Source organism: Erpetoichthys calabaricus, chromosome 5, assembly GCF_900747795.2.
Source record: "Erpetoichthys calabaricus chromosome 5, fErpCal1.3, whole genome shotgun sequence".
Classification (NCBI taxonomy): domain Eukaryota; kingdom Metazoa; phylum Chordata; class Cladistia; order Polypteriformes; family Polypteridae; genus Erpetoichthys; species Erpetoichthys calabaricus.
In genome coordinates, this window is record NC_041398.2 from 33,233,918 (window position 1) to 33,378,096 (window position 144,179).

At 39.2% G+C, this 144,179-nt stretch overlaps 4 gene segments (V, D, J or C); all 4 read right to left on the bottom strand.

Annotated features, from left to right (window-relative positions):
- Positions 1-13,183: 13,183 nt before the first annotated feature.
- On the bottom strand, positions 13,184-23,132 carry LOC114642679 (immunoglobulin kappa variable 1-27-like). The segment is given in 3 exon segments: positions 13,184-13,257; positions 22,623-22,871; positions 23,015-23,132. Coding segments are annotated over 3 exon segments (354 nt in total).
- Positions 23,133-27,140: 4,008 nt separating this feature from the next.
- Positions 27,141-110,582, bottom strand: LOC114651611 (Ig kappa chain V-V region MOPC 173-like). The segment is given in 2 exon segments: positions 27,141-27,484; positions 110,150-110,582. Coding segments are annotated over 2 exon segments (354 nt in total).
- LOC114642668 (immunoglobulin kappa variable 1-6-like) lies at positions 55,724-56,378 on the bottom strand. The segment is given in 2 exon segments: positions 55,724-56,057; positions 56,295-56,378. Coding segments are annotated over 2 exon segments (366 nt in total).
- Positions 110,583-123,762: 13,180 nt separating the features above from the next.
- On the bottom strand, positions 123,763-129,402 carry LOC127527987 (immunoglobulin kappa variable 1-17-like). The segment is given in 2 exon segments: positions 123,763-124,073; positions 129,240-129,402. Coding segments are annotated over 2 exon segments (474 nt in total).
- Positions 129,403-144,179: the final 14,777 nt, after the last annotated feature.

Below are 144,179 nucleotides of genomic sequence, written 5' to 3' on the forward strand. Positions count from 1 at the left end.
ATTTTAATATTATGTTGTTAATTTTATATTTAAATTGTTTATATTCTGTGTTTTGATTATTGTTTGGTTTATTTTGTGTTTTATTCTGCTGTTTATTAGTGTTCTTTGTTATCTGTCTTTTTCTGTAATGTGTGAAGCCCAAGGAGGCAGGGCCACATGATTAGACAGCCAGCCTTCGTCAGTACTTAAGCATGGCATCTAGATTTTTGAACTCCTGATTTTAATTAATGATTTTTCCATAACTGGATTTTCAAGTTTTGAGCACCTCTGTGCTGTTAAGATGTTATTAGTGGTTTGCTGATTCCTGGATTTGTTTGCTAAAGGTCCTTGTCTTTTAGCCAGTATCCTGATTTTGCATTGTCTCTGCGTTCTTCTTCTTCTTCTTTATTTAAATAAATCTTGTACTCAAGGCACTTGGGTTTTGTTTTTGTTTTATTTTGTTTTTTATTTTGTTTTATTTTGTTGGGCTAAAGGGTTTGTCCATTTTTGCAGTTATTCCATTGGATATTTGCAATTTATTTTGAGTCTATACAGAACAGAAAGACTGCCTTTTGAGTTTGGGATTGGGTTGCCTGGGCTGTACCATTTTCTGGAGCCCAGACATGTTGGAGTACTGGCCTGAATTTTGTTAATTTGTGACTAAAAACCATTCTAAAAAAAAACACGTACAGCTACTGAAATGTTAAAGGAAACCACCATAGAAAACATTAGGAAAATAACAAGCTGAAATAAGTCTGGAAATTTATTTGAAGGTTTAAAAACGTAAAGATTATACAATATAACATGAAACTGGAAATCTTTACTTATAGTTTGAATGTACTGAATGTATGTTAGTTCAGCTTAATATAAATTCTGCTTCACCACACATACTTCATTAGTTAATTTTAGACAAAAACTATCAGAGAATAAGAATTAAATCCTAAGGACAAGAAGCCTACTAGAGAACAATAGCAATATGAAGACAATGTGATTCTACTCATTTCTTTAATTTACAGGGGGGTTCTCAGTAGAGTCAACTAAAGGAAACAGAGACTTCAAACTTCTCCATCAGCGTCTGTTTTCCAATTGGCTTCTTTTGGTTGTTATTCCTGTAATCAGCATTAAAAGTGCAATTCCTTGTTTGGCTGCATAGAGATTTATTTTGTGTTTATGTAATTGGATTTTCTTTTTTACATGTTGAAGGAATGTTGGCTTGTTTGTTTATTGGTTTTTCTCTAAAATATCTTAATTTTGTGGGGTCCTAAGCACCCCTACTGTGAACTGTACTGACTGCATACTGACTGTATACATTTTAATTAGATCCAGGAGATGGAACAAAAGCAAAAAACTAGCTGAGAATGTCATTAAGAAGTCAAAAATCTTTTCAACAAAACCAAAATTCTTGTGACGCTAAAGTGAGAGCTTCAGCAACCAGAAAAGTTTCAAAAGATGTAAGTCATGGTCAGATACAACAAGGATCATATCCAGAAAATTGAGAAGAACATAACAGACTAGCATTAAGGATTTTACTGAGTATCCACAAATTAAGATAACCTAGAATTGTGCGACACTGACCATTATTAGAATTTGATTTGGTTGTCTTACCTAGCAACCAGACTGAACAAAATGGTCAAGTTGGCAGGGTCCATATCACAGAAAATGGTATATGTATTTTTTAACATTAATAAGAACATGTCTAAATAAAAATTAAGGTAATCATTGTGTTTCTTTGCCTCCCAAACACACCAAAACTATGCCTTGGTTATTTATAAAGACCAGGGAATGTTGAAAAACATTAAAATACAACTTAGATCATAGCAATCATTGTCTTGTCATTTTTATTAATGGTTTTCAATACCTTTATTATCCACATAAAATAATATGTTAAATATTTTTTGAAATATTTTAGGGTTGTTGTGGGGCCAGAGCTTACTCAATCAACATGGGTGCAACCAGGAAACAGCCTTGGATGGGACATCTGTCAATAACATGAATAATAGAGAAGATAAACCCCTGAACGTCTACAGCTTTCATGAGCTCAAGAATACAAAGCTCTACTGACCTTAGCCAAATGGCTGCCAGGCCCTCCTGGGTACTCCATATTACATGTTCAGAATTAAGGAGATCTGATGAAGTTGGAGTTGCCATAGAACACCAACTAACTACAAACTAAAATAATTGCTGTTTGTAAATATCAGGATTTAAGATTTTTTTAAACAGGAGCTAAAAATGAAAATGCCCGACTCAAAAAAAAAGAAAAGCATAGCATCTTTTTTGAAAGGTTCCACAGTACTTGCTTTTGGTCTTTGTGTTGGTAAAACGTTGAGTTTAGTGCACAAAAATAATACTTTTGCATCCAGGGCTTTCTGGTTCACTCTAGAAGTAATGAGAAGGTAAGCACTTGAAGATGAGAGTAAATAATTTGAGGTTTATAATGAAAGGCATTCCAAAAATATATGACGGTGCAAGATTGTTATGAGTTTTGTATGCAATTTTTCAAAAGAAATGATAAAAAAAAAATACTAGAAGCCAGAAAAGTGCAGCCTGAAATGTCATTACTGCATATGTTTAGACACTCACCTTTCAGTTAGTCTTCTTTAGGCTGTTCGTGTCTTTCTTTGCCAGGTGCCTTACAGATAATTGATGAATTATTGTTGTGTTTGTTTTACTTAAAGAACAAAACACATTAACAAACACCATGCAATCAAAAGAAAAAAAACAAGCAAATACGGTAATAAATTCTGAACAGCATAAAATTAGAAGTAAATTTTTAAAAAGTACGCCTGTATGTTCTTTACAAAATCACTGGGATAAGAATGCAGAGCATTTAAAAAGTCAGTAACAGAATAAAGGCTTCAAACATTCTTATAAATAAGTAACACTTATGAATTAAAAAAGGACAAAACCTGGGAAATAACAACATGATTTGTAAGAGCCAATTGTTAGTTAGTAAGGATATGTTAAATTGATAGAAATATGTTCTTAGTTATGTTAAAATGGTTGCCTATATATTACTGCACAGTCTATGAGAAATTCAATTATATCCCCCACAAGCTAAACTGAAATGGAATATTCAAATTATTTCTTGTCCCTCTGACTACATGTTAGTCCCGGTTTATGATCTGCCTTACAGTTGGTAAGGCATGGAGGGCAAATGGTTTTCAAACCATATCCCATAACGTATCGTATTGAATGTGCTGTGCGTATAGAACATATTGAATGTATTACAGTTCTTCCCAAATGCTTAATCACACTTCACTGAAAATACCCTCATTCCCTCAAAAGTTTAAACACAGTATCCTAACATCCCACTCATCTGTGCAGAGTTCTAGCCCAAAATCAAACAGTCAACTCCAAATCATTCACTCTGTCCCTTAAAGCAAACATTTCAATCAGATGACATACACAAGCAAGCAAAAATGATCACACACAATGACCAAAAGACACAACAAGGATGGGAACACCACTCTAAAAACATGATATTAACAAGAACCATATATTTCAAACTTATCAAGATTTCCATTGACAGTTCTCAACATTCAATAATGAAAGTGTACAGATATCCCATACAATATAATACAATAAATGTATTTTTGTATAGCCCAAAATCACACAAGAAGTGCCACAATGGGCTTTACAATTTTTCACAATTGCTAAAACACAAAAATGACATGCATAGCACAATTATTCAGACTGACACACAGAGAGCAAAACCTCTTCTCAAGTCTCTAAAACTCTAAACACATTTCCTGCTTTACACACATTTTGCAATGCAAAATGGCACTTTCTAAATGCACTGAACACGGTTCTCTGCATAAGACACAACAATCTGACATAAAGTCACATGTTTGCCATTACAACACACTGCCATTCAAAAGGACAGAGCATGAGCTAATTGGCCAATATATGTGCCACCTGGCCAAACACCTCAATGGTTAATTGTTACCACTTCAATCAGGAAGTCAGCACTATAAAAAGACCACAGATGAGCACCTTTTTTTCAAGAACAATGGAAGACATTGCAGAGAGAGGAAGAGGAAGAGGGAGGGTGAGGATGAGAGGGGGAGGAAGAGTGAGAGGGAGGGGTAGAGCTGGTATAGGAGGTCATGGGCGAAGAAGACAGCAACTGTCAAATGAAATCAGAGCAACCTTAGTTGATCATGTCATCAACCATGGGCTGACAATGCAAGAGGCTGGACGTAGAGTGCAGCCCAACTTGAGCCGTTTTACTGTCGCCTCTGTCATCCGGACATTTAGACTGGAGCACAGGTATGCAACCAAAATGTCTTTCACACTGTGTAGAACACCCCATGTCATAGTGTATCAGTTGGGTGACACCTGTGTACTTCATGAATGGCTAATGTCATACACTAACTGTACAAGTTTCCTGTCCAATTTACTCTACTGTGGGGGAATCTTTAGGCTGCATTGTCCAAGCCTTATATTTTTGTTTTTTGTTTTTGTAAAGGACTGAGAGACGCAACCATGGTGGAGGAAGAGGCGAAATGTTCACAGGGGTACAGGAAGCTGCCATTGTAAACTTGGTCTTGGAGAATAATTAAATCAGATTAAGAGAAATTCAAAGCAACATCATCCAAGACAACACCATATTCACCAACATTCAACGAGTCAGTCTGTCCACATTGGCTCGCATTCTCAAGCGAAACCAAATCAGCCTGAAACAATTGTATAAAGGTGCCTTTTGAGAGAAACTCTCAAAGAAACAAAGAGCTCAGACGAGTATATGTGGATGTAAGTACAATATTGACTGCAGCACATTACACGCAACATTGTTTCCCAGTGTACTGGATAACACCATATTGACTGATTTTTAGTTCATTGTTTTCAGGGAGTACTGGAAATGGATGCTCATGCAATCCCACATGAGTTCATCTTCATAGATGAGGCTGGTTTCAACCTAGCAAAGACCAGAAGAAGGGGAAGAAACGTCATTGGCCACAGAGCCATTATAGATGTTCCTGGCCAACGTGGTGGGAACATCACAATGTGCGCTGCCATCTCCAATATGCATGGTGTCCTCCACCGTCATGCCAACCTTGGACCATACAACACAGGCCATATTCTAACATTTCTGGACAGACTCCATAACATTCTCATTCCACCAGAGCGTATGAATGATGCAGACCATGCAAGAACCTGGTATGTTGTAGTATGGGACAACGTGAGCTTTCATCATGCAGCCCCAGTCCAAAATTGGTTTGCTGACCACCCACTGTTTCTCGTGTAATACCTCCCACCATTCTCACCATTTCTGAACCCCATAGAAGAGTTCTTTTCGGCATGGCGGTGGAAGGTATACGACCGGCAGCCCTATGTGTGCATGCCTCTTGTGCAGGCTATGGAAGAGGCATGTGATGAAATTGATGTGGATGCGATTCAGGGATGGATAAGGCACTCAAGGCGCTTCTTCCCTCGATGTCTGGCAAGGGAAGATATTGCCTGTGATGTGGACGAGGCATTGTGGCCAGACCCAGCTGAGAGGCAAGATGCTGCCTAATTATTTTTCTTGCCTCTTTTTTTTCTATATATTTCTTCTGCACATTTTCTTTTTCAGTTTACTGTTTTTTCTGAGCATATTTTTGTTCGCTCCAATGTAAATATATCTACTGTGCATATGTTGCACTGACTTGTTTGGTGAAAAATAAAAAAATAAATGCATGTGTGTGTATCTGTAAATATTTCTGAGCATGTGTACACTCTAATTTTCTACAATTTGGACTATTTTAGTATTGTGGCAGAGCATACTAAAGATGAGAGTGCTTTTCATTTTGCCCAACAGTGTGCAGTTGGTTAGAGAAAAATCTGGTGATATAACTGACATGTGTGCCATTTAGTGCAGTAGTTTGATTATGATCATTATATATGTAGTTTTGGTTGCAGTGTTTCATTTTGCAGGATATGTGAGGTGTTTTGCTCTTTGGGTGAGGTGTTTTGTGAATTGTGCTAAATGATTTGCAACAATGAGCCTTGTTGTCAAAATTGTGCTTTAGCAATTGTAAAAAACTGTAATGTAATTTTATTTTCTCTTTGGCATGTTGGGTTACTTGTTTATTGGTTATTCTCTTAGAGAACGTACTGTAATTTCATACTGACTGCAAAGGGCAATGTAAGTGTAAATTTTAAGTAGATTCAGGAGATTGAACAAAGCCAAGAAACTAGCTGAGGATGTCATTAAGAAGTCAAAAATCTTTGCAACAAAACAAAAATCATTGTATAGATAACAAAGTTACAGAGTCAGAAGCCAGAGAAGTTTCACATAAACTAAGCTGAAAGAAAAAGATGTAAGTAGTGGTCAGAAACAGAAAGGAACATATCAACACAATTGGGAGGAACAGTAGCAAACTATCAATAAGTATTTTAGTGAGTATTCACAAATGTGGACAACCTGGAAGTGTGTGACACTGACCATAGTAACCAAACCAAACACAATAGTTAAATTGGTGGCGCCAACACAAAAAAAAATGTATCTTTTTAACATTAATAAGAACATGTCCAAATAAAAATTAATGTAACAATTGTGTTCCTTGGTATCTGAAACCCACCAAAAACAATGTCTTGGTTATTTTTAAAGACAAGAGAATGACTGTAAAATATTAAAATACAATTTAGATCATGGCTATAATTGTCTTTTTCAATTTCTTTGTAATCCACATAAAATGATATTTTCAGACTTTTTTGTTATATTTTAAGATTTTTGCAGGGCCAGACCTTACTCCATCAACATGGGTGCAACCAGGAAACAGCCCTGGATAGACATCTGTCAATCACAGGAATAATGGAGATGATGAACCCCTGGACGTCGATAATTTTCATGATCTCAAGAACACAAAGCTCTATTGACCCCTAAGCCAAATGGCTGTGTGGCGCTACTGGGTACTCAGTGTTACACTACATGTTCAGAATTACTGAGATCTGATGATGGTGGAGTTGCTGTAAAAGTCTCTAAACTAAACACGATACATGTTTAGGGATTCTTTTTATAAAATTAAAACTAAATATGAAAAGCTTGCATTTAGAATTGCATATGATCTTTAATGTTAAACATGAAAAGTGACTTGATTTTCATTTCCCACCTGTATGTTCTTTACAAATCGCTGGGATAAGAAAGTCATAACATAATAAAGGCATCAAATATTCTTATAAATAAGTAATATTTCTAGATTAATAAAAGGCAGAACCTGGGAAATAATAACATAATTAAATAAGAAGGGAGTCCACTCAATAGCAGACATTTCTTGGTATGAAAACCTGCATCCACAGGAGACCTGAGCATGAAGTAGATCCCACCTTGCATTCTATAAAGTATTCATTTTTCCTCTCGGGATTCTGATTCCTTGATCAGGAATGTGGCAGTTCAAGTGACACCAGGCACAGCACAATTTCCTGATGTTTTCATTAAAAATATTTATGTTTTGGTAAAGATGTGGCTGAAAATATTGGTATCCTTACATTTTACTCATATAATGCACCATTCTTCCTGAAAAATTTTGAAACTAAAAGATTATTTCATCGAGACATCAGTTTTCAGTGAAATACAACTTAATTAAAAATGAAAAGACCTCAATTCTTGCTTATTCTACAAGGCCTTTCCAAAATGGCTGAGACAAAATCATTGGGACCTTTTAGAAGTTATAAGAACTTATTGTCTTGTAGCCATTCCTTCAAGCAGACTTTTAATGTCTTTTAATGATTATCACAGGTGTCTTCAATCTTGTAATCACTCATTCAGCCCATTTAAATGGAGAAAACAACTCAGTCAACTGTTTTGTGAGAAGAAAAAACAAAGAGCTGTCCAAGAAGGCAAGAGAGACGACAACAGCCAAGTACAGTCAAATGTAATGTAAAGGCAACAAGACCATATCGAAAAGGCTTAATGTTTCTGTTGGCAATATTACTAAAAAGTTTAAGGCCCGTGCACTGTAGCCAACATTCCTGGGCGTGGCCGCACAAGAGAAACTAACCCAGGATCGAAGAGAAGGACTGTTTGAATAGTGGAGAAACAAAACAGGTCCAAGCCTTGCTTTCAAGTTATAGATGCAACATTTTCCAGTTGCACCATCTGTCTTTATGTAGATGAAAACGGGCTCCATGGTAAGAGACCTAGAAAGACTGCACTTCTAAGAGAGAAACACAAACCAGCTCTGGAATTTTTGCCACAATGTATGTTAACAAACCACAGTCCTTCTAAGAATATGTCGTTCAAACAGATAAAACAAAAAGGCCTTTTTGGGAAATCACACCAACTGTGTGTTCACATTCAACGAAATGAAGCCTTCAAAGTAGAGAACACCATATCTGTGAAAGAATGAGCCACCCATATACAGTATTGTCCCTAACTGCAAAAGGTAAATGAAAGAACAAGGAGTTGTTGATAGGTTGAGTTCCAGGACTGAACTGATCTGGTTTAGAAAGATGGAGATTAAATATGTCATGAACCGGAAGTGGTGTCGTCTGACCGGAACCGGAAGTGACATCAGTCTGGGCACCAGAACCAGAAGTGCTGTTAAATCAGGCAGGTTTTCCCGTATTTGGTCTGCAGAGATAACAGAAATAGGTTTAGAAGCACCCCGCCACCTCCTAGAGGGTGGGTAATTATCTCCACTTGGTCCACTCAGCTTGGACTGATTGAACTCTCTTGCAACAAACAGCAAAGAATCAAATGTTGTCTGTGTGGGGTTTTATTGGGATCAAAACCTTTGTGTGCTTCTTGGATTTCTGTTTCTGAGTTTTGGCATTTAGGATTGCATAATTAAGTGCTGGATTTTTTTGGATTTTGAGACTTGACCATTCCTTAAGTTGCTTTTTAAAAAAAAATGTTTTATTATTATTAAAGCCCTTAAAATGCTTTTGTTGTTGAATACGTTCTATTTTGAGAACTAATATTCTCTTTGATATTTTTCTTTCAATTAATTAAATTGTTTTTACATCCTTAATGAAATAAAACAGACAGACAAAGAGTTGTGGTCCAAAGGGATGCCTTGTTTAAAGGCCAGAAGGCTTATGACTTGATCCGCTGTGGCAGAAATCACATTGTGTATATTAAACTTATTGCTCACTAAATATATAAAGAAGTTATGTATTTTATAATATTCTTTTAGTTTTTTCTTAAGCTTTTGGCCTTCCTATATACAGTAAGTTAATCACTTTGCTGGCATTGGCCACTGCTTCATTTGTTACACATTTCTTGCAATGCTTTTACTGTGTACTTTAATTATTAATCCCTGATATTGTTTTGTAATCTTATTAATTCTGAACAGCACCCTTGTGATGGCATGCGCTGTTAATCCTGCTATTTAAAATAAGGTTGTGTGATGACTGTGATGTTGGTGTTCCTATAATGAGGTGTTTCATTTCGCAGGGAACCCTGGATATCATCAAGAGGAGTCGCATCACACGGCTCAATGGCAACTCTGGTCTGTACCGGGAACTGAGAAGGACAGCTGCGAGGGCTCTGAGGGCAGATAAAGAGGTGTTTGTTAGAGGAATCTGTGAGCAAGTGACACACCATCTGTGGCCTCCTTTCAGAGAAGCATTATGCACATCTGAATCTGTTCCACGGAGAGTCGCAGTCAGGACGGCTGATGTAACGGTCCCTATGGATGACACTGCAGTTGTGACCTGCTGGGCTGGCTACTTTAAGCAGTTGTTCAAAGCTGATCTTCCAACTAGGATGTTGGATATCTCTGGGTCCATGGTCCTTGAGGTTGATCCTCCAATTTGCTATGAACCACCCAGTCTCACTGAGATTGCACAGGTGGTGAACAAGCTAAGGGGAGGAAAGGCTGCAGGGATCTGTGGTATCCAAAGTGAACTTCTCCAGGCTGGTGGTAAGGCTGTCCTCCAGACATTGCAAGCAATCTGTGCTTCCATTTGGGAGACTGACATCATCCCAAATGACTGGAAAACAGGACTTCTCGTCCCAATCTGGAAAGGGAAGGGTGATCGCCTGGAATGTACCAACTACAGGGGGATAACACTGCTCTCTGTGCTGGGTAAGGTCCTTGTTAGGGTCATCCTCAATAGGATTCGTGATAACTTGCTCACCTACCAGCAACCGGAACAGTCTGGTTTTACGCCTAAGATGTCTACCATTGACTGCATCCTGGCACTGAGGGTTTTCAGGGAGTGCAAACGTGAATATCGGCAGAGTTTCTTTGCAGCCTTTGTCGATTTTTATAAAGTTGATCGAGCTGCCCGGTGGGACATCCTAAGGGTTCGTGGGATCCCCTCAAAGTTGCTGGATATCATGGCCAGCCTATACACTGGAACTGTGAGTGCTGTGCAGAGTGGAGGCAGGACCTCTGTTTTTCCCAGTTGACTTTGTGGTTCGTCAGGGGTGTGTTTTTGCTCCTACTCTGTTCAATGCTTTTATGGACTGGGTGTTGGGCAAGGTCGTGGGGTTCAGCGACTGTGGGGCATCTGTTGGTGAAGAAAGATTCACGGATCTTGACTTTGCTGACAATGCTGTGATCTTCGCGGAGCCAATGGAGGCTCTGATCAGGGCGCCCGGGAGACTGAGCGAGAAGTCTGAGTGTCTGGGCTTGCAGTAAAAAACAAGATCCAGGTTTTTAATGACCTCTTGGGCACAGCCATCAGCAGTGTGTCTGTCTGCAGAGAGAGTGTCAACCTTGTTGAGAGGTTTACTTACCTTGGCAGTGACATTCATGTCTCTGGTGACTCTTCCTATGAAGTCAGTAGACGGATTGGGAGAGCATGGGGGTTCATGAGGTCGCTGGAAAGGGGTGTGTGGTGCTCCTGATATGCAAAAGGATGAAGGTCCAAGTCTTTAGAGTCCTGGTGCTTACTGTCTTGTTATATGGTTGCGAGACATGGACATTATCCACCTGAGACGACCTCACCTGAGACGAAGACTGGACTCCTTTGGTACTGTGGCTCTCCGGAAAATCCTTGAGTACCGTTGGTTTGACTTTGTGTCCAATGAGCAGTTGCTCATGGATTCCCGAATGAGGCACATTACCTGCATTGTGAGGGAGCATCAGTTACGACATTATGGTCATGTGCCGCTTTTCCCAGTGGACGATCCAGCTCATAAGATCCTCATTGTTGGGGACCCGAGTGGCTGGACCAGGCCAAGGGATCGCCCACATAACATCTGGATGCGGCAGATAGAGGGTCATTTCCAGAGGGTTAGACTGGACTGCGTGTCTGCCTGGGGGGTTGCCAACCGGGATCCCGAGTTGTTTTGTTGTGTATTAGGTGCGGCAACACACTGTACCAGTGCATGCCCCCCAACTTGACTTGACTTGATGACTCCCTATCATGGACTAGTTGCCTGTCTTTGACTGTTTTTTATCTGTTTTCAGTGTTGCAAAAATCTTCTCCAGCTAACCCGTGGCCCTAATCTGGTTTAATTGTATTTGAAAATGAGGTTGAAATGAGATTACGTAGGTTTAAGGATGAATTGATAATGGAAAATTATTCCACTGAACTCTACATGGCCAGAGTCTATCTAAGGAACAGAAACTTTGAAGCAGTTAAAAGATTAAATGTGTCCATTTTAAAATGATAACCTTTTATCTGTTTGCTTAATTTTCATTTATTTTCCAAGTATTGTTAATTAAATGTAATACAATAAAAATATGTTTTTGGTGTGTCATTGCCTGATTAAATCATTGATAAAATTGCTTTAACTCCTGTCAGTTAAGTTTGTGAGGAATATATCAATGTGAATACTTTGATTCTGAATGTTGACCAGTGAGTTTAAGTTATAGATTTAATCCTGAAGTTTTAATATAAATAAATGAGAATTTACCAAACACATCTGCCATTCATTGTTTTATGAGAGGTAGTGAGGAAAAAATTGTGTTTCCAGCAGACTTCAGCATGTTCAAATTGGTAGCTTGACCCTCAACACAGGCTCTCCACAGGGTTGTGTGCTGAGCCCCCATTTGTACTCAATGTTCACATCCGAATTTGTGGCCAGTCACAGCTCCAACTCCATCATCAAATGCACTGATGACACCAGCATCATCAGCCTGATTACTAACAACAATAAGACGATTTACAGAGAAATGGTGTCCTGCTGACTCGGTGGTGCCAGGTCAATAATCTCACCCTTAATGTCAGCAAAGCTAAGGAGCTGCTCAGAGACTTGAGGAAACAGGAGATGAACCACACATCTCAGAGGATGCTGGCAACATGGTGAACATTTTTAAATATCTTGAAATAACCATCAAGGATGAAATGAAGAAGACAGAACAATTTGTCTCATATCAGTAAGGATGAGCAGTGCCCCTACTTCACCAGATATCTGAGGGCAGGTTGCATTTCCCCATCTGTCCTCACTGATGTATAACAGGTGCACAGTGGAGACTGAATTGTAATACAAAAACATGACAATAAACTTCACTTGACTTGGCCTGACTTAATAAGTTGGGTTTCAGGGCTTAATTTAAATCTCATTATTTTTTTATCCTGATTTTAATATTATTGTTAACTAACTTTCCAACCGCATTTATTTTTGTTAAATGTTCAGTCAAATATACTGATCCTTTCAACTTTATACAATTAACACCCAGTTAAAAAGAAAAATTGTGTGAAAAAAAATTCTACCAATTTTTGCTTTTTCCTTTCCTGTAGTAGTCCCTGTATGTTCCAACATAAAAAAAAAGATTTAAACTAAAGATTGTGCAAAGAAGCACAAATCCTGCTGTCCTACTTACGGACACTCATATTGTTACTTTGCATTTATATAGCGCTTTTCTCACTACTCAAAGCGCTTAGCAATTGCAGGTTAAGGGCCTTGCTGAAGGGCCCAACAGAGCAGAGTCCCTATTGGCATTTACAGGATTCGAACCGGAAACCTTCCGATTGCCAGTGCAGATCCCTAGCCTCAGAGCCACCACTCCGCCTGTGCATGAGAAGTGCAGGCAGCGCAAGTGACACCAGGCCACCATCTGAAGATGTGACTGTGCAGATGATTCCTTATTCAGTTGGTCACACTAAACATAATGAATCTAAAAAGTGGAATCACAGATTTCTCTAAGGTAGATTTGCTTTGCTCTGCTATGTTTTTTTTTTCATTTTAATTTTTCAGTAAGGTTGTTCCTCTTTGGTTTAACTATCAACTCACATTCACTTGTTTCAGTTCATTGGTTTCTGCATTAAGTCTCATCTCAGTGTTTCAGTTTTACACCTGCAGACATGACAGCAGCTCATTGAGGTTTTTGTACGAGTCTCAATCACTGTGTGGTAAGCTGCTGCCCTGCTGACAGTAGTAATGACCGGCGTCTTCAGGTTGCACTCCATTGATGGTCAAACTGAATGAAGTTCCATACCCGCTGTCAGCGAAGCGGCTCGGGGTGTCACCGTAGCGATTGCTTGCACCATAGATCAGGAGTTTAGGAGTTTGTCCAGGTCTCTGCTGGTGCCAGGCCATACTGTTATACACATTACTCCCAGTGGTACAAGTGAAGGTGACACTCCCTCCAATAGAAACTGACTTTGGTGCTGATGGTTGATTCACAGAAATCTGACATACTGAATCTACAGAAAAAAGAAAAAAAAATCAGAGATATAATCAGGCAAGTTAAGAATTCAAAAATAGTAATCATATGTTTGTAACTGTAAAACTTAGATTTAAAAATTCCAATTCCTTTTCTTCTTGTTTTTTCACTTAATATAACAGTTGGTTACCCTGAATACAGGCTATGAAGACAGAAAGCAGAACCAGTGCAGTCATGGTGGCTGTAGATTCTGAGTGTGTTTCCTTCAGGAAATTATAAATGCAATCAGAGTGCTGAACTGAGATGGGCGTCACTAAGGGGGGCGTCTTTATGCAAACTGACCAGCACTGCACCTGCAGACAGACAAGAAAGGAAGATGATTGCTGAGCTTTGATGAATGTACTCACTTCACCATTAAATATAGTATAAATTGACATCAAAAATCCAGTACCTTGTTAGTTGTCAATGAAAATTAAAAACAAACCATGAATGCTTTTAGTTCTCTAGGTGGCCCAGAGGTGAGTGTGCTGCTTCATAGCTTGAAGGACTCGAGTTCCATTTCCAGGCTGTCTGTATGGAGTTTTCACTTTCTCCTTGTGTTCTATTAGTTTTCTGCTGAGCACTGAGGTTCCCATTGACTGCCCAGTTTCACTGACTGCCAAGTGTAAATGGGTTGACATCTTGATAGAGGCTCATTCGGTCTTTAATGTACTGCACTGGGAAGCAGACTTCATCTCCGTGAAAACAGACAGACCAAGGAATTGGGAAATGGATAGGCAGATAAAGTGCAGAGGATACAGAAAGGTGATAAAAAGCAAATCTCTTAAATGATAAATAATAATTATGCAAATGTTGATATATTTCATGTCCTGCATCAGCAGTGGGCAAACATAAATAATAAAAAAATCTCACAACTACAATAAAAGTTTAAAAGAGGTCAGTCAGAGATCAGACTTGGCACAAGGAGAGTTAAGTTTGGTGGATCTCACCAGCCTGATGAAACAACAGAAATGGGTGACATACTGCGACTAGTGCAGTGGAGCTCTCAGTGACTGTCACTCTTTACTCAGATTTGTAGGAAGGTCTCAGGTCCAGTCAAAATTCTGGAACAAGTTTATATTCTTGGCATGAGCTTTAGTCATTTATTCATCATCTACAGAATGTGTGTTTGCTGCTGACTTTTTCTCACTCGCGTGTGTTATTGACTTTACATGTAAACACTGAGACACTGAACAGTTTAATGTTAGTGTTAAAATGTTTGTTCTGTATGTTTGAATTAGATATTTGAAATGATCTTACATCTACTGAAATAACATTAAACTTAAATGTTAAAGCTTAAAATAATATTTTCTTAACTGGTAGAAATTTTATATGATCAAAAACATCTCAGTTTGTTATACAAGATACAGTACAATTGTTTGTTTATCATGAAAACCAGCATGGTGGCAAAGTGGCACCTATGAAATTTGTAGTTAATATATAATCCTAATAATTACAATTTATTAAAAGTATATACAGTACTTATATGAAGTTGTAATAATAAATTATTACAAGTAAGGAACATGACTGAAGGTAACTCAAGTGTTAACTAAATGTGGCTTAAAGCTTAAGCACGTGAGGTCTCTGCCTCTTCTTATAGAAACCAGCAGCTTGATCATCTAAAGTTAGAATCAGGTAAATGAGTAGTTCAACACCCTCCTAGAAAGTGAGGTTAAACTAATGGTGAAGCCCAAACACCCCTCCTATGAAGCAGTGCAAAGATCAATAGGAGAACATCCCTATCAATGAGACAGCATTCATATTAATGGGAGAGTCAATAGTATTCAGAAAATACTGGGAGCAGTAGTTAATTGGATGGGATAATAAAGTTCTGCAAATTAAGAGTCAGATGATGTGATGTATGAGATGAGGTTATGGTAATGAAAAAGTATTAAAGAAGATGAATTGTTTAATTGATTGCTCAATCCATGGATTGAAACATTTGTTCATACTCTTTGCAAATAAAGAAAAGTTCTGCATTCTCAGCTGAGCTCCATGATTGTCTCTTTTGAATATGGAGGGATGTTTTCACTACAACACACAGCAGACAGCGAAACCGCCACACTGCTCCTGGGACCTGTTTGTTTTTTTTACCAACACTAAATGTTCCATCCACAATCTACAGATGTTCAAATTAGGCAAAATGGCAGAATTTAAGTCAACTGTTGGGGTGTCAGTAAGTGCTCCCAGTGTCCCAATCAAGATGTATTTATATCTTGTGTGCAGTTATGCTCAGACAGGCTGAACTATAAAAAACCTTATAATCGATTAAATCAGTTCAGACAAGAATGGGTAACAGAAACGCAGATTAAGGATACACTCAGTCATTTTTCATCGAAACACACGGTATCCGATAATTAAAACTGAGAGACGTTCACCATCAGTAAGAGATGTTTAATCTTATAAACAAGTCAACAATGTACTGGAGCTCTGGCAGATCTTTGATATGAGAAGCCTAATTGTTTCAGTATTTTTGGAAGATATCTGTGCACTTATCTGTGTCCATGGCCAGTTTAAGCGAATCCTGTGCTACAGGGAAAGACATCTCTGTGCCTCCTACTCTTGACCGTGTTTGGTAAAATAACACAAATTAGGGAATAACTACTGTATATAATAGGATTAAAAAATCAAGCCAATAATAGTGATATCACAAATGAAACCAATAAACAGAGAGTGCTGAGCTAAAATCATGTTGTCTGTGATGGCATTGTGGTACTTTTGCTCTGATCACTCCATTCTTTTCAACCCATCCTTCTTTTCAATCCTCAAAGATAACTACTTTATTATTGTAATGGAAGTTATTACTTAACTGACAGCTGTGCAGAATGCCCTATTTGGCATACAGAAGTTATTCAGATGGTTTCGAATCACCAAAGAAGTCCTTACAGTTTCCGGCAGATGTCATTGAGTCCTGTTCTTCATACTGGAAGATAATGAAGGATCTCCTTATGGAGCATATAATCTCACTGAATGACTCAAAATAATCTAATTTTACAGAACTGTAAGCAAAAATCTCCAGTATTAAATCAGATCAATCTCAAGTCAAAAAGGAACTACACAGTCTTCACTCCACCATCTTTCATCACGGCAACAAAATCGGAGCATTCTGCAAAGAAATTGCAACGTTTAAATTAAAATTAATGGACCAAGAAGATAACGGGAGGCACAGAAATTTATGAATTGTAGGCATGCCTAAAAACTCAATATAAAAACAATATAATTACTTTATTTATTGAAAGCATGCCCTAAATTCCAGGTTTAATTGGCACTACTTTTAGAATCAAAAGAGCCCATAGAATCTTCTTGGCATATGCCGACATGATCAAGCCCCACATATTCATTAACCAGTTCTTAAGGTAAATGAATAGACAGTGCTTGCTGCTGTTGAAGCAGATTAGGCTCCATGAGCACCCTCAACCCCAAAGAAGGCACTCGGAGTCTCAGGACAGGCAGCAGAATCAAGCTTTATTGTACGGCGCACATACATAACTCAGTTCAAATGACTTGAGCCCCCAGTGATGGCAAACACCTAATTTTTATTTCAGTTCTTATCAAAAAGTTTACCTCACTCAGTACATTTGACACTCCTACCTGACTCCAATTTCCCGTTACCTTGGTTCAAGCTCTAATTAGTTCTACCAATATTTCCTAACCTAATGAGCATAGCACTTTATCTTATCCATTATGGCCACCTGTCAGGCCTTCTACTCTCCTTGAACCAGTGCAATTCTCGCCACCATTATCTCTAGTTCTTGGCTCACCCTTGCCACCTGGAGAAGAGGGGGGCTTGCTTATTAGTCCCTCTCTTCACACTTGACCTCAACTCATGAAATATTGGTAGTTTTCCAGCTTGTTAAGAAATAATAAAAAACACGGGCACAAGCCTTTTAATGATTTAACCCTTGCTATACTAATGTGCATTAAGACTTATAATGCTTGTTCTTGTACATACATTATGATTCTCTTTGAGTATATGTAAATCATCAATTTAAAAAATATGCTTTTAGTATACTTTGCTATACTGCATGAGGCCCGTAAAATACCCCAAGATAACCCATGAGGAAATTCAAGTTTTTTTCAAACTTCTTGAAAGTTATTTCCCTCTAAAATAGGCAATGAATCTGGTTATTAGGATAGCAAAAGACGTTGGTTTACAGCCATATTTGCTTTCTCCTGAACACTTAAAGTTCCGCCTCGGTAACTCTCATCGGGTGTTCAATTCTCAGGAAGAAGTGCTTCAGGCAGTCGATACATTCTCCTTCACCAGAACATTCTCAGTGTAGCCAGTCCTTCATTGGTTTCATATAAGATTATGCAACAAAGCTTTTCTTTAGAAACGTTCAGTCAGATTAATTCTTTTATTCAGGTGACATTGTTCTCATCACTTCTGTTATTGCACTACTGAGTGATTGCTCTTTGAACATGAAATGCTTTTTGTTTTTCAGCCCTACATGTTAAGGTGATTATTGTGAGGATTTACTGACACAGTGGGGTGTTTTTTTGTGCTTTGTGTTTCATCACATTAATAGCTACAGGTGATAACTCTACTTTCTGTCTGCATGGATTTTGAGTTATATTATTTCACACTTTTGTAATTGCACTCATTTCCTTTTTTGTTTCTGTATGTGTATGGTCGTCCATGTAGAATTTCAGGGAGGGCAAAGGGATGGAATTTCTTCTGTTCTTTTTTTCTATGACCCCCTTTCTCCAGTGCTATTAAAGGAAGGGTTCTTGGAGGTAACCGTTGTAATGTTTCTTTTCATTGCCTGGGTCTCCCCAGGTTTGTGTGGTGGCCATAAACTGCCTTTGCAATGCTATGGGTTGTTCCCTTAAAAAGTTTCTTTTGTCAACCTTATATCCATCCATCCATTATCCAACCCACTATATCCTAACTACAGTGTCATGGGGGTCTGCTGGAGCCAATCCCAGGGGCGTAAGGCAGGGAACAAACCCCGGGCAGGGTGCCAGCCCACCGCAGGGTGCACACACACACACATGCACAAAGCACACACTAGGGACAATTTAGAATCACCAATCCACCTAACCTGCATGTCTTTGGACTGTGGGAATAAACCGGACAGAGGGAGAACATGAAAACTCCACGCAGGGAGGACCCGGGAAGCGAACCCAGGTCTCCTAACTGTGAGGCAGCAGCGCTACCCACTGCGCCACCATGCTGCCCCAACCTTATATTCTTATATTATATATTATATTATTCTTATAATCTTTTGTCAACCTTATATACGATAGACACTTGGAATAAGCTACCAAGTAGTGTTGTAGACAATAAGACCTTAGGGACTTTCAAAACTCGACTTGATGTTGTTTTTGGAAGAAATAAGTGGATAGGACTGGCGAGCTTTGTTGGGCCGAATGGCCTGTTGTAATCTAGAATATCCTAATGTATTATTGTTCTATTTTTATTTTCGGGGCTTGGGTTTATATTTTAAAAAGAAACAGCATTCTCGATGGCTGTTGCATTTTTGCAAGAATCAATAACTTAACTTAGTGTTTAGTGTTTTTTTTATTATTATTATTATTATTATTTTTTATTCAAACTGCTCTAATAGAGATTTGCAGAAAATAAGAAATCACTTATGAGTGCTTTGACACCTCAGAATCTTCAGTCCTGCCTGAAGTGGTGCAAAACTATGAGTGGACCTCTACGAGATGTATAAAGATCCCCACCATGGACTGTCTTTCCATCCTGTGATGAGTCCAACTTTATACCCAATGCTTTGGAAAACAGGTTTCCATAATCATGTAACTGAAGAAAAAAAAGAAGAATCCGAAAATAGTTCAATGGGCAAAACGTTCTTTTCTATTTAATACCAATAGAATATATAAATGCAATTGGAAGCAAATCCCTCAAGTGATAAGTATTGATATTAAAAATGTTAGTTTAAAGCACACTTGAAGAATAATGTTTAAAAAATGAAGAAACATTAAACAAAAAATTTCTAACAATTCTAAACAAGTGCCAGTGATAAAAATGTGTTAATGTTGGTGGATGTTGTCCTGCTGACCAAGTAACAGAATTAGATGAAATTTCATAAACAGTTCAGTGGGTCTCATTGTTACCATTGCTGTCTTGATAGGCTTGTTGGAAGGTCAGCTGAAGATCCTCTGTGACATCAGTGTGTAAAAGTGCCATCACACTACATTCAGGCTTTATGGACCCTGTTAAGCATAAACTACTCAAGATATGACTGGAACTCTTCATGGATCTCGGCTTTTGTGTGCTCTTCTCTCTAAGTCATAGAACCCTGTTTGGTTTAACATATGACAATTATACAAGTAAAAATATCCCAACCCAACATAGCATAATATAACATACCATAATGTCCAACCAGCACTAGACACAGGGTAGGAAACAATGCTGGCCATGGCATCAGTTTATTGTAAAGCCTATAAAAATAACAACATGTTAAACCAATCCTACTGGATTTCACTTAATGAAATTAATTTATTATCGTTTTTGGTCGACTCCAACAGTACCCTCCCCAAGGATTCAAATTAAAACACTTACAGATTAGACCTCACGATCAAGTGTGAAAATCAGAGCATCCCTTCTGAGGGGACTCCAGTTTGACGGGTGGCTTCCATCGCTGATGATTTTGGGCTGATTGCCTCTCTTGCAACAAACAGCAGAGAATAAAATGTTGTCTGTGTGGGGTTTTACTGGGATCAAAACCTTTGTTTATTTCTGGTATAAGTTTCTATTTCTGAGTTTTGGCATTTAGGATTGCATAATTAATTGCTGGATTTTTTGGATTTTTAAGCTTGACCATTCCTTCAGTTCTGTTATTTTTTGCATTTTTTTGTATTATTAAAGCCCTTAAAATTCTTTTGTTGTTGATTATGGTCTGTTTTGAGAACTAAATTATTTATTAATATTTGTATTTGTTATTCTGTATAAATGATTCTTTAATTACATCCTTAATGAAATAAGACAGACAAATAAAGAGTTGGGGTCCAAAGGGATACCATGTTTACAGGCCAGAACTGGATGACTTGTTCTGCTGGGGCAGAAATCATATTGTTAAGTATTATGTTATATATTTTGTAAGTTTTTTCTTAAGCTTTTGGCCTTCCTATATAATTTAATCGCATTGCTGGTATTGGCCAGTGCTTCATTTGTTTTAAATTTCTTTTGATGCTTTTACTGTTTTAGAAACTTGTTAGTTCTGAACAGCACCTTGTGATGGCACACGCTCTTAATGCTGCTATTTAAAATAAAGTTGTGTGATTGACTCCCTGTGATGGACTAGTTGCCAGTCTTTAACTGTTTTTGACCTGTTTTAAGTGTTGCAGAGATCTTCTCCAACTCACCTGAGACCCTCATCTGGTTTAATTGTGTCTGAAATAAAGAATGAAATGAGATTAGGTGGGTTTAAGGCTGAATTAATAATTAATGGAAAATTATTCCATTGAACACCATATAGCCAGTGACTGTGTAAAGAACAGAAACTTTGAGGCAGTAGCACTAAGGATTAAATGTGTCCATTTTAAAATGATAACCTTTCATCTGTTTGCTTCATTTTCATTTATTTTCAATGTATTGTTAATTAAATGTAATACAATAAAAATATGTTATTGGTGTGTCATTGCCTGATTAAATCATTGATAAAACTGTGTTTATTCCTGTCAGTTACGTTTGGGAAGACAATATCAATGTGAATACTTTGACTCTGAGTGTTGACCAGTGAGTTTAAGTTTTAGATTTGTTCAATATAAACAAATGAGCACTTAACAAACACATCTGTTGTTCATTGCTTTATGAGAGGTAGTGAGGAAAAAATTGTGTTTTCAGCAGACTTCAGCGTATTCAAATTGGCAGCTTCACATCCTCCATGCTGACTCTCAACACAGGCACTCCACAAGGTATTGTGCTGAGCCCCCATTTGTACAACATGTTAGTCAGTCAGTCATTATCCAACCCACTATATCCTAACAAAGGGTCATGGGGGTCTGCTGGAGCCAATCCCAGCCAGCACAGGGCGCAAGGCAGGAACAAATCCTGGGCAGGGCGCCAACCCACCGCAGGACACACACACACACACACACACACCAGGAACAATTTAGGATCACCAATCCACCTAACCTGCATGTCTTTGGACTATGGGAGGAAACCGGAGCACCTGGAGGAAACCCACGCAGACACAGAAGGAAACAGGAGATGAACCACACATATCAGAGGATGCTGGCAACATGATGAACAGTTTTAAATATCATGAAATAACTTAAAGAATGAAATGAAGAAGACAGAACAATTTGTCTCCTGTCAGTAAGGATGAGCAGTGCCTCTACTTCACCAGATATCTGAGGGCAGATTGCATTTCTCCATCTATCCTTACTTCAGGTGCACAGTGGAGTCTAAACTGTAATACAAATACATGACAATAAACTTCACTTGACTTGGCCTGACATAAGTTGGGTTTCAGGGATTAATTTAAATCTCATTATTTCTTATCCTCATTTAATATTATTGTTAACTAACTTTTCAACCACATTTATTTTTGTTAAATGTTCAGTCAAATATACTGATCATTTTTACTTTATACAATCAACAGTCAGATTTACAAAAAAGATTTGCGTGAAAAAAAAAAACTATCAATTTTAACTTTTTAGTTTCCTGTACTAGTCTGACTCAAACCAAAGACTGTGCAGAGAGTGCAAAGAATCACAAGTGCTGTTGTCCTACTTGGTACGACTTACGAACACTCATATTGTTACATGAGGAGTGCAGGCAGCACAAGTGACACCAGGCCACCACCTGAACCTGTGACTGTGCAGATGATTCCTTATTCAGTTGGTCACACTAAACATAATGAATCTAAAAAGTGGAATCACAGATTTCTCTAAGGTAGATTTTCTTTGCTCTGCTATGTTTTTTTTTTTCATTTTAATTTTTCAGTAAGGTTGTTCCTCTTTGGTTTTACTATCAACTCACATTCACTTGTTTCAGTTCATTGGTTTCTGCATTAAGTCTCATCTCAGTGTTTCAGTTTCACACCTGCAGACATGACAGCAGCTCAGTGAGGTTTTTGTACGAGTCTCAATCACTGTGTGGTAAGTTCTGATACTGCAGACAGTAGTAATGACTGGCGTCTTCAGGTTGCACTCCATTGATGGTCAAACTGAATGAAGTTCCTGACCCGCTGCCACTGAAGCGACTCGGGGTGTCACCGTAGCGAGTGCTTGCACCATAGATCAGGAGTTTAGGAGTTTGTCCAGGTTTCTGCTGGTACCAAGCCATGTAGCTACTCACACTACTTCCAGTAGTACAAGTGAAGGTGACACTCCCTCCAGGAGGAACTGACTTTGGTGCTGATGGTTGATTCACAGAAGTCTGACATACTGAATCTACAGAAAAAAAGAAAAAAAGAATCAGAGATATAATGAGGTAAGTCAAGAATACAAAACCAATAATAATATGTTTGTAACTGTAAAACTTAGATTTAAAAATTTTTCTACTTCTTTTTTCACTTAATATAAAAGTTGGTTACCCTGAATGAAGGCTATGAAGACAGAAAGCAGAACCAGTGCAGTCATGGTGGCTGTAGATTCTGAGTGTGTTTCCTTCAGGAAATTATAAATGCAATCAGAGTGCTGAACTGAGACGGGCGTCACTAAGGGGGGCGTCTTTATGCAAACTGACCACCGCACACTGCACCTGCAGACAGACAAGAAAGGAAGATGATTGCTGAGCTTTGATGAATGTACTCACTTGACCAACATATATAGTACAAATTGACATTAAGGTTCAGCTCAAAGTCCACAACCTTGTTAGTTGTCAATGAAAATTAAAAACATGCCCTAAATGCTTTTAGTTCTCTAGGTGGCCCAGAGGTGAGTGTGCTGCTTCACAACTTGAAGGACTCGAGTTCCATTTCCAGGCCGTCTGTATGGAGTTTTGTGTTCTATTAGTTTTCTCCCAAGCACTGAGGTTTCCACCGACTACCCAGTTACATTGACTGCCAAGTGTAAATGGGCTGACATCTTGATAGAGTCATGTTCTGTCTTTAATGTATTGCATTTCGAAACAGACTTCAGCTCCTTGAAAACAAGAAACAGAGAAAGGAATTGGGAAATGGATAGACAGGTAAAGTGCAGAGGATACAAGAGGGCGACAAAAAGCTAATTAATGATAAATAACAATTATACAAATGTTGGTATATTTCACGTCCTGCAGCAGCAGTGGACAAACATACTGTATATAATAAAAAAAAAACTCACAACGATTCTAAGAATAGTGAGGGAACAACTGCGATAAAAGATAAAATTCCAGAACAAGTTTAAATTCTTGGCATTAGCTTTAGTCATTTATTCATCATCTACAGAATGTGTGTTTGCTGGAGACTTTTTCTCATTTGCCTGTGTTTTATTGACTTTACATGTAAACCATGAGACACTGAACAGTTTAATATTACATTGTTTGTTCTGTATGTTTGAATTAGATATGTAAAATGATCTAGCATCTCCTGAAATTACATTTCAACATTTACTGCAAAGCTAAAAACAATATTTTCTTAACTGGCAAAAATTTTCTATGGTCGAAAACATCTCAGTTTGCTATACGAGCTACAGTACAATATTGTGTTTTTATTATGAACACCAGGAGGGTGGCAAACTGGCAAATATGAAAGTTTTACTTAATATATAAACCTTTACAATGTTTTACAAGTATATACAGTAATTTTAATGCTAAATTGAGAGCTGCCGCTGACATAATCACTCCTGAAAAGACAGTTAAAAAATCCTCCAGCTCTGTTACACCGTGGAAGACCCAAAGAGTGTCTGATCTAAAGAAAACATGCCGGAGAGCTGAGCGTAAATGGAGAAAACTTAAATTGATTGTCCACTATGAAATACTGAAGGTAAAATAACAGAATACAACAACAACGTTTTGAGAGCTGGTGCTACTTCTCTAAAATTATAAATAACAATGTTGGTAATCCAAGAGTTTTATTCTCTACTATTGATTGTTTGCTAAACCCAGGTCACTCAATGGAATGCCTCAACCAAAACTTACAGGGAAACTTGTGAAGCTTTTGCTATAGTTTTTAATCACAAAATTAATGATATTAGAAATAATATAGTACATCCACCCAATAATGATCCTATTAAATCCCAGTATTCCGTTTTAAGCAAATTAAATTCTTTCACCAGGATAGATTTATCCAATCTAAGTAGAATAGTTTCTCAAATCAAACCCTCCACCTGCATCCTTGACCCAATACCAACAAGCTTTTTCAAAGAAATATTTGGCGTGCTAATTGATAGTATTCTTGACATAGTAAACTCATCATTACACACGGGGGTCTTCCCGGACTGTTTTAAGACTGCCGTTGTTAAACCCCTGCTTAAGAAAAATAATTGACTCCTCTGTTTTTGACAATTTTAGACCTATTTCTAACCTGCCTTTCTTAAGTAAAATCCTAGAAAAGGCAGTCATTACACAGCTAAATGATCTACCTGAATAAGCATGCTATTCTTGATAAGTTTTAGTCGGGTTTTAGAACAAATCATAGTACAGAAACTGCACTAGTTAAAGTAGTAAATGACTTGCGGGTTAATGTGGACAGAGGCCATTTATTTGTTCTCATCCTCTTAGATCTGAGTGCCGCATTTGATGCCATTGATCACAATATTTTTATAAATCCACTTACTCAGTAGGTGGGTCTCTCTGGCAGTGTCTTAAATTGGTTTGAGTCTTACTTAACAAGTAGAAGAATCTTTGTTAGTTGTGGTAGTTATACTTAGATGACACATGATATTCTGTTTGGTGTTCCACAAGGCTCTATCCTGGGTCCGCTGCTCTTTTCGATCTCCATGCTTCTGTTAGGTCAGATTATCTCAAGGCATAATGTGAGTTACCACAGCTATGCTGACGACACACAACTGTATTTATCAATAGCGCCTGATGACCCCAACTCTCTTGGTTCACTGACCAAATGTCTTACTTGTCTTTCTGAGTAGATGAGTAGTAATTTTCTCAAACTAAATAAGGATAAAACAGAAATCTTAATAATGGGCAAAAATGGATATAGTGAGGGTATTAGAAATAAACTTGATGTATTAGAATTAAAAGTCAAGACAGAGGTAAAGACTTTAGGGGTAACTATTGACTCTGATCTGAATTTTAAATCACACATTAATCAGGTTACTAGGACAGCATTTTTTTCTCCTAACAAAACACAGCAAAAGTTAGATCTGTTATAACTTTGCAAGATGCTGAAAAATGGGCTCACGCTTTTGTTTTTGGTTTACTAGATTACTGTAACGCACTCCTCTCAGAACTACCCAAAAATGACATCAATCGATTGCAACGAGTGCAGAATGCAGCTGCCAGAATCCTAATTAGGAAAAGAAAGTTCGAGCACATCTCTCCAGTTTTATTGTCATTACACTGGTTACCCGTGCCATTCAGAATTGACTTTTAAATGCTGCTTATGGTTTACAAAGCCTTAAATAATCTCGTTCCATCCTATATTTTGAAATGCCTTTCACCTTGCACTCCAAATCTGCCATGTTCACCTATCACTGTGTGGCCAGACACAACTCTAACTCCATCATCAAATGCATTCATGACAACACCATCACTGGCCTGATTACCAACAATGATGAGGCGACCTGCAGAGAAAAGTGTCCTGCTGACTCTCGTGCCAGGTCAATAATCTCAACCTTAATGTCGGTAAAACTAAGGAGCTGGTTAGAGACTTGAGGAAACAGGAGATGAAACAAAGTGACACCTTCATCTCAGTGGATGATGCCAAAATGGTGATAAGCTTTAAATATCTTGAAGTGACCACAACACATGAAGTGAAGTAAGCAGAGCAATTTGTCTCCTGTCAGTAAGGATGACTGATGCCCGTACTTCACTAGATATCTGAGTACAGTTTGCATTTCTCCTTCTGTCCTCAGTGACTTCTACAGGTGCACAGTGGAGTCCATCCTCACTGGCTGAATCGTAATACAAAAACATGACAATAAACTTCACTTTACTTGACCTAAAATAATGAGTTTCAAGGGTTAGTTCACATCTCATTATTTCTTATCCTGATCTTAGTATTATTTATAACTAAGTTTGCACCCGCATTTCATTTTTGTTACACTGTTAATTCACATATAATCGTCTTTTTAATTTTATATAACAAATATCATTTAAAACCAAAGAGATTGCTGGTAAAAAAATATTTGTACAAAAAAACTACACATTTTTGCTTTTTAGTTTCCTGTATCAGTGCCTGAATGTTCCAAAGTTAAAAAAAAAAAAAGATTTAAACCGAAGAGTGTGTAGAGAGTGCAAAGAATCCCAAATTCAGTAGTCCTTCTTGGTCAGAATTAATGAAATACACATTTTGACATGAGGAGTGAAGGGAGCACAAGTGAAACCAGGCCACCATTTGGAGCTCGTTCTTTATTCAGTTGGTCACATTAAACCAAATTAATCTAAAAGGTGGAATCCTGTAGAGCAGATTTTCTCTGCTCTGCTATGTTATTTTTTCTTTTTATTTATTCAGTAAAGTTGTTCCTTATTGGTTTTCCTGTCACTTCACGTTCAGTTGTTTCAGTTCACTGATTTCTGCCTTAAGTCTCATCTCAGTGTTTCAGTTTCACACCTGCAGACATGACAGCAACTCAGTGAGGTTTTTGTACGAGTCTCTATCACTGTGTGAAAGGGTAGCTGCTATACTGCTGACAGTAGTAGTGACCGGCGTCTTCAGGCTGAACTCCACTGATAGTCAAACTGTATGAAGTTCCTGACCCACTGCCAGTGAAGCGACTCGGGGTGTCACCATAGCGAGAGTATGTAGCATAGATCAGGAGTTTAGGAGTTTGTCCAGATTTCTGCTGATACCAGTTTATGGCGTTACCCACATTACTGGCAGTAGTACAGCTGAAGGTGACGCTCCCTCCAGGAGGAACTGACTTTGGTGCTGATGGTTGATTTACAGAAATCTGACATCTTGAATCTACACAAAAAAAAAAAAAAATCAGAGATATAATCAGGCAAGCTGAGAATTCAGAATTGGTAATCATATGTTTATAACTGTAAAACTTATACTTAGAGTTTTCAGTTCCTTATTTTTATTTCACTAAATTTAGAAAGTCAGTTACCCTGAATGAAGGCTATGAGGACAGAGAGCAGCACCAGTGGAGTCATGATGGCTGTAGATTCTGTCAGTGCATTTCATTTAGGAAATTATAAATGCAGTCAGAGTGCTGAACTGAGACGGACGTCACGAAGGGGGCGTCTTTATGCAAACTGAGCACTGCAGGCAGATAAGAGAGGAAGAGCTTTGATGAGATTTGAAGAATGTGCTTGGTTGACCGACATATTTACTATAAATTGAAATTGAGGTTCAGCTTCAAAGGTCTCAACTTTATTAGTTGTCACTGAAAATTAAATGCAAACTCTGAAGGTTTAGGCCTCTCGGTGGCTCATGGGTGAGTGTCCTGCCTCACAGATTCCTTTCCCAAGTCTGCCCTTGTCTGTGTGCTTTTACTTTCTTCTTGTTTGCTCATGGATTTCTACCAAGCACTTTTATTTTTTCTCCTTTCCAGTTACGTTAACTCCCAATTTTAAATTGGCCTACTAGAGGTAAACATCAATCAGTGATGGACTAACATCCTGCTCAGGACTGGTCTCTGCTTTGTCTCCATTGCTTTCGGAAGCAGATTTCAGTTCCTTGAATCAGAAGTAACAGACAGAGGAATTTAAGAAGTGGATGGTAGTGCAGGGATAGACAGTGTACAGGGACAGGAAGAAGCTAATATCTTATGTGATAATTAATGTTTATAGAAATTTTATGAGCAAAGTCAGAGATCAAATAAAATTTTTAAAAAAATAACAGCCAGAGACCTGAGTTGTCACAAGAAGAGTTCGTTTTGGTAGATCTCATCACCCTGATGGAGCAACAGAGATGGGTGACATGTTGTGAACAGTCCCGTGAACTTTTCTGTCATCATCGTTGTTTGTACAGACCTGTAGGAGGGTCTCAAATCCATTCAAACATAGAAACATTTTGTTTTTGAAACATGGAACATTTTAATATTCTTGGCCTGAGGTTTTTTATTTATGCATAATCCACAATGTTTGTGTTTGCTGGTGGCTTTTCGTCACTGACTGTGTATGTTATTGGCTCTTTACATAAACATTACGACATCAAACACTTTAATATTAGTCTTAAAATCTTTGTTTCTTGTGTTTGAATTAGGCATTTCAAATGATCTATCACGTCATATGAATTACACATACTGCAATGGTGAAAAACAATTTACTGTTAAATTCAGCTTTTCTATTGTCAAATATATCTCAGTGTCCTATGTTTGTGTAATATGAGCACCAGGAGGGAAGCAAAGTGGCACAGAAGATAGCATTCCTGCCACACTGCTCTTGGGACTTGGGTTCAACTGGCATCTACAGTATGTGGAATCTGTATCTTTCCTCATTGCCTGTGTGTTCTTCATCAATACTACGATTTCTTTTCAAAAAGTAAAATTAGGTTGCATTAAAGTCAATTGATAAGGATATTAATGAGTGCACCCAGCATCACATTCAAGATTTATTTAATTATATTAATCATTCAGATGATTAATTCACTTTACACAATAATGAATGAAAGAGAGGCAGATTAAGGACACACATTCACTTTACACTGAAGTAGAAGGTGACCAATGACTAAAACAAAGTGCTGAAAGACCAGCAACCTCAGTGAGAGATGTCTAATCTGATAAATAAATCAACAGTGTAATGGAGCCGTGGCAGATGAATTAAATGTTCATTTTTGTTTCTTCTTCGGAGGTTTTGAGAGAGTTAAGAAATATAGAAAATCTCTCTTTAAAGTCCTATATTTCACTAACTTTTCTAAAATCAAACATAACAGTCTCATGTACTGTTTAGAACAGTTGCTAATATAACAAATGGGAATTCAGAACTACAGTTCAAAATACTAACAGACTTTAGCTACTTCTCCAATGAGAAAATCGAAAATATAAGATACCATATCTCAGTATCACAGTGCAAACCTTAAACTAGCTTGCAAACCCTGTCACACCTTGCATGTACCACTTTAAACATTTTAATCGTGAAACTGAACAGGAAGTCTTAGCTTTAATTTCTAAAATGAAACTTATTACTCATTTCTTAGATCCAGTGCAGCAAGACTAGTAAAAAGCACAATGGATGTCCTGGCAACCCCCATTCTTAGCATTATCAATATCTCATTATTGCAGTTTCTGTCATTTATTAAACCATTGCTTACAAAAGACTCACACATACTTAATAATTATACACACATTTCAAATTTACCTTCTCTCTGCGAAACAGTATTCGCCAATCAGCTTCAGGCTTACTTTACACATCACGATTTATTTGAGAAATTCCAGTCTGATTTCTGCACCAGTCATAGTACAGAAACGGCACTAAAGTATGTTGTAAACGACATTCTGATATCCTCTGATGAAGGAAACCCCACTGTAATTATGTTGTTAGATTTAAGCACAGCGTTTGACACCATTGACCATTCTGTTTTACTGTACAGGATGGAAACTGACATTGCGTTCACTGGCCCACCCCTTCCATGGTTTAGTTCTTATTTATCAAATCGATTCCAGTACATACCGAAATGTACTGTTAGTACTCTATCATTTATACACAGAAGTGATCTAGGTGCTATCTTTTACACTATCATGTTGTTTAAAGCACACATTACAAAACTATCCAAAACAAGTTTTTTCCATGTTAAAAATGTTGAAAAATTGAGGCATTTTTTAAATATGCAAGATACTGTGAAATTGATTCATGCATTTATTTCTAGTAAGATTGGCTACTGCAATGCGATGTTCACTGGCTATTCAAATAGTTCTATATATGACTTTATGGTAATTCGAAATGCTGCTGCAAGAATTATAACAAGAACCAGAAATAGGAACACATAACTCCAGTTCTTACAGTTTTTCTCAATTTGCTGAGAAACATTTCTTGAGGATTATCTCCATTTCACAAAACTCTAAACACAATTTCATAACTGCACACTCAACTCTTCAAACTTCAAACGTCCAGGTCAAAACCAAACTCTCTACTCAAAAACATGGAATCTTATATCAAAACCAAAGTCTACCTTCAGATATGACCCACAACTCCTCAAAAACACATACAGTACAACATAGCCTTACACCATGCTGAGATCAATTCAAAACACTACTGTTAAAACCTGTTACTGTAATGAATAATGTTACTTATGGTAACCCCATCTACCTCTTTACATAATGAACACTATATAAACAACAAATGTAGAAATTTTCTAAAAAAAATTTCCATGTACAACACAATACATAAAGAATTGGAAAGAAAATGAAAATTCTAGTCAGCTGCACCATCCCTTCTCTTGTTGGTGTCAGGCCAGAGAATCTCATCAACATCACATGCAATATGAACCCTTACCAGGCAACAGGGGAATAACACCTTTGCATGCTTCCTTCATGGCCTGGAGTAGGTTAACATGAATGTAGGGGTCTTGGTCATAGACCTTCCACCGCCATGCTGAAAAAAACTTACTCTGTAGGGTTTAGGAAGGGAGAATATGCAGGCGGAAAGATTTTGCTGATTGTGGGGTTGTTGGTGAACCAGTCACAAACCAGTGGAAACTGGCATTGTCCCAAATTACAGCGTAGCATGGCGGCTCTGGTTGTGCAGGCTCCCTCTGGTCAAGTTGGTATACATGATCTACTCTCTGGCCATCTTGGAAAGCCAGTGGAATCTTGGTGTCATATGAACTAAGGATGGCATGTCAGTGAAGAACCCCTTGGTGGCTGATGGCAGCACACATTGTCACATCCCCTTCTCTCTGGACAGGGTCAATCACAATGGCACATTGGCCAGTTATGCCTCTGTTTGAAATGTTCTCTACAAAAGGTGACTCACACTACAGTAAATGACTACTCTGAAACACTTTGCTAGAGTAAACAAAAAAGGAGGCCATAAATATAGCTTGTTCTACAATATATAGTGCTGTGCAATACTGTAACACATACACAGAGCATCAGACTGTCATCATAATTGGCAAAGTCTGCGTCCACATGTCTGATGGCGTAACGAAAAGTCTACGCATGACAGGAAATGAGTCTGATTTATTTTTATTTTTACTAGAGAAAGCTAAAAAAAAGGCATATGATGAGCTCTATGAGAGGTTGGACACTAAGGAGGGAGAAAAGGACCTGTACTGATTGGAAAGACAGAGGGACCAAGCTGGGAAAATATGCAGGAGGTTAGGGTAATAAAGGATAAAGATGGAAACGTACTCACAAGGAGAGCAGAGGAGAGTGTGTTAAGCAAATGGAAAGAGTACTTTGAGAGGCTGATGAAAGAAGTGAACGAGAGAGAGAAGAGGTTGGATGATGTGGAGATAGTGAATCAGAAAGTGCAACAGATTAGCAAGGAGGAAGTAAGGACAGCTATGAAGTGGATGAAGAATGGAAAAGCCGTTGGTCCAGATGAAAAAACCTGTTGACGCATGGGGGTGTTTAGGAGAGATGGCAGTGGAGTTTTTAACAAGATTGTTTAATGGAATCTTGTAAAGTGAGAGGATGCCTGAGGAGTGGAGAAGAAGTGTACTGGTGCCGATATTTAAGAATAAGGGGGATGTGCTGGACTGTAGTAACTACAGTGGGATAAAATTGATGAGCCACAGCATGAAGTTATAGGAAAGAGTAGTGGAAGCTAGGTTAAGAAGTTAGGTCATGATTAGTGAGCAGCAGTATAGTTTCATGCCAGGAAAGAGCACCACAGATGCGATGTTTGCTCTGAGGGTATTGATGGAGAAGTTTAGAGAAGGCCAGAAGGAGTTGCATTGCGTCTTTGTGGACCTGGAGAAAGCATATGACAGAGTGCCTCAAGAGGAGTTGTGGTATTGTATGAGGAAGCCGGGAGTGGCTGAGAAGTATGTAAGAGTTGTACAGGATATGTATGAGGGAAGTGTGACAGTGGTGAGGTCTGCGGTAGGAGTGATGGATTCAAGGTGGAGGTGAGATTACATCAGGGATCGGCTCTGAGCCCTTTCTTATTTGCAATGGTGATGGACAGGTTGGCAGACAAGATTAGACAGGAGTCCCCATGGACTATGATGTTTTCTGATGACATTGTGATCTGTAGTGAGAGTAAGGAGCAGGTTGAGGAGACCCTGGAGAGGTGGAGATATGCTCTAGAGAAGAGAGGAATGAAGATCAGTAGGAACAATATTGAATAAGCCATTTAGGAAAGACAGCCATTTTTATACATGGTCCACCCATTTTTAAGGGCTCAAAAGTATTTGGACAAACGAACATAATCAAGAATATAATAATCATTTTCAATATTTGGTTAAAATCCCTTTAAACTCAATAACTGCCTGAAGTCTGAACCCATGGCCATGAAAGCACTTGGTTTGCAGGCACAGTATGTTTTGGCCTATTGTATTGTGAAGTGTCATCCTATCAGTTTTGTAGCAGTTAGCTGAATCTGAGAAGTCAGTATAGCCTGATACACTTCTGAAATCACCCTCCTGCTTCTGCCAGCAGTTATATCATCAATAAACACTTGTGACCCACTTCCATTTGCAGCCATGCATGATCATGCCATTACACTCTCTCCATTATTTCACGGATGATGTGGTATGCTACCATTTTCCATGCTCTTCTCTATCCATCATTCTGGTACAATTTGATCTTAGTTTCCTGTGTCTAAGAATAACTGCTCCAGAACTGGACTGTTTTTTCAACAGAATGTTTTCTGGCAAAGTCTAATCTGTTCTTCCTATGCTTAGGGCTTACCAGTGGTTTGCACCTTGTGGTCTATACTTTCACAAAGTCTTCTCTTGATTCCAAACTTTGGCAATGATTGTCCTACCTCCCAGGGAGTATTCTTGGTTCGGCTAAATGTCATGAAGGGCCATTTCCTTCAACAAGAAAAAAATTCTGCGATTATCCAGCACAGTTGTCTTTGATGGCTGCCCAGGCCTTCTGGTGTTGCTGTGTTCCTTCTCTTTAAGAATGTACCAGATAGTTGATTTGACCACTCCTGGGGCCTCATGCATAACGCCGTGCGCAGAATTCACATTATAACATGGTGTAAGCACAAAAGCGGACATGGGCTTACGCACAAAAAAATCCAGATGCATAATCTGTGCAAACGCCAACTTCCACGTTCTTCCACTCCATAAATCCTGGTCAGCGTGAAAAGTAACACATGTGCTTGCGCCTGCTCTCTCACCCCAACTCCTCCCAGAATTACGCCAATTTGAATATGAAAATCAATATAAATAGCCCTTAAGCTCAGCCTTCTGTGAAAAGGCAATGGCAAAAGCACGGGGGGAAAAGAAGAATTTCAGTGAATACCAAGTGGAGGCAAAGAAAACATACTATTTGTTGGTTTAAGCAGTGGTATAAACAACAAAAGGAAGTTGATCGAGTGACATAAAGTGTCGGAGAAACTCGAAAGCTCAAGTTCACAAAGTCGCACGGTGCCCGAAATAAAAAAGAAGTTGTCAGATACCAGAGTCGTCGTGAATAGGCGAGTCGTAGCCAACCGTCTGAGTGTCATATGAAAGCTTATTAGGGTACACAGAAAAAAAAAAAAATTCACACAGTGTGGAAAAAGCACAAAATGTCAACTTTAATCTTAAAATTTCCACTTTAATCACGTAGTTTATTTTGTCATTAAAGTAGAACATCATAAACTTCATCTTAAAATAATTTAATTTACTAATTTCTCAAATCCCATCGTAACTAAAGATGCACATTAAATGCTTTGTTTTGTATTTGATCTTCTATGTGCTCTATGTGTGTGAATCACTACGTGCTTCCGGGCTTTCTCTTCCTCTGACAGGACACAGAATCCATTACATTTGTAATATTATAGCTCTCTGAATAATTAAAATACTGAGATGTATACTTGATATCATTTTTATGATGATAGGAGTTAAAGCACGTTATTAAACATCGGAACACGGTGGCGCAATGATTGTTCCTGCCTCACGCAAGATGCTTGCTTTGCCGTGCGTGACCTTCGATGAAATAATTTATTGCTGCAGTACTGTCTCTTTCAAACGTACTTACCCCCATTCCTGTCCTTACTTTTCTTTCTCAAAATACCCAATCGCCACACAATCAGCTCTGTAATAGACGTTAGGCCATCTTTAAGCTTAGAACACCGATTCTTCAAAACTTTTAAGGAACATTGAAATATGTCCGTAGTACATGTTAAATTATTTTATCCATCCAGTGTCATGCCAGTCCCAGCAAGAATACAGCGCGAGGCAAGAACAATCCATGAACTGAGCACCAGCTCATTGCTAGAGCTGTGACACCGTGTCCTTACATGTTTATTTATAAACAATATAGATTATTCAAATTAAGTTAAAGTTTTAATAAACATATTTTGCTGCATTTCATCTTAAAAATGATATCGTCATCATATGTAAATACACGCTTTATAAAGTGGCTCATGTTGTGCAATTTTATAACTGTAGCGCAAGTTTACAGTGAGGTAATTGTACTTATAAGTACAAACAGTTCTACAAGGAGCACTTGATGGACTGATTGAGTGCGTTTGTAGTTCTTGGGATGAAACTGTTTCTGAACCGTGAGGAAAGGCTCTGAAACATTTGCCGGATGAGAGCAGTTCAATAGGCAGCATGACTGAGGCAGCATGTGCTTGATGCTGTATACCAATAATTCTCTTTCCGATCAGCTGCTGTAGAGCTGTGATTCCCCACTCAGATACTGTGATATAAATACTCCGAATGTTGCATTGAGAGTAATATGAAAAAAGATGATCCGCTGTGGCAACCCCTAACAGGAGCAGCTAAAAGAAGAAAAAGAAGGTGCAGTGAGAGTAACAACGCTAAAGCAGCTATCGTATTTAGAATACTTTGGCTATTCCCTGGACCATTATATTGTTACAGGTTAATTACAATCAGATGCCTTAAACTAATAAACAATATGCATTTAGTTTTAGTGTATATGATAAACCACACTGGAACAAAAGCACTGCTTTGACGCTGGGTGCCGCTAGTTTGCAAAACCGAGTGGAGAACTTGCGTACGCCATGATATGAGCTACCATGAAAATGTGCGTGGCTTTATGCCAAGTTTAGGTTTTATACATCGCGATTTGAGCGTGGAAACGTTCGCATGTAACATTTTTGTGCGTACGCACCATTTATACATGAGGCCCCTGGTGTTTCTGCTATCTCTCGATAGGTTTGTTTTGTTTTATCTGCCTAATGATGGCCTGTTTTTACTTCCATAGACATCTGTTTGGACTTCATATTGAGAGTTCACAGTGACCCCTTCCAAATGCAAATTAGCTACTTGGAATCAATGCACGAAAGTGCAAAGCGAAATGCTCCGTGGATGAAGCTGTGCATATATTTTATTATTTTGACATGGACTCTGACATATCAGACTCCGATTCTAGTGCAGGTGATTTGGAAATTGAGATTGAAAATGAAAGTGAGGTACCAGCATCAGCTGATCGGTAGTTGATGAGTCTACGGCAATTTTCACCTGGTAGGACCGGCACTTAGAATGATAAGAGGTACAAACCAAATTGCGTCGCACTGCGACCTCCGCCGCCGCTGCTGCTGCTTTGGCCAGATATAGCGAAGACACAGAGAGAGTGGCCAAAGAACTAGTAACAGATATTTTATGTTGATTTATGTGTGAAGCCATTGCTCTGTGTACTTTTCAGTAAACAGCAAGGTAGCTGCTCGCCGCACCCACCATGCAATCGCCAACACAACAGCCAGAGGCAACTAACACACTGCATGCAGCAAATGACATTTTATGTTGATTTATGTGGGAAATTATTGCTTCAAAATTATGTCTTGTGTATAATGTGCACCCTCACTTTTAACAAACTAAAATGAGTAAAAAGTGTGTGCATTATGTGCAAGATTTTACAGTATTTATTTTTAATAAAATAAACATATTCTGATTGTTTAAACTTACTGTATGTTTAATGAAGTGTAAGTCAGGTTGTTTTTTCTAAATTTATAATTTATCTATAGCCAGAATCTAAGCTGGTTTATCTATTTGTGCCATACTGCGTCTTCTAAGAGGTGATTTGTTTTGCGACTCCTGATTCAACTTAATGCACTTTTCATTAGCCAATCAGTAGCACTGAAAAGTATTAAGTTAGGGCAATGAAGAGAACTCCCTTGTCCAATGGAGTGGCAAAGTGTAATTAAAGACGTTCTGTTTTTATGAGAACAAACATTTTATTGCAATGAACCTGTGGCAGAATTTACAAATCGGACTTCACTTCTCAGCAGTCAGCAGGAATATGCACGTGTTTGATTTGAGAAAGCCTTTGGCACACAGTTCATCAGCATTCAGCAGAAGGCTTAGAGACACCAAATGGCACCCAGGAAAGCTTTTAGATCAGAGGAGAATGTGGTTGTAAGTTCAACTAATGGCCTGTAGATAGATAGATAGATAGATAGATAGATAGATAGATAGATAGATAGATAGATAGATAGATAGATAGATAGATAGATAGATAGATAGATAGATAGATAGATAGATAGATAGATAGATAGATAGATAGATAGATAGATAGATAGATAGATAGATAGATAGATAGATAGATAGATAGATAGATAGATAGATAGATAGATACTTGATTAATCCCAATGGGAAATTCACAATATATATAATATATTTATATAACAAGGAATGTCATCTTCTACAATTAATCTGGGAATTTAGTTTAAAATGTTCACAGATTATACCGTCACATGTTGCAAGTTGTGCTTATTTTTACTTTGGATATAAGAACAAAAATTATTTTCAGTTAATAAAGGTTTCATTTGTTGTGTAAATGGGAAGCTTACCTTTTAATTACAAATTTTTTGAAAGCGGAGAATGAAAGAAAGTCTGTAGCTTTACAGCAGGTTGCTAAAATAGATTTAGCAGCAATAGAGTCAAGGGAAAACAACCTCTGTTGGAGAAGATTCAGAGACAGGTAAGAGCAAAAGAAAATGATGAGGCAAATAAGAATATTAAAAACAAGATTGGGAGACAGAAAAGGGGCAACCCTGGATGAAAAAGTAGCTATGACAGAAAATTCCTAAAACATCTGAAGAAAAGAGCCTACTGTTCCAGATAGAATATCATAAAAGGCCAGAGGCAAACCTCAAAATTAATCTTTTACATGGAGTGGAATATAAAATGTATACAGACTTGATGTAATATTTTGAATATTTTGGAGATTAGGGTTTCTGCCAGAGATAGTAATGTTTTTAAAAATAACAGACAATTAAAGAAGAGGGGCCATGGACAGATCACATCACGAAACAGATTGGAAAGACACAGTATGATGTGAGACATCTCACAAAAGTGCATATCATGCTGGTACTGGTTTCAGAAAGATATTGAGGTATATAATTGGGTAAAAACAACAGCAAAGAAGGAATGTCATAGATGGAGCTTAAGGAGTTAAATGAACAAACCAGACTCAAAAAATGTCTCTAAATGTGGAGAAACCTTTCTTAGGCCACAGTGAGAAAGACACTGAGTTGCCTCTAATACACAGAGCTGGCATTATAAAGTATGAGTTTGCAGATGCCAGAATGAGCATGAATCCAGTTGCTCCTTTTGTCAACTAATGTGTAAAAGCTTATTGGGCCAATGTGTAATTTCTAAAATTTGAATTTTACTTAGATGACAGACAGATTAGAAAGAGGTCTGAGAACAGCAATGCTCCATTCAGTTAAAAGCCAAGTATACACATTACTGAGGAAATATTTCCAAAACAGACTTAGACCATCCCACAGTAATAAATAAAAACCTGTACAAATGTCAAAGCTGCTCCACTGTACTCTTACATTGAAGAAAGTGCAATCTAAATCATATGCAGTATTTACATTTTTTTTTGAGTAGAAATTTCCTTTCTTGCACTGTGCCTGCAGTTATACTGGTAACTTTCCTGCCCCTTTCCTCTTTCAAATATACCAAACAAATAAATAAACAAATAAATGGCTGCTTAAGGTAGTATCTTATGTTTATATAAAGTAAATTTCCGCCACATTGTTCATTTTCTGTTCATTGTTCCTCTTTGGTCTTCTTAGTTTCTTATAGTTTCACACCTGCAGACATGAAAACAACTCGGTGAGGTTTTTGTACGACTCTCTGTCACTGTGTGATAGGATAGCTGCTATACTGCATACAGTAGTAGTGACCGGTGTCTTCAGGCTGGACTCCACTGATAGTCAAACTGAATGAAGTTCCTGACCCGCTGCCACTGAAGCGACTTGGGGTGTCACCATAGCGAGTGCTTGCACCATAGATCAGGAGTTTAGGAGTTTGTCCAGGTTTCTGCTGGTACCAGTACATGGAGCTACCCACACTACTCCCAGTGGTACAGCTGAAGGTGATGCTCCCCCCAGGGGGAACTGACATTGGTGCTGATGGTTGAGTCATAGAAATCTGACATCTTGAGTCTGTAGAAATTATGTGAAAAATAAAGATGAAATAAGACTGCTATTCATAAATATAAACTAGAAGTTTGCAGGAGGGTTTAACTCCTTTTATCTTAATTCAAATAATGTAGAAATTTTCTTACCCTGAAAACAAAATATGAGGAAACAAAGGAGGACCAGTGGAGTCATTGTGGCTGTGGCTGCCAGAGCATCTCAGTCAGGAAATTATAAAGTCTTTCAGAGTGCTGAACCGAGACCGACATCAAAAGGGGCGTCTCTATGCAAACTGAACAGCTAGCTGCACCTGCAGACAAACTTGAACAAAATACTGATTGAAGAAAACTAAAAAGTGACCTCCAGTAAGATGAGGGCCCTAAACTTGTCTTGTGCTGGCCTCTCACTCACCATCAGCCTGGGATGTTCATGGCTCTGTTAGTTTTCATTGAAAATGAGCAGCTGATGCGGGGCGCTATAAGATGTCATAGTGGTTAGCTTATGGACTCAAAGCTGCAGAAACTCAAGTTCATTTTTTGTCTACCCTTTGTTTGTGTGGAGTTGTATTCTTCCTGCGTCCTCAGGTGTATTCCTCGACAATGTAAAGATCTTTCTTTTAGGTTAATTGGAAACATTGTAAACATGGCATCTCATCTAGGATGGTTTTGATTTTGCATTCAGTGCTTTGCAATACAGAATGCAATTAAGAACCAGAATGAAAGTTTAAAAAAATGACAAGTGGACAAAGTGCTCTTCAAATTTACAAACAAAAGACCTGAAAAAAGCAAGTGAAAGAAAATCTTCAAAATCATAAAAATGAATTATAGATGGTAATGATTAATACCTCTCAGAGTGTGGAGCAACAAAGGTAGAAATAATGATGGAGGACTCCTGGGGGATTGTAAAAACTGTGATAGACACCAGAAACCAAATCAGAGTGGCATTGAGCATTGTTATTGGTTAGCAAACGTTCCTCATGTCTTGACTTTCAGGAGACTTAGAGGCTATTCTCTTTGTATGTGTTTCTTTCTTGTCAAGTTTTCTTTACTTTTAAACTGTGGTCATCCAATATGGTAGCAGTCTTGCAACAAAAGAATTTTTGGGGTGCCCAGCCATCCCCGTTTACTTTAAGTCTCATTGCAAAAACAAATGCATGATGGTGTAAAAGGCAAACAAAAATACTTGTCACATAAAGTGAGTGGTAGCCGTTAATCCGTCTCTGGTTCAGCAAATTCGTGGAGCTCTTAGCTTTGTTCTACTCTTGCAGAAGTGACTGGAAGTGACCAGAAGTGACCTAGGGACTGAAAGGGGCGGAGTCAGTTGCCCGCACTCAGCATTTCCTCTGCACTTTGGAGGAAGAAATGGACAAGACAGTTAGCGGCAGTGCCCTCTCTCAGCCCACGGTGTTATTGCATACATGGGAAGAGTTTGGAGGGTGATGATCCTCAGACAAACCTGAGAAATTTCATAACAGAATGTCAGGCAGCATCGCCATTTTAAATAGAGGGAGCCAAAAATACCAAATGAGTTTGTACAAAAAACAAACAATTTGAGTGGAGTTCTGAAATTCAATTCAAGTCACTTCATTTTTGTAAAGCATTCTAGACAAATCCACAGTTAGATATAAATACAAACTTTACAAATTACTAATTACATAATGAGTAAACATAAAGGCACAACTTGTTTAAACACACAGAAAAACAAACTTCTTTGAAACATTAACCTAAATAGAACCCAACAATATCTGTGAATTAATTAAATGTAACTTTATTATAAACAGAAGACCAGCCAATGTGATCCTCATCAGTGTGCCTTTTTGGAAACTGACGTTGTACATTTGCATCAGCTATGAACTTCTGTTTCCTCAGATTATATAATTCTGGAACAAACGAAAGGGAATTCATCTGATGAGAACACACCTGCCAAACGTCTTCACTCACTCAAATGGACAGTCGTTCAGTTTTAAATAATCAAAGATTATTGGAATCATTTGGTCTTAAATTAATTGCAAGGTTAGGATGAATTTCTTAGGGTTATTTTTAAAAAGATATGCTTCTGATGTTTTCTGGATGTCTTTGTAAAAATATGCACATTAATGTAGCAGACCCCAGGTTTATTATCACAGGGGTAACATTGAACGTGATAAAAGATTGTGGGGTTTGCTGCCTGCCTTTTTGATTTTCCTGACATTGAGTTGAGTGATGATTAATCTTTTTAAGGGCCAGATTTTGTCTCATTGGATGACGTTTGAAATCTTACCTATGTTTTGGGCTCAAGATGTGTAGAAAAAAGAATAAATTTGATGGTACAAGGAAAAGACTTGTTGCCCTATCTTCCAGACTTGTCTATGTTTCTTGTCTATGTATTACATCATTTTTATTTATTTTTTTTTGTTTTTGTATATACCTTTAGTTCAACCTTAATAAATTCTTAATTATTACAAGGGCACATATCATGAAGACATACTGTACGAGGGGCTGGTCCTAAGCTATCTGAGTCCTCTTGTTATAGACCACCTGGACCCACTGCAGGTTGCCTATCAGACAAAGATTGGAGTGGAGGATTCAATTGTCTGCCTACTCCACAAAGCTAATTCTCACCTGGACAACTCTTGAAGCACTGTGAAGATTACTTTTTTTGGTTTCCTAAATACAATCCAGCCATCACTCGTAAGAGGTAAGTTCGGAGATATGCGGGTGGAAGGGACTATGGTGTCCTGGATAATAGACTAAGAGTCAGTCAAACTGCAGTCTGTGAGACTCAAGGACTATGTTTCTGATATGGATGTGAGCAACAGTGAAGATCCACAAGGAAGAGTCCTGTTTCCTTTTTTCCTCACTCTGTACACCTCAGACTATAAATATAATACCAGGTCATGTCACTTGCTAAAATCCTCTGATGAATCTTCACTTATGGGATGTATTGATAAGGTGGATGAGACAGAGTACAGGAGTCAGGTAGAGAAGTTTGTTCCTTGGTGCAGAAAGAATTGTCTTCAGTTTAACATCAGAAAACCAACAGACTGGACCAAACCAAAGACGCTCTACACACCTATTCAGCAAGTGGATGTAAAGGTGATGAATTCCTACTAGTACTTAACGGTCCACATCAATGACAGCTTAGAGTGCTCTCAGAAAACAAGTCAGGCCAGAGCAGACTCTTCTTTCTTAGCAGGGTGTATTCCTTTAATTTGAATAGTGACATCCTCCACATCTTCTGCAATGCTGTAGTGTGCAGAGCCAGTAACATCACTTCAAGTGAGACGCACCAAATCAACAACTTGCTGACAGATAGGCTCTATAGTGAAGTAGTGGAGGAGCAAATGAAGATAAAACTGAGTGCCAGAAGTTCTCTTCTGTTTTGTAATTCTATCTATCTATCTATCTATCTATCTATCTATCTATCTATCTATCTATCTATCTATCTATCTATCTATCTATCTATCTATCTATCTATCTATCTATCTGTCTGTCTGTCTGTCTGTCTGTCTGTCTGTCTGTCTGTCTGTCTGTCTGTCTGTTCATATTTGATGTGTATTCCTTAATAGTAAGGCCTTGATTATCTGTAACACACATAATGTTAGATACCAAACTTTTTAAAAAGTATTTTTGTATTTTAAGAAAAAGAAAAAGAAGAAAAAAAAACCTTAAAACTCATGCTAGGGAAATTTCACTTAGCTCCAGAGGTTGAATCAGCTTTTTTTATTTATTTAACACAAGTTAAGCTGTTCAGGCTCTGATGTTTCATCATAAAGCTCGTTATGAAGCATACTTAGCGTGAAGAGGTGTAGGGTACTGCCTCAGTTTTTCATGATGTCCTCACATTTGTAGAGTACTAGATATACAACTTGGGCGACCGGTCACTGTCCACCAGCACAGAACGCTTTGAATTAATTAATGACAAGGATGACCTGAAAGGAGGAGAAGGTCAGTGTTAACAGAAAGAGACAGAGGCTGAAAAAAATGGACTACTGTGCTATGTGTGTTGTGAGCAACTGCTGGAAACTAGCCCTAAATAGTCTTATTTTGGTGTAGGTAGGCTCAGAAGAACTTTATTTTTTGTTATTTTATGTGTGACTTGTATTCCTATATCTGTGTTTTTACTTTGCTTTAATAACTCTTTCGTTTGTTTCAGCTTTATGCTTTTCTGGGTTTAGGATCATCTTCACATATATACTTTATTAATCCCAAGGGAAAATTCACATACTCCAGCAACAGCATACTGATAAAAAACAATATTAATTAAAGAGTGATAAAAACACAAGTTAAAAAGTGCAAGGTGGAGAGTGTGATTCAGGTATAACAGTCAATAACATTGTATAATGTTAACGTTTACCCCTCGTGGAATTGAAGAGTCACATATTATCTATCTATCTTGTGAGTACCAGTACTGGCCACAACAAACAGGATTCTTGATTCAATCTTTTATTTTAAGTATTGTCAGACACACTAGCCTGGCGATCACTTGATGATTTCTTGACAACTAGGAACCAACAGGAAAGGTGAGGGTGCAACACAGTTCTTAATTATATTTCCTTTCATGGCTCCAGAATAGAGAAGGGTATTCCAGTGGTCCTCGGATATCACTCCCACCCCACAACTTTCAGTTCATTCTCTCTATAGGGCAGGTTTCATTTCAGAACCAGCCTTGGACAAAGATGAAGCTCTTATTCAGAAAGAAACCTTTTGAAATTGGCACAAGTATTAGTCCAGGTAGTTTACTTAATTATTGTGTGAATTGTGGCTTCTGTTAAATTGGGTTTTCCTAAACTCTTCCCAAACTCATTTTCTGCCTGTTTCTGCTTTTATTACAATATCAACAAGGTAAAAGATAATTTTATTAACTTTTCAAATTAGCAGTCTGTATTTTTCATGGATAAAGCAACAGTCATGCTTGTTTATTCTAATGTTCTAAGGTGAGAAAAATATGAAACAGAGAAATTAAAGGAGGTTCAAACAAACCTTCAAACAAACCAATTTCCTATTAAAATTTTATATTTAAAATTATAAATGTGTTTTGTGACCTGACATGGTGTAAGAACTATACTTTATGAATAGGCTCAGATATTTTGCCATTTTTAACAGAGACTTGACATGAAGTTGCTAGTGCAGGATTTGGATTGAGATGTCATGACTTTAGTTTATTGTGTACATTTCAAAACTAAACTATTTTATTCTAGAAAGTGAAATACATACTAACATCCAAGCTGCTCCATAGTTCTCTTGAATTGAGAACAATGTAATAAAATTCACATAGTTAAAAGTATAATAGAAATCAATACATTGCTGTATTCAATCTTTATGGTACCTTTTTTGAGCAGTGACTCCTATTCTTTCAGTAAGAAGGAAACTGTGTTGCATTTGAACCATTGACTCTGCAATGTCCTGCTCATTTCATTTTCAAACTGGTCGGACTAAAAATAATTGCTGAAGGTAGTTGTTTGTGTTTATGTAAACTAGATTTCCTCCACACTGTCCATTTTCCATTCATTGTTCCTCTTTGGTCTTGTTTTAGTTTCACACCTGCAGACATAACAGCAGCTCAGTGAGGTTTTTGTACGAGTTCCTGTCACTGTGTGAGAGGGAAGCTTTTATGCTGCAGACAGTAGTAGTGACCTGTGTCTTCAGACTGGACTCCAGTGATGGTCAAACTGTATGTAGTTCCTGACCCACTGCCAGTGAATCGACTCGGGGTGTCACCAAAGCGATTGTTTGTGTTGTAGATGAGGAGTTTAGGTTTTTCTCCAGGCTTCTGCTGATGCCAGTCCAAGTAGTTACTCACATCACTCCCAGTGCTACAGCTGAAGGTGACGCTCGCTCCAATGGAAGCTGACTTTGGTGCTGATGGTTGAGTTACAGAAATCTGACATCTTGAGTCTGTAAGAAAAAAATAAAAGAAATAAAGCTGTTAATGTGTTCTGCAGTATAAAAAGAATACATTTTTAACTCTTTTTGTCTTAATTCAATTAATGTAGAAAATTCCATTACCATGAATGCAGAATGCAAGTACAATCAGGAGGACACTGAAAGGAGTCATTGTGGCTGTAGATTCTGAAAGTGAGTCTCATTCAGGAAGTTTTAAACTCTGTCAGCGTGCTGAACCAAGATGGGCGCCACAAAGGGGCGTCTCTATGCAAACTACGCAATCCTGCAGATGGAAAACAAACAAGAACAGCAAAATGTGTGTAGAAAAACTGAAAAGTGACCTCCATAAAGAAAATGGCCCTGACCATAGCTTGTTCTGGCTGTTACTTTTGATTCACTCACCATCAGAATTGGATGTTCAAGGCTCTGTTATGATATAAAGTGGTACAAAAGTTACATCATTCATGACTTTCACTCCTTTGTCTGCCATTAGTCTCTGTGGAGTTGTACTATCTATCTATCTATCTATCTATCTATCTATCTATCTATCTATCTATCTATCTATCTATCTATCTATCTATCTATCTATCTATCTATCTATCTATCTATCTATCTATCTATCTATCTATCTATCTATCTATCTATCTATCTATCTATCTATCTATCTATCTATCTATCTATCTATCTATCTATCTATCTATCTATCTATCTATCTATCTATCAAGATTTCATGTCAGTTTGACTGGAAAGCTACAAGCATGGCATCTCATTTAGGTTAGATTCTTTACTGCACTTCATGCCTTGCAGCACAGACTGTACCTCTGTGTAATTATAAAGCAGATTAAAAGTAAAGAAAAATACAGATTAGAAGACAAGCTGCACTTTACATTTACAGACAAAACATCTGCCAGAGAAAATTGGAAGCCATTTTTCAAAACAATAAAAATGATTTTAAAAATCTTAGTACCACTCACATTGTGAAGTAACAGATGATGAAAAAAGAAAAAGAAAAAACATTCAAATTGAAAAAAATTAATATGAAACTGTAAAAACTTCATGGACGATTCTTGGTAGATTACAAAAGCTGTGATACAGATGAGAAACAGACTGTTCACAATCAGAGTTCAAGCTGGTTGTCATCCTGGGACCAGTCCGGTGGGACTTAAAGTATTCAGTGAGGTTTGTAGGAGGCTTTTATCTCCGGTTGAAGCTTCACTGTGACCTGAGCATCAATAGTCTGAAAAAGCTGAAGGTTTAGAGGTTTGAAGTCTTGTTAAAAGCTGACTGAAGGAGCTACTGTGAACTGTTCAGTACTGTCTGCTCAGCAACTAAACCTCAAAAAAGTTTCATTTTTCTAAAGTAGCTATTACACATTAATCTTTTTAGGTCAAGATACATTTCTTTAAAACCTTATATTTCAAAAGTGCATAACAATGGTAAAGTGGACAATGCTACAGCGTCAATGATCCAGAGTTCTGTGTTCATTATTCCATGCTGGTCTGTTGTCTTTGTGGAGTTTGTATGTTCTTTTCAGGTCTACCTGGGATTTCCTCCCACATCCCCAGAGATACACAAATGAAGTTACTTACTTGTTCCAAATTGTCCCTGTTCAGGTGTGTTTGTGCTTTGCACCCAATGCTGCCTGGATAGACACCCTGGAGCCTTTCATTAAAAACTGTATGAAGAATGTAAGATGCCAGCCTAATAAAGATGCCAAGGATTAATAAAATAACATTTTATTGCAGGTCTGCATTTTAGCTATAGCTGTGGAATGGTCTGCCTGCTTACAGGTGTATAAGAGAGACACCTTCAGTCTCAGCCTTTAAATCCGGGCTGAAGACTCACAAGTTTATTTAGGCATACCCTGACTAGATCTGCTGTGCATGCTGTAACTTAGTTTGTTAGTCATTTCAACAAAAATACAAGTACTACTGTAACTTTAAATTGTTGTTAATTCTTCTTTAATCAAAAGTTCTTTTTTTGTATCCTGACGGTGCCACTGCTCTTCTTCCAAACTGTTGTTCTGCTCATGGGAAAGACACCAGAAATACTGGGAGCCCTGAAATCAAAGGATGAAAGAATTATTTCATGTTGCCCAGTACAGGCTTATAATGTAGAATTCCCAGGAGGGTGTGAACAGTCTGTTGGCGAGGTGTCCAGGACTGTGACCATCTCTGACTCTGCCTTTGACTTTGTTTGTTATAACCAAACATGGCCAAATGGGGTTTATTTTCTACATGGATACTGCTGACTGGAGCTTTTGCTTCCTGGTCTCCATTGGAAAATGTCTCTAATGAGCAATAAATGTGTATCTAGGAGGAGTTGAAATTTGTGGACTGAGAACTGAAAATACCAAAAAGGATTAATTAATGATTGTTGCTTAACTGACAAACATCAGAATAAAGAATGCAAAATCACAAACATCAAAACCTAATACATTATTCAAACATCAAAGCTCAGAAAATCAAAACCAGAAGATTCCTGACTGTCTTATAATCCATTCCCTAAATACCTAGTCTTGATGTGTTTTTATCTTGGACAAAGTTTTTACCACAGCACCATCTTAAATTGAAGCATGGTGTCAGCATCATCCATCCCATAAAGTAGAAAGGATAGAGCACTGAAACCATTATAAAAAGCAGGAAAAGTGTTTTATGGGTGGGGAGTTACACAGTGAATATGTTTTGAGGTCTAACCATATAAGCAAGGACATTACAGTGCAGTGCCTTAGCCAAACACAATACATGACACAATGCTTGGCAGCAAACTGTAAGACTAAGGCTCATTGACTCCTTTCCAAATAAATTTCTTCAGTTCAGCTAGATGATTATCAGCTGCCAAAGGTTTTATGCCACATCCAGCCCAAAACATTGCTCCTCAGACATACAAGATCCTGCTTTAATGTCCATGACAGGGACTGATAATGAAAAGTCAGTTAAAGAAGCATTCAAGTCAAGCCAATAAGCTCATTGTCACTTGAGAAACTAACATTAGATTCTGCCATATTGCATGAGATTTTAACTTATTGGTCCTGTAATACAGCGGTTGGAAAATGGATGGATAGATAGATAGATAGATAGATAGATAGATAGATAGATAGATAGATAGATAGATAGATAGATAGATAGATAGATAGATAGATAGATAGATAGATAGATAGATAGATAGATAGATAGATAGATAGATAGATAGATAGATAGATAGATAGATACTTTATTAATCCAAAGGGGAAATTCACAAATTCTCAGGTCATATTTTTGAAAAGTAAAGTGCTGCATCAAAGTCCTCTTCATGCAATTAAAACTGTTTAATGTACTTCAAGGTCTTTGTCTGATTTTCCTGTGTGTGATATTTATTTATTTCAAGTGTCTGTGTAGGTTCAGTTCAGTCACTGGAAAGTACAAATTGACCCTTCTAGGTGTGAAAGTGATTGTTCCCCAGTTTCACATCTTGAGATGATGAGATAGACTTTTACAACAACAGCCCTTTATTGGAATCAATAAACCCGTAACAAAAGAGAGTTCATCCCTCATGGAAGGATGGATGGATGGATAAGTGGCTGATTAGGTGGTTCACCCAGGGTCACAATGACACATGAATAAGGGTGAAAACATCTGCTTTACAGTGTGTGGAAGTCAACCCAGACACAGACAGGCGGACATGTTCAGATCACCCAACACACGTTTATTTACACTGACCATTATGTACAATAAGTGCACATAACCCCAAAAGTCCCCAAAGTCCTGGCCAACTCAAATGCCTTTTCTCTCTCTTCAGGCCGCCTCCTTGCCTCCTCCCAGACCTTGTCCTTCTTCCACCCGACTCAAGTCACTCAATGGATGGAGGCTGCCTCTTTTTTAACCACCCGGATGTGATCCAGGTGCCTCCCGACAATCTTCCACCAGCACTCCCCAGTGTGGCGGAAGTGCCGGCTCTGCACCCAGAAGCACTCTTGGTGTTCCCGATCCTCTTCCCCCCAGCACTTCCGGGTGTGGCGGAAGTTCTGAGGTCCAGGGCTCCCAAGGCATTGGGGCGCCCCTTGGCAGTGACCATAGGCCCCTACAGGGTTCAGCTTCCAAGCTCTGTACCCGTGGTCCCCATAGCCACCAGGGCGGTCACCCCCTCGTGGTCTGAGGGAGGCGTAAGCCCTCCTCCGGTCCTCCGGAGCGTCCCGGCCGGGTCGCCCCCCCCCAGCCACCTGTGACAAGTGCAATACATTAGCAATGATTTAAGCACACTGTCCAAGAGATATTGTGATACTTCCTACTGCTGAAAGACCAATGACTTCACCAAGTGATGTTTTACAATGACAAATGCTCTCAATTACAGCATAAGCTACCAATTCACTCTTCCTATTGCCTGTTAGTTGAATTCTGAAATTTGAAATATGTGGCTTAAACAGCAGCCTCAGAAAGCATTAGCCTCCTTTTTGTGGGTTGTAGTCATACATACAGAAGGCAAAAAGCATCTCCCCAGTTTGCTGCTTGTTCTTTAAGTAAGTAGTCTTGTAGTCTCAGTTTTGTCCACCCAGTAATCTTGGCCCGAGAGAGCTAAGTGAATACTCCAGTTACGAATCATGTGGCGCAGTGGTAGTGCTGCTGCTTTGCAGTAAGAAGATTGTGGGTTCACTTCCCGGTTCCTCCCTGTGTGGATAGCGCTTTGAGTACTGAGAAAAGCGCTATATAAATGTAATTATTTATTTATGTCCTTATTAGGCCAGTCCTTTCCATTATATACCTAAATAACTTGGGACTCTCCCTTCAAAGTTAATTTATGAACTATAAGACACTTGTACTTAGTGGACACCTTCAGTGTTATCATGACTGACATCTTCTCCCTTTCATTCACAATTGACGTAATTTCCTCTGATGTTCTGAAAGCCCTGATCCTTCCACCCAGTCCTCCATACAGGCACACATAGAATTGGAAATTGACATTAATTAATGGACCAGTGCTTGACAGTTTTGGATCATTTCTATAGAAGTGCTAAATCCTGTAAAAATAACTGCCTTTTCTTTCAATTAATAGCACAGACCATTCTACCATTTTATTTCTTAATTTAACATCGTCTTTAACTGGGGTTATTTGATGGATGTACTCCACCCTTTATTGGTGCTCTCTTCCCTCATTATAAAGCATAAACATGTTAGCAGCACAACAAACCACAATGTAAAGAAATTTCTAGATATTTTACTTTCCAGTTCCTTAGCTTGCTGAGTGTCAAGGTAGCATTTAAATCGCAACAATCTGACTGTTTAAGCTTTAAACATCAATGCATCTATTTTCAAAGCAAAAATAAAACAGAAATGATGCGTGTTACGTTGTTTTAATCAGGCATATTACTTTTTAGTCACATTCTTTTTTAATGCACAGGTTACACTTTTAGATTATGCTTATCTTGTGGAGGATGCCTCTGTCAGAGTTTGGACAGTTAGAAGTGGTCGAGAAGTACAAAAGTGTTGTAATGAAAGATGGCAGAGATCATAACTGTTGTGTCAATTTTTTCCCAATTTTTGGTAAACCATAATAATGGACAGAAAACACTGGACTGGCCTAGATTTTTAACAAGGTTTCTGGTCTAGGGGTACAGACACACTGGAGCTGCTAGAGGGAGCACCTGTAGAACAGTCAATGGGGTTTCAAAGCTTTTCTGACCCCAGAAGTGAATCCTAGGAATCATCCTAATGGTCTTTTATTTTATATTTATTCACATTCCCCACCCCTCATTTTCTTTCTTTTGTATTATATTTATTAAATTATTCATATTTCTTCAGAAATGTTGCAGTACTCCACTTGGAACCTTTCACCTAACTCAAGGAGAAATGAAAAAAGATCAGGAGAGAGAACAATTTGTTTTATAGAGTCAAAAAGTGAATTGCCTGAACATCAATTCTCTTCAGAATAACAAGAGACCGGGCAGCACGGTGGCACAGTGGGTAGCGCTGCTGCCTTGCAGTTGGGAGATCTGGGGACCTGGGTTCGCTTCCTGGGTCCTCCCTGAGTGGAGTTTGCATGTTCTCCCCGTGTCTGCATGGGTTTCCTCCGGGCGCTCCGGTTTCCTCCCACAGTCCAAAGACATGCAGGTTAGGTGGATTGGCGATTCTACATTGGTCCTAGTGTGTGCTTGGTGTGTGGGTGTGTTTGTGTGTGTCCTGTGGTGGGTTGGCACCCTGTCCGGGATTGGTTCCTGCCTTGTGCCCTGTGTTGGCTGGGATTGGCTCCAGCAGATCCCCGTGACCCTGTGTTCGGATTCAGCGGGTTGGAAAATGGATGGATGGATAACAAGAGACCAGTTGTAACCATGTGTTCTACTCACTTGGAGGACAACATCCAAATGTTGGCTGATCTTGACTGGAAAAAAAATGGCTAAGTGTGAATGTCATTGTGGAGAAGAGGATGTGAAAGGGATCTTCTCAAAACTGTTGACTGTCCTTGTACTTGGTCAATGGCTTCAAGGCCATTCACTTAGCAGACTTGATGACATTTGGATGAACATTTCTGGCATCACTGAAGGTGTTAAAAATGGATTTAGCATAATGATCACATTACATGATGCCTTAATGTAATACAACTTACAACATCTGAGATAGAAATAGTTATGTTTTGTTCCAATTGGAGCCCAGGCAGGTATGGACATCCAGTGTCAGTAATGGTGTTCAAACCCAAAACCTGAGGACATGAAGTCTAAAACCTTAACCACTACACCATAGCTGCCAGTTTGAGTACTAATGGCATTAAATAGTTCAGAGAAAATGTCTAGTTTTTCTTTCCTGCTTATGTCCAAATTGCTAATAGACACACAGTTTATAACTTCAATTTACTGTATAAACTTTACTTTGTTATCCAACTGCACATGTGCAATTGACACAAGCTTCACATTTGGATTTCATCTGAGTCACTTTTGATTTCACTGTCCGTCTTATTTTCACTGCCTGAAGACAGATTCACTTCGTCATCACTGGATAAGGAGAAGACATGTATGCACCACTGCCCGGGTATGTCACTTACACAAGACATGACCATATTGTTTCCCGAGCAATGCTCGGCACTAACAGTAATGGCAATTTTACAGCCCGAGTAATCCTTAGGTTTAATGCTTACGCGCGATGTGTCTATACAGTTGTCCGAGTGACGCTCAGGACTAACACTTTCAGCACTGTTTTTACAGCCTGAGTGGCGCTCGGGTCTAACGCTAAGAAGGTTAAAGCAAACAGGATGCAGCTGATCACAATCTGGAATGCCACTGCAAAGGGTCTGAATGCTAATATGAATGAGAGATTTCAGTTTTGATTTTTAATAAATTTGTAAACCTTCATGAAACCATGCTTTCATTTTGTCATTATGGTTTATTGAATGTAGATTGATGAGCAAAAATGGCAACTTTATCTATTAAAAATTAAATCTTCAGAACAAAGTTTTTAGAAAGTGAATGCTTTCTGAATCCACTGCAGATTTGATTATTACTGTTTCAATATTAATTCTCAAATTCTCAATTTTTGAATTAGACCTTTTGGATTATTTTTTTATTTTAGAAAAATTAAACTTAAATGGATGTATCCTACTGTGGGTTGGCACCCTGCCCAGGATTGGCTCCTGCCTTGTGCCCTGTGTTGGCTGGGATTGGCTCCAGCAGACTCCCGTGACCCTGTGTTCGGACTCAGCGGGTTGGAAAATAGATGGATGGATGGATGTATCACATTCAATTTAGTTTATTTTTTTTTACAAAATTAAAATACAATTCAGGTGCCATACACATTAAATCAAATATGTAATAGGTATAATAGCAGGGTTGCTCAAGAGACCCGTGTTTGATTTTCTAGAGTGAGGTCTTTATATTTTTCATCTGACTTTTGAGGTTCTGTTTCACTCTCCAAATTGACTTTGGAAGTGGAAGTGATAATACCCAGCATCCCATTGCCTGTTTCCAGTGTTGGTAGAAAAGATGCTTACTATCACAGACTTTTATTGAAATAATGATACCTTTAATGTAAGATAATACATATATGGATGGATGGATTGATGGATCGATGAATCGATTCAATGATTCTTTGGTAAAGGCTAAAACATGTGCTTTACTTTGCAATGCATAAGCAACTGCTTAAGAAATATTACGATAATGGCTTCTCCTGACAGTCCTGAGGTCACAGCAAAGACTCTCTGACTTTGTTTTCTGAGAAGTAAGCAGATACTAGAACATTAAGTATGTTAGGCCATTAAAAAGAAATTGAAGAAGACGGGCTCTTCAACCAAACAAAGCATGTTCATTCGATCCCCTAATTTCTCAAAAATAACATCAAGTCAATATTTGATGATCTCTAATATCCTACTTTCCATGACACTACATGGTAATTAAAGATAAACATTTTTAAATTAGTGCAAAATGTACCTTTTACCAGCACCTGTATTTTTGTTGAACTCGTTTTAAAGTAACAGTCTGGATCCACTGTAGTAATTCCTTTCATAATTTTAAACACTTCAATAATGCCACCACTTAATCTCTTTTTGCTTAAACTGAAAATGTTCAATTTCTTTAACCTCTTCTCACACCTTACAGAACTTAAATCATTTAGTTTAGCTAGCTGCTCCCCTCTGGACTTTCTCAAGTGCTGCTATGGTTGTTTTTTTTTGTAATATGGAGACTTAAACTGAATGCAGAACTTCATGTGGGGCCTCACAAGTGTGTCATAAAGCTTACCCACAACTTCCTTTGACTTGTACTCTACATATCAGGGCACTATATAACTTGTCATCCTATTAGTCTTCTTGATTGCTTCTGTACTTTGTCTGGATGAAGACAGTGGCAAATCACTTTGACTCTTAGGTCCTTCTTATAAGGGCCACTTTCAACTTTCAGAACTTCCAATTTTGTAATTCTTTGCATTTGTGTACATTACATTACATCTATCACAAATCTGTCCAAGTCTGTATGCTATCCAGGTCCCTCTGTAACAAGTTAGGTGATTTTACATTATCTACCCTTCCACCTAGTTTGGCATCATGTGCAAACTTATTAATAATATTCTTGTGCAGATCCATCCATCCATTATCCAACTCGCTATATCCTAACCACTTTATATTTGAAAGAGCAGTGGTCCCAACGCAGTTAGGAGACCTGGGTTTGCTTCCCGGGTCCTCCCTGCGTGGAGTTTGCATGTTCTCCCCGTGTCTGCGTGGGTTTCCTCCGGGCGCTCCGGTTTCCTCCCACAGTCCAAAGACATGCAGGTTAGGTGGATTGGCGATTCTAAATTGGCCCTGGTGTGTGCTTGGTGTGTGGGTGTGTTTGTGTGTGTCCTGCGGTGGGTTGGCACCCTGCCTGGGATTGGTTCCTGCCTTGTGCCCTGTGTTGGCTGGGATTGGCTCCAGCAGACCCCCGTGACCCTGTGTTTGGATTCAGCGGGTTGGAAAATGGATGGATGGATGGATGGATGGTCCCAGCATTGACCTCTTCTGGACACCACTTTTAATATCACCCAATTCTGATAACAATCCATGGGCCATAACCTTTTGCTACCTGTGTTTTTGCACTCATCTACACACTACTAGCCTCTCTTGTGGAACCTTATCAAGAATTTTTGGAGGATGAAGATAAATTGAAAAAAAATTCAATGTCAATCACATTTAATTGTATGTTACAAATCATTTCATGCATCTGCACTTTTTTATGAAGTTGAATTATGGTCTTTGAAATCTGTGGACTACATGGGAGTAAGTAACATTTTCATGGTTTATCTGCTAACACTTTTCACAAGAATGGACAGGAGACATAAAAAAGTGTATTATGCCCTGGCTGAAAAGGGGTTAATTATTTAGGAGTTGTGTCTGGCTCAATGTCCAAAACAGAACTTATGACATGTGGCAAAGATGATGGCTTTAAAGGTCTGGACAGGAAGTGATGTCATCATGGGCAGAAAGTGATATTATCGCGGATGCCAGAACCAGAAGTGACGTCATCACAGGCAACGGAAGTGACATTATCTGGACAGGAAGTGATGTTGTCATGGGTGCCGGAACCCTGTGGAATTTGGATTGAGAGAAAAAGTCAGTGCACCTCGCCACCCCCTGGTCAGACATGGAATTGTCACTAATCGAGCCCTTTAGCTGCCTCCTATGCACACATGTGTGACACACTCTTTTGTATTTTTTTAGTTGTGCATAAGTGAAAAAAAAGGAAACCAAACTTTGCTGTTTGGTCCTGGACCGTTCAGTTTTGAGGTCTTTTTTGCCCACCTACTCAACACAGCCCAGTAAAGCAAATTATAAGGCCAGTTAATAGAATATTCAAGTTACCAATCAGGTCTGGCTTAATCCAAAACCTGACTAACTGTGGTTGTTATTATCAGAGTGAATTTATCATTTAGGTTCAGAACGCATCACGCCACAATGAAAAGAAATTTCTGGACTTTTCAGTTTCCAACCTCTTGGTCAGGTGAGTGTCACACATCCAGCCATACTAGATGAAGGTAATTTCTACTGTCAGACACACGCACTTAGGGGGCAGCCAAAGGGGGTGAAATAGCAAGAGACAGGGAGTTGGAACACAGCACTAATGCTTTTTTTCCTCTTCCAACAGACCAGCAGAAGTTAACTCCTTTAGAATAGAAAGGTGTCTATTGCTGTCTAGAGACATGAGGGCAAACTGGATCTAACCAATGCATACAAGAAAACAAATGTCTTACACATCCTCAGCTGGCTTCAAATACAAGCCAAATACCAACATTATCTGCAACAGTGAAGAGACAACTTCTAAACTTCCGTATTCAGAATATCATTAAGTAGAGACTGGAAGGCTGCAGGTTATGAGGTGAGGTCTGAAGATTATCAGAAAGCACTCATTTTTGTGTCAATTCAAGCAAAGGATTTCCTCTCCCTGAACACCTGCATCTTGACATTTATTTTGAGCAGGTTTTTGTACGACTCTCTATCACTGTGTGAAAGGATAATTATAGTCCTGCTGACAGTAATAATGTCCTGCATCTTCAGGCTGGAAGAAACTGATTGTTAGGGTGAAGCTGGTCCCAGAGTACTGGCCACTGAACCTTTCTGGAATCCCTGACTGCCGGTTAGTACCCTCCCATATTAGGACCTGTGGAGCCTGGCCAGGTTTCTGAAGGTACCACTGCACATCATCGCTAATAGAGCTAGACGCCTTACAGTTGATGGATACTCTTTGTCCTAAACTCACAGACTGGGCTGATGGAGACTGAGTCAGAACAATCTGACAGCTCGAGTCTGTGGACCAAAAAGAGAGAAAGTTTCTTATAAAAAAAGCAACATTGCTGAATTAAGGTTTATTTTTACTGAAAATGGTACAATTAAAACTTTCAGTGCCATCTTTAAAATTCTGGTGATTTCTTAACGATAATAAATTTTACATTGGATTAGATGTCCTCCATTAATCAAGCAAGTATTATATTTAAATTCTGCAGAGCACTTCTTGGAATCCTAATGTTTTCTCAGCAAACTCACCTTGTAAAAGGAGCATTACCATCCAAATAAACAGAGCCAAGGAAACCATTGTGTCCATTTCTACAGGTGCAATGAACTGCACCGATTTTATAACAGAAGTCTGCTGTGACTCTCCTCACATATGCAAGTTAGCTAAAGTATGCAAATGAACGTCAGTGAGGAGTTAAGGGTGTGGAACGGAAATCTCACGCAGGTGGGTGTAACCTAACGATATGATGTCCTGCACAGATTCACTAAGGGTTTCTATAAACAGGGAACTTTGGAAAAAATATTGTGTACAAATGTTTGAGATTAAAATTAGAATTTTTTGGGGGGGAGTGAAATTATAAATATGGTGAAACAGAAACCCATGCTGGCTAAAATGCTGGCTTAAATGGTTCAAGATATTCACACGCTAAGCAGCACTGCAATATTGTGTTTCATTGTCCTATGCCTTATATTACACTGATAAGCGATTGTTTTTAATTCATATTCTTGATTATGCATCTTTATGATCTAACCATTTTAAAGTAAGCCACCAAGTGGAAAGTTTTAAAGTTGAGCTTCTTCTTCACTTTATTTACTTTTATTATGTTTTTTTCTCCTTATAAAGAAACTGCATCTCTTGGAGCAAAATACAATTTTCAAATCACTGACTAGATAGATAGATAGATAGATAGATAGATAGATAGATAGATAGATAGATAGATAGATAGATAGATAGATAGATAGATAGATAGATAGATAGATAGATAGATAGATAGATAGATAGATAGATAGATAGATAGATAGATAGATAGATAGATAGATAGATAGATAGAAATACAGCAATCCCAGTCCCTGTGAGGCATTGTAAAGGTGTATTGCTGTTGGTATAAAGGAGCCTCAGTTTTGTTTCTTGACACACTTTTAAACGATGATACAATGGGAAACAAATACAGTTTTTTACCTTCTCTTTGCTAGATTAGCTGCTGCTGCTGCTGTGCCACGTGATCTGCATCTTGCGCAGCGCTGCAAACATTTAAAAGCCTGTCCAGCAGCTGTCCTTTTGTCTTATTGCCTTGTCTCTCTTCTCCCCAAGACATCCATCCTCTGCTTTATTCTTTATGCTTTATAATGCTGTTTACGAATAAAGTTTATGTTTCTTGAAAGCCCTGAATGAATCTGTACAACTGTGTGACCCAAACCTGACAATATTTTGTTGGTTGAAAGTTCTCAGTGTTAGTGTGTCAGAGAGAGGATGTGCAGCATTGTTCAGAATGGCACTCAGTTTTGTTTCAATTTGCTTCTTCTCTGTGACCTCCAGAGGGTCCAGATTGCATCCCATAACTGTACCCTACTCTTTGAATTAGCTTGTTGATTAGGTGGGCCTCTGTTGAAGTGATGTTACCAGCACAGCAGGCTTTATTTCCTGACAGAGTGGTTTGGAGGCAGACCTGATACCCACCAGCACTGGGTGAAAGGCAGAAGTCCACTCTTGACAGTATGAAACAAACATGCCATACTGTATATTTGCCCAGCTTGGAATTTTCTCAAGATCTAGGAGTGGTGACTTTGCCAATCCTGCTACTTTCGAATCATCTGAAGTGAGCTAATTAGTTAAGCTTCTTTGTACTGTAGATAACTTAAATACCCTCTACTGGTTTTTGAAGAACACCACTTTTATTTTCACTTAATTTTAAACAATTTCCTTCCACGATAACCTGTTGTTTTCTCTCTTTTAGACAAAGTCTTTTATACAAACACTCTTTTAATTTACATTAGTTTGATCTTGATCACTAGCCTTTCATAAAGTACCTTATCAAAAACTTTTTGAAAATTAAGATAACTAATGTCATATGTACCTCTATAACTGAATATTTTAAATGCTTACTCATGAAATATTTTCACAACATGATATTTCCTAATATACTGGAATTAGACGCAGTATGTGCTTCTCTGCCTTCCCTTTAATAAGAAATGTAGTATTAGAAAGGCAAAGCCAATTAAGGTGCTCATCATGGCATGCAATAGCACACACAGCATTGTGGGATGTTTCTTTACTTGAGACAAACACATGTAGTTATTTCTATGTTGTCTTCTTCTTCTTTCGGCTGCTCTCGTTAGGGGTTCCCATAGTGGATCATCTTCTTCCATATCTTTCTGTCCTCTGCATCTTGTTCTGTTCTGCTCTTGTTCTGATGACCTGCATGTCATCTCACCACATCCATAAATCTTCTCTTAGGCCTTCTCCTTTTCCTCTTCCCTGGTAGCTCTATCCTTAGCATCCGTCTCCCAATATACTCAGCATCTCTCCTCTGCACATGTCCAAACCAACGCAATGTCGCCTCTCCGATTTTGTCTCCCAACCGTCCAACTTGAGCCGACCCTCTAATGAACTCATTTCTAATCCTATCCATCCTCATCACACCCAATGCAAATCTTAGCATCTTTAACTCTGCCACCTCCAGCTCTGTCTCCTGCTTTCTGGTCAGTGCCACCGTCTCCAACTCATATAACATAGCTGGTCTCACTACCGTCCTGTAGACCTTCCCTTTCACTCTTGCTGATACCCGTCTGTCACAAATCACTCCAGACACTCTTGTGCCTGCACTCTCTTTTTCACCTCTCTTCCACAATCCCCATTACTCTATACTGTTGATCCCAAGTATTTAAACTCATCCACCTTTACCAACTCTACTCCTTGCATCCTCGCCATTCCACTGACCTCCCTCTCGTTTACACACATGTATTCTGTCTTGTTCCTACTGACCTTCATTCCTCTCCTCTCTCTAGAGCATATCTCCACCTCTCCAGGGTCTCCTCAACTTGCTCCCTACTATCGATACAAATCACAATGTCATCAGCAAACATCATAGTCCAAGGGGCTCCTGTCTAATCTCGTCTGTCAACCTGTCCATCACCATTGCAAGTAAGAAAGGGCTCAGAGCAGATCCCTGATGTAATCCCACCTCCAACTTGAATGCATCCATCACTCCTACCGCAGACCTCACCACTGTTACACTTCCCTCATACATATCCTGTACAACTCTTACATACTTTTCTGCCACTCCCGACTTCCTCATACAACACCACAGCTCCTCTCGAGGCACCCTTTCATATGCTTTCTCCAGGTCCACAAAGACGCAATGCAACTCCTTCTGGCCTTCTCCAAACTTCTCAATCAAAATCCTCAGAGCAAACATTGCATCTGTGGTGTTCCCTCTTGGCATGAAAACATACTGCTGCTCACTAATCATCACCTCACTTCTTAACCGAGCTTCCACTACTCTTTCCCATAACTTCATGCTGTGGCTTATCAATTTTATCCCCATGTAGTTACTATAGTCCTGCACATCCCCCTTATTCTTAAATATCGGCACCAGTCTTCTCCACTCCTCAGGCATAATCTCACTTTCCAATATTCCATTAAACAATCTGGTTAAAAACTCCACTGCCATCTCTCCTAAACACCTCCATGCTTCCACAGGTACAGTATGTCATCTGGACCAACGGCTTTTCCATTCTGCTTCCTCTTCATAGCTGTCCTTACTTCCTCCCTGCTAATCCGTTGCACTTTGTGATTCACTATCTCCACATCATCCAACCTCTTCTCTCTCTCGTTCTCTTCATTCATCATCCTCTCAAAGTACTCTTTCCATCTGCTCAACACACTCTCCTCGCTTGTGAGTACGTTTCCATCTTTATCCTTTATTACCCTAACCTGTTGCATATCATTCCCAGCTTGGTCCATCTGTCTAGCCAGTCGATACAGATCCTTTTCTCCCTCCTTTGTGTCCAACCTCTCATACAACTCATCATACGCCTTTTCTTTATCCTTCGCAACCTCTCTCTTCACCTTGCTGCCTTTTCTCCTTGTACTCTTGTCTACTTTCTGCACCTCTCTAACTATCCCACTTCTTCTTTGCCGTCCTCTTCCTCTGTATACTCTCCTGTACTTCCCCATTCCACCACCAGGATTCCTTTTCCTCCTTCCTCTGTCCAGATGTCACACCTAGCACACTTCTTGCTTTCACCCTTACTACATCTGCTGTAGTTTCCCAGCTGTCTAGTAACTCTTCACTACCACCCAGTGCCTATCTCACCTTCTCCCTAAACTCAACCTTGCAGTCTTCCTTTTTCAACTTCCACCATTTGATCCTTGGCTCTGCCCTTACTCTCTTCCTCTTCTTGATCTCCAACGTCATCCTACAGACCACCATCCTATGCTGCTTAACTACACTAGATTGGATCTTCTGCATAGGATGTAATCTACCTGTGTGCATCTTCCTCCACTCTTGTATGTAATCCTATATTCCTTCCTCTTCTTAAAATATGTATTCACCGCAGCCATGTCCATCCTTCTGGCAAAATCCACTATCCTCTGACCTTCTTCATTCCTCTTCTTGACACCATAACTACCCATCACCTCCTCATCTCCTCTGTTCCCTTCACCAACATGTCCATTGAAATCTGCTCCAATCACCACTTTCTGTCCCTTAGGTACACTGTTTATTACTTCATTCAACTCACTCCAAAAATCTTCTTTCTCCTCCATCGAACACCCAACTTGCAGGGTATATGCACTAACATTCACATAATCATTACTCTGTCTGACACTCTTTTCACCTCCAAAACACTCTTGACATACTGTTCCTTCAGAATAACCCCTACTCCATTTCTTCTCCTATCCACACCATGATAGAACAATTTGAATCCACCTCCAATCCACCTGGCCTTACTCCCCTTCCATTTAGTCTCTTGCACGCACAATATATCAGCCTTCCTTCTCTCCATCATATCTGCTAACTCTCTCCCCTTACCAGTCATACTGCCAACATTCAAAGTTCCTATCCTCAGTTCCACTCTCTTTACCTTCCTCCTCTCCACCTGCTTCCAGACACGTCCCCCCCCCCCCTTTTCTTCTCCTTTTTCTTCGGCCAACAGTAGCCCAATTTCCGCCAGCACCCTGTTGGCTAACAGTACTGGTGGCGGTCGTTGTTAACCCAGGGCTCAACCGATCCGGTATGGAAACTTGTATTGTTGTCTGCATATTGATTTGGCAAAATTTTACACCGGATGCCCTTCCTGACGTAACCCTCCCCATTTAGCTGGGCTTGGGACCGACATTAAGAAACACACTGGTTTGTGTCTCCCCTGTGGCTGGGTTAGTTATTTCTATGTGGTGTTTGTGTTTATCCATCCATTATCCAACCTGCTATATCCTAACTACAGGGTCACAGGGGTTTGCTGGAGCCAATCCCAGTGTTAATTAGTCTTTATAATGTATAGATATTCAGTAGAACTGTGCACTTAATGACAAAATATTATGTTTAAATTTATATTCCCTTATTACCCATCTGATAACACTTTAATTGTTTAAATAGTTTTTTTTTAAGTGTAAGACCTAGCATTTAAGTAGTAGATACAGATAATACTATTAACACAATACTTTACTTTTTGTAACTATGAAGTAATTTACATTATCCTTAATTTGTATTTATTCATTTAACTTCACAGCAGGCACAATTGGTAACTAAATTCATTTGTAATACAATGCTGACCTCTGGTGGACGTTTCTGCAAATTACTAAAGTCAATTTGTATCATTGCTTTGTTTTGCAGACAACACAGATATGACCCTACTCATATACAGTGGTGTGAAAAACTATTTGCCCCCTTCCTGATTTCTTATTCTTTTGCATGTTTGTCACACAAAATGTTTCTGATCATCAAACACATTTAACCATTAGTCAAATATAACACAAGTAAACACAAAATGCAGTTTTTAAATGATGGTTTTTATTATTTAGGGAGAAAAAAAAATCCAAACCTACATGGCCCTGTGTGAAAAAGTAATTGCCCCCCTTGCTAAAAAATAACCTAACTGTGGTGTATCACACCTGAGTTCAATTTCCGTAGCCACCCCCAGGCCTGATTACTGCCACACCTGTTTCAATCAAGACATCACTTAAATAGGAGCTGCCTGACACAGAGAAGTAGACCAAAAGCACTTCAAAAGCTAGACATCATGCCAAGATCCAAAGAAATTCAGGAACAAATGAGAACAGAAGTAATTGAGATCTATCAGTCTGGTAAAGGTTATAAAGCCATTTCTAAAGCTTTGGGACTCCAGCGAACCACAGTGAGAGCCATTATCCACAAATGGCAAAAACATGGAACAGTGGTGAACCTTCCCAGGAGTGGCCGGCTGACCAAAATTACCCCAAGAGCGCAGAGACGACTCATCCGAGAGGTCACAAAAGACCCCAGGACAACGTCTAAAGAACTGCAGGCCTCATTTGCCTCAATTAAGGTCAGTGTTCACGACTCCACCATAAGAAAGAGACTGGGCAAAAACGGCCTGCATGGCAGATTTCCAAGACGCAAACCACTGTTAAGCAAAAAGAACATTAGGGCTCATCTCAATTTTGCTAAGAAACATCTCAATGATTGCCAAGACTTTTGGGAAAATACCTTGTGGACTGATGAGACAAAAGTTGAACTTTTTGGAAGGCAAATGTCCCGTTACATCTGGCGTAAAAGGAACACAGCATTTCAGAAAAAGAACATCATACCAACAGTAAAATATGGTGGTGGTACTGTGATGGTCTGGGGTTGTTTTGCTGCTTCAGGACCTGGAAGGCTTGCTGTGATAGATGGAACCATGAATTCTACTGTCTACCAAAAAATCCTGAAGGAGAATGTCCGGCCATCTGTTTGTCAACTCAAGCTGAAGCGATCTTGGGTGCTGCAACAGGACAATGATCCAAAACACACCAGCAAATCCACCTCTGAATGGCTGAAGAAAAACAAAATGAAGACTTTGGAGTGGCCTAGTCAAAGTCCTGACCTGAATCCAATTGAGATGCTATGGCATGACCTTAAAAAGGAGGTTCATGCTAGAAAACCCTCAAATAAAGCTGAATTACAACAATTTTGCAAAGATGAGTGGGCCAAAATTCCTCCAGAGCGCTGTAAAAGACTCATTGCAAGTTATCGCAAACGCTTGATTGCAGTTATTGCTGCTAAGGGTGGCCCAACCAGTTATTAGGTTCAGGGGGCAATTACTTTTTCACACAGGGCCATGTAGGTTTGGATTTTTTTTTCTCCCTAAATAATAAAAACCACCATTTACAAACTGCATTTTGTGTTTATTTGTGTTATATTTGACTAATGGTTAAATGTGTTTGATGATCAGAAACATTTTGTGTGACAAACATGCAAAAGAATAAGAAATCAGGAAAGGGGCAAATAGTTTTTATACTACCACAGTAAAACCAGATATATCCCTGCATGCCCTACCAGTCCACCTTCCAATAATCCATTCTAAAATCGCTACTGTGCCACTGTGTGGAGTGTTCTGAATCATCTGCAGTGTCTTCACTGACACTCAGGTTCAAACACTTTTTGTTCTGGACTTGCTTTACAGTTCTACAGTCCACCACTTTTCTATTAAATCAGCAATGATGCACGTTAAGCTGACAGGCCTGTATTTCGCTAGAGCAGACCCTAACATTTTTTATCCTTGAAAACATTTCTGATAAGTATACATTACAGTTTTTTACAATTGCTAAAGCACAATTTTGACAACAAGGCTCATTGTTGCAAATCATTTAGCACAATTCACAAAACACCTCACCCAAAGAGCAAAACACCTCACATATCCTGCAAAATGAAACACTGCAACCAAAACTACATATATAATGATCATAATCAAACTACTGCACTAAATGGCACACATGTCAGTTATATCACCAGATTTTTCTCTAACCAACTGCACACTGTTGGGCAAAATGAAAAGCACTCTCATCTTTAGTATGCTCTGCCACAATACTAAAATAGTCCAAATTGTAGAAAATTAGAGTGTTCACATGCACAGAAATATTTACAGATACACACACATGCATTTATTTTTTTATTTTTCACCAAACAAGTCAGTGCAACATATGCACAGCAGATATATTTACATTGGAGCGAACAAAAATATGCTCAGAAAAAACAGTAAACTGAAAAAGAAAATGTGCAGAAGAAATATATAGAAAAAAAAGAGGCAAGAAAAATAATTAGGCAGCATCTTGCCTCTCAGCTGGGTCTGGCCACAATGCCTCGTCCACATCACAGGCAGTATCTTCCCTTGCCAGACATCGAGGGAAGAAGCGCCTTGAGTGCCTTATCCATCCCTGAATCGCACCCATATCAATTTCATCACATGCCTCTTCCATAGCCTGCACAAGAGGCATGCACACATAGGGCTGCCGGTCGTATACCTTCCACCGCCATGCCGAAAAGAACTCTTCTATGGGGTTCAGAAATGGTGAGAATGGTGGGAGGTATTGCACGAGAAACAGTGGGTGGTCAGCAAACCAATTTTGGACTGGGGCTGCATGATGAAAGCTCACGTTGTCCCATACTACAACATACCAGGTTCTTGCATGGTCTGCATTATTCATACGCTCTGGTGGAATGAGAATGTTATGGAGTCTTTCCAGAAATGTTAGAATATGGCCTGTGTTGTATGGTCCAAGGTTGGCATGACGGTGGAGGACACCATGCATATTAGAGATGGCAGCGCACATTGTGATGTTCCCACCACGTTGGCCAGGAACATCTATAATGGCTCTGTGGCCAATGACATTTCTTCCCCTTCTTCTGGTCTTTGCTAGGTTGAAACCAGCCTCATCTATGAAGATGAACTCATGTGGGATTGCATGAGCATCCATTTCCAGTACTCCCTGAAAACAATGAACTAAAATCAGTCAATATGGTGTTATCCAGTACACTGGGAAACAATGTTGCGTGTAATGTGCTGCAGTCAATATTGTACTTACATCCACATATACTCATCTGATCTCTTTGTTTCTTTGAGAGTTTCTCTCAAAAGGCACCTTATACAATTGTTTCAGGCTGATTTGGTTTCGCTTGAGAATGCGAGCCAATGTGGACAGACTGACTCGTTGAATGTTGGTGAATATGGTGTTGTCTTGGATGATGTTGCTTTGAATTTCTCTTAATCTGATTTAATTATTCTCCAAGACCAAGTTTACAATGGCAGCTTCCTGTACCCCTGTGAACATTTCGCCCCTTCCTCCACCATGGTTGCGTCTCTCAGTCCTTTACAAAAACAAAAAACAAAAATATAGGGCTTGGACAATGCAGCCTAAAGATTCCCCCACAGTAGAGTAAATTGGACAGGAAACTTGTACAGTTAGTGTATGACATTAGCCATTCATGAAGTACACAGGTGTCACCCAACTGATACACTATGACATGGGGTGTGCTACACAGTGTGAAAGACATTTTGGTTGCATACCTGTGCTCCAGTCTAAATGTCCGGATGACAGAAGTGACAGTAAAACGGCTCAAGTTGGGCTGCACTCTACGTCCAGCCTCTTGCATTGTCAGCCCATGGTTGATGACATGATCAACTAAGGTTGCTCTGATTTCATTTGACAGTTGCTGTCTTCTTCGCCCATGACCTCCTATACCAGCTCTACCCCTCCCTCTCACTCTTCCTCCCCCTCTCATCCTCACCCTCCCTCTTCCTCTTCCTCTCTCTGCAATGTCTTCCATTGTTCTTGAAAAAAAGGTGCTCATCTGTGGTCTTTTTATAGTGCTGACTTCCTGATTGAAGTGGTAACAATTAACCATTGAGGTGTTTGGCCAGGTGGCACATATATTGGCCAATTAGCTCATGCTCTGTCCTTTTCAATGGCAGTGTGTTGTAATGGCAAACATGTGACTTTATGTCAGATTGTTGTGTCTTATGCAGAGAACCGTGTTCAGTGCATTTAGAAAGTGCCATTTTGAATTGCAAAATGTGTGTAAAGCAGGAAATGTGTTTAGAGTTTTAAAGACTTGAGAAGAGGTTTTGCTCTCTGTGTGTCAGTTTGAATAATTGTGCTATGCATGTCATTTTTGTGTGTTAGCAATTGTGAAAAACTGTAATCATCTACAATAGCAGGAACAAAACATTTTGGCTGATGTCAAGAAGGATCACCCATATCTCAGATGTCTGAGATTTCTCTGTCTGTTCTGATTAACTTCTAGAGCAGCACACTGCTGTCTATGCTAACTGGCTATATAATGTCTCAAAATTGTTAAGAACTGCAGAGGGTGGCACCAAATTTTACAAGCAATGATCTGAATTCTGTCCAGGACATAAATAACACACACTACCTTAAAACAATAAGCACTCTTATTAAAAAATGTAGACATTCTGCACCACTGCTTTTCTCCCTCCTCACTTTTAGTAACTGGGACAGGACCATTGACACTTGTACCTGGAGATTCAAAGACAAGTTCTATCCACAGATAGTCAGGTTACTAAACAGATAGTCAAAGTATATATATATATATATATATATATATATATATATATATATATTTCTCTGGATCCCTTGATCTCCCTAAGGGTTGAATAAACAAAGGTGCTTGTTTGCAATCTGATCTTTTAGTGAGACAAGTGTCCACAAGGTGGAATATTGAGTGGAAGAGAAGCAGGTACAGAAAAAAGGAGCAGAAACCAAGCAGGGAATCAATATGAGAATAATAAAAGATACCAGCATTTAAGTCAAAGCATAGTCAGAAAACTGAATATGAATTTGATCCCAGCAGGCCAAAGTCATAAATCATAACAATGTTCTCTTGTCACTTTCAAATGTCTTTAGATCTCTGTCTGCTTTTTCATCCTCAGATACTACCATTGCCCTAAGAGTTTACCGTCGACTCATCATTTGTCCAATCTCACATCCCCTTCTGCACTCTCTGCCCTGCTCATCTACACCTGCATCTTTCCATCTTCTCTCAGATACTCATCAGGTCTTCCTGTCTAAATGAGAAGTGCTGCACAAGCTCCTATACACCAATGAATGCCTAAAAGTCGAAATGTCATTAACTTCAGTGGCATTAGAAACCACCTGGAATCTCAATTCACAGACAAATCCTATTTTGGAAGCTCCCACAATACAGGGAATCAATCCACCAGCCAAGGGATTTCTTTTTATCTAGAAAATGATCAGCATGGCAGTCCTCAAGATCCTGTTCAAAACTATCAACACCCTGAAAAAAAAGAAAATTCTTTTTATGGTGTTATGCTGTGGTTAATCATTAATGCAATATTGCAGTTTATAAGCATTATGTAATTTTTATACAAACACTGAAACCGTTTTTTAAGAAATACTACTATATAATTAAATGCTGCTGCCTGTATGCGTGTCTAGTCTCTGAGCAATCTGATTGGTTGGTTTTCTTTGTACTGATTGGTCAGTTTGGATTTGCTTGCTCAGTGGTTTGCATGATTACATAATACTTTAGTGTTACAAAGTTTAATTCCTGATTGTGACAAATTTATCTCTTTTTTTGTTTTTTAAAAAGGGAGTTAAAGTGGAGCATTTCAATGACAACAAAAAAGGAGTTAACATAAAGAGCGAATAACGTAAAGAGCAATGTTGGGTCTCTAAACACTAATGAGGTGTAAACCAAGATGCCTTCCAAATGGGAAGTAATTTCAGTGATGTTTACACAGTGGGTAATGGGGGGCATCTACCATTGATGGCTGTCAAAAAGCGGACAGGAGGTGAGTGAGGAACATCAGAATGACAAAGTCTGGGAAGCAGGCTTTATGGGAATGCAATCAAAAGAAGAAGTGATGGGCAACAGAGGTTGAGACACAACAGGCTGCCTAGAAGAGGCATAGGAAGACAGCTATTTTTGCATCGATTCTGTTACTTTGACATGTAAACGTCGCTAGTAAGATGTAAGTATTGTAAAACTGGCTCAACTTTTTTTTTTATTCTTTTACTCTTTTTGTTAATAGGTTATTATAATTTTAATATTATGTTATTAATTCTATATTTAATTTGTTTATATTTTGTGTTTTGATTATTGTTTGGTTTATTTTATGCTTTATTCTGCTGTTTATTAGTGTTCTTTGTTATCTGTCTTGTCTCTAATGTGTGGAGCCCAAGGAGGCAGGGCCACATGATTAGACAGCCAGCCTTCGTCAGTACTTAACCATGGAATCTAAGTTTTTTGGCTCCTGATTTTAATTAATGATTTTTCCATAATTGGATTTCCAGGTTTTGACCACCACTTTGCTGTTAAGGTGTTATTAGTGGTTTGCTGATTCCTGGATTTGTTTGCAAAGGTCCTTGTCTTTTAGCCAGTATCCTGATTTTGTATTGACTCTGTGTTCTTCTTCTTTTTTATTTAAATAAATCTTGTATTCAAGGTACTTGGGTTTTGTTTTTTTTTTTATTTTGTTGGGCTAAAGGGTTTGTCCATTTTTGCAGTCATTCCATTAGATATTTGCAATTTTAAACCAGAAATTTTATTTTGAGAACAGAAACAGAACAGAAAGCCTGCCTTTTGAGTTTTGGATTGGGCTGCCTGGGCTGTAGCCATTTTCTGGAGCCCAGAGACGTTGGAGTACTGGCCTGGATTTTGTTAATTTGTAGTTTAAAACCCTTCTTTGTCATTTTTTGATGCTAAATTCACAAAAAAAAATACATGTACAGCTACTGAAATGTTAATGGAAAGCACCATAGAAAAATTAGGAAAATAAACTGAAATAAGTCTGGAAATGTATTTGAAGGTTTAAAAATGTAAAGGTTACACAATATAACATGAAACTGGAAATCTTTACTTATAGTTTGCATACACTTTATGTATGTTAGTTCAGCTTAATATAAATTCTGCTTCATTACACATACTTAATTCATTAGTTAATTTCAGACAAAATCTATGAAAAAGTACGAATGAGATCCTAAGGACAAGAAACCTACTAGAGAACAATAGCAATATGAAGACAATGTGATTCCACTCATTTCTTTAATTTACAGGGGGGTTTGTCAGTAGAGTCAACTAAAGGAAACAGAGACTTCAAACTTCTCCATCAGCGTCTTGTAATCAGCATTAAAAGTGCAATTCCTTGTTTGGTGGCATAGAGATTTATTTTGTTTATGTAATTGTATTTTCTCTTTTACATGTTGAAGGCATGTTGGCTTGCTTGTTTATAAGTTATTCTGTAAAACACCTTAATTTTTTGGGGTCCTAAGCACCTCTACTGTGAACAATTATATTGACTGCATTTTAATTAGATCCAGGAGATGGAACAAAGGCAAAAAAACTAGCTGAGGATGTCATTAGGAAGTCAAAAATTTTTTCAACAAAACCAAAATTCTGGTAAAGCTAAAGTGAGAGCTTCAGAATCCAGAAAGGTTTCAAAAGATGTAAGTCATGGTCAGATACAACAAGGATCATATCCAGAAAATTGAGAAGAACAGTAACAGACTAGCATTAAGGATTTTACTGAGTATCCACAAATTTGGACAACCTAGGATTGTGCAACATTATTAGACTTTGACCTGGTTGTCTTACCTAGCAACCAGACTGAACAAAATGATCAAGTTGGCAGCATCCATATCACAGAAAAATGGTATATGTATGAGAATGTGTCTAAATAAAAATGAAGGTAATCATTGTGTTTCTTTGTCTCCCAAACCCACCAAAACAATGCTGTGGTTATTTTTAAAGACCATGGAATAGCTTCAAAAACATTAAAATACAACTTAGATCATATCAATCATAGTCTTGTCATTTTTATAATGGTTTTCAATATCTTTATTATCCACATAAAATAATATGCTAAAAATGTGTTGATATATTTTAGGGTTGTTGTGGGGCCAGAGCTTACTCCATCATCATAGGAGCAACCAGGAAACAGCCTTGGATGCGACATCTGTCAATAACATGAATAATAGAGAAGACAAGCCCCTGAACATCTACACTTTTCATGAGCTCAAGAATACAAAGTTCTACTGACCTTGGCTGCCAGGCCCTCCTGGGTACTCCATATTACATGTTCAGAATTACGGAGATCTGATGATGTTGGAGTTGCCATAGAAGACCAACTAACTACAAACTAAAATAATTTCTGTATGTAAATATCAAGATTTAAGATATTTTTTTAATCCAGAAGCTAAAAATTAAAATGGCCAACTAAAATAGCATCTTTTTTGAAATGTTCCACAGTACTTGTTTTTGGTCTTCTGTTGGTAAAACATTGAGTTTGGTGCACAAAAAATAATACTCTCGCATCCAGGGCTTTCTGGTTCAGTCTAGAAGTACTGAGAAGGTAATAACTTGAAGATGAGAGTAAATTATTTGAGATTTATAAGGGAAAGGCATTCCATAAAAATATATGACGGTGCAAGATTGTTATGACCTTTTTATGCAATTAAGAGAATTTTAAAAATAAATGATAAAAAAAAAACTAGAAGCCAGAAAAGTACAGCCTAAAATGTCATTTACTGTGTATGTTTAAAGACCCTCACCTTTTAGTTAGTCCTCTTTAGGCTGTTCATGTGTTTCTTTGCCATGTGCCTTACACCTAATTGGTGAATTATTCTTGTTTTACATAAAAAACAAAACACATTAACAAAACACAATGCAATCAAAAGAAAAAAAGCACATATGGTAATACATTCTGAACAGCATAAAATTAAAAATAAATATAAAAAGGTTGCATTGTTGAATGTAAATGTCCTTAAATGCCAATGAAGAGAAGTGACTTGATTTTCATTTTCCACCCGTATGTTCTTTACAGAATTGCTGGGATAAGAATGCAGAGCTTTTAAAAAGTCAGTAACAAAATAAAGGCTTCAAACATTCTTATAAATAAGTAACACTTCTGGATTAAAAAAAGGTCATAACCTGTGAAATAACAACATGATTTGTAAGTTAATTGTTAGTTAAATTGATAGAAATATTTTCTTAGTTATGTTAAAATGTTTGCCTATATGTTAGTGCACAGTCTGTGGGAAATTCAATTATATCCCCCACAAGCTAACTTGAGTTGGAATATTCTAATTATTTCTTGTCCCTCTGACTACATGTCAGTCCCGGTTTATGATCTGCTTTGCAGTTGGTAAGGCATGGAGGGCAAATAGTTTTCAAACCACATCCTATAACATGTCGTATTGGATGTGCCGTACGTAATAAAGTATCTATCTATCTATCTATCTATCTATCTATCTATCTATCTATCTATCTATCTATCTATCTATCTATCTATCTATCTATCTATCTATCTATCTATCTATCTATCTATCTATCTATCTATCTATCTATCTATCTATCTATCTATCTATCTATAGAACATACTGAATGTAGTACAGTTCTTCCCAATTGCTTAATCACACTTCACTGAAAATGCCCTCATTCCCTCAAAAGTTGGAAAAAAATTTCATAACATGTCACACTCATCTGTGTAAATCCCAGACTTCCAGCCCAAAAGCAAACAATCAACTCCAAATCATTCACTCCGTCACTTAAAGCAAAACTTTCACTCAGATGACACACACAAGCAAGCAGAAATGATCACATATAATGACCAAAAGACACAACAAGGACTGGAACAAAACTCTAAAAACATGATATTAACAAGAAACATATACAGTATTTCAAACTTATCAAGGCTCCCATTGATTGTACTCAACATCTAATAATGAAAGTGTATTGATACCCCATGTACAAGGTTAAGTTTCAAATTAAAATTTTTCTCAAATGCATTGCTCCACATGCACAACAAAAAAAACAAAAAACACATTCTATACTGCACATGCTGTAAACTAAAATAAAAAAATACAATTAAAAAGTCCATAAAAGAAAAAAAACAACTGTAAGAAAATAAGCATGAAGCTGATGAATAATGTCTGCCAAACACTGTACATTACAGCCATTATTCATCAGCATCAGGTCTCCAGGCTACAAAGCCTCATCCACGTCACACAAGAAGTTTGCTCTTCAAAGGCAGTAAGGGAAATCTGCTCTGCGGTGTCTCATCCAGGCTTGGGTGGACTCTAAAGTGATATACCCATTGGTTTCCTCCATAGCCAACAGAAGATTCCCTGCATCATAAGGATTCCGTTCATATACCTTCCACAGTCATGACAAGAAGAACCCTTCTATGGGGTTGAGAAATGAGGAAATATACCGATAAGAATAAATTTGGAAAACCAGGGATGATCAGTGAACCAGTTGTGTATGGCTGTAGATCAGTGAAAACTGACATTGTCCCAAATCACAATGTATTGTGACAACTCTGCCCTTCCAGCCTAATTGTGTTGTCATCTTTGTTCATCGTTCTCAAAAAGGTCATCTAGGAAATTCAACAGATATGTTTTGTTGTGAGGGCCCCGGATGACAGGACGGTGGAGAACTCCATATTCACTTTATGGTTGCACACATGGTCACATTGCCTCCCCTCTGCTCAGGGATTTCCACAATGGCATGCTGCCCAATAATTTTGTGGACCCTTCCCCATTTTTTAGATAGGTCAACTCCAGCCTCATCAACAAAGATGTATTCATGTGATGTGTTGCTGGCATCAACCTCTATTATCTACAACGAAAGGACAGAGATAAGCACACTGTACAGTACAATGTTTGAACTTTGTATGTACACTACCTCAGTATGAAATTTTTTACTGCATCATGACCTGATACTCATACCCTATGAGGCTGCAATGATCTTACCTGTACATATTGCAGCCATTGCCTCTTGATTCAAAACAGATCCAAGCCATTCTTCAACCTGAAGACGCAACAGTTCCCAGTGGTACCATCTCTCTCTGTGTAGATGAAAATGGACTCCATAGTAAAAGGCCTACAAAGACCCCACTTCAAAGAGAGAAACACAGACAAACTTTGGAATTTTGTTGGCAATCTGCAGTTCTTTTGAGAAAATGTCTTTCAAACAGATAAAATCAAAATGAGGTCTTTTTAGGAAATCACACCAACTGTGTGTTCACAGTAAACATGGAAACGTGGAGGAGGCTCAGTGTTATTTTGTTTTTGCTCTGCAGCCTCACTCACTGAATTTGTGCAGGACACAAGGGACACAAGGGGTGAAATATACAGTCCAGTGTCAGAGAGCTGTGTCTCAGCCACAGATTATGGGCCATCAAACACAAAACATGAATGATGCCTCAATGGATTGGCAATTAATTGCAGTGCCCTGTACTAATACCTTTTATTATTTAGAATACTTGGGTCATATCACCTCTTAATCTTTGCTTGCTTAATACCCACAGTTTCCTGATCAAATACAGTTTAATGTAATCAAAAAAGGAAATAAAAGTATCTATCTATCTATCTATCTAAAAGGCCATTTTCCACATGGATTTCCAATAAAGGATTTTTAGATGAGGTCTCAACACTGTCAACAGTGCTACTATTTTTGGTCAAATTTAGAGTAATAAAATTAATAAAAGACTTCCTCTATTTTGACACCTGCAACTTCACAAGGAGGTTTTTGTACAACTCTTTATCACTGTGTGAATGGAAAGCTATAGTCCTGTTGACAGTAATAATGTCCTGCATCTTCAGGCTGGAAGGAACTGATTGTTAGGGTGAAGCTGGTCCCAGAATATTGACCACTGAACCTTTCAGGAATTCCAGACTGCCGGCTATTACCCGAGTATATAAGGAGCTGTGGAGCCTGACCAGGTTTCTGAAGGTACCAGTCCACTTCATAGCTAACAGAGCTAGATACCTTACAGTTGATGGACACTCTTTGTCCTAAACTCACAGACTGGGCTGATGGGGACTGAGTTAGAGCAATCTGACAGCTTGAGTCTGTGAACCAAAAGAGAGAAAGAGGGATTTACAGTGTGATATCTGTTTGCAAACAAAAAAAAGTAAACAAAAAAATAAGATTTAACATGCTGAACTGTGAATTATGTTTAATGAAGCTGCTGTAATTAAAACCTCTACCAACCATCTTCACAACTCCTGACATTTTCTGAACTTTTAACTTCAAAACTTTTATTTTGATTTAGTATTCACTTTAAATCAAGCAAAGATAATGTTAAAATTAGAGAAACACCTCATGGAATCTAAAGTGTCATTTCAGCAAACTTACCATGTATAAGGAGCACTGCCATCCATATCACAAGAGCCAAAGAAGTCATTGTGTTCATGTTTAAGTGGGCAATAGAATGAACAGGTTTTATAACTGAACAAAGATTATGTAAATTAGCTAACATATGCAAATGATGCTTAGTGAGGTGTTATGGGTGCTGAACAGAAATCTTACTACAGGTGGGCTGAATCTCTGAGAGACAGTGTTCTGCAGAGCTACACTAAGAGCACCCATGAATAAGAAACCTTAAAAAAACACACTTATAAATGTTTTAGCATGACATGAGGAATGATGTTATCCTGTTGAAGGCAAAACCTGACAAAACACTGGGAGCCAAAGTTATAAATATTAATGTAGTAGAAACCCACAATGGCCAGAATGGCTTCAGACCTCTCCAGTAAATGTTACTAAGCACTTGATCATTGTTTTGGCTAATGCCTTGTGTTATAATAGTGATATGTGATTTTTTTTTTATTCTGCTTCTAGTGTTTTTACCACTTTGCAAAACCTCATTCATTTATTCATTCATTCTTTTTCCACCAGTTATTCAAGATGTCATGGGGGTAGCCATCTTACTAATTAGGTCTAAACATTCCTTTCTACATTCAAACTTGCCAACTCATACTATGAAACCCAATGCAAATATAATAAGATATAATAGTCCCATTATATCTTAACTAGATCTTGACCAGGGTCTCCTCCTGTGTGCTCAGGCCTGTAATACCTTCACAGGGTGGCATCCATATCAGATGCCCAAATCAACTCAGTTGGTTCCCCTCAATGCAGAGGGTCAGCATCTCTACTCCAAGCCTCTCCCAGATATCTGTGATTCTCACCCTATCTCTGATCATTTTGAAAATGAGCTATTTGTGTTATATTAAGGTTGACTGGGACATTCGTCACTTGCTTTTAAGCTGATTATTTTCTGGGTGCTGAAGATTGCAACTGAAGGTGGGGACAGAACTTTAAGATCCACCAAAATCAAACTTCTTTACACTCTGAAATGAACTACTACTAAAAATTCATCTGATCATTTTGAGTACCCACTCTGTTCAATTTTGGGTTGCAGGAATTTGAGATTACCCCAGCACCATCAGGCTCAAAGCTGTACTCAGCCCTCAAACCAACCCAGGACTGGATGCCAGTCCATTGCAGGTCACATGTCCACTCACTCACTAGTTCTGGGCCAGTTTGGACTCATCGATGACCTTACCTGCTAGAATATGCGACGAAGAACAGAATTCCTGGTGAAAAACCAAACTGGCCTGAGGAGAACATGCAAACTAAACAAATCAATCACAACTAGTGTCGTGGAAGTTAGAGTCACGAGTACTAACCATTGTGCTGCCCGAATGACTAATCTACAGAAGACAACAATACTCAATCTTTAGAGAATTTGTAACCAAATTTTCATTTAATGATGAACAGTTTAGATCAACACACTTAATAAAATTTGATTTATCTCTCATGTTTGTCAATATAAAAGAAATGCTGGGGAGCTTGTCTGATGTTTGCTACAGATATATTTGAATCTTTGGACTGAGTGTTACACTGATATTTAATATTCACAATTAAAAACACAACAGGAATGGCCTACAGTCATGGGACTTTTTTTTTCTGTTACTGAGTTGTCCAGAATAGATGCCATTGAATACATGGTGCACTAATATACAAGTTCATAGTTGCAAATAATCCTATCATTATTCAGGCCTTCTAGCTGCCTCCCAATCGCACGTGTGTGAGAGTATCTATCTATCTATCTATCTATCTATCTATCTATCTATCTATCTATCTATCTATCTATCTATCTATCTATCTATCTATCTATCTATCTATCTATCTATCTATCTATCTATCTATCTATCTATCTATCTATCTATCTATCTATCTATCTATCTATCTATTATATAGTGCCTTTCATATCTATCTATCTATCTATCTATCTATCTATCTATCTATCTATCTATCTATCTATCTATCTATCTATCTATCTATCTATCTATCTATCTATCTATCTATCTATCTATCTATCTATCTATCTATCTATCTATCTATCTATCTACCCTTACTTCAATAGTTTGATTTCAGACAAAGAATTATAGGAAACTATCAAAAAGTAAGAATGTGATCCTAAGGAGAGGAGACCTATTAGAGAACAATAGCAATATGAAATCCTGAGTAGAGTAAACTAAAGAAAACAGAGACTTAAAACTTCTCCAGCAGTATCACTTTTCCAATGGAATGCTTATGGTTGATATTCCTGAAGAGTATTTTATTTTCTCTTTGGCATGGTGAAGGCATGTTGGGTTGCTTGTTTATTGGTTATTCTCTTAGAGAACTTACTGTAATTTCATACTGACTGCAAAAAGCAACGTTAGTGTAAATTTTAAGTACATTTGGGAGATGGAACAAAGCAAAGAAACTAGCTGAGGATGTTATTAAGAACTCAAAAATCTTTGCAATAAAACAATAATCATTGTAAAGATAGCAAAGTGAGAGAGTCAAAAGCCAGAAACGTTTCACATAAGCTAAGCTGAAAGAAAAAGATGTAAGCAGTGGTCAGAAACAAAAAGGATTAAATCAACAAAATTGGCAAGAACTTTAACAAACTAGCAATAAGTATTTTACTGAGTATCCACAAATGTGGACAACCTGGAAGTGTGCGACACTGACCGCAACAACCAGACCAAACACATTAGTTAAATTGGTGTTCCCATATCACAAAACAACTATGATATATATATATATATATACATATATATATTGTAAGAAGAATGAGTCAAAGACATCACAAAGGTTTGGGGCAGCCACCCATATATTATGCTTGGCTGCATTTGCTCTTTTTAAATACACGAAGTGAATCGTTCGGAGTCCAAAACAGAACTGCCTGTACTGAGTCAAGATGGCAGTTTTAAAGGCCCAGAAGGGAAATGACGTCTTCATCGCAGGAAGTGGGAGTGGTATCCTGGTGTTCGGAAGTGACGTCATCCTTGGGGTCGTCCAGAGGAGGATTTCCCGGGACAGATCTGCAAGGGACTGAGAGAGATAGTCAGTACACTCCGCCGCCCCCTGGCCTGGCGTAGAATTACAAGTGTCTAGGCCCTTCAGCTGTTTCCCATGCGCATGTGTGTGACAATATATATATATATATATATATATATATATATATATATATATATATATATATATATATAGTGGCAAAGGCACTATATAGGCGTCGACCTGACACATGCTGACAACGGTGGCACACGTAAAATAAAACAAAAAGAACTTTTATTTCTCTTCAGCCATGGGGCACGTCTTCCCCATGTCCCACAGGTCCAACACAGTCCCAAAAACACACAAAGTAAATCACCCCAAACCACACTCTTCTTCCTCCACTACTCCTCCCAGACAGCTTCGTCATCCTCCTCCTGACTCTGGCGCCTAGAGTAGTGGCTGCAGGCTCCTTTTATAGCACCCCTGGAAGTACTGCAGGTGCTCGTTGACCCACTTCAGGCTGCAGTCTAGCCCACATGGGCTCTTTAAGCTATGCAGCTCCCCCTGGCGGTGACTACGGAGCCCAAAAGGAATGAGCTCTGGTGTTTCCAACTACTGGCCGCAATGCAACTCAGAGGGGCTGCCAACAAGTGTTCCAGGGGACATAGTGTGCATCCCATGACTGCTCCCCCGGATCCAGTGTCAAAGGGGCGTCCTGACCGGGCATGCGTCCCGGCCATCTGCCACAATATATGTATATATTTTTTTAACATTAATAAGAACAAGTCTAAATAAAAATAAATGTAACCATTGTGTTTCTTGGTCTCTAAAACCCACCAAAACAATGCCCTGGTTATTTTTAAAGACCAGAGAATGACCTCAAAACATTAAAAAGCAATTTAGATCATGGCTATAATTGTCTTTTTCAATTTCTTTGTTATCCATGTAATATGATATTCTCAGACTTTTTTGATATATTTTAGGATTATTTGCATGGCCAGACCTTACTGCATCAACATGTGTGCAACCAGGAAACAGCGCTGGATAGGACATCTGTCAATCACAGGAATAATGGAGACGATAAACCCTTGGACGTCTATAATTTTCATGAGCTCAAGAATACAAAGCTCTATTGACCCCTAAGCCAAATGGCTGTGTGGCCCTACTGGGTACTCAGTGTTACACTGCATGTTCAGAATTACTGAGATCTGATGATGGTGAAGTTGCTGTAAATAATTTCTGTTTGTAAATATCAGGATCTAAGAATTTTTTACATAGGAGCTAAACATACTTACAAAAAAAAATATATGATGGTGCAAGACTGTAATGAGATTTGTATACAATTAAGAGGATTTGAAAAGGAATGGTAAAAGATACTGGAATCCAGTAAAGTGCACCCTAAGTCCATAGCATAAAATTAAAACTTAATATGAAGAGCTTGCATTTTTAATTGGAAATGAATGTTAAAACATGAAAAGTGACTTGATTTTCAAGTCTATACCTGAGTCTATTACCTGGCCCATTTCACAGACATACATCCACTCGGGGCTAATTTAATAATACTAGTTAATCTAAAATGACATCTTCAGGGATGTGGGAGGATAACTTGAAGAAAAAACCCCACGCAGTCACCAGGAGAACATGTATACTTCACTTAAATAGCCAACAGGCAAGATATTTGAACTGGATCAGAAAATATTAATAACTACTGTGCCACTATATGACCACCCTAGAAATTGCGTTCAATGTGTTGATGATAATATTAAATCATGATGGTGTGAAGACAATGACACTTAAGTGTACAAATAGGATACATAAAATAGATGATTGCAGTTGATGGGCAGTCTTTGCCCTAAAATCACAGACTGGCCTGATGGAGACTGAGTCAGAACAATCGGATTAATTAATGTATTAATTAACTATAGAAACACAAATGATCTTGTTTTCAATATTATATGAGAGATGTTTAATGTTCTGGCACAACAAGAAGCATTGCTCTGCTAATGCTTGGTTCTTGATGCAGCTCTCACGTTGGGTTCATTTTGCATGAAGTTCGTTCAGGGTTTCAGTAGCATTGCTACGAGGATTCTGACTGCTTTCCAAATGCCTTTAGGCCTTCTGACAAGTACAGTTGAGCTCATAAATTGTGGCAATAGATTAAGGGCAGTAAAAGTTCATTATAAAGGTTGAGAATAAACTCTTCAGGCCTGTACACATTGTGCTATATAACCTAACATTTTATTAGCTTTCTTAACGTCTTCTCAACACTGCCTGAAGGTGGTTTTGAAGAGTCTACAATGAGTCCTAAATCCGTTTTGATTTTCAGACCTCCCATTGTATATTCAAACCTAACATTTTTAATTCCTACATGCAATACTTTATATCTACTGACAGTAAATTTCATCTGCCACAAGCTGTCCAAGTCCTTTTGTAATGATTCGATGAATTCCAGATTATCTCCCAATCCACCTAGCTTGGTATCATCTGCAGACTTAACCAGCTTGTTACTTATGTTCTTATCCAAATAATTTCTATATTAAAAATAGCAGCGATCCTAACATTGACCCCAGTGGAACACAACTCTTAAAATCAGCCGTTTCTGATATGGGGTTCCTCACGCAATAACCCCCTGCTTCCTGTGTCTGAGGAAATTTTGCACCCATCTACAAACAATACCCTGAACTCCCACTTCTTTTAGTTTGATGCCCAGCCTGTCGTGGTACTTTAGGAAATGCTTGTTGAAATTCTAGATAAATAACATCATATGCTCCACTTTGATCATGCCCTTTTGTTGAAACTCCACCTCAATAACTCTCATTGTGTGTTCGACACTCAGGAAGAAGTGCTTCAGGCAATTGATACATTCTCCTTCACTGGCACGTTCTCAATATAGCCAGTCCTTCATTGGTTTAATATGCTATTATGCAACAAAGCTCTATTTGAGAAACGTTCACTCAGGTTAGTCCTTCTATTCAGGACGCATTGCCCTCATCGCTTTTGTTATTATATTTCTGAGTGACTGAGCGTTGAGCGTGAAATGCTGTTTTGTTTTACAGACCTGCTTCTTAAGGTGATTGTTGTGAAGATTTACTCTTTGTGCTTTATCTTCTGTAGCATTTACAGCACCAGGTGATAACGCCAATCTCCTCCTTCATGGATTTTGAGTAAAATCATTTCACACTTTTGTAATTGCACTCATTTCCTTTTCTATTTCCGTGTGTGTGCTTGTCCATGGAAAATGATAGGGATGTCAAGGGATGGATATTCCAAGGTTGTCTTCTGTTTTGGTTTTCTATGATCCACTTGCTCTGGGGCTGTAATGGAAAAGGGTCTGAGAAGTAACTCATGTCATTTTTTTTATTGTCTAATTGTCAATTGTGGTGACTGTAAGCTGCCATTGCAGCTTTCTGGTTTGCTCTGTCATGCTTTTCTTTCTGTAGCTTCATGGAATGTTCTGGGTCTGGGCCTAAATGTTAAGAAAAGGAGCATCCTCAATTATCTTTGACGCAAAAAAGTGGATGTTGCTTTTTTGCAAGAATCAATAACTTAACTTAGGTTTGTTTTTTTTTATTCAATATACTCTTTAAGAGCTCTACAAATATAAGAATGAGTTGTGAGTGGTTTTACACCTGAAAATCCTCGGTTCTGCCTAAAGAGGTGAGATGTACAGTATACAGCGATGATTCTAGCTTTGTACTTGATTCTATGGAAAGCAGGCTTCCATAGTTATGCAACAGAAGTAGAAGAAAAAGAAGAATCAGAAAATAGATCAATGGGCATATTGATTTTTTTTACATTGAAGAGCAATAAAATATGTAAGGCAGCTGGAAACAAAACCCTCAAGTAATAAGTTTTGATATATTAAAATGTTGGTTTAAAATACACTTGAAGAATGACATTTAAAAAAAGAAGAATCATATAAGAAAAAATGTGTGACAATTATTATTATTAAAAAAAATTGTTTTAATGCTGGGGGATCTTGTCCTGCTGACCAAGCAACAGAATTGTAAGAAGTACCATAAACAGTTCAATGGGCCTCTTTGTCACCATTGCTGTCTGGAAAGGCTTGCTGGAGTGTCAGCTGAAGATCCTCTGTGATATCAGTGTCTCATCTAGTTAAACATAAACTATACAAGATATGACTTAAACTTTTCATGAATCTTGACTGTTCGGTGCTCTACTCTAATAAGTCATGGAACCCTGTTCAGTTTAACATGTCACAATTATATAAGTAAAAATATCCTAACCCTAACCCTAACTGTAAAACTTCGATTTAAAAATGGATGATGATTGCTGAGCTTTGATGAATGTGCTCACTTGACCAACATATATATTACAAATTGACATTAATGTTCAGCTCAAAGTCCACAACCTTGTTAGTTGTCAATGAAAATTAAAAACAAGCCCTGAATGCTTTTAGTTCTCTAGGTGGCCCAGAGGTGAGTGTGCTGCTTCACAACTTGAAGGACTCGAGTTCCATTTCCAGGCTGTCTGTATGGAGTTTTGTGTTCTATTAGTTTTCTCCTGAGTACTGAGGTTTCCACCGACTACCCATTACACATACACTTGACTGCCAAGTGTAAATGGGCTGACATCTTGATAGAGGCTCGCTCCTTCTTTAATGTATTGCATTGGGAAGCAGACTTCAGCTCCTTGAAAACAAGAAACAGAGAAAGGAATTGGGAAATGGACACACAAAGTGCAGAGGATACAAAAGGGCAACAAAAAGCTAATTAATGATACATAACAATTATACAAATGTTGGTATATTTCACGTCCTGCAGCAGCAGTGGACAAACATACTGTATATAATAAAAAAAACCTCACAACGATTCTAAGAATAGTGAGGGAACAACTACGATAAAAGTGTAAAAGAGGTCAGTCAGAGATCAGACTTGGCACATAGAGACTTAAGTTTGGTGGATCTCATCAACGTGATGAAACAACAGAAATGGGTGACGTACTGCGACTAGTGCAGTGGTGCTCTCTGTGACTGTCACTGTTTACTCGGGTCCAGTCAAAATTCCGGAACAAGTTTAAATTCTAGGCATGAGCTTTAGTCATTTATTAATCATCTACAGAAGGTGTGTTTGCTGGAGACTTTTTCTCACTTGCTGTGTGTTTTATTGACTTTACATGTAAACCGTAAGCAACTGAACAGTTTAATGTTAGTGTTACAATGTTTTTCTGTATGTTTGAATTAGATATGTAAAATGATCTATCATCTCCTGAAATTACATTTCAACATTTACTGTAAAGCTAAAAACAATATTTTCTTAACTGGCAAAAATTTTCTATGGTCAAAAACATCTAATTTTGCTATACGAGCTAAAGTACAATTTTGTGTTTTTATTATGAACACCAGGAGGGTGGCAAAGTGGTAAATATGAAAGTTTTACTTAATATATAATCCTTTACAATGTATTACAAGTATATACAGTAATTTTAATGCTAAATTGAGAGCTGCCGCTGACATAATCACTCCTAAAAAGACACTTAAAAAATCCTCCAGCTCTGTTACACCATGAAAGACCCAAAGAGTGTCTGATCTAAAGAAAACACACCGGAGAGCTGAGCGTAAATGGAGAAAAACTAAATTCATTGTCCACTATGAAATACTGTTACACTATAAAATAACAGATTACAACAACATAGTCCGTCTTGAGAGCTGGTGTTACTTCTCTAAAATTATAAATAACTAGGGGGCTTCGCCCCCTGCTCACTTCGCTCGCCAACCCCCGTATTTGGTTTTCCGGATACACACTTTTAAGATTTTTTTTTCTTTGAATTGTTGCTATTTCATTAGTTTCACTTTTATTTCAGAACTACTGTAAAAACAATCTTTGTAATCTTGCGAGTCCCAATATGCTGAATCTTTTTAATGTGGTCAGGATAGGTTTCTCTGTTTGGAATTTCAGCATAGACAAAACTATCTACATCATTAGGATTTAATAATTTTTTTTTACAAAGTAAAAAAGTAAGTAGAGTTCTGCATTGGACTCCTGTCTGTAAAGTCGTGCTATTTTCCTCTCACAGTTCCAAAAGTACATGGGGTTACCAAGGTGATACCCCAGCTTTTGTCTAGGTCTTTGTACAAGGGCTAGACAGAACGTTTTTGACTCCTGGGGTAAATTTAGGTTTTTAAATATGCAGACAGATAAATATGTATACATTAACAAAGTAACCAATAAATGCATGTGCGGTAAACTCTGTTTTTGAAATTCTCAAGATTCTTTATTTGTCACATGCATAGTTATACAGGACAACACGCAGTTAGAAGTTAGAAGTTAGAAGAATATCAGTTAGATTAACAAAAAGTCAGATTGAAAGATAACAGTATAGTAGAACATAATAAATAAGTAAAATTATGTGAATAAAGTAGAATTAAGTGTTAAAGTGCAATAGCGTAGTAATTATTGTGCAAAACCCAAGTTAGACTGGTGCATAGTTAAATGAGGCAGTTTGTTTGCACTATTACGATCTTTACTTTTTTATATTTACTAATTTTCCTACTTTCATATCCTTTAACTTTCTCCACATGTGTATAGCGCCATTTTTGTTTGTTTGTTTGTTTTTTTTGAGCCTTTCTAATTTCCCTGGTTTCATAGTCTCTAGCCTGCTCTGCATGTGTTTAGCGTCAACGTTTGTAAACGTCTTTATGAAGTTCTACTTTGTCTTTTATTCATTGTCATTTAATTCTGAGCCGGATTGGACGTACTTTTTTTCAATTCCACTTGTTCCGGGCTGATAATTACTTTCCTTATTTTCTGAATTTGTACCTCAATTATTCCTTTTTGCTCTTTTTTCTGTCCAACGCATTTGAGTTTCTTTTCTCCATGCTTTTCTTTCTTCTTCGTTTAATCATCGATGTTTCATTTCTACCCTATTCATTTCATTTGTACCATTTCTACCGTATTGACCTTATACACTTAATATGCACTGAGAGCCCTGGAGCTGTGTGTGCTGCGTGACTGCCTTTACACTACTGATTTGTTGTTTTTTGATATTGCTTGTAAGCAGGGTGTGTCTTGCAAGACTCTCGTTCTATGTTCCCGTGAGACGCACCATGGCAGGTCTCTTTCGTCTCGCGGGTCTTTAAATTATCTTCCGAGAAGATTACGTATCGTAGACTATCAGGACAGGGGACAGGATTTCTTTTTATAATTGATAGACAATGCTGGTAATCCAAGAGTTTTATTCTCTACTATTGATTGTTTGCTAAACCCAGGTCACTCAATGGAATGCCTCAACAAAAACTTACAGGGAAACTTGTGAGGCTTTTGCTATAGTTTTTAATCACAAAATTAATGATATTAGAAATAATATAGTGCATCCCCCCAATAATGATCTGCCTATTAAATCCCGGTATTCTGTTTTAAGCAAATTAAATTCTTTCACCAGGATAGATTTACCCAATCTATGTAGAATAGTTTCTCAAATCAAACCCTCCACCTGCATCCTTGACCCAATACCAACAAGCTTTTTCAAAGAAATATGCGGTGTGCTAATTGATAGTGTGCTTGACATAGAAAATTCATCATTAGATACGGGAGTCTTCCCAGACTGTCTTAAGACTGCTGTTGTTAAACCACTGCTTAAGAAAAATAATCTCGACTCCTGTTTTTGACAATTTTAGACCTGTTTGTAACCTGCCTTTCTTAAGTAGAATCCTAGAAAAGGCAGTCATTACACAGCTAAATAATAACTTGAATAAACATGCTATTCTTGATAAGTTTTATTCGGGTTTTAGAACAAATCACAGTACAGAAACTGCACTTGTTAAAGTAGTAAATGACTTGCGGGTTAATGTGGACAGAGGCCATTTATTTGTTCTCATCCTCTTAGATCTGAGTGCTGCATTTGATACCATTGATCACAATATTCTAATAAATCGACTCAGTCAGTAGGTGGGTCCCTCTGGCAGTGTCTTAACTTGGTTTGAGTTTTACTTAACAAGTAGAAGAATCTTTGTTAGTTGTGGGATTTATTCTTCAAAGATACATGATATTCTATATGGTGTTCCACAACGCTCTATCCTGGGTCCACTGCTCTTTTCGATCTCCATGCTTCCATCAGATCAGATTATCTCAAGGCATAACGTGAGCTACCACAGCTATGCTGATGACACGCAACTGTATTTATCTTGATTCACTGAGACAATGTCTTACTTGTGTTTCTGAGTGGATGTGTAGTCATTTTCTCAAACTAAATAAGGAGAAAACAGAAATCTTAATAATTGGCAAAAATGGATATAGTGAGGGTATTAGAAATAAACTTGATCCATTAGGGTTAATAGTCAAGACAATGATAAAGAATTTATGGGTAATTACTTATTCTGATCTGAATTTTAAATCACACATTAATCAGGTTACTAGGACAGCATTTTTTCACCTAACAAAGCACAGCAAAAGTTAGACCTCTTATAACTTTGCAAGATGCTGAAAAATGGGCTCATGCTTTTGTTTTCAGTCGACTAGATTACTGTAATGCACTCCTCTCAGGACTACTCAAAAATGATATCAATCGATTGCAAACGAGTGCAGAATGCAGCTGCCAGAATCTTTTTTTTTTTAAATTTTATTAATTTTATTGTAATCATTCATACAAATTGATCAATTTTTACAAAAAATAGGATTGAAAAACAAGTCGACCCCCACCCCTGAGAGAAAGAGCATTGCCAACGGGGTAAAACTTAAGGCTTGTAAACATACCTAAATTGATGAGTTTAATAGGCCAATAGAGATGAATGGAGAAGAAAAATAAATACGAAGATAATTGCTTCCTCGGTGCATTAAGAGCTTATCCTAAACTTTTATTGATTATATCCTGCGAGGTTTTAAAACAATTCTGTACAGATAACTGAATTTTTGATTTTTTCCAATTTCAAATAGTATAAAACATCGACCTGCTAGAATCCTAACTAGGAAAAGAAAGTCTGAGCACATTTCTCCAGTTTTATTGTCATTACACTGGTTACCTGTGCCATTAAGAATTCACTTTAAAATACTGCTTATGGTTTACAAAGCCTTAAATAATCTCACTCCATCCTATATTTTGGAATGCCTTTCACCTTACACTCCAAATCTGCCATGTTCTCCTATCTCTGTGTGGCTAGTCACAATTCTAACTCCATCATCAAATGCATTCATGACACCACTATCACTGGCCTGATTACCAACAATGATGAGGCGACCTACAGAGAAAAGTGTCCTGCTGACTCTCATGCCAGGTCAATAATCTTTCCCTTAATGTCGGTAAAACTAAGGAGCTGGTCAGAGACTTGAGGAAACAGGAGATGAAACAAAGTGACACCTTCATCTCAGTGGATGCTGGCAAAATGGTGATAAGCTTTAAATATCTTGAAGTGACGAAAACACATGAAGTGAAGTAAGCAGAGCAATTTGTGTCCTGTCAGTAAGGATCATCAGTGCCCCAACTTCACTAGATATCTGAGTACAATTTGGATTTCTTTATTTGTTCTAAGTGACTTCTACAGGTGCACAGTGGAGTCCGTCCTCAGTGGCTGAATCGTAATACAAAAACATCACAATAAACTTCACTTTACTTGACCTAAAATGATGGGTTTCAAGGGTTAGTTCACATCTTATTATTTCTTATCCTTATCTTAGTATTTCTTATAACTAAGTTTGCACCCGCATTTAATTTTTGCTAAAATGTTCATTCAAATATAACCATCTTTTTATTTTTATACAACAAAACATTGTTTAAAACTAAAGAGATTGCCTTTAAAAAATATTTGTTAGAAAAAAATCTACAAATTTTTGCTTTTTAATTTCCCGTATTTGTGTCTGAATGTTCCAAAGTTAAAAAAAAAAAAATTTAAACCAAAGACTATGCAGAGAGTGCAAAGAAACTCAAATTCAGTAGTCCTTCTTGGTCAGAATTAATGACATACAAATTTTTACACGAGGAGTGAAGGGAGCACAAGTGACACCAGGCCGCCATTTGGATTTCATTCTTTATTCAGTTTGGTCACATTAAACCAAATTAATCTGAAAGGTGGAATCCTGTTAAACAGATTTTCTCTGCTCTGCTATGTTTTTTTTTAATTATTCAGTAAAGTTGTTCCTTATTGGTTTTCCTGTCACTTCACATTCAGTTGTTTCAGTTCACAGGTTTCTGCTTTAAGTCTCATCTCAGTGTTTCAGTTTTACACCTGCAGACTTGGCAGCAGCTCAGTGAGTTTTTTGTATGAGTCTCTGTCACTGTGTGAAAGGGTAATTCCTATACTCATGACAGTAGTAGTGACCGGCATCTTCAGGCTGAACTCCACTGATAGTCAAATGGTATGAAGTTCCTGACCCACTGCCAGTGAAGCGACTCGGGGTGTCACCGTAGCGATTGCTTGTATAGTAGATAAGGAGTTTAGGTTTTTCTCCAGGTCTCTGCTGATGCCAGTTCAAGTACTTACCCGCATCACTCCCAGTGGTACAGCTGAAGGTGATGCTCGCTCCAATAGAAACTGACATTGGTGCTGATGGTTGAGTTAAAGAAATATGACAACTTGAGTCTGTAAGAAAAAAAATAAAAGAAATAAAGCTGTTAATGTATTCTGCAGTATAAAAAACCACTTTATACTACATTTTAACTCTTTTTGTCTTAATTCAATTAATGTTGAAATTCAATTACCATGAATGCTGAATACAAGTACAATAAGGAGGCCATTGAAAGGAGTCATTGTGACTGTAGATTCTGAAAGTGAGTCTCATTCAGGAAGTTTTAAACTCTGTCAGAGTGCTGAACCAAGATGGGCGTCACAAAGGGGTGTCTCTATGCAAACTACGCAATCCTGTAGATGCAAAACAAACAAGAACAGCAGAATGTGTGTAGAAAAACTAAAACGTGACCTCCATAAAGAAAATGGCCCTGACCTTGGCCTGTTCTGGCCATTGCTTTTGTTCCACTCACCATCAGAATTGGATGTTCAAGGCACTGTTATGATATAAAGTGGTACAAAAGTTACATCATTTATTGCTTTCACTCCTTTGTCTGCCATTAGTCTCTGTGGAGTTGTTGTATTCTCTATGTTGTCTGTTGTGGCACTTGGTGCCACGGCACACCTGCAAGTTGTTTTGCCTGCCTAAGGTAAAGTCATCCCTGATGGAGTATCACAGGAATCGTCGGGTAGAAGGGTCCTTTCATCGGATTGGCTGGCCCAGCGCTGTCTCAGCTATGGAATGGCCAACTAGGGGAGGCAGCTTGATGGCTGAGGTCTCCAGGACTCTAAACAAATTAAAATCATATTATGTGATATCATCTACTGTTAAATTCTGCTCCGTACTTGTAATATTTTTATTTTTATACTGTTTTGAGGATTTGTTCTGTTCTGTGTATTGTATTGTATTGTATTGACCCCCTTCTTTTTGACACCCACTGCACACTCAACCTGGAAAGGGGTCTCTGTTTGAACTGCCTTTCCCAAGGTTTCTTCCATCTTTTCCCTACAAGGGTTTTATTGGGAGTTTTTCCTTGTTTTCTTAGAGAGTCAAGGCTGGGTTTTGTCAAGGGGACTTTGTTCTATCTATCTATCTATCTATCTATCTATCTATCTATCTATCTATCTATCTATCTATCTATCTATCTATCTATCTATCTATCTATCTATCTATCTATCTATCTATCTATCTATCTATCTATCTATCTATCTATCTATCTATCTATCTATCTATCTATCTATCTATCTACCTGTCTATCTGTCTGTCTGTCTGTCTGTCTGTCTATCTATATATTATGATGGATAGCTGGGGCCCATGCCTGTGTAACAGGTGTCTGGTCACACTTATAGGTAATCTAACTTAGACAGCATTAAAATACCCGACTACGCCACCCAGTTTTATTAAGAGACTGGGAACTCCTGAAATTTACCAGTAATAGCACACAGGTTTCTTTAAATTGGGCGGTGAGTAAACACACAATGAAAGACACAACAGTAATTTCAGAAAAAAGCAACAGTAAGTTCTATTGTACAAGACAATATAAGGTACATTAAAAAGATACACGAACATAACAGAACCTAAACATATCAGGAATTAATTTCCTTTTTTTAAAAGGAAAATAAACAGTCCACACTCTAAAAGTCCGTAAAAACAAGAATTGGAGGATACAACCTTTAGTGGTGCAGAGTCCAGTTTGTGCACTGTGTTACACCAACACTTAATCGTTCAACTGTCCATGGATGCACTCTGTTCCCCGGACACTCGTTCCCCTACAGAAGTTGTGTCAAATTGTTGACTCCCTGTCAGCGTCTCTTCGTTGTTCCTTTTTCTTCCACTCTGGGCTCCTTGTGTTGCTGGGACCTAGGCACACCTCATTTCTCGTCTGTCAGCTTTGCTGGGTCCTTTCATGCAGATTCCCTCTCTCGGTGAACCCACAACTGGCGTCTCCTTGTGGAGCTGTCTCTTCCTCCCTGGAAGTGTTGCCGTCTTTGTGCCTCACGTCGTGCCAGCCAGGTACCCTTGTCTGCCTGCGAGCCCCTGTGCCCTGTCTGAGTGTCTTGGCAGCATTTCCTGTGGACTGTCCCTCCTGCCTTCTGCTGCCCAGGAGTTTATATTTACTTCAGTCCCTGCTGTTGTCAGTCCTGGACAAACAGTTTAATCAATGGCACATCTAAATTGCCTGGGTTTAACAATTAATGAAAACACAAGTTGACAAAATGTATGGTTACCAAACATTAATAAGTACAGATATGCTGATTAGAAACCAATATTTCCAAGCCAGGTAAATACAGGCATCCTCCAACGCCAGACTTCAAAGCAGTGACTCCCTTGCAAGACAGCAAATACCATTAATAAGTACAGACAGCCTTTTAACTTCTCACCCCCCAGTCCCAACAGTGGGTGCCTAATGGAACCACCCAGTGCACAAAAAATGTAAAAGTGTCCCCCTCTGACACCTGGCCGGGATGCCCCTTCACCACATCTGCCAGGGGGACAAGGGTGGGAAGCCCAGTATCTCCCCCTGGATGCTAGATGGCAGCCTCCCTGGGTTGCAGCGGTACCTTGGTCACCACCTAGGGCTTCATGGGGGTTGGAGTTCTGTGCAGCTCTGTGAGGTTCCGCAGGTGCTGCCAGGGGTTGCTGCAGCAGGAGGTGCTGGCCCCTTTTGGGCACTGGTTTCGTCACACCCGGAAGTGCAGCCGGATGTTGCCAATCAAGCACCTGGAGCACTTCTGGGTACCCAATAAAAGGGAGCCAGCAACCACCACTCAACGTCCAGAGTCGGGTGGTGGAGGATAAGGTTGCCTGGGTGGAGTGGTGGTGCCTGAGAGAGAAGAAGAGTGCTTGGTGGTATTTGTATACTGTGCTTGGGACGGTGTTGTGGCTGGAGGGATTACAGGGAAGACATGCCCTCCAGCTGAAGAATAATAAACAGTTTATTCATTTTACACGTGCCTCCTGTATCCAATCTATGTCGGGTCAGGCACTATACAGTGTCCATCTTACACTATCTATAACACCATAAAGATCTTCATGTCAGTTTGACTAGAAAGCTACAAGCATGGTATCTCATCTAGGCTGGATTCTTTACTGCACTTGATGCCTTGCAACACAGACTGTACCTCTGTGCAATTATGAAGCAGATTAAAAGTAAAGAGAGAAAACAGATTAGAAGACAAAGTGCACTTCACATTTACAGACAAAAATCTGCAAGAGGCAAGTGGAAACCATTCTTTAAAACAATAAAAAAAAAAAATTAAATGTAAAATGTCAGTACCACTCACAGTATGAAGCAACAGATGATGATGAAAAAAAAAAAAAAATTTGAAAACCAAAAATTTTATGTGAACTGTAACAACTTTATGGAGGATTCCCGGTTAGATAGCAAAAACTTCTATAAAGGTGAGAAACGGACTGTTCATAATCAGTGTTCAGAGAGGATTGTCAGAGGCTTTTAGCTCCAGATGAATCTTCACTATGACCCCAGTGTCGATAGTCTGAAAAAGCTGAAGGTTTAGAGGGTTCAAGTCTTGTTAAAAACTTACTAAAGAAGCAACAGGTGATAAATCTGAAGAAAGTTTCATTATTCAAAAGTAGCTATTACAAATTATTCTTAGTTCATGCCAAGATAGCTTTCTTTAAAATATTTTAAGATTTTAAGGTCTGACAACCTCATATTTGAAAAGTGTAGAAAGGCAATGTTGCTGCGTCAATGATCTGGGGCCTCATGTATAAACGGTGTGTATGCACAAAAATGTTGCCTACACCCATTTCCACTCTCACATAACGATGTATAAAAGCTAAACTTGGCGTAAAGCCACACACAATGTCACGCCATCTCAATCCCAGATGTACATAAGTTCCCTGCTCAGTTTTAGAAACTGGCGGCACCCAGCATCAAAGCAGTGCTATTGTTCCTGTGTGGTTTCCCTTTCTTTTTTAGATCCAAATCACTGACGCGGCTTTATCAAATACACTGAAATTAACTGCATATTGTTTATTAGTTTAAGGCATCTGATTGTAATGAACCTGTAACAATATAATGGTCCACGGCATGGCCAAACTATTCCATATACCATAGCTGCTTTAGCGTTGTTACTCCCAGGTGTTTATCCCACTGTATCTGAGTGTGGAATCACAGCTCTACAGCAGCTGATTGGAAAGAGAATTACCGGTATACAGCATCAAGCACACGCTGCCTCAGCCATTCGCACTGTCTATTGAACTGGCTCTATCCTGGTCCACTGCTCTTTTCGATTTACATGCTTCCGGGGCATAACGTGAGCTACCACAGCTATGCTCGTGACACACAACTGTATTTATCAATAGGGCCTGATGACCCCGACTTTCTTGGTTCACTGACACAATGTCTTACTTGTGTTTCTGAATGGATGAGTAGTAATTTTCTCAAATTAAATAAAGAGAAATTTTAGTAATTGACAATAATGGATATAATGAGGTTATTAGAAATAAACCTGATGAATTAGGATTAAAAGTCAAGAAGGAGGTAAGGAATTTTAGGGTAACTATTGACTCCGACCTGAATTTTAAATCACATATTAATCAGATTACTAGGATAGCATTTTTTCACTTAAGAAATATGGCAAAAGTTGGACCTCTTATAACATTGCAAGATGCTGAGAACTTCGTTCACGCTTTTGTTTTCAGTCGACTAGATTACTGTAATGCACTCCTCTCAGGACAACCCAAAAAAGACATCAATCGATTGCATCTAGTGCAGAATGCAGCTGCAAGAATCTTAACTCTTTTAGGCCTAATTATTTTTTCTTCCTTTTGTCCAGGGAAGAATATTTTTCCAAAAATCACAATTTTCTAAAAAGCACACAAAGCAATGGTTTCACACATAAATCAACATAAAATATTTATTTATGAAAATCTCTCTCTTTTTTATGTTCCATGAGCCCCTACAGTAGGCATATTCACATACTTATTACATACCTGTTTGTCCCATCACTCATAATCTGAAAGACACTTTCTGCTAAAAGACAGCTTGAAGAAGTCAAAGGGCTGCTAATCCATAGTGTCCACCCGCAGGCCACATCGTTTAGTTAAGTCCAGCTTGTCTCTCACAAATCGATGTCTGTGTAGCCCTCCCAGGGTGAATGGTTTTGTTGGTGCATCAGCTGCACGACTGTGTCCAGCACTACAATCAGCTGGCGACTGGTCAGCTGATACAGGCACACGACTTTCGTTTTCAATCTCCAGATCACTTATATCAAAATTGGAGTTGGATAAGTCAGAGTCCAATTCAGCAATAACACGCAAAAAATAAATAATATGCACAGAGTAATTTTTTTTTGCATTTGCTTCAGTCTCTCACCCAATGTTGATGCAATTCTAGACATTGCTTACTCTACGCTACTCATGCACACGCAGGGTTTCAACATGAAGTCAACAGCAAACAGTCCTCCGAGCAAAGAGGGTCTACCTATAACGTAATGGTGAGTTTTATCAGCATTTACAGCTTTCTTTCACCCTCTGCCCCGATATTCCTCCTCAACCCCAAATTTGCAACTGTATTAATTAAACTGGAGGCTGCTAGTTCCAACACTGAAGCTGCGAAAGAATTCGTGAAAAATTTCACAAAATTAGTGGAGGACGAAGGCTACATCCCGCAACAAATCTTCAACTATGACGAGACTGGATTGTTCTGGAAGAGGATGCCGAAGAGGACCTACATTACCCAGGAAGAGAAGGCTATGCCCGGCCATAAACCAATGAAGGACAGGTTAACCATTTTGCTGTGTGCTAACGCTAGTGGCGACGTAAAAATCAAGCCGCTACTCGTTTACCAATTTGAGAACCCTCGTGCTTTCAAGCAGCACAATGTAAGCAAAGCCAGACTACCAGTGATGTGGAGGGCAAACACGAAGGATTGGGTCACAAGGACTTTGTTTTTGGAATGGCTTTCGCTCCCACCAGCTAAACAGCTAAAAACACCAGAAACCCAAGAAATCACAAGAGCGAAAACACCTGGAGGAAAACATCCCTCCATCGTGGAGCCAGGCTCTCCCTCAAAACTGTTACACCCCCCCACCCCAGTGTTCCTCCTCACTTCATGCCAGACCTCGACTCATGCAAGGTTACTTTTCTTGGTGGGTTATGGTTAGTTTTTGTATTACGGATTTTTCAAATGTTCATTTTTTGGTTCGTAACGTGAATTGTTGCCGTGTTACTTTTCTCTTTTTTCAAATGTTCATTTTTTTCCCTGTGCTTAAAACTCATTAAAAAAAAGTGTTTACAGCGAGTGGTTCATAGCAGGATTTGTTGCAATGTTACTTTTCTTGGTGGTTTATTAAATTACAGATTGTTCCTTTTTTTCCCCTGTGATTAAAACTCATTAAAAACGTGTTTATACAGCGATCGGGCACGAACTCCTGCAATGTTTTCTTGGTTGCTTGTGGTTGGTTTTTAAATAAAGTTCGGATTTGTTCAAGTGTTCCTTTTTTTCCCCCTGTGCTTAGTGTTTATACAGTGATTGGGTCATAAGGCTATAGTGCAAACTCTTGCAATGTTAGTTTTCTCTGTTGTTCAAGGTTTTCTCAGTGTTATTCAACTTACGATGTGCATTCTATGGTGTAATTAACTATATTTGTGCTTAAAAATCTTTAAAAAAATATATTTACATACAGTTCATATGGTCTGGAACAGATTAATTGTATTTACATACAATCCTATAGGGGAAATTGCTTCGGTTCATGACCAAATCGGTTTACGACCAGAGGTTTGGAACGAATTATGGTATTGAACCGAAGTTCCACTGTACCTTGAACCATAGAACTATTCTATGGGGTTGAGAATAGAGGAAATGGGCTGGCTAGAACAAATTGGAAAACCAGGGATGATCAGTAAACCAGTTGTGTATGGATGTAGCTCAGTGAAAACTTACATTGTCCCAGATCAAAATGTATAGTGACAACTCTGCCCTTCCAGCCTCATTTTGTTGTCATCGTCGCTCAACATTCTCGAAAAGGTCATCTACGAAATTCAACAGATGTGTTGTGTTGTAAGGGCCCCGGATGGCAGGGTGTTAGAGAACTCCATATTCACTTTATGGCTGCACACATGGTCACATTGCCTCCCCTCTGCCCAGGGATTTCCACAATGGCACGCTGCCCAATAATGTTGCGGACTCTTCCCCTACTTTTAGAGAGGTTAAATCCAGCTTCATCAACAAAGATGTATTCATGTGAGCTGTTGCTGGCATCAGCCTCTATTATCTACAATGAAAGGACAGAAATAAGCACACTGTACAGTAAAATGTTTGAACTTTGTATGTACACTACATCAGTATGAAACTTTTTACTGCATCATGACCTGATACTCATACCCTATGAGGCTGCAATGATCTTATCTGTACATATTGCAGCCATTGCCTCTTGATTCATAACAGGTCCAAGCAATGCCTCAGCCTCAAGACGCAACAGTTTCCAGTGGTACCATCTCTCTCTGTGTAGATGAAAATGGACTCCATAGTAAAAGGCCTACAAAGACCCCACTTCAAAGAGAGAAACACAGACAAACTTTGGAATTTTGTTGGCAATCCGCAGTCCTTCTGAGAAAATGTTTTTCAAACAGATAAAATCAAAACGATGCCTTTTTAGGAAATCACACCAACTGTGTGTTCACAGTAAACAAAATGAGGCTTTCAAATTACAGAATGTCATGCCTACATTGAAACATGGAGGAGGCTCAGTGATGGTTTTGCTTTTGCTCTGCAGCCTCACTGAATTTGTGCGGGACACAAGGGACTCAAGGGATGAAATATACAGTCCAGTGTCAGAGAGCTGTGTCTCAGTCACAGGTCATGGACCATCAAACACAAAACATGAATGATGCCCCAATGGATTGGCAATTAATTGCAGTGCCCTGTACTAATAATACCTTTTATTATTTCGAATACTTGGGGCATATCACTTCTTAATCTTTGCTTGCTTAAAACCCACAGTTTCCTGATCAAATACAGTTTAATGTAATCAAAAAAGGAAATGAAAGGCCATTTTCCACATGATCTGTCATTAAGGGATTTTTAGATGAGGTCTCAACATTGTCAGCAGTGCTACTATTTTGAGTCAAATTTAGTGTAATAAAAATAATAAAAGACTTCCTCAATTTTGACAAATGCATCTTCACAAGGAGTTTTTTGTACGACTCTTTATCACTGTGTGAAAGGAGTGCTATTGCCCTGTTGACAGTAATAATGTCCTGCATCTTCAGACTGGAAACAACTGATTGTTAGGGTGAAGCTGGTCCCAGAGTATTCAGCACTGAACCTTTCAGGAATTTCAGACATCCGGTTAGTACCCCACCATATTAGGAGCTGTGGAGCCTGGCCAGGTTTCTGAAGGTACCAGTTCACATCTTCGCTAACAGAGCTAGACGCCTTACAGTTGATGGACACTCTTTGTCCTAAACTCACAGACTGAACTGATGGAGACTGAGTCAGAACAATCTGACAGCTTGAGTCTGTGAACCAAAAGAGAGAAAGAGAGATTTACAGTGTGATATCTGATTGCAAACAAAAAAAAAAAGTTAATAAAAAAATAAGATTCAATGTTGCTGAACTGTTCATTATGTTTAATGAAGCTGCTGTAATTAAAACCTCTACCAACCATCTTCAGAACTCCTGACATTTTCTGAAAAACTTTTATTTTATTTTAATCTTCACTTCAAATCAAGTAAAGATAATGTTAAAATTAGAGAAACACCTCATGGAATCTAAAATGTCACTTCAGCAGACTTACCATGTGTAAGGAGCACTGCCATCCAAATCATAAGAGCCAAAGAAGTCATTGTGTTCATGTTTAAGTGGGCAATAGAATGAACAGGTTTTATAACTGAACAGAGATTATGTAAATTAGCTAACATATGCAAATGATGCTTAGTGAGGTGTTATGGGTGCTGAACGGAAATCTCACTGCAGGCGGGCTGAATCTCTGAGAGACAGTGTTCTGCAGACCTACACTAAGAGCACCCATGAATAAGAAACCTTAAAAAAACACACTTATAAAAGTTTGAGTATGACATGAGGAATGGTGTTATTCTGTTGAAGGCAAAACCTGAGAAAATATTGGGAACCAAAATTATAAATATGATGTAGTAGAAACCCACAATGGCCGGAATGGCTTTAGACCTCTCCAGTAAATACTACTAAGTACCTGATCATTGTTTTAGCTAATGCCGTGTGTTATAACAGTGATATGTGATTATTTTTATTCTGTTAGTTATTCAAGATGTCATAGAGGCAGCCATCTTACCAATGAGGTCCAAACATCCCTTTCTCCAGTCACACTTGCCAACTCATACTGTGAAACCCAATGCAAATATAATAAGATATACAGTAATCCTCCCAGCGAGACCTAGATCTTGACCAGGGTCTCCTCCTGTGTGCTCAGGCCTATAACACCTTCACAGGGTGGCATCCATATCAGATGCCCGAATCAACTCAGCTGGTTCCCCACAATGCAGAGGGTCAGCATCTCTCTTCTGAGCCTCTCCCGAATATCTGTGATTCTCACCCTATCTCTAAGAAAAATATGATCATTTTGAAAATGAACCACTTGTGTTGTATTAAGGTTGACTGGGACATTCGTCACTTGCTTTTAAGCTGATTATTTTAGAGGTGCTGAAGATTGCTACTGAAGGTGGGGACAGAACTTTAAGATCCACCAAAATCAAACTTCTTTACACTCTTTGAAATGAAGTACTACTACACTTTCATCTGATCATTCTGTGTACCCACTGTGTTCAATTTTGGGTTGCAGGAATTTGAGATTACCCCAGCACCATCAGGCCCAAAGCTGTACTCAGCCCTCAAACCAACCCAGGACTTGATGCCAGTCCATTGCAGGTCACATGTCCACTCACTCACTAGTTCTGGGCCAGTTTGGACTCATCGATGACCTTACATGCTAGAATATGTGAAGAAGAACAGAATTCCTGGTGAAAAACCAAACAGGCCTGAGGAGAACATGCAAACTAAACAAAGACATCAATCACAACTAGTGTCGTGGAATTCAGAGTCACGAGTACTAACCGTTGTGCTGCCCGAATGACTAATCTACAGAAGACAACAATACTCAGTCTTTAGAGAATTTGTAACCAAATTTTCATTTAATGATGAACAGCTTAGATCAACACACTTGATAAAATTTGATTTATCTCTCATGTTTGTCAATATAAAAGATATGCTGGGGAGCTTGTCTGATCTTTACTATAGATACATTTGAATCTTTGGACTGAGCTCTACACTGATATTTAATTTTCACAATTAAAAACACAACATGAATGGCCTACAGTCATGGAACTTGTTTTTTTTCTGTTACTGAGTTGTCCAGAATAGATGCCACTGAATACATTGTACACTAATATACCGCTCAGTTCATAGTTGCTTCCCAGGTCCTCCCTGCGTGGAGTTTGCATGTTCTCCCCATGTCTGTGTGGGTTTCCTCCGGGTGCTCCAGTTTCCTCCCACAGTCCAAAGACATGCAGGTTAGGTGCATTGGCGATTCTAAATTGTCCCTAGTATGTGAGTCTGCGTGCCCTGTGGTGGGCTGGCACCCTGCCCAGGGTTTGTTTCCTGCCTTGCGCCCTGTGTTGGCTGGGATTGGCTGGTGATTGGCTGGTGATTTGGGTCAGTATTGCAGGGCTCATGCCGCATGTCGTTGCCTACATTGGCAGCCCTACAATGCCATCGTGATTCTACATGGGTCCTTCCATTTGGTTCCAAGTGCTCTCATCTGCCTTGTGATTTGGGTGGGTGTTGCAGGCCCACCTTACATCACTGTCACAATTTTCCATGCTTTACTCCAGGCAGCCTATGTTGTCTCATCTGCCTTGTTCACTGCTTGGACATTTTATGCAACCTTAAACTTAACTTGGGCTCAGAGCTTGCATTATCTGCCTCACTTTCCCTAACTTTATGAGTTGATCCAAGCCAGGATCCTTAAGAAGACCTGAAAGTCGCTGCACACCTAGACTAATGGACTTTAGCAGCAGAGAAATATCTCCAAAGTGCTTCAGGAAAACAGCAAGCTGAAATAAAACTGGAAGTGGATGGGAAGGTTTAAGAACCTAGATATAACAAAACTATAACTTAAAATTCACATATTTACGTATAGTTTTGATGCACTGTATGTATGTTAGTTCAGGTTAGTATGAATTCAGCACACATACACGAGAAATGCTACTGGGGCTCCTTGATACCAACAGCAATATGCCTGCATAAAGCATCACTGTGACTGGAACTGTGAAGTCAGAAGTGTTTTTCTTTTTAATTTTCTTGATTTATAGCCATTGTGGTGTGTGTCCAGATCAAAATGTGTTTGTTTGTGTGTGTGTTTGTGTATTTATGTATTTATATACTTATCTATCTATTTATGTATTTATTTATTTAAAAAGCTAACATTATTTAACATTAGTTAAATTGGTGTTTCCATATCACAAAATAATATGATATATATATATATATATATCCATCCATCCATTTTCCAACCCGCTGAATCCAAACACAGGGTCACGGGGGTCTGCTGGAGCCAATCCCAGCCAACACAGGGCACAAGGCAGGAAACAATCCTGGGCAGGGTGCCAACCCACCGCAGGACACACACAAACACACCCACACACCAAGCACACACTAGGGCCAATTTAGAATCGCCAATCCACCTAACCTGCATGTCTTTGGACTGTGGGAGGAAACCGGAGCGCCCAGAGGAAACCCACGCAGACACGGGGAGAACATGCAAACTCCACGCAGGGAGGACCCGGGAAGCGAACCCGGGTCCCCAGATCACCCAACTGCGAGGCAGCAGTGCTACCCACTGCGCCACCGTGCCGCCCATATATATACAGTGGAACCGCGGGTCACGAATGTCTGGGACCATGTACAAATCGAGTTACGACCAAAAACTTCACCAAACTTTTGCATCTGTTCATGACCACACACTCGGGTGACGAACAAGCCAGTTTCCCTTCCGGTTCGTACGCGCCGATGATTTCCGCACGTGTTCAGTCTCTCCCTGTGCATTCCCTGTGCAGTGAGCAAGAGAGAGAGAGAGTGCGAGAGAGCAAGCGAGAGAGAGAGAGGGCTGGCCGCATAAGGCAGAGAAGACAGTTAAAGAATGCACCAGGTTTGTTTTTAAAGAGACCGATTTGAGCATTGTTTTAACCTCGTTGTATTTAATGAAGACTTTTTTCTATTGGATTTTAACATCAACTTCACTTCTGCTTACAGCGATCGGTTCATAGCATGCATTATTGCAATGTTACTTTTCTTGGTTGTTTATTAAATTGCAGATTTTTCAAATGTTCATTTTTTCCCTGTGCATAAAACTCATTAAAAAAAAAGTGTTTACAGCGAGTGGTTCGTAAGGCTGTAGCGTGAACTCTTCCAATGTTACTTTTCTCTGTTCAAGGTTATCTCAGTGTTATTCAATGTTTTTACATTTAGTTTACTATTATGCTGTGCATTCTGTGGTGTAATTAACTATTTTTGTGCTTAAAAATCTTTAAAAAAATATATTTACATACAGTTCGTACGGTCCAGAATGGATTAATTGTGTTTACATACAATCCTATGGGGGAAATTACTTCGGGTCATGACCAAATCGGGTTACGACCAGAGTTTTGGAACAAATTATGGTTGTGACCCGAGGTTCCACTGTATACATATATATATATATTTATATTTATATTTTTTTAACATTAATAAGAACATGTCTAAATAAAAATAAATGTAACCATTGTATTCCTTGTTCTCTGAAACCCATCCAAACAATGCCTTGGTTATTTTTAAAGACAAGAGAATGACCTGAAAACATTAAAATGCAATTTAGATCATGGCTATAACTGTCTTTTTCAATTTCTTTGTTATCCACATAATATGATATTTTCAGACTTTTTTCTTAATTTTAGGATTTTTGCAGAGCCAGACTTTACTGCATCAACATGTTTGCAACTAGGAAACAGCCCTGGATAGGACATCTGTCAATCACAGGAATAATGGAGACGATGAACCCCTGGACGTCTATGATTTTCATCAGCTCAAGAACACAAAGCTCTATTGACCCCTAAGCCAAATGGCTGTGTGGCGCTACTGGGTACTCAGTGTTACACTACATGTTCAGAATTACTGAGATCTGATGATGGTGGAGTTGCTGTAAAAGTCTCTAAACTAAAATAATTTCTTTATGTAAATATCAGGATCTAAGAATTTTTTACATAGGAGCTAAATATACTTATGAAAATGCCTAAATTAAAAAAGTGTAGTTAGCATCTTTTTTGAAATGTTCAACAGTGCTTGCTTGAGGTGTTTGTGTTGATAAAAAAAAATAGGTTTGGTGTATAAAAATAAAAATCCACCCCTGCACTGCATTTATGATTCTTTCTATACATATTGAGAATGTAAGCACTCAAACATGGGAGTTAAGAATTTGAGAAATATACAGGAAAGACAATCCAAAAATACATGACGGTGCAAGATTGTAATGAGATTTGTATACAATTAAGAGGATTTTAAAAAGCATGGTAAAATATACTCCCTGTGGTGGGCTGGTGACCTGCCCGGGGTTTGTTTCCTGTCTTGTGCCCTGTGTTGGCTGGGATTGGCTCCAGCAGACCCCCGTGACCCTGTAGTTAGGATATAGCAGGTTGGATAATCAGTTTAAAAGATACTGAAATACTGATGTTATGTGTTTAAAAACAAAAGTGATAATGCACTCTAAATACGATCCATGAAACTCAGCATACATTATTATTTAGGGAGTCTTTTTATGTTCAGAAAACAGTGCCCAGCGTAAAATTAAAACTTAAAATGAAGAGCATGCATTTTGAATTGCAAATGAATGCTAAACATGAAAAGTGACTTGATTTTCATTTTCCATCTGTACGTTCTTTACAGATTGCTGGGATAAGAAAGTCAGTAACATAATAAAGGCTTCAAATATTCTTATAAATAAGTAACATTTCTGGATTAAAAAAGGCAGAACCTGGGAATTAACAACGTAATTAAATAAGGGGGGAGTCCACTCAGTAGCAGACATTTCTTGGTATGAAAACCTGCATCAACAGGAGACCTGAGCATGAAGTAGATCCCACCTTGTATTCTATAAAGTGTTAATTTCTCCACTGGGCATTCTGATTCCTTGATCAGGAATGTGGCAGTTCAAGTGACACCAGGCACAGCACAATTTCCTAATGTTTTCATTAAGAAAGTTTATGTTTTGGTAAAGATGTGGCTGAAAATATTGTTATCCTTTTAATGTTTTTAAAAGATTATCACAGGTGTATTCAATCTTGCAATTATTGATTCAGCCCATTTAACTCCTTCCACTGTTTTATGAAAAACAGAGAGTTGTCCAAGGAGGCAAGACATATGGCAATAGCTAAGTATGGTCAAACGTAAAGGTGACAAGACAATCTCGAGAGGGTGTGATGTTCCTGTTGCCAATAGTTTAAAACAAGTTTAAGGCCCATGCACTGTAGCCAGTATCCCAGGATGAATAAAAACTGACCCACGATTGAAGAGAAGGACTGTTTGAATGGTGGATAAAGAACCAAAGAAAAGTTAGAAGTTAGAGGTTGGAAGTTAGAAGAACTGATTATTTGTAGTGATCCCTTCAAGCAGACTTTTAATGATTATAACAGGTGTCTTTAATCTTGTAACCACTCATTCAGCCCATTTAAATGGAGAAAACAACTTACTGAACCGTTTTGTGAGAAGAAAAAACAAAGAGTTGTCCAAGAAGGCAAGAGAGACAACAACAGCCAAGTACAGCCAAATGTACCGTAAAAGCAACAAGACCATGTCCAAAAGGCTTGATGTTTCTGTTGGAAATATGACACTGTAGCCAACATTCCTGGATGTGGCCACACAAGAAAAACGGACCCAGGATTGAAGAGAAGGACTGTTTGAATGGTGAAGAAACAACCAAATAAAACTACAAAACAGGCCCAAGCCTCACTTTCAAGCTATAGATGCAAAATTTTCATGGTTGCACCATCTGTCTCTTTGTAGATGAAAACAGTCTCCATGGTAATAGACCTAGAAAGACCCCACATCTAAGAGAGAAACACAAACCAGCTCTGGACTTTTTGCCACAATGTATGGTGACAAACCACAGTCCTTCTAAGAAAATGTCCTTCAAACAGATAAAACAAAAAGGCCTTTTTGGGAAATCACACCGTTTGTTCACAGTCAACAAAATGAAGCCTTCAAAGTACAGAACACCATCCCTATCATGAAACATGGAGGAAGCTCAGTGAAGTTTTGAGGTTGCTCTGCAGCCTCATCGAATTTGTGCAGGACACCAATAAAATCAGGGCATTGTGATGAAATATACAGCCCAGTGTCAGAGAGATGTGTCTCCCTCCAGCTTGATAATGCCCCGAGGCATACCTCAAGTCTATACATAAATTTATTACCTGGCCCTTTTCACAGACATTCATCCACTCGGAGCTAATTTAAAATACTAGTTAATCTAAAATGACATCTTCAGGGATGTGGGAGGATAACTTGAAGAAAAACCCCATGCAGTCACCAGGAGAACATGTATACTCCACGTAAATAGCCAACAGGCAAGACATTTGAACTGGAGCAGAAAGTATCAATAACCACTGTGCCACTATATGACCGCCCTAGAAATTGTGTGCAATATCCATCCATCCATTTTCCAACCCGCTGAATCCAAACACAGGGTCACAGGGGTCTGCTGGAGCCAATCCCAGCCAACACAGGGTACAAGGCAGGAACCAATCCCGGGCAGGGTGCCAACCCACCGCAGGACACACACACACACACACACACACCCACACACCAAGCACACACTAGGGCCAATTTAGAATCGCCAATCTACCTAACCTGCATGTCTTTGGACTGTGGGAGGAAACCGGAGCACCCGGAGGAAACCCATGCAGACACGGGGAGAACATGCAAAATCCACGCAGGGAGGACCTGGGAAGCGAACCCAGGTCCCCAGGTCTTCCAACTGCAAAGCAGCAGCGCTATCCGTGCCGCCCTGCGCACAATATGCTGATCATAATATTAAATCATGATGCTGTGGAGACAATGACACTTAAGTGTACAAATAGGTTACATAAAATAGATGATTGCAGTTGATAGGCACTCTTTGTCCTAAACTCCAAAACTGGCCTGATGGAGACTGAGTCAGAACAATCTGATGAATTAATTTATTAATTAACTGTAGAAACACAAATTATCTTGTTTTCACTATTATATGAAAGATGTTTAATGTTCTGGCAATGTAATGGCACAGCAAGGAGCATTGCTCTGCTAATGTTTGGTTTCTTAGTGCAGCTCCCACATTGAGTTAATTTTGCATGAAGTTTGTTCAGAGTTTCAGTAGTATTGCTACGAGGATTCTGACTGCTTTCCAAATGTTGTTATGCCTTCTGACAACTACAGTTGAGCTCATAAATTGTGGCAATAGATTAAGGGCAATGAAAATAAACCCCTCGGGCCTGTACACATTGTGCTATATAACCTAACATTTTGTTAGCTTTCTTAACGTCTTCTCAACACTGCCTGAAGGTGGTTGTGTGGAGTCTACTACGAGTCCTAAATCCTTCTTATAAGGTGTAGTTTTGATTTTCAGACCTCCCATTGTATATTCAAACTTAACATTTTAATTCCTACATGCAATACTTTATATTTGCTGACAGTAAATGTCATCTGCCACAAATTTGCCAAAGCTTCTTCTGTAATGATTCAATTAATTCCAGATTATCTGCCAATCCACCTAGCTTGGTATCATCTGCAAATTTAATCAGCCTGTTACTTATATTCTTATCCAAATCATTTCTATATTAAAAATAGCAGCGGCCCTAGCATTGACCCCAGTGGAACACCACTCTTAACATCGGCCATTTCTGATATGGGGTTCCTCACACAATAACCCTCTGCTTCCTGTGTCTGAGGAAATTTTGCACCCATCTACAAACAATATCCTTCTTATGTTAGGTAATTTGAGGCTGATGACTGCAGATATTCAATGATAGACACTGAGGCCAGAAGTTATGTTAACTTTTTACTAAGAATGTTTTCTGTAACCACTTGTCCAAGATATCGCTTAACCCCACTGTGGCGCCCCCTGCTGCCTGGGAATACTACCAATAATTATTACATTAATTTCAATACGTAACAACCCTGAACTCCCACTTCTTTTAGTTTGATACCTACCTGTCATGTGGTACTTTATGAAATGCATTTTGAAACTCAAGATAAATAATATCATATGCTCCACTTTGATCATGCCCTTTTGTTGAAGCTCAGCCTCAATAACTCTCATTGGGTGTTCGACACTCAATAAGAAGTGCTTCAGGCAGTTGATACATTCTCCTCCATTGGCACGTTCTCAGTATAGCCAGTCCTTCATTGGTTTGATATGCTATTATGCAAAAAAAAAAAGCTCCTCTTGAAACGTTCACTCAGATTAGTCGTTCTATTTAGGATGCATTGCTCTCATCACTTCTATTATTGTATTACTAAGTGACTGAGCTTTGAACATGAAATGCTGTTTTGTTTTACAGCCCTGCTTCTTAAGGTGATTGTTGTGAAGATTTACTGTAACAGGAGTTGACAGTGGATGGTCTCTTTGTGCTTTATCTTCTGTTGCATTTACAGCACCAGGTGATACCTCCATTCTCCTCCTTCATGGATTTTGAGTGAAATCATTTCACACTTTTGTAATTGCACTCATTTCCTTTTCTATTTCTATGTGTTACCTTAACATATGGGTTGGGAGCTGGTGTTAAGATGGTCTATTTCTCCCATTGGTCTGAAGCATGGCTGTTTGGAATTGGCTTGGATCGGAAGCTTTTAAGTACCATGATGTCCTATTGGCTCTAGGGGTTGGACAGAACATCTATAAATGTACGTGCTTAACCTCACAATCTCTCTCTCTTGCTAACCTGTGATGATGAAGACAACACAATGAAGAGCACAGCTTAGCAGCCATATTGACCAGGCTTAAGGCCTGTTCTGAAGAAAGCTTAGCACCAATGATGCCTTAACTAGAGACATTTAAATAACTACAAGTCTGTGTGCCGCCTGAACTAAATATCACCATTTAATCAGTTTGTATGGTTGCCAATATTCAAATGTACTTTGCATTTTGTTATTATTTATGAATATTATCAGTAATACATTATTTTATGTGTAACTTAACTCCTGCTTGTCTTTTTACTACATCTAATTGCCTGAGGTTATAGATATAGAAGGGAAGGTGGGGATAAGTTATATACAATAATACCTTATAAACAGTGTTAAGTCTGTGAGATTAGGCATTCTGACAAAGGCTACATATTAATAATACAATAAGCGGCTGTTGTATGTAAAGTGCTTTATAAATAAAGTTGACTTGACTTGACTAGAGCAATATATTACTCTACCAAGACCAAACAGTTGCTTTTTTGCAAGAATCAATAACTTTAACTTAGGGGTGGCTTTTTATTCAAGCTACTCTTTTAGAGTTCTACAAATATATGAATGAGTTGTGAGTGGTTTGACACCTTTGTCCCTAGTTCTGCCTAAATTGGTGAGATGTACAGTAATGATGGACTGTCTTAACTATTAGTGATGATTCTAGCTTTGTACCTGACGATATGGAAAGGAGGCTTCGATAAATATACAACAGAAGTAGAAGAAAAAGAAGAATTAGAAAATAGATCAATGGGCAAATTGATGTTTTACATTGAAGAGCAATAAAATATGTAAAGGTAGCTGGAAGCAAAACCCTCAAGTAATAAGTTTTGATATATTAAAATGTTGGTTTAAAATACACTTGAACAATGACATTTAAAAAATGAAGAATCATATAAGAAAAAATGTCTGCCAATTATTATTCTTAAAACAATTGTGTTAATGCTGTGGGATCTTGCCCTGCAGACCAAACAACAGAATTGTAAGAAGTACCATAAACAGTTCAGTGGGCCTCTTTGTCAGTAATGCTGTCTGGAAAGGCTTGCTGGAGGATCAGCTGAAGATCCTCTGTGATATCAGTGTCTCATCTAGTTAAACATAAACTACACAAGATATGACTGAAGCTCTTCATGAACCTTGTCTGTTCGGTGCTCTACTCTAATAAGTCATGGCACCCTGTTCGGTTTAACATGTTACAATTATATAAGTAAAAATATCCTGTAACCCACCCCAACATAATGTAATATAATATACAGTAATGTCCAAGTAGATAGATAGATAGATAGATAGATAGATAGATAGATAGATAGATAGATAGATAGATAGATAGATAGATAGATAGATAGATAGATAGATAGATAGATAGATAGATAGATAGATAGATAGATAGATAGATAGATAGATAGATAGATACTTTATTAATCCCAAGGGGAAATTCACAAGTAGCACTTGACACTGGCATCAGTTTAATATAGGGCCTATAAAAATAAGAACATATTAAAGCATTCCTATGGATTACACTTAAGGAATTTAATTTATTATCGTTTTTTGATGGAATCCAACTGTACCCATCACAGTTATCCCTCCTCAGAGATTCAAACTCAAAAACATAAAGTCAAGACTTCACAACAAAGTTTACAAATGACAACAGCCCTTCTGAGGGGACTTCAGTATGACGGGTGGCTTCCATCGCTGATGTCTCTTGCAACAAACAGCAAAGAATCAAATGTTCTCTGTGTGGAGTTTTATTGGGATCAAAACATTTGTGTGCTTCTGGGATTTCTGTTTCTGTTTTTGAGTTTTTGGCATTTAGGTTTGTATAATTAAGTGCTGGATTTTTTTAGATTTTGAGGCTTGACCATTCCTTCAGTTCTAAGTTATTTTTTTTTATTATTAAATCCCATAAAATGCTTATGTTGTTGATTATGTTCTGTTTTGAGAACTAACATTCTCTTTGATGTTTTTCTTTCTATTGATTAAATTATTTATTAATATTTTCATTTGTTTTTCTGCATAAATTGTCCTTTAATTATATCCTTAAATAAGACAGACGGATAAAGAGTTGGGGTCCAAAGGGATGACTTGTTCTGCTTGGCCAGAAATCACATTGTGTTTATTAAACTTATTGCTCAATAAATATATAAAGAAGTTATGTATTTTGTAAATTTCTTTTGTTTTTTACTTTTCACCTTCCTATATAAGTTAATCGCATTGCTGGTATTGGCCAGTGCTTCGTTTGTTATAAGTTTCTTGTGATGCTTTTACTGTGTACTTTAATTATTAATCCCTGATATTGTTTTGTAATCTTGTTAATTCTGAACAGCACCTTGTGATGGCACGCACTGTTAATGCTGCTATTTAAAATAAGGTTATGTAATGGACTAGTTGCCTGTCTTTGACTGTTTTTTTTTTACCTGTTTTCAGTGTTGCAGGGATCTTCTCCAGCTCACCCAAGACCCTCATCTGGTTTGTGTCTGAAAATGAGGATGAAATGAGATTAGGTAGGTTGAAGGATGAATTAATAAATAAATGGAAAATTATTCTATTGAACTCTACATGGCCAGAGTCTATATAAGGAACAGAAACAATGAAGCAGTAGCACTAAGGATTAAATGTTTCCATTTTAAAATGATAATCTTTTATCTGTTTGTTTAATTTTCATTTATTTTCAGTATTGTTAATTAAATGTAATACAATAAAAATATGTTATTGGTGTGTCATTGCCTGATTAAATCATTCATAAAACTGCTTTTATTCCTGTCAGATAAGTTTGGGAAGACAGTATTAATGTGAATACTTTGATTTTGACTGTTAACCAGTGAGTTTAAATTTTAGATTTATTCATGAAGTTTCAATATAAACAAATTAGCTCTTACCAAACACATCTGTCATTCATTATTTTATGAGAGGTAGTGAGGAAATAATTGTGTTTTCAACAGACTTCAGCATGTTCAGATTGGTAGCTTGACCCTCAACACAGGCTCTCCACAGGATATTGTGCTGAGCCCCCATTTGTACTCCATGTTCACTTCTGAATTTGTGGCCAGTCACAGCTCCAACTCCATCATCAAATGTGCTGATGACACCAGCATCGTCAGCCTGATTACTAACAACAATAAAATGGTTTACAGAGAAAAGGTGTCCTGCTGACTTGGTGGTGCCAGGTCAATAATCTCACCCTTAATGTCAGCAAAGCTAAGGAGCTGCTCAGAGACTTGAGTAAACAGAAGATGCACCACACATCTCAGAGGATGCTGGAAACATGGTGAACAGTTTTAAATATCTTGAAATAACCATAAAGGATGAAATGAAGAAGACAGAACAATTTGTCTCCTGTCAGTAAAGATGAGCAGTGCCCCTACTTCACCAGATATCTGAGGGCAGGTTGCATTTCTCCATCTGTCCTCACTGACATCTAACACATGCACAGTGGAGTCTGAATTGTAATACAAAAACATGACAATAAACTTGACTTGACTTAAATAAGTTGGGTTTCAGGGCTTAATTTACATCTCATTATTTCTTATCCTGTATTGTTAACTAACTTTTCAACCACATTTATTTTTGTTAAATGTTCAGTCAAATATACTGATCCTTTTAAATTTATACAATCAACAGCCAGTTTAAATAAAAAAAAAAGATTTGTGTGAAAAAAAATCTACCAATTTTTGCTTTTTACTTTCCTGTAGTAGTCCTTGTATGTTCCAAAATTAAAAAAAAAAGCTTTAAACCAAAGAGTGTGCAGAGAGTGCAAAGAATCACAAATGCTGTTGTCCTACTTGTTCTGACTTACAGAGCACTCATATTGTTACATGAGGAGTGCAGGCAGCACAAGTGACATCAGGCCACCATCTGAACCTGTGACTGTGCAGATGATTCCTTATTCAGTTGGTCACACTAAACAAAATGAATCTAAACAGTGGAATCACAGATTTCTCTAAGGCAGATTTTCTGTGCTCTGTATTTTTTTTTTTCATTTTAAATTTTCAGTAAGGTTGCTCCTCTTTGGTTTTGCTCTTAACTCACATTCACTTGTTTCAGTTCATTGGTTTCTGCATTAAGTCACATCTCAGTGTGTCAGTTTCACACCTGCAGACATGACAGCAGCTCAGTGAGGTTTTTGTATGAGTCTCAATCACTGTGTGGTAAGCTGCTGCCCTGCTGACAGTAGTAATGACCGGCGTCTTCAGGCTGCACTCCATTAATGGTCAAACTGAATGAAGTTCCTGACCCGCTGCCACTGAAGCGACTCGGGGTGTCACCATAGCGAGTGCTCGCGCTATAGATCAGTAGTTTAGGAGTTTGTCCAGGTCTCTGCTGGTACCAGGCCATGGCAGCACCCACACTACTCCCAGTAGTACAAGTGAAGGTGACGCTCCCTCCAGGAGGAACTGACTTTGGTGCTGATGGTTGATTCACAGAAATCTGACATACTGAATCTACAGAAAAAAGAAAAAAAATCAAAGATATAATCAGGTAAGTCAAGAAAAACAGTAATCATATGTTAGTAACTGTAAAATTTAGATTTAAAACTTATTATTCTTTTTCTTCTTTTTTTCACTTAATATAAAAGTTGTTTACCTTGAATGAAGGCTATGAAGACAGAAAGCAGAACCAGTGCAGTCATGGTGGCTGTAGATTCTGAGTGTGTTTCCTTCAGGAAATTATAAATGCAATCAGAGTGCTGAACTGAGATGGGCGTCACTAAGGGGGGCGTCTTTATGCAAACTGACCACCGCACTGCACCTGCAGACAGACAAGAAAGGAAGATGATTGCTGAGCTTTGATGAATGTGCTCACTTGACCAACATATATATTACAGATTGATATTAAGGTTCAGCTCAAAGTCCACAACCTTGTTAGTTGTCAATGAAAATTAAAAACAAGCCCTGAATGCTTTTAATTCTTTAGATGGCCCAGAGGTGAGTGTGCTGCTTCACAGCTTGGAGGACTCGAGTTCCATTTCCAGGCCGTCTGTATGGAGTTTTCACTTTCTCCTTGTGTTCTGTTAGTTTTCTCCCAAGCACTGAGGTTTCCACGATCTACCCAGTTACATTGACTGCCAAGTGTAAATGGGTTGACATCTTGATAGAGGCTAGCTCCTTCTTTAATGTATTGCATTGGGAAGCAGACTTCAGCTCCTTGAAAAACAAGAAACAGACAAAGGAATTGGGATAGACAGGTAAAGTGCAGAGGATACAAAAGGGTGACAAAAAAGCTAATCTCTTAAATGACAAATAATAATTATCCAAATGTTGGCTTATTTCACAGCCTCCAGTAGCAGTGGACAAACATAAATAATAAAAAAAATCTCACAATTATTCTAAGCAAAGTCAGAGAACAACTACAATAAAAGTGTAAAAGGTCAGTCAGAGATCAGACTTGGCACAAGGAGAGTTAAGTTTGGTGGATCTCATCAGCCTGATGAAACGACAGAAATGGGTGACGTACTGTGACTAGTGCAGTGGAGCTCTCTGTGACTGTCACTGTTTACTCAGATGTGTAGGAGGGTCTCGGGTCATGTCAAAATTCGGGAACAAGTTTAAATTCTTGGCATGAGCTTTAGTCATTTATTCATCATCTACAGAATGTGTGTTTGCTGGAGACTTTTTCTCACTTGCTGTGTGTGTTACTGACTTTACATGTAAACCATAAGACACTGAACAGTTTTATGTTAGTGTTAAAATGTTAATTCTGTATGTTTGAATTAGATATGTGAAATGATCTTACATCTACTGAAATTGCATTTCACCATATACTGTAAAGCTAAAAATAATATTTTCATAACTGGCAAAAATTTTCTATAGTCAAAAACATCTCAGTTTGTTATACGAGCTACAGTGCAATTGTTTGTTTATTATGAATACCAGGAGGGTGGCAAAGTGGCACATATGACATTTTTACTTAATATATAATCCTTTACAATGTATTACAAGTATATACAGTAATTTTATTGCTAAATTGAGAGCTGCCACTGACATAAATCACTCCTGAAAAGATACTTAAAAAATCCTCCAGCACTGTTACACCATGAAAGACCCAAAGAGTGTCTGATCTAAAGAAAACACGTCAGAGAGCTGAGCTTAAATGGAGAAAAACTAAATTGGTTGTTAACTATGAAATAACAGAATACAACAACATAGTTCATCTTGAGAGGTGGTGCTACTTCTCTAAAATTATAAATAACAATGTTGGTAATCCAAGAGTTTGATTCTCTACTATTGGTTGTTTGCTAAACCCAGGTCACTCAATGGAATGCCTCAACAAAAACTTACAGGGAAACTTGTGAGGCTTTTGCTATAGTTTTTAATCACAAAATTAATGATATTAGAAATAATATAGTACATCCCTCCAATAATGATCCTATTAAATCCTGATATTCAGTTTTAAGCAAATTAAATTCTTTCACCAGGATAGATTTACCCAATCTATATAGAATAATTTCTCAAATAAAACCCTCCACCTGCATCCTTAACCCAATACCAACAAGCTTTTTTAAAGAAGTTTCTGGAATGCTAACTGATAGTATTCTTGACATAGTAAACATCATTAGATACAGGAGTCTTCCCAGAGTGTCTTAAGACTGCCGTTGTTAAACCATTGCTCAAAAAAATAATCTTGACTCCTCTGTTTTTGGCAATTTTAGGCCTGTTTCTAACCTGCCTTGTGACAATGCGGGTTCCACTCCATGCTCCCATCTTCCTTCTGGGAGTTCTTGAACCCTACACTGTTGGTAATGTTACCGATGAGCTGCACAGTGAGGCACAAACAATGAAGCAAGGGGATGGTGCAAAATGTGCAAAGTGCTTTTATTAAAACCAACAAACTCAAAATCAAAATGTCCATAATAAAGTGCAGTGCTTTAAATTTCTCCAAATAAATAATCCAATAAAATTCTGTGACTTGTGGAGGTTAAAAAACACACTAGAAAAAATCCTTTAAAAACAACGAGGTTAAAACAATGGCAGGAAGCCGTCCTTTTAAAAAACAAATCCTGGTGCTTTTCTACTGGTGACTCCACTGCTTCTCCTGTCCAGGCTGTGCAGCAGGGCAGTCACCCCACCTGCAGCTGACCTTTCTGCCTTCTGCTGCTGCTCTGATCACCTCGCTAATCCCTGGCTCCAGTGGGCTTCACCAGACGTCACTTGGGCTCCCCAGCAACCAGGGCACTCATGCTGAGGCTTTCCTGTCCCAAGTCCTGACTCCTGCTGCCTTCTCGGCTTTATGCGGCAAGCCATCCTCCTTCCGGTCACTTCCGCTCCTCACTAAATGCTCAGCGTGAGCGACCACAATCGACTGCTCCCGGGGTGCCAGCCAAACACCCAGGCTCACTGCTCAGCTACACCTTCGCTCGTTCATGCACTGGCTTTCTCCTCCCTGCTTCCTGCCTTCTCAACGTCCATCCATTTTTTTTCTCTTTTTTTCCGTCCATTTTTTATTTTTCTTCCCTCCTTTTAGCCACCTCGAGCTTCTATTTATCACGGGGATGTGTATCAAGTGTGGCAAATAGCAGCTCCCGGCAACAATTACGGATGCGGACGACTCCTCACCTGTGCACTTAAGCGAGAACCGCCCGCATCACGAATCCCCCCGGGAACAGCTTCGGCCGCACATGCCACTCCCCCTCTCTAATTTGCGAGTGCGGCAATTATTTATTTTAAAAAAGTGGCCTTTCTGACGTGAGGTGTGGACCTGCTACACCACATGCCTTTCTTCAGTGAAAATCCTAGAAAAGGCAGTCATTATGCAGCTAAATGATCACTTGAATAAACATGCTATTCTTGATTTAGTCGGGTTTTAGAATAACTGCACTCGTTAAAGTGGTAAATGACTTGCGGGTAAATGTAGACAGAGGCCATTTATTTGATCTCATCCTCTTAGATCTGAGTGCCGCATTTGATACCAGTGATCAGAATATTCTTATAAATCGACTCAGTCAGTGGGTGGGTCTCTCTGGCAGTGTCTTAAATTGGTTTGAGTCTTACTTAACAAGTAGAAGAATCTTTGTTAGTTGTGGTAGTTATACTTCAAAGACACATGATATTCTGTATGGTGTTTGTGAAAACATAAATTCATGGGTGGAAAAATGCCTTGAAAGAACAGACTGGTTACAAATTACTCCGGGTATTTTTGATACTCCTGACCATTTAATAACTAAAGTAGTGTTTCAAAGGATAGCCCACTGTGAGCCTCTGGTGATCCACCCGAAATCCTCCTTCCGCCCGCACCGTGCCCAATATCCTTTGTCTCCCGAAGCAGAGGCTGGCATCTCCGCCGTACATCCCGATCTCGTCAAACGCGGTACCGCCGATGGACATGGACCGTCATGCCTCAGGGATACAGAGAAGCCCTTTGTGTTTCTGGTTAAGCTCTTGCCCAAAAATTTGGACGGCGTCTGGCCGGAAGTAGTAAATTTAAACGGCGTTTGGCCGGAAAACAGTATGTAGATGGAAATCGCGACGGAAGAAAATTGTACAATAGACACCCAGAAATTGTTGCTGTTTCTGTGGGAAAATGGCCATAAAGTTTCTAAGGTTAAGCTGCAGCTAAACAAAACAACAGGTTATGTCTGTTTTAGGTATTCTGGGCTACTGCAGACAGTGGGTTCTAAATTTTACTGAAAGAGCACAGCCGTTGCAACAATTGGCTGAGAAGGCTCTCTGTACCCTCAAAGCTACTCTTTTATCTGCGCCCGCGCTAGGTTTGCCTGATTATTCTCGTCCATTCACTTTGTTCGTGGACGAAAAGCAGGGATTTATGAATGCAGTACTGACGCAACAACATGGAGATAAACAAAGACCGGTGACTTATTTTTTTTCTAAAAAAAAAAAAAAAAAAACTGGATCCAGTGGCCGCACCACTTCCTCCGTGTCTTCGTGCTGTGGCTGCAACAACAGAAGCTGTATTAGCAAGCACGGATGTAGTTCTCATGAAATTTCTTCTGTCCTTTTCTTTTTTCTTGTGAGTTAATATTCTCTGTGACTGTAGCCTTTTTCTGGGAATGCGGTCTTGCTGTGGTATCGTACCGTGTGGTTTCTCGATAGTTGGATTTGTCCTTGTTGTCGTAATTGGATCGCCACGGAAGTTTTTTTTCCTTGTTGTCGCTGACTCAGTTCGCCAACGAAGTCTCCTTGATCTGGAAACCGGCGCCGTTTAGCTGAGCAGGATTGTGTTAACACCAGCTAACATCATGAGAGGCTGTTTTATGTTTGTTTGTCCTGAAGAGTTGAACTTGCTTTTCTTCAGAGTCCATTTGTTTCTGTTTCCTTTGCTGCATTGTTTCCAAATATAGTGTAAATATAGAATAATACTGGGGTGAAGTGTGTTGAAAATGGTTTGGGTGATTTTGTGTGTTATAGAGTGTATTAAAGGGATCCCTATGAGTATCAGAATGTACTCTGTACTTTGTCAAATGCTACAATTGAAAAATGGAGCGCCCTCAACCAGTTACGCAGTGGTCCAAGGGGACCGCCTGCTGGAAGCAAATCAAATTTCATAAAGCTAAGTGCACAAAACAGCTGAACTCGTAGCACTCACTCAAGCATGTCAGCTGTCCGAAGGGAAGATCGTAACAATTTATACAGATTCCAGGTATGCTTTTGGAGTCTGCCATGATCATGGAACACTATGGAAACTAAGGGAATTTAAGACCAGTCCTGGAGAGCTCTAACTAAAAACTGAAAAAGATAATTATCGATTTGTGTAATTGGTTTAGCGCAAATGAATGTCTCCACTTTTGTTTAAGGCTTGTAAATATACAAAAGTATTTTTCCTTTTAAACCCTGATCAAGTTTGAAGGAAAAATGCTCTTTTAATAATATTACATGAGAAGGGAGACAAGTTTTTTGGCGATAAGCGGAATGTGTCTAATTGTGATATGAATGTGTGTCTAGTTGTAATATGAATGGAAGTTGTGTATTTTAGGTACTATAAAGGAAGAGCATGGTGACGCAGTGGTCAGCACACTTGATACGAATAAAGGTTCAAGCACGTATGTTTTCCTTGTTAATAATAAGCATGAAGGAAAAGACGCGTTTAAGTATGTTACATAGATAACTTTTAAGCACAACTTAAGACCAGTACTGGCAAACCCATCCAACATCAGAAATTGATCGAATCCCTTTTAGAAGTTATAACCAAACCATTGGAGCTAGCGATTGTTAAATGTCAAGCTCACACAGGAAAACAGGATCCTGCTAGCAAAGGGAATGATTTAGCTGACCACTTTGCTAAAGAGGCTGCATATAATAACACACCAATTTCTTTATTCCAACAGAGAAATGACCAGGACCCTGATAATCAAATTATTTCTTTACAGAATGCAGCCACGGATATCGAAAGGAGAAAATGGTCCAAAGAAGGGTCCCTCTCTGATGGAGTCTGGACTCATAAACACACTAACAAACCTTTTCTCCCAATGATTTTCTCTCTAGTCTTGCAGGTTTGCGAACCTCGTTGAAGGAAATCCACCAGCAGGTTGATCAAGCCTGGAGGACCAGCCCCCTTTCCAAGGATTTACCAATTCCTTTGGGCACCTGGATCCTGGTTCGAGATACTCGGAGGAAACACTGGCATCAGCCTAGGTGGAGAGGATCATTCCAAATTCTTCTATCCACACCACACGCCGTGAAAGTTGAAGGATTGCCTGCCTGGATTCACGCCTCACATTACAAGAGATGGCACCCTTGATTGCTGTGCTACTATGTTTTTCTTTTCCCTTGTCTACTGCCCTGGTCACCTTGACTTTCCCGTTGGGAATTACCACATCAGTGCAGTTTGATTTCTGCTCTATTATCAACTGTGGGACTGGTCGACAAGCTCAGTGGACCGGATCTGACAAATACGTGTGTATGAGGGGAAGTGACTGCGACAACTGGCAATGGGTTTTTGCTAACACTGGAACTGAGGACTGGGGTTATCAACCTTTTGAGGCCCAAAAATACGGTTTGAAAAATCGGTTTTCTATCATAAAAGGACATGCCTCTCATTGTATGTGCTGACAACCATTGTAACTCAGGTATTTATGTATTAGGGGTATATGTATCTGGAACAGACCCTTTAGGGAGATTTCTAATTAAGATTGACGATCCTGTTACTAACACCCCTCATTCTCTGGCACACACACCCATCTCCCCAACTTTTGGTTCAGATTTTTCTCCTGTTAGGATTATGAATATTTCTACCCTTTCATCCACTTTTTCAGTAGAAACTGGTTATGGGGATCAGAATAGATGGTTGCAGTGGGCTCATTGTTATGCGTGCGCTGCAGCCCGTCCCCATTTAGCTACAGTCCCTTTCCCATTATCTAACATTTCTGACCCCGTGGGGTTGCCCTGCCTTCTGTATTTATTCACTACTTCCAAGAAACCCCTCTCTAGTTCAAAGTGTTCTAATCTATCTATTCTTTTTTCCCCCACCCGTCACATGGATACCCCTATGTTTCAAACTCACGAAGGAAATTATACATGTTTCAAATCTAATGGAGCGACATGGGTAGGTGAATTACCATTTTCTTTCTGTTCTCAAACTTTTCAGGTTAATTTTTCTCTGAACACCGTTCTGTCTACCTTTCTTCTCTCCCAAACCACTCCTAGATCAGATATTTGGTGGATGTGCAGTAGGTCCAAATTATTTGCCACCCTTCCCCCTAACTGGTCTGGTACCTGTGCTCCAATCCAATTAGTTATGCCTTTTGGACTTCTATCCTTACCTCCCTCTCACTCCCCATATTATTTCACACCTCCTTTTTATTTCCGACATACCCGCTCTCTTTTCCATATGCCTACTAATATCTCCTTACATGGCCCTGGAGTATACATAGATGCTATTGGAGTCCCTAGGGGTGTCCCAGACAGATTTAAAGCTAGGAATCAAGTCGCAGCCGGTTTTGAATCTATCATACCCCAAATTACTATTAATAAGAATGTAGACTGGATTAATTACCTTTATTATAACCAGCAACGTTTCCTTAACTTCACCAAAGACGCTATTGAAGGCATACATGAACAGCTTGATCGTACTTCTCTGATGACTTGGCAAAATCGTCTAGCCTTGGACATATTACTTGCCGAAAAGGGAGGTGTTTGTGCTATGTTTGGTGATGCTTGTTGTACATATATTCCAAATAATACCGCGCCAGATGGATCAATAACTCGTGCATTGGCAGGCCTCACTGCTCTCTCTAAAGAACTTTCCACTAATTCTGGCATTACAAATCCCTGGGATCAGTGGTTTGCATCCTCCTTCGGATCCTGGGGACAATGGATAAGATCTGTTTTCATTTCTTTGGTTGTGACATTTTGTCTCCTCCTCCTGGTTGGTTGTTGTATTATTCCTTTGTTTCGCTATATAATATCTAAGTACTTTACCGCCTCTATGGAAAGGGCATATGTGCTACATGATGAGCGCATGTCTCGTATAGCTTCTTCCATTTTCTCTCCCCCTTCCCCTTCATCAACCATTTCAAGATAGAATTTATAGGCCCACATCATTTTTGTTCAAAAAGGGAGGAGTGTGAAAACATAAAAAGATGTAATTGAACAAAATGTATGTGTGTATAGAAAATAGGACAGAGTGATGAAACTTGTTTGTGTTTTGCGTACGTGACAAAAAGCATGTATACTTTCTGGAAGTTTCTTTTGATGATGTGTGTGACAAGAAAATATACCTTTAGGGTAATGACTTTACAAAAACTGGAAAAGTACAATGAGTCAGGATGCTATTTTTTGCTTACATGGTCAACGATCAGGAGATTAGAAAGGTATAAAAGAACAAGGACATCTGCGCTCGAGGCAGATGAAGCGCGGTGTCCTGGGACTGTGTTTCTCTGACATTTTACCCTTGCCTGGTATGTATTAATAAAAGGTTTTGACTAATTTTAATTTTCTTCTCTGTCTTCAGTCACAAAAAGTGTCCACATGTTCCACAAGGCTCTATCCTGGGTCCCCTGCTCTTTTCAATCTACATGCTTCCATTAGGTCAGATTATCTCAGGGCACAACGTGAGTTACCACAGCTATGCTGACGACACACAACTGTATTTATCAATAGCGCCTGATGACCCAGATTCTCTTGGTTCACTGACCAAATGTCTTACTTGTCTTTCTGAGTGGATGAGTAGTAATTTTCTCAAACTAAATAAGGAGAAAACAGAAATCTTAATAATTGGCAAAAATGGATATAATGACGGTATTAGAAATAAACTTAATCCATTAGGCTTAAAAGTCAAGACAAAGGTAAAGAATTTAGGGGTAATTACTGACTCTGATCTGAATTTGAAATCACACATTAATCAGGTTACTAGGACAGCATTTTTTCACCTAACAAAACACAGCAAAAGTTAGATCTCTTATAACTTTGCAAGATGCAGAAAAATGGGCTCACGCTTTGTTTTTAGTCGACTAGATTACTGTAACGCACTCCTCTAGGGACTACCCAAAAAAAGACATCAATCGATTGCAACTAGTGCAGAATGCAGCTGCCAGAATCCTAACTAGGAAAAGAAAGTTCGAGCACATCTCTTCAGTTTTATTGTCATTACACTGGTTACCCATGCCATTCAGAATTGACTTTAAAATGCTGCTTATGGTTTACAAAGCCTTAAATAATCTCGTTCCATCCTATATTTTGAAATGCCTTTCACCCTACACTCCAAATCTGCCATGTTCTCCTATCTCTGTGTGGCCAGTCACAATTCTAACTCCATCATCAAATGCATTCATGACAACACCATCACTGGCCTGATTACCAACAATGATGAGGCAACCTACAGAGAAAAGTGTCCTGCTGACTCTCGTGCCAGGTCAATAATCTCACTCTTAATGTCGGTAAAACTAAGGAGCTGGTCAGAGACTTGAGGAAACAGGAGACGAAACAAAGTGACACCTTCATCTCAGTGGATGCTGGCAATATGGTGATAAGCTTTAAATATCTTGAAGTGACCAAAACACATGAAGTGAAGTAATCAGAGCAATTTGTCTCCTGTCAGTAAGGATGACCGGTGCCCCAACTTCACTAGATATCTGAGTACAGTTTGGATTTCTTCATTTGTCCTCAGCGACTTCTACAGGTGCACAGTGGAGTCCGTACTCACCGGCTGAATCGTAATACAAAAACATGACAATAAACTTCACTTTGCTTGACCTAAAATGATGAGTTTCAAGGGTTAGTTCACATCTCATTATTTCTTATCTTGATCTTAGTATTATTTATAACTAAGTTTGCACCCGCATTTCATTTTCATTAAAATGTTCATCCATCCCATCCATCCATTGTCTCCCGCTTATCCGAGGTCGGGTCGCGGGGGCAGCAGCTTGAGCAGAGATGCCCAGACTTCCCTCTCCTCGGCCACTTCTTCTAGCTCTTCCGGGAGAATCCCAAGGCGTTCCCAGGCCAGTCGAGAGACATAGTCCCTCCAGCGTGTCCTGGGTCTTCCCCGGGGCCTCCTCCCGGTTGGACGTGCCCGGAACACCTCACCAGGGAGGCGTCCAGGAGGCATCCTGATCAGATGCCTGAGCCACCTCATCTGACTCCTCTCGATGCGGAGGAGCAGCGGCTCTACTCTGAGCCCCTCCCAGATGACTGAGCTTCTCACCCTATCTTTAAGGGAAAGCCCAGACACCCTGCGGAGGAAACTCATTTCAGCCGCTTGTATTCGCGATCTCGTTCTTTCGGTCACTACCCATAGCTCATGACCATAGGTGAGGGTAGGAACATAGATCGACTGGTAAATTGAGAGCTTCGCCTTGCGGCTCAGCTCCTTTTTCACCACGACAGACCGATGCAACGCCCGCATTACTGCGGATGCCGCACCGATCCGCCTGTCGATCTCACGCTCCATTCTTCCCTCACTCGTGAACAAGACCCCGAGATACTTGAACTCCTCCACTTGGGGCAGGATCTCGCTACCAACCCTGAGAGGGCACTCCACCCTTTTCCGGTTGAGGACCATGGTCTCGGATTTGGAGGTGCTGATTCTCATCCCAGCCGCTTCACACTCGGCTGCGAACCGATCCAGAGAGAGCTGAAGATCACGGCCTGATGAAGCAAACAGGACAACATCATCTGCAAAAAGCAGTGACCCAATCCTGAGCCCACCAAACCGGACCCCCTCAACACCCTGGCTGCGCCTAGAAATTCTGTCCATAAAAGTTATGAACAGAATCGGTGACAAAGGGCAGCCCTGGCGGAGTCCAACTCTCACTGGAAACGGGTTCGACTTACTGCCGGCAATGCGGACCAAGCTCTGGCACTGATCGTACAGGGACTGAACAGCCCTTATCAGGGGGGCCGGTACCCCATACTCTCGGAGTACCCCCCACAGGATTCCCCGAGGGACACGGTCGAATGCCTTTTCTAAGTCCACAAAACACATGTAGACTGGTTGGGCAAACTCCCATGCACCCTCCAGGACCCTGCTAAGGGTATAGAGCTGGTCCACTGTTCCGCGACCAGGACGAAAACCACACTGTTCCTCCTGAATCCGAGGCTCGACTATCCGACGGACCCTCCTCTACAGGACCCCTGAATAGACTTTTCCAGGGAGGCTGAGGAGTGTGATCCCTCTGTAGTTGGAACACACCCTCCGATCCCCCTTCTTAAAGAGGGGGACCACCACCCCGGTCTGCCAATCCAGAGGCACTGTCCCTGATGTCCATGCGATGTTGCAGAGGCGTGTCAGCCAAGACAGTCCTACAACATCCAGAGCCTTGAGGAACTCCGGGCGTATCTCATCCACCCCCGGGGCCCTGCCACCAAGGAGTTTTTTGACCACCTCGGTGACCTCAGTCCCAGAGATGGGGGAGCCCACCTCTGAGTCCCCAGGCTCTGCTTCCTCATTGGAAGGCATGTTAATGGGATTGAGGAGGTCTTCGAAGTATTCCCCCCACCGACCCACAACGTCCCGAGTCGAGGTCAGCAGCGCACCATCCCCACCATATACAGTGTTGACACTGCACTGCTTCCCCTTCCTGAGACGCCGGATGGTGGACCAGAATCTCCTCGAAGCCGTCCGAAAGTCATTCTCCATGGCCTCCCCAAACTCCTCCCACGCCCGAGTTTTTGCCTCAGCAACCACCAAAGCCGCATTCCGCTTGGCCTGCCGGTACCTATCAGCTGCCTCCGGGGTCCCACAGGACAAAAGGGTCCTGTAGATAGATAGATAGATAGAGGACTCCTTCTTCAGCTTGACGGCATCCTTCACCGCCGGTGTCCACCAGCGGGTTCGGGGATTGCCGCCACGACAGGCACCGACCACCTTACGGCCACAGCTCCGGTCAGCTGCCTCAACAATAGAGGCACGGAACATGGCCCATTCGGACTCAATGTCCCCCACCTCCCTCGGGATGTGGTCGAAGTTCTGCCGGAGGTGGGAGTTGAAGCTACTTCTGACAGGGGGCTCTGCCAGATGTTCCCAGCAGACCCTCACAACACGTTTGGGCCTACCACGCCTGACCGGCATCCTCCCCCACTATCGAAGCCAACTCACCACCAGGTGGTGATCAGTTGACAGCTCCGCCCCTCTCTTCACCCGAGTGTCCAAGACATGTGGCCGCAAGTCCGACAACACGACCACAAAGTCGATCATCAAACTGAGGCCTAGGGTGTCCTGGTGCCAAGTGCACATATGAACACCCCTATGCTTGAACATGGTGTTCGTTATGGACAATCCGTGACGAGCACAGAAGTCCAATAACAAAACACAGCTCGGGTTCAGATCAGGGGGGCCATTCCTCCCAATCACGCCCTTCCAGGTCTCACTGTCATTGCCCACGTGAGCATTGAAGTCTCCCAGCAGAACGAGGGAGTCCCCAGAAGGTATGCCCTCTAGCACCCCCTCCAGGGACTCCAAAAAGGGTGGGTACTCCGAACTGCTGTTCGGTGCATACGCACAAACAACAGTTAGGACCCGTCCCCCCACCAGAAGGCGAAGGGAGGCTACCCTCTCGTCCACCGGGGTAAACCCCAATGTACAGGCTCCAAGTTGGGGGGCAATAAGTATACCCACACCTGCTCGGCGCCTCTCACCGGGGGCAACTCCAGAGTGGTAGAGAGTCCAGCCCTTCTCAAGGAGATTGGTTCCAGAGTCCAAGCTGTGCGTCGAGGTGAGCCCGACTGTATCTAGCCGGAACCTCTCAACTTCGCGCACTAGCTCAGGCTCCTTCCCCTTCAGAGAGGTGACATTCCACGTCCCAAGAGCCAGTTTCTGTAGCCGAGGATCGGACCGCCAAGGTCCCCGCCTTCGGCCACCACCCAACTCACACTGCACCCGACCTCCTTGGCCCCTCCCATAGGTGGTGAGCCCATGGGAAGGGGGGACCCACGTTGCCTCTTCGGGCTGTGCCCGGCCGAGCCCCATGGGTGCAGGCCCGGCCACCAGGCGCTCGCCATCGAGCCCCACCTCCAGGCCTGGCTCCAGAGTGGGGCCCCGGTGACCCGCGTCCGGGCAAGGGAAAACGCCGTCCAAAATGGTTTTTCTTCATAGGAGGTTTGTTTAACCGCTCTTTGTCTCATCCCTCACCTAGGACCAGTTTGCCTTGGGTGGCCCTACCAGGGGCATAAAGCCCCGGACAACAGAGCTCCTAGGATCATTGGGACACGCAAACCCCTCCACCACGATAAGGTGACGGTTAAAGGAGAGGGTTAAAATGTTCATTCACATATAATCGTCTTTTTATTTTTATATAACAAATATCATTTAAAACCAAAGAGATGCCCATTAAAAAAAAATATTTGTACAAAATAACTACAAATTTTTTGCTTTTTAGTTTCCTGTATCAGTGCCTGAATGTTCCAATGTTAAAAAAATGATTTAAACCAAAGAGTGTGCAGAGAGTGCAAAGAATCTCAAATTCAGTAGTCCTTCTTGGTCAGAATTAATGACATACAAATTTTTATATGAGGAGTGAAGGGAGCACAAGTGACACCAGGCCGCCATTTAGACCTCATTCTTTATTCAGTTGGTCACATTAAACCAAATTAATCTAAAAGGTGGAATCCTGTAGAGCAGATTTTCTCTGCTCTGCTATTTTTTTTTCTTTTTAATTATTTAGCAATGTTGTTCCTTATTGGTTTTTCTGTCACTTCACATTCAGTTGTTTCAGTTCACAGGTTTCTGCTTTAAGACTCATCTCAGTGTTTCAGTTTCACACCTGCAGACATGACAGCAACTCAGTGAGGTTTTTGTACGAGTCTCTGTCATTGTGTGAAAGGGTAGCTGTTATACTGCATACAGTAGTAGTGACCGGCGTCTTCAGGCTGAACTCCACTGATAGTCAAACTGTATGAAGTTCCTGAAGTTACACTGCCAGTGAAGCGACTCGGGGTGTCACCATAGCGAGAGCTTGCAGCAGTGATGAGAGGTTTAGGAGTTTGTCCAGGTCTCTGCTGATACCAGTTTATGGCGTTACCCACATTACTGGCAGTAGTACAGCTGAAGGTGACGCTCCCTCCAGGAGGAATTGACTTTGGTGCTGATGGTTGATTAACAGAAATCTGACATCTTGAGTCTACAGAAAAAAAAAAAAAAATCAGAGATATAATCAGGCAAGACAAGATTACAAAATTGGTAATCATATGTTTGTAACTGTAAAATTTATACTTAGAATTTTCAATTCCTTATTTTTATTTCACTAAATTTAGAAAGTTGGTTACCCTGAATGAAGGCTATGAGGATAGAGAGCAGCACCAGTGCAGTCATGACGGCTGTAGATTTTGACAGTGCGTTTCGTTTAGGAAATTATAAATGCAGTCAGAGTGCTGAACTGAGACAGACGTCAGTAAGGGGGCGTCTTTATGCAAACTGAGCACTGCAGACAGATAAGAGAGGAAGAGCTTTGATGAGATTTGAAGAATGTGCTTGGTTGACCGACATATTTACTACAAATTGAAATTGAAGTTCAGCTTCAAAGGCCTCAACTTAATTAGTTTTCAATGAAAATGAAATGCAAACTCTGTAGGTTTAGGCCTCTCGGTGGCTCATGGGTGAGTGTACTGCCTCACAGATTCCTTTCCCAAGCCTGCCCTTGTCTGTGTGCTTTTACGTTCTTCTTGTTTTCTCATAGATTTCTACCAAGCAATTTGATTTCCTTCTTCTTTCCAGTTACGTTAACTCCCAAGTTTAAATTGGCCTACTAGAGGTAAACATCAATCAGTGATGGACTAACATCCTGCTCAGGACTGGTCTCTGCTTTGTCCCCATTGCTTTCGGAAGCAGATTTCAGTTCTTTGAAATCAGGTAATAGACAGAGGAATTTAAGAAGTGGATGGAAAGACAAAGTGCAGGGGATAGACAGTGTACACGGACAAAAAGAAGCTAATCTTTTAAGTGATAATTAATGTTTATAGAAATGTTGTGAGCAAAGTCAGAGATCAACTAAAAGTGTAAACAAAAAAAAACCAGCCAGAGATCTGAGTTCTTACAGGAAGAGTAAGTTGTGGATCTCATCACCCTGATGGAGCAACAGAGATGGGTGACATGTTGTGAACAGTCCCGTGAAGATTTCTGTCATCATTGCTGTTTGTACAGACCTGTAGGAGGGTCTCAAATCCATTCAAACATATGGAACATTTTAATATTCTTGGCCTGAGGTTTTGTTATTTATGCATAATCCATAATCTTTGTGTTTGCTGGTGACTTTTTGTCACTGACTGTGTATGTTATTGGCTCTCCACATAAACATTATGACATCAAACACTTTAATATTAGTCTTAAAATCTTTGTTTGTTGTGTTTGAATTAGGCATTTCAAATGATTTAGCACCACATATGAATTACACATGCTGTAATGGTGAGAAGCAATTTACTATTAAATTCAGCTTTTCTTTTGTCAAATATATCTCAGTGTCCTATGTTTGTTTAATATGAGCACCAGGAGGGAAGCAAAGTGGCACAGAAGATAGCATTCCTGCCTCACTGCTCTTGGGACTTCAACTGGCATCTACAGTATGTGGAATCTGTATCTTTCCTCATTGCCTGTGTGTTCTTCATCAATACTACGATTTCTTTTCAAAACGTAAAATTAGGTTGCATTAAAGTCAATGGATAGGGATATTAATGAGTGCACCCAGCATCACATTTAAGATACATTAAATTATATTAACCATTCAGGTGATTAATTCACTTTACACAATAATGAATGAAAGAGAGGCAGATTAAGGACACACATTCACTTTACACTGAAGTAGAAGGTGACCAATGACTAAAACAAAGTGCTGAAAGACCAGCAACCTCAGTGAGAGATGTCTAATCTGATAAATAAATCAACAGTGTAATGGAGCCGTGGCAGATGAATTAAATGTTCATTAATGTTTCTTCTTCGGAGGTTTTGAGAGAGTTAAGAAATATAGAAAAGCTCTCTTTAAAGCCCTCTATTCTCTAACTATTCCAAATTCATAGAAAACAGTAATAATTATCATGTATTGTTTAGAACAATGTTTAATCTAACAAATGGGAATTCTGAACTACAGCTTCAAATACTAACAGATGTTAGCAGTACAGACTTTATAAATGTCTTCAATAAGAAAATCGAAAATATAAGATCTCAGATCACAGCATCACAATGCAAACCTTAAACTAGCTTGGCAAACCCTGACTCACCTTTCATACACCACTTTAGAAATTTTAATCTTATACATGAACAGGAAGTCTTAACTTTAATTTCTAAAACGAAACCTACTACTCATTTCTTAGATCCAGTGCAGCTAAACTAGTAAAAAGCTCAATGGATGTCCTGGTAGCCCCCATTCTTAGCTTTATGAATATCTCATTATTGCATGGTGTAGTCCCTGTCATTTATCAAACTACTGCTTTAAAAAGACCCACACATACTTAATAATTATAGACCCATTTTAAATTTACCCTTTCTCTGAAAAATATGGGAAAAAGTATTCGACAATCAGCTTCAGGCTTACTTTACACATCACAGTTTATTTGTGAAATTCCAGTCTGATTTCTGCACCGGCCAAAGTACAGAAACGGCACTAATGCATGTTGACCCTGTCCTGTTGTAAGAATTATTACAAAAACCAGAAATTAGAAACATAAAACTACAGTTCTTACAGTTTTTTTCTCAATTGCTTAGGCACAATTCTTGAAGATTATCTCCATTTCCCAAAATTCTAAATACAATTTTCATAACTCCATGCTCAATTCAGATGTCATGGAAAAGTCCTCAAAAACACAAACAGTACAACATAGCCTTACACCATGCTGACATCAATTCAAAACAGTACTGTTAAAACCTGTTGTTGCATTGAGTAATGTTACTTATGGTACCCCCCCCCCCCCCCTTTACCTCTTTACATAATGAACACTATGAAAACAACAAATGTAGAAATTTTCTAAAAGTAGAAGTGAAGAATTGGAAAAAAAGAAGAAAATTCTACTCAACTGCAGTATCCCACTTCTCTGGTCGGTGTCAGGCCAAAGAATCTCATCGACATCACATGCAATATGAGCCCTGGCCAGGCAGCAGGGGAAAACACACCCTTGCATGCTTTATTCAACCCTGGCAAGCCTCAATTGTGATGTCCAAACATGTTTCCTTCATGGCCTGGAGGAGGTGAACACGAATGTAGGAATCTCGGATGTAGACCTTCCACCGCCATATTGAAAAACCCTCATCTTTAGGGTTTAGGAAGGGAGAATATGCAGGCAGAAAGATTTTGCTGATTGTGGGCTTTTTGGCGAACCAGTCACAAATCAGTGCACTCCGGTGGAAACTGACATTGCCCCAAATTACAACTTAGCATGGCTGCTCTACATTGTGCAGGCTTCCTCTGGTCAAGATGGTATACATGATATCTGAGATCATCATGGAAAGCCAGTGGAAACATGTGTCATATGAACTAAGGATGGCATGTCAGTGGAGAACCCCTCAGTGGCTGATGGTGGCACACATTGTCACATTCCCCCTCTATTGCCAGGGACATTCACAATGGCACATTGGCCATTAATGTTCCTCATCCCCCTCCTCATTTTAGTGAGGTTGAGGCCTGCCTCATCAACAAGGATAAGCTCATGTGGAGTCTAGCTTCTATTTCAAATGTTCTCTACAAAGATGACACACACTACAGTAAATACGCAAAAAATAAACAGAGCTTGTTTTACATTATATAGAGTTGGCGAAGGTGGATGAATTTAAATGGTTGGGATCAACAATTCAGAGTAATAAGGACTTGTGGAAGAGAGGTGAAAAAGAGTGCAGGCAGGGTGAAGTGGGTGGAGAAGAGTGTCAGGAGTAATTTGTGACAGACGGGTATTAGCAAGAGTGAAAGGGAAGGTCTACAGGACGGTAGTGAGTCCAGTTTTGTTATACAGGCTGGAGACGGTAGCACTGACCATAAAGAAGGAGACAGAGCTGGAGGTAGCAGAGCTAAAGATGCTAAGATTTGCACTGGGTGTGATGAGGATAGATAGGATTAGAAATGAGTACATTAGAGGGTCAGTTCAAGTTGGACAGTTGAGAGACAAAGTCAGAGATGCGAGATTGCGTTGGTTTGGACAGGTGCAGAGGAGAGATAGCTGGGTATGTTGTGAGAAGGATGTTAAGGATAGAGCTGCCAGGGAAGAGGAAAAGAGGAAGGTCTAAGGGAAGGTTTATGGATGTGGTGAGAGAGGACATGCAGGTGATGGGTATAACAGAGCAAGATGTAGAGGACAGAAAGATATGGAAGAAGATGATCCACTGTGGCAACCCCTAACGGGAGCAGCCAAAAGAAGAAGGAGAAGTGCTGTGCAATACTGTAATATATACTGTAACTACACTCAAATACCTCACACAGCATGAAAAATCATACCTGCACATATTCCAGGCGTTGGTTTTTCCAGCTTTTCTCAGTTGCTTAAACACATTTCACTGAAAGTGCCCTTATTCTCTCAAAAGTTTAAACATCATAACATCTCACTCATCTGTGCAAATCTCAGACTTCCAGCCCAAAATGCAAACAGTCAACTCAAAATCATTCACTCTGTCACTTAAAGCAAACATTTCATTCAGATGACACCCACACACCAGTAAAAATGATCAAACACACACAATGACCAAAAGACACAACAAGAATCAATTCAGAACACTGCTCTAAAAACGTTATAGAAACAGGAAACATATATTTCAAACTTATCAGGATTTCCATTGATACTACTCAACATAAAATAATGAAAGTGTACAGATACACCATGTGCAAAACCAAGTTTCAAATGTTAATTTTTCTCAAATGCACTGCTCCTGATGCAACAATATATTAAACTCAAGACAACAAAAAAGTCCTATACATGTTGTAAAACTAAAATAAAAAAAGTTACAGTAAATAAAAAGTCCATAAATGACAAAAAAAATAAAGAAAATGTACATTGTCATTTTTGTGTAGGATTTACACAGTTCTAGCAACATGAACATTTTTCTACAGCTCCAGGGAAACTGTGCCTGTAATTATGTAAGTCTGCTGAATACCATAAAGATAAAGTACTTTAACCTGTTCTCAGTTCTGAGGGTATGGAATAGGGATACAACTGTGGCAAGCAAGTCCTCCAACTTACAGGGAAAACTTGGTGGCAGGATTGGCAGTCTAGCCACTGTAAAAAAACTCCCACTGTTTCTATGTGATGCTGAGGTCTCACCAGGTGGTTTGTCATGTGGTGGGTACAGCAATGCGCCATCAGCGCCTGCTCCCCACCTGTGTAGCGAGTGAGATTTGAATATACTTGTTGCCCTGATTCTCTCATTTTCAAACCACCAACAAGAACATAGTCAACCACAGTACCACAAATGTCATCTGATATTGCAGTTCTTTGCTTTCCTCTTCCTCTTCCATTTTCTTTTCCCACTCTCTTATCCATTGTACTCTAAGTTCATTAAATAACATCCACAGTGTGAAGTAATTTGACACAAAGTGTTTTCATCTGGAGAGCTGAGCGCTAATTGAACTTAAGTTTTGAGTGTTTTCGGATTGGTTGTATGTTGATAAGTGTGCTTTGCCAATGGGATTTGTATTTGAAGATCTGCTCAAATGGTGCAACCGATCTGTGATATGACACTAAAAACAAGAACATGATTTGTAATTCTGGGAATAGTATGATCATTTTCAGTACTGAATGGTTATCTAGCTGATTGTTCAAGATATATTGTTTAAGCAACTGGGAAAAACTGTAACTCTATCCGAGTTCCTTTCAAGAGGAACACAAAAGGCCTTTTTCATTGTCACCCTGTTCTTTCGAAGAATGTGGTGAATTGTGGAAATGCTGACTGAATCAATCCCTCAGAAGATTTCTTGGTCCTCAATCAATTGTATCACCCGTAAGTGAACCGTGTTGTTGCCTATAATCATATTGATTATCACACTCTCTTGCTCTTCAGAAAAAAGGAGTTTTCTGCCACCACCAAGTGGCCATCTCTTAGTTCTGGAAAATAAAATATTGCAAGTAATAGCTGTAAAACCATACATTTTACAATAGGAACATACAGTAACTATGTGAAATGGTGCAGTAGTTCAAAGCTACAATACATGTTACAGTTTTTACCCATTGCTTGAACACTATAGACACATGCTTAAACCAAAGTAACATAAGTTGAAGTTGTTGTTACTATACCTTAAACAAAGTGTAACCATACCTTAAACAAAAGTGCTGCTTTGAACTTTAATTGCAATTCTGCAACACACTCGCTCCTTTCTACAACACACTTGCTCCTGCACACTACACACTATTTCATACATAAGACACTTCATTCAAAAATGAAATCTCAGGGTACCATTGGGAAAACACATCTATTCAAAATACAAAACACATTGGGTAATTGAAAATACTTAGACACACACCTGAATATACTTACTTACAAAACGGAACACCAATCAGTCAGCTAAAAAAAGACCTCACTTAAGCCATTTTGAGAACTTTGCAAGCATGGAAGCAGGGAGAGCTAGAGGCAGAGGTAGAGGAAGAGGAAGACAGAGAGAGAGAGAGAGGAGGATGTGGTCGAAGAGCCCATGCAAGGACCATTATTTCTGATGACATAAGAGCAACTTTGGTGGACCATGTCATAAACCATGGACTGACTATGAGGGAAGCTGGGCAGAGAGTCCACCCTTATCTAAGCAATTTCACAGTTTCATCCATAATAAGGACATTCCGACTGGAAAACAGGTATGTCTTCAACTCTCTTCTCTACTCAGACTGTATGTAGAGTATTTACAGTACTGTACCATATCACATTGCCATATCACATGTACTGTATTTCAGGGTGGTTAATGCTCCTTTTCGAACAAAAGTGGTAGTTTTGTGAAACATACGATGATAACGTGTTGAGATGTTTCAGTACTGTGTATGGTATACACAGTAAAGTGCAGTATATACAGTACTGTAAAAAAGAAGCAAACCAATAACAATTTGTGGTTGCATTGTTCTACAGAATGGCTAGAAGACCTACTGGGATGGACGTCAACGCCTACTCACCCAACAGCAGGAACTTGCCATTGTGAACCTAGTCAGAGCAAACAATGCAATCCGTCTCCACCAGCTACAGCAACAAATACTTGAAGATACACTGGTATTCAACAACATAAATCGAGTAATCATTACCACTATCAGACGCATCTTGGTAAAGCACAACATGACCATGAAGCAACTGTACAGGGTCCCATTTGAGAGGAACAGTGTCAGGGTCAAAGGACTTCAACATGAATATGTACAGGTAAGTCTTATAGTCCTTTACATTTACAATACAGAATGGGTGCAGTCCAGTAACAGCTGAATATGTACCATTGGATCAGTGCCACATAGGTATATTCAGAAAGCTACACAGATACCTGTGTGGTGGGGTGGAGCGGTTCTGTATGTGTAGTAGTGTAGTTGTGTGTTTTGAGTAATGCCATCCACAATATGTATTTTTTGTTGAAGAAAATCTTGGACATGGATGGAGCTGCTCAGCCTCATGAATTTATTTACATTGACGAGGCTGGATTCAACCTTAGCAAAAGTAGACGACGGGGATGTAATATACTAGGCCAGGGGTAGGCAACGTCAGTCCTGGTGAGCCGCAGTGGCTACAGGTTTTCATTCCAACCCAATTGCTTAATTAGAAACCAATCATTGCCAATCTCAGACCTTATTTAATTTTATGGCTTGTTAGTCTGTGCAATGTAAGGCTCTTATATCGTAGATTTTTTTCCTTTCCAAAGATATCATCCAAATGATATGAAGCCTAAAACAGATCATTTTCAGTCTGTCACATTTTTCTATTAAGTGTTTTATTAAATCAAACAGTGCATGATGAACACACACAGATGTAATTGGAAAAAAGCTAGCTGGAGAACTGCTGGCTGCTTTGTCTTTTACATCTTATTGCTAATAAGGAGCAATTAAAACACTGAATGCAGCACTTTAAGATTGAAATAAGCAATTAAGGTTGGAGAACCTTAACAAGCGAGACCACTAAAATGAAGCATCAAAATGTCACTTAAGCAATATGTGCTTCATCAGCAATAATTGAGTTCTCGTTAAGGAACTGGGTTGGAACAAAAACCTGCACATACTGCGGCTCACCAGGACCGACGTTGCCTACCCCTGTACTAGGCCAAAGGGCGATTGTGCACGTCCCGGGGCAGCGCGGGGGAAATATCACATTGTGTGCCGCCATAAGCCTCCGAGGGCTACTGCACCATCATTCCAAACTGGGTCCCTATAATGCGCAACACATAATCACATTTCTAGATGCACTTCATGATGCAGTTGTACAGGACAGACCAGAGCAGCCCAGGTTTGTTGTTGTCTGGGATAATGTCAGTTTCCATCGAGCTGCTATCGTCCGGAACTGGTTCACCAACCATGATCAATTTGAAGTTGTGTATTTGCCCCCTTACTCGCCATTTCTCAACCCTATAGAAGAGTTTTTTTCCGCTTGGAGATGGTGCGTATATGACTGGCAACCACATGCCCGCATGCCTCTTCTGCAGGCAATGGAACATTGAGGTAAGGTCAATCCATGGATGGATTCGGCACACAAAGGAATATTTTCCCCGATGCTTAGCGAGAGAAGACATTGCTTGTGATGTTGATGAGATCCTGTGGCCAGACCCCAACAGACGGCAGGATCCATAAGCCCACTTACGCACAATTATGTTTTTCTGTGTTTACAGTAGTGTATTGTTTGTTTTATTTTTGCTTTAACTGAATTTACTGTACTGTAAAGAACATGACTGTAATGTGCAGTATTTAGTATTTCATTTTTTGGGTGTTGTGAAAACGTGCCTTCTGTGGAACTGAATAAAAACAGTGCAAACAAAAGCCTGCAGTGTTTTATATAAAGTAGACTAGTGTGTTGCTGTTGATTTGAAAGTGTATTCATATGATGCAAGTGGGTATCTTTATGTCATTAGAATGACATTTTGACAAAGGATTGTTAGGTTTTGATAGCAGAGTTTCAATTTGACATAGATGTGAATGGTTTATTTCCCAGTGTTGTTTCTTATTTACTTGTGTGTAGAGTTTTGACATGATGAGCCAAGTTTTGCAGAACATGTTCAAGCAACGGGCAAAAACTGTAAGTGTTGTACATAAGAGTGCGCAGGTCTGCAAACTGAAGACAGTAGAGAGCAGAATGTAAATGCTTAAGTTTCATAGGATTAAAGCTGCTGTGAAGCGGCCCAGGTTTGGGTTGCACTCATTGACCAGCTTCTGATCCCATGAGCAAGGACACGGTCTACAAGAGTGGCACACATATCATTTGAAACCATTTGTGAATTTTCCCTTGCTGATATTCTTCCTCACACCCCTTCCACCTCCCATCCTGTGTCCTCTTCCTCTTTCTTCCTATGGTGGCTGATCCATTGTTCCAAAAGAAGTGAACTGACCCATGGCCTTTTTATCTCTCTGTCCTAAAGATATGACAGGTGTGTGGACAATTTTGACTTGTAGTGTTTGTTGCTTGGGAATTGTGTGCTAAATGTGTTCCAACTTTGCTGACTTGAGTTAATGATATTGAAGCCAGTGCTTTCTAAATGAGCACATAGTGAAACCACTGATACATGAAGGGATTTTGTGTAGAATGTTGTGCAAAAAGTGAAATGAATCTGAATCTTGTGTCAAAATAAGGGAATAGTGTTTGTAGTTTTCGGAAATGGGTTTGTATTTTGGTAGATGGTGGTAAGGTTTGGGATTTTTACTTAATAGGTTTGGTAGTAGAGTGTAGGCGATTGAAAAAAAACTGTAATCCAATTACACTGGTTTCCAGTTAAGCTTAGGGCTAATTTCAAAATCCTTCCTCTTACTGTACATACAGTGCCTGTAACATGACAACTTGTGAAATGAGGATGAGTCAGATGACCTTCCCTGACTGCATATTCTTTGTTCTAATCTTGTATTGAATTTTTTTCCCATTGACAAGATAGAAGAATACAGAGCTATGGAATAAATTAAGGCTGTATATATTTGTCTGTCCATAAAAATATTGTTTTTTGCAAATATATATTGCATGAGGGCGGTACGGTGGCACAGTGGTAGCACTGCTGCCTCGAAGTTAGGAGACCCGAGTTTCCCCCGTGTCTGCGTTGGTTTCCTCCGGGTGCTCCAGTTTCCTCCCACAGTCCAAAGACATGCAGGTTAGGTGCATTGGTGATTCTAAATTGTCCCTAGTGTGTGCTTGGTGTGTGTGTGTGTGCTCTGCGGTGGGCTGGCACCCTGCCCGGGGTTTGTTTCTTGCCTTGCGCCATGTGTTGGCTGGGATTGGCTCGACCCCCGTGACCCTGTAGTTAGGATATAGTGAGTTGGATAATGGATGGATGGATATTGCATGAATGAATGAAAAGAATATTATGGTTATGTAGTAGTAGACTGGACTCCTTTGGTACTGTGTCTCTTTACAGAGTCCTTGGGTACCGCTGGTTTGACTTTGTGTCGAATGAGCGGTTGCTCATGGAGTCTCGAATGAGGCACATTACCTGCATTGTGAGGGAGCACCAGTTACGGCACTACAGCCATGTGGCACGATTCCCAGAGGTTGATCTGGCTTGCAGGATCCTCATTGTTGAGAACCCGAGATGCTGGACCAGGCCAAAGGGATGCCCTCATAACACCTGGCTGCAGCAGATAGAGGGTCATTTCTGGAGGGTGTCTGCCTGGGGGGATGCCAACCAGGATCCTGAGCAGTTTCATTGTGTGGTGGATGAGGCCACGCACTGTATTAGTGTATGCTCTCCAACCTGAACTGACCTAAAGTGGTCTGTTTGTTCAGCTCTTCACAAAAAGGTTTACATTTAAAGAGAATCCATAAAGGTGGCAGATTAATAAAAAGAATTGAGCATGGTTTAATAATTTCACAGGCAGGAAACATTAAATCAGCTGTTTGCTTTTGGGTTACCCTTTGGTCATTGACTGTATCATATGTTACACATATTTTAAGTAACATTAAGCAATTATTCAGTATTACATTTTCCACATTAAATTATTGATTTCTGAAGGAATAAGTCCTTTGCACTGGGTCCTTTGCACTAGCCACAAACATACTTCCTACGGAGAGAGAACACGAGATTCTACTACCATAGGAAAAATGCTGAGAAAATGCCAATAATGTAAAATGCAATTAATGAAAGTACAGAAAACTTTAATAATGTTGATTTTGCAGGTGTTAAGACTAGTGATGTGTGAAGCACAAATATTTTGATTTGTCTGCAGTTTGGTGGCACTAAAATTTATTCGACTGGTGACTTTGCATTTGTGAAACACAAAACTCACAAAATGTGTTTTTGGTAGTTTTAATGTTTTTTTGGAGTAGAAAACAAGGAACGTTTAAATCTAAAGACTCCTTCACACTCATGTTTACCTGTGCCTTGTTCTGCAGTTTTTGTAATGCAGGCAATCATCTCCACATCAGCAAATCGATTGTTTTTTACCTCTCATTCACATCACTGCAGAGGTGCAAAATATTTTTTTGCTGTTTTTTTTTTGTAATAATGTGATGTGTTGTGTATTTTCCACATGAAGACACACCAAAACAGACCTTGGTATGCATTACTGTTGAATATACAGTAACATTCACTACTACACGGAAGGCCCCTTGCTCCCCTACCAAGCATGTTTCATGTTTCTTGATTCCAACAGATGAGGATGTCCATGCTTTATGCACTACAGAGCTTCAAGATTTATTTCTGCCACCAATACATCTTTAGGACTGTCATTATAATTGGCAAAGTCTGTGCCCTTTTACGAGTACAAACACAACACATGTCTGATGGCACAGCAAAATGTCTACAAATGACAGAAAATGAGTGTTCTTCTTCTTCTTTCAGCTGCTCCCGTTAGAGGTTGCCACAGCAGATCATCTTGTTCCATATCATCCTGTCCTCTTCATCTTGCACTGTCACACCCATCACCTGCATGTCTTCTCTCCATAAACCTTCTCTTAGGCCTTTCTCTCTTCCTCTTGCTTGGCAGCTCTATTCTTAACATCCTTTTCCCAATATACTCAGCATCTCTCCTCTGCACTTGTCCAAACCAATGTAATCTTGCCTCTCTGACTTTGTCTCCCAACTGTCCAAACTGAGCTGACCCTCTAATGTCCTCACTTCTAATCCTGTCCGTCCTCACCACACCCAACACAAATCTTAACATCTTTAACTCTGTCACCTCCAGCTCTGTCTCCTTCTTTCTGTCTCTAACCTATATAACAAAGCTGGTCTCACTACCATCCTGTGGACCTTCCCTTTCACTCTTGCTGATAACCTGTCTGTCATAAATTACTCCTGACACTCTTCTCCACCCATTCCACCCTGCCTGCACTCTCTTTTTCACCTCTTCCACAATCCCCATTACTCTGTACTGTTGATCCCAAGTATTTAAACTCATCCACCTTCGCCAGCTCAGCTCCCTGCATCCTCACCATTCCACTGACCTCCCTCTCATTTACACACATGTATTCTGTTTGTTCCTACTGACCTTTCTTCCTCTCCTCTCTAGATCATATCTCCACCTCTCCAGGGTCTCCTCAACCTGCTCCCTACTATTGCTACAGATCACATCTGGAAACATCATAGTCCACGGGGACTCCTGTCTCATCTCATCTGTCAACCTGTCCATCACCATTGCAAATAAGAAAGGGCTCAGAGCCGATCCCTGATGTAATCCCACCTCCACCTTGAATGCATCCCTCACTCTTACCGCAGTTCTCAGCACTGTCACACTTTGCTCCTACATATCCTGTACTACTCTTACATACTTCTCTGCCACTCCCGACTTCCTCATACAATACCACAGCTCCTCTCGAGGCATCCTGTCATATGCTTTCTCCAGGACCACAAAGACACAATGCAATTCCTTCTTTCCTTCTCTATACTTCTCCATCAACACCCTAAAAGCAAACATTGCATCTATGTTGCTCTTTCTTAACATGAAACCATACTGCTGCTCACTAATCATGACCTCCCTTCTTAACCTTGCTTCCACTACTCTTTAGCGATCTTTATTTAAATATTCAATGATGCGGAATTAATGCATGAAAACATCTCCAGACAAGAAACAAAGTTAATTTTTTTTGCATCAATGGCATGAATTTTGCCAGAAGCAAAACGCCATTTATGGCACTTAACTTTTTGGAATGTGAAACACGAAGTTTCACCCCAAATTCAGTTTTGTGTGTTTAGTTTCGCTCATTACTACTTAGGAAGCTTTGCTTCACTGTCACTTCTGTCCCAATTAATGCATTACAGATGTGTTTAGATCTGTACTAGTGTACATAGTTTTCACACACACAATCTTTAAATTCTAACTTCTCACAAAGTTATCTTGTCTGCATAATTCACCTCAGTTTGGGATAAAGAAGCACATTCACTCATTCATAAGGCGGCAGTTTAAAGTTAGCTGGCATGAGTTTTGAAGAATCTAAAGAAAACCCGCAGGGGGAGAATATGAAATACCTACACACTGTCCTTGAGTGGCCCAAAAAAAAGACCAGACATTAACTTCATAGAATATCTGTGGAGAGACCTGAAGACAGCAGTTTACAGATGCTTCCCATTCAATCAAACTGAACTTGAGAGGATCTGCTTGGAAAAATGGATAAACGAGACACATCCAAGTGTTTAAAGCTTGTAGAGACATTGCAAGACACTGGAGATGCTCCCAAAGGGCTTTTTACAAAGTACTGAATTAAGGGTCTGAATACTTATATGAAGAAGAGATTTCAAGTTTTTATTTTTAATAACTTAACAAACTTTCTGTTTTAACATTATTATTATGGGATATTGAGTGCTTGGTTGATGGACAAAAATGTATCCATTTAAAATTAAATCTATAATATACTAAAGTTTACAGAAAGTGAAGATGTGTAAATACTTTCTAAATCTAATATGTAATGTCAACATGTGTTATTTTGATGCCTAAGGTGGAAAGGGAACACCAGCGCATCTGATCCTAAACAGTGTGCCTTGTAGGAAACTGAGCATGCGAGATAATGAAATTACTGAGATTAGTTAATTCTGGAGCAACGGGAACGAAGATCACACTTCATCTGTTAAGAACACAACCAACAAATGTCTGTCATCACCCAATTGGACAGTCATTCAGATTTAAATTACAAATTATCATTGGGATAATTTTAAGAATTTTATGACATATAATATTTTCATTGGACACACTTTGTCCCTTTAGGCAAACTTTGATCTCTGACCTAGGTATGGTCCACCTATTTTTATGGGCTCAAAATTATTTCGACAAACAAACAAACATAATCAAGAATATAACGATCATTTTCAGTATTTGGTTGAAATCCCATTACAGTCAATGACTGCCTGAGGTCTGGAACCTATGGCCATCTCCAAGTGCTGAGTTTCCACCCAGGTCTTGCTTTGCCAGGTCTTTACTGCAGCTGTCTTCAGGTGCTACTTGTTCATTGTACTTTCTGTTTTCAGTTTTGTATTCCACAAATGAAATACATGTCTAATTGGGTTGAAATCAGTTGATTTGCCTTGAAATGCACTTGGTTTGCGGTCACAATAAGTTTTAATTCATTATCCATCTGTACTGTGAAGCGTGATCCTATCAGTTTTGTAGCATTTAGCTGAATCTGAGCAGACAGTATACCCGATACACTTCAGAATTCATCCTGCAACTTCTGCCAGCAGTCTTATCATCAATAAACACTTGTGACCCACTTCCATTGGCAGCCATACATGCCCATGCCATTACACTGTTGCACCAACAGTTGTCACCTTCTCACCAAGCTTCTTGCTGATGGTCTTGTAGCCCATTCCGACCTTGTGCAGGTCTTGTCTCTGACGTCCTTTGACAGCTCTTTTGTCTTGTCCATGGTGGTGGAGAGGTTGGAATGGAAGGAATTGATTCTGTGGAATAGTGTGCTTTATAGACATAATAAGATGAGATCAGGAGTATCTGTAATTGATTGACTGATTGATTGGATTGATCGATTGACTGTAATCTGTGTGCCACAGGGGCAGACAGCCAATCTGTGGGAGCCAGAATTCTGGTTGGGTTGTAGGGGATCAAATACAGTACTTATTTCACTCAATGACATGCAAATCAATTTGTAACTTTTATGCAATGTGCTTTTTCTGGATTTTTGGTTGATATTCTGTCTCTCTCCATTAAAATGAAACTACCATAAAAATTAAAGACTGGTCATTTCTTTGTAAGTGAGCAAACTTACAAATTCAGCAGAGGATCAAATACTTATTTCCCGTCACTGTATCTATTTGGGCCATGTCGCATCTACTAACAGTGCTCAGAGGGGATTTATTTTGCGTCTCCTGATTCAACTTAATGCACTTTTCATTAGCCAATCAGTAGCACAGAAAGTACTAAGTCTGGGCAATGAAGAGAATTCCCTTGTCCAATGAAGTGGAAAAATGTAATTAAAGACGTTCTGTTTTTAGGAGGACAAGCATTTTATTGCAATGAACCTGTGGCAGAATTTACAAAAGGGACTTCAGTTCCCAGCGTCCAGCAGGAATAAGCACGTGTTTGATTTGAGAAAGTCTTTGGCACACAGTTCATCAGCATTCAGCAGAAGACTTAGAGACACTAAATGGCAGCAAAGAAAGCTTTTAGATCAGAGGATAATGTGGTTGTAAGTTCAACTAATGGCCTATATATGATAAGGAGTGTCACCCTCTACAGTTATTCTGGAAACTTAGTTTAAAATGTTCACAAATTTTACCTTCACATGTTGCAAGTTGTGCTTATCTTTACTTTGGATATAAGAACAAAAAAATAATTTCAGTTAATAAAGATAAAGAAGAGTCTTTGAAAGCAGAGAACAAAAGAAAGTCTGTGGTTTTCCAGCAGGTTGTTAACATAGATTTAGCTGCAATAGAGTCAAGGGAAAACAACCTCTGTTGGAGAAGATTCAGTGACAGGTAAGAGCAAAAGATGAGGCAAATAAGAATATTAATAACAAGAATGGGAGACAGAGAACAGGCAACCCTGGATGAAAAAGTAGCTATGGCAGAAAATTCCTAAAGCATTTGAAGAAAAGAACCTACTGTTCCAGATAGAATGTCATAAAGGGCCAGAGGCAAACCTCAAAATAAATCTTTTACATGGAATGGAATATAAAATTGGAGAAAAGAGCCCATGGATAGATCACATCACGAAATAAATTGGAAAGGCACATTATGGTGTCAGGCATCTCACAAAAGTGAATATCATGCTGGTACTGGTTTCACAGACTGAGATATCCAGGTGTATAATTGGAATAAAAATGAACAGTGAAGAAGGTATGTCATAGATGGATATTAAGTATTTAAATGAGCAAAGACCAGACTCATTAACAATGTCTCCAAGTGTAGAGATACTTTACTTGGACAATTTTGATGAGGACACTGGGTTACCTCCAATGCTTAGAGTTTGAAAATGATCCATTGTACTCTTTCATTAAAAAAGTTTAATCTAAATAACATGCAGAATTTATTCTTTATAGCACTTTTTCTGAGTAGAGATTCCTATTCTTACACCAGGAAAGACACTGTGCCAGCATTTGAACAGGTGACTCTGTTGTTTCCTGCTCATTTCCTTTTGAAGTCGCCCCGACTAATAAATAAATAAATAAATGACTGCTTAAAGTAGTATCTTATGTTTATATAAAGTAGATTTCCTCCATATTGTTTATTTTCTGTTCATTGTTCTTCTTTGGTCTTCTCTGTTTCTTTTAGTTTCACACCTGCAGACATGAAACAAACTCAGTGAGGTTTTTGTACAACTCTCTGTCACTGTGTGAGTGGATAGCTGCTATGCTGCATACAGTAGTAGTGACCGGTGTCTTCAGGCTGGACTCCACTGATAGTCAAACTGAATGAAGTTCCTGACCCGCTGCCAGTGAAGCGACTCGGGGTGTCACCATAGCGAGTGCTTGCAGCATAGATGAGAAGTTTAGGAGCTTCTCCAGGTCTCTGCTGGAACCAGGCCATATTGCTATATGCATTACTCCCAGTGGTACAGCTGAAGGTGATGCTTCCTCCGGGGTGAACTGACTTTGGTGCTGATGGTTGAGTCACAATAATCTGACATCTCGAGTCTGTAGAAATTGTGTGAAAAACAGAGATGAAATAAGACTGATAATCATACATAAAAACAAGTCTTTCCCTAATGGTTTTAGCCGCTTGCATCCTAATTCAAATAATGTAGAAATTCTCTTACCCTGAATACAAAATATGAGGACACAAAGAAGGACCAGTAGAGACATTGTGGCTGTGGCTGCTAGAGCATCTCGATCAGGAAATTATAAAGTCTGTCAGAGAGTTGAACCGAGACGGACATCACAAAGGGGCGTCTCTATGCAAACTTAACAGCTATCTGCACCTGCAGACAAAGAAGAACAAAAGAACTGTTTGTAGAAAATGTAAAAAGTGACCTCCAGAAAGATGAGGGCCCTAAACTTGTCTTGTGCTGGTCTCTCACTCATCATCAGCCTAGGATGTTCATGGCTCTGTTAGTTTTCAGTGAAAATGAGCAGCTGGTACAGGGATCACTATAAGATGTCATAGTGGTTAGCTTATTGACTCAAAGATGCAGAAGCTCAAGTTCATTCCTTTGTCTACCTTATGTTTCGGTGTAATTGTTGCATTCTCCATGAGACATCCTCCATAATGTAAAGATCTTTCTGTCAGGTTAATTGGAAACATTGCAAACATGGCATCTCATCTAGGCTAGTTCTGATTTTGCACTCAGTATTTTGGAACACAGATGTATCTCTGTGGAATTAAGAATCAGAATAAAAGTTTAAAAAATGACAGGTGGACTAAGTGGGCAAAGTGCTGTTCAAATTTGCAAACAAAAGATCTCAAGAAAAGCGAGTGGCAGCAAATCTTCAAAATAATAAAAATGATTTACAAATGGTAATTATTAATACCTCTCAGAGTGTGGAGCAACAAAGGGTGAAATAATTATGGAGGATTCCTGGTGTATTGCAAAAACTGTGATATACACCAGAGCCAGATCAGACTGGCATTGAGCATTTAGAGAGCTCACATTATTGGATAGTACAGGTATCTTACACCATCTTCAGGAGATTTAGAGGTTACAGTATTCTTTTTGTATTTGTTTCTTTATTTCTCATGTTTTCATTACCTTTAAATTGTGGTCATCCGAGGTAATAAAAGTCTTTCAACAGAAGAATTTTTAGGGTGCCAACCCAGCCGTCCCCATTTACTGTAAAAGGGCGGTTGCACTTTTATAGCCCAGGGACTGCAAGGGGCAGAGTCAGTTGCCATCACTCTCCTGTGGAGAAAAGAAATGCACAAGATGGTACCAACCCAGGGTGGTATCACATACCTGGGAAGAGCTTGAAGGGTGATCTTCAGAAGGTCATGCGAGACAAACTTCATACCAGAATGTCAGGCAGCATCGTCATTTATATTAAGCAGATTGTGCCACCAATACCAAATGAAGTTGTACAAAAAACAAGTAGTTTGAGTGGAGGTCTGAAATTTAATTCAAGTCATCTCATTTTTGTTTAGTGTTCTAGACATGTTCACTGGCAGATACATGTATAAATGTTACAAATTAGTAATTAACATATTAAGTATGCATAATGGGACAACTTGTTTAAACGCACAGAAAAACAAACTACTTTGAAACTGATTAACCTAAATAGAACCTTACAACATCTGTGCATTGATTACATGTTGAAATATAACTATATTAGAGTTTAGTATAAATGGAAGACAAGCCAATGTGGTTCACATCAGTGTGTCTTTTTGGAAACTGAGCACGTGAGACAAGGAAATTACATTTGCATCAGCTATGAACTTCTGTTTCCTCAGATTATTTAATTCCGGAACAACTGAAAGGGAATTCATCTGATGAGAACACACCTGACAAACATCTGCCCTCACTCAAATGGACAGTCGTTCAGTTTTAAATTAACAAATATTATTGGAGTCATTTTAAGAATTTCTGTGATGTGAAATATTTACATAGGCATGCTTGGCCTTAAATTGATCGCAAGGGTAAAGAGATATGCTTCTGCTATTTTCTGGAAGTCTGTAAATATGTGCAAATTAATGCAGCAGACCCCAGGTGTATTATCACAGGGGTAACATTGAATTTGATAAGAGATTGTGGGTTTGTTGCCTGCCTTTTTGTATTTCCTGACATTGAGTTGAGTAATGTCTAATCATTTAAGTTTATAAGGTCCAGATTTTGTCTCATTGGATGAAATGTGAGTTCTGACCTATGTTTTGGGCTCAGGTTGTGTATAGAAAAGAATACATTTGATGGTACAAGGAGAAGACTTGTAGATCTATCTTCCAGACCTGTCTATGCTTCTTGTTTATGTATTACCACATTTCTATTTATTTTTTGTTGTTGTATATAACTTTAGTTTGGCATTAATACATTCTTAATTATTAACTGATTATTCTCCTGCTATCATTGTAATTAATGCCACAATGGTATAGCACTGTTCTCTGGACATATTCTATAACTTAGCCACTGAAGTTCACAATCTGAATATTCATACAGGAAAAGCTGTGGGACCTGATGTCGGTCTCTGAGTGCCTAAGGCCTGTGCTGACCAACTTTGTGGTGTCCTTTGTTACCTCTTCAGTCTGCCACTAAGGCTTCCAATCATCTCAAATCAAATTTTATTTGTCACATACAATTTATATAGATTATTCATACAGTACAATACATATTGAAATGTTTTAAAAAATAATCAATATTGTGCCAGTTTACTGGAGGCAGATGTCTCTCCACCTAATGACTATAGAATGGTGACCCTTACCTGACACATGTTGAACACTTATGTGAGGCTGGTCCTGAACTATATAAGTCCTCTTGTGTAGACCATCTGGACCCACTACAGTTTACCAATCAGACAAAGACTGTAGCAGAGGATGCAATTATCTATCTGCTCCACAAGGCTTATTCTAACCTGGACAAAGCAGCAGCATGAGGATTATGTTTTTTGATTTTTCCAGCACCTCCAACACCATCTAGCCATCCCTCTTAAAGTGTAACTTCGGGAATATGTGGGTGTAAATGACTATGGTGTCCTGGAATAATGGGCTATGTGTTGGGCCGACTGAATTTCGTAAGACTCAAGGACTGTGTTTCTGATATAGATGTGAACAACATTGGAGCACATCATAGAACAGTCTTGTCTCCTTTCCTCT